The sequence below is a fragment of the Oncorhynchus kisutch genome, linkage group LG19 (genome assembly GCF_002021735.2).
Source record: "Oncorhynchus kisutch isolate 150728-3 linkage group LG19, Okis_V2, whole genome shotgun sequence".
NCBI classification, from domain to species: domain Eukaryota; kingdom Metazoa; phylum Chordata; class Actinopteri; order Salmoniformes; family Salmonidae; genus Oncorhynchus; species Oncorhynchus kisutch.
The window spans coordinates 19,158,419-19,281,371 of NC_034192.2; the positions used below are offsets into that span (position 1 = coordinate 19,158,419).

At 42.3% G+C, this 122,953-nt stretch overlaps 2 protein-coding genes across 5 annotated transcripts; one reads left to right on the plus strand and one right to left on the minus strand.

Annotated features, from left to right (window-relative positions):
- Positions 1-6,172: 6,172 nt before the first annotated feature.
- LOC109864411 (transcription initiation factor TFIID subunit 6-like) lies at positions 6,173-63,312 on the minus strand. 2 transcript variants are annotated; one of them, XM_020452187.2, is made up of 16 exons: positions 63,108-63,312; positions 56,780-57,641; positions 42,173-42,333; positions 41,888-41,974; positions 39,897-40,050; positions 39,616-39,672; positions 37,347-37,463; positions 34,574-34,695; positions 27,749-27,826; positions 13,085-13,186; positions 12,679-12,861; positions 12,439-12,513; positions 11,037-11,162; positions 10,549-10,722; positions 10,122-10,313; positions 8,130-8,390 (listed from the first exon to the last, which is right to left on the minus strand). In XM_020452187.2, exons 3-16 carry the CDS (start codon positions 42,326-42,328, stop codon positions 8,130-8,132), a joined length of 1,884 nt encoding a protein of 627 aa, XP_020307776.1. In that variant the 5' UTR covers positions 42,329-42,333; positions 56,780-57,641; positions 63,108-63,312. The 2 variants fall into 2 exon arrangements, with proteins under 2 accessions (XP_031653663.1, XP_020307776.1); XM_031797803.1 differs by lacking the exon at positions 56,780-57,641 and having other exon boundaries at positions 6,173-8,390.
- Positions 63,313-82,725: 19,413 nt separating this feature from the next.
- On the plus strand, positions 82,726-116,783 carry LOC109864412 (segment polarity protein dishevelled homolog DVL-2). Of its 3 annotated transcripts, none has more exons than XR_004204249.1 (16): positions 82,726-83,260; positions 98,183-98,252; positions 98,550-98,695; positions 99,022-99,131; positions 99,892-100,018; positions 100,303-100,393; positions 102,666-102,735; positions 102,951-103,090; positions 103,173-103,249; positions 108,516-108,583; positions 108,816-109,007; positions 109,417-109,548; positions 112,110-112,286; positions 112,661-112,885; positions 114,421-116,317; positions 116,370-116,783. XR_004204249.1 is itself a non-coding variant. In XM_020452191.2 (15 exons), exons 1-15 carry the CDS (start codon positions 83,100-83,102, stop codon positions 114,972-114,974), a joined length of 2,316 nt encoding a protein of 771 aa, XP_020307780.1. In that variant the 5' UTR covers positions 82,726-83,099; the 3' UTR covers positions 114,975-116,783. The 3 variants fall into 3 exon arrangements, 1 of the variants encoding a protein (XP_020307780.1); XR_004204250.1 differs by having other exon boundaries at positions 114,421-116,265; XM_020452191.2 differs by having other exon boundaries at positions 108,840-109,007; positions 114,421-116,783.
- Positions 116,784-122,953: the final 6,170 nt, after the last annotated feature.

Sequence of the window (122,953 nt, forward strand, 5' to 3'; positions counted from 1 at the left end):
TATATATATATATATATAATTTTTATTTTTGTCAGCATCTCTTGAGAAAATGTGAATGAGTATCATTGACACTGTTATGTAAGCAGACAGTATTTCAACCACATAAAATATGCATCCAAGACCAACTGAAATCTTATCAGAATCATGTTTCTTCATTTTCTCAGCATTTCATTTCCTTAAAATAGGTCAAACTGATGACATTTGGACATTTTGCACAGACCAATCTTTTCACTGTTTTGGAGTTATTGCATTTTCTCCCCGGTTCCTAAACGAAACCAACAACTGTACCTGTGTTAGATTACTAAGGCATTAATTATATCAATGTATTTAGTCTTCTGGTGCAACAAGTTATGACAGAAGAGAAGCTGCATGTATCAAGCTATAGTTGACAAACAAATGGCCTACCAAATGTCAAATTATAATATGGCCTACCAAATGTTGGAAATCAGGTGAGAAAGTAGCCAGTAGTAAATTATTTATAGTAGGCAAAATTATGGTGGATCGAACAGGTTGTCTACTTTATGAAGTGATTTGTTTGACAATCAGATGAAAACATCATCACACAACACCCATGATATGTGAAAAAGAGCCTGAACAGACTGCAAAAACAACATTAAATGGGATAAGATGTTTACATGCCATTAGATCGGCATATCCCAGGCCTCTTATCCGTGTTTCTCATAACCAAGATACAAGATTTTTTATCTGGTTATTGTAAACGGGATATGATGTTTATATGCATTAACTCAAAAACAGAATACTTGAGTAGCCTATCCCCAATCATAAGGGGATAATGGTGTGCATGTGCACGTGGTCAGTGTGGAAGGACCACACAACAAATCATCGCGTGACTCCAAGTTTACTTCTATGTGGTGTTTATTATATCAATATTTGCACATCAAGGTACACCAAAAGATCCCACCATTGTCCAATGAACAAATGATCTTTCAGCCTTTATACAATTGTACCGAAACTACGTTTCCATTACAGCTGTAGTAATTTATTTTATATGATATGACTTTTTTAAACTTTACTTGCATAAAAATTGTGGATGGAAATGTGGTTACTAACCAGCTTTCCATCCAACCTTTTTATGCGAGTAAAGTAAAACAATTAGGCAATTAGGCTAGACAAGGTGAGATCTTTTTTTGTTGGTATAAACGCTTTTATGCACAAATATTGATATTGACAAATATCAATATACACTGCTCAAAAAAATAAAGGGAACACTAAAATAACACATCCTAGATCTGAATGAATGAAATATTCTTATTAAATAATTTTTTCTTTAAATAGTTGAATGTGCTGACAACAAAATCACACAAAAATGATCAATGGAAATCAAATGTATCAACCCATGGAGGTCTGGATTTGGAGTCACACTCAAAATTAAAGTGGAAAACCACACTACAGGTTGATCCAACTTTGATGTAATGTCCTTAAAACAAGTCAAAATGAGGCTCAGTAGTGTGTGTGGCCTCCACATACCTGTATGACCTCCCTACAACGCCTGGGCATGCTCCTGATGAGGTGGCGGTTGGTCTCCTGGGGGATCTCCTCCCAGACCTGGACTAAAGCATCCGCCAACCCCTGGACAGTCTGTGGTGCAACGTGGTGGATAGAGTGAGACATAATGTCCCAGATGTGCTCAATTGGATTCAGGTCTGGGGAACGGGCGGGCCAGTCCATAGCATCAATGCCTTCCTCTTGCAGGAACTGCTGACACACTCCAGCCACATGAGTTCTAGCATTGTCTTGCATTAGGAGGAACCCAGGGCCAACCACACCAGCATATGGTCTCACAAGGGGTTTGAGGATCTCATCTCGGTACCTAATGGCAGTCAGGCTACCTCTGGCAAGCACATGGAGGGCTGTGCGGCCCCCCAAAGAAATGACATCATGACTGACGAACCACCAAACCGGTCATGCTGGAGGATGTTGCAGGCAGCAGAACGTTCTCCACGGCGTCTCGAGACTCTCACATCTGTCACATGTGCTCAGTGTGAACCTGCTTTCATCTGTGAAGAGCACAGGGCACCAGTGGCGAATTTGCCAATCTTGGTGTTCTCTGGCAAATGAAAAACGTCCTGCACGGTGTTGGGCTGTAAGCACAACCCCCACCTGTGGACGTCGGGCCCTCATACCACCCTCATGGAGTCTGTTTCTGACCGTTTGAGCAGACACATGCACATTTGTGGCCTGCTGGAGGTAATTTTGCAGGGCTCTGGCAGTGCTCCTCCTTGCACAAAGGCGGAGGTAGCGGTCCTGCTGCTGGGTTGTTGCCCTCCTACGGCCTCCTCCACATCTCCTGATGTACTGGCCTGTCTCTTGGTAGCACAGCAAACCTTCTTGCCACAGCTCGCATTGATGTGCCATCCTGGATGAGCTGCACTACCTGAGCCACTTGTGTGGGTTGTACACTCCGTCTCATGCTACCACTAGAGTGAAAGCACCGCCAGCATTCAAAAGTGACCAAAACATCAGCCAGGAAGCATAGGAACTGAGAAGTGGTCTGTGGTCCCCAACTGCAGAACCACTCCTTTATTGGGGGTGTCTTGCTAATTGTCTATAATTTCCACCTGTTGTCTATTCCATTTGTACAACAGCATGTGAAATGTATTGTCAATCAGTGTTGCTTCCTTAGTGGACAGTTTTATTTCACAGAAGTGTGATTGACATGGAGTTACATTGTGTTGTTTAAGTGTTCCCTTTATTTTTTTGAGCAGTGTATGTATATACAGTGGGGCAAAAAAGTATTTAGTCAGCCACCAATTGTGCAAGTTCTCCCACTTAAAAAGATGAGAGAGGCCTGTAATTTTCATCATATATACACTTCAACTATGACAGACAAAATGAGAGAAAAAAATCCAGAAGATCACATTGTAGGAATTTTTATGAATTTATTTGCAAATTATGGTGGAAAATAAGTATTTGGTTAATAACAAAAGTTTATCTCAATACTTTGTTATATACCCTTTGTTGGCAATGACAGAGGTCAAATGTTTTCTGTAAGTCTTCACAAGGTTTTCACACACTGTTGCTGGTATTTTGGCCCATGGGAAAAAACCCTCAGTCCTCTATCAAATAAAATGTGTTTATATAGCCCTTCGTACATCAGCTGATATCTCAAAGTGCTGTACAGAAACCCAGCCTAAAACCCCAAACAGCAAGCAATGCAGGTGTAGAAGCACAGTGGCTAGGACAAACTCCCTAGAAAGGCCAAAACCTAGGAAGAAACCTAGAGAGGAACCAGGCTATGTGGGGTGGCCAGTCCTCTTCTGGCTGTTCCGGGTGGAGAGTCCAACGTACGAGTCTGGATTTGGTGGGTGCCAGGAGAACGCTACCTGCCTGAATGCATAGTGCCAACTGTAAAGTTTGGTGGAGGAGGAATAATGGTTTGGGCCCCTTACATTCTAGACGATTCTGTGCTTCCAACTTTGTGGCAACAGTTTGGAGAAGGCCCTTTCCTGTTTCAACATGACAATGCCCCCATGCAAAAAGCGAGGTCCATACAGAAATGGTTTGTCAAGATCGGTGTGGAAGAACTCAACCCCATCGAACACCTTGGGGACCCAGGTCTAATCACCCAACATCAGTCCCCTACCTCACTAATTCTCGTGGTTGAATGGAAGCAAGCTTTCCCAGAAGAGTGGAGGCTGTTATAGTAGCAAAGTGGGACCAACTCTATATTAATGCCCACTTTTGTGTATACAGTGGGGCAAAAAAGTATTTAGTCAGCCACCAATTGTGCAAGTTCTCCCACTTAAAAAGATGAGAGAGAGGCCTGTAATTTTCATCATGGTACACTTCAACTATGACAGAGAAAATGAGAAAAAAAATCCAGAAAATCACATTGGAGGATTTTTAATGAATTTATTTGCAAGTGATGGTGGAAAATAAGTATTTGGTCAATAACAAAAGTTTATCTCAATACTTTGTTATATAACCTTTTTTGGCAATGACAGAGGTCAAACGTTTTCTGTAAGTCTTCACAAGGTTTTCACACACTGTTTCTGGTATTTTGGCCCATTCCTCCATGCAGATCTCCTCTAGAGCAGTGATGTTTTGGAGCTGTTGCTGGGCAACACAGACTTTCAACTCCCTCCAAAGATTTTCTATGAGGTTGAGATCTGGAGACTGGCTAGGCCATTCCAGGACCTTGAAATGCTTCTTACGAATACACTCCTTCGTTGCCCGGGCCGTGTGTTTGGGATCATTGTCATGCTGAAAGACCCAGCCACGTTTCATCTTCAATGCCCTTGTTGATGGAAGGAGTTTTTCACTAAAAATCTCACTGTACATGGCCCCATTCATTCTTTCCTTTACACGGATCAGTCGTCCTGGTCCCTTTGCAGAAAAACAGCCCTAAAGCATGATGTTTCCACCCCCATGCTTCACAGTAGGTATGGTGTTCTTTGGATGCAACTCAGCATTATTTGTCCTCCAAACACGAGTTGAGTTTTTACCAAAAAGTTATATTTTGGTTTCATCTGACCATATGACATTCTCCCAATCTTCTTCTGGATCATCCAAATGCTCTCTAGCAAACTTCAGACGGGCCTTGACATGGCTTAAGCAGGGGGACACGTCTGGCACTGCAGGATTTTAGTCCCTGGCGGCGTAGTGTGTTACTGATGGTAGGCTTTGTTACTTTGGTCCCAGCTCTCTGCGGGTCATTCACTAGGTCCCCCCGTGTGGTTCTGGGATTTTTGCTCACCGTTCTTGTGATCATTTTGACTCCACGGGGTGAGATCTTGCGTGGAGCCCCAGATCGAGGGAGATTATCAGTGGTCTTGTATGTCTTCCATTTGCTAATAATTGCTCCCACAGTTGATTTCTTCAAACCAAGCTGGTTACCTATTGCAGTTTCAGTCTTCCCAGCCTGGTGCAGGTCTACAATTTTGTTTCTGGTGTCCTTTGACAGCTCTTGGTCTTGGCCATAATGCAGTTTGGAGTGTGACTGTTTGAGGTTGTGGACAGGTGTCTTTTATACTGATAACAAGTTCAAACGGGTGCCATTAATACAGGTAACGAGTGGAGGACAGAGGAGCCTCTTAAAGAAGAAGATACAGGTCTGTGAGAGCCAGAAATCTTGCTTGTTTGTAGGTGACCAAATACTTATTTTCCACCATAATTTGCAAATAAATGCATTCAAAATCCTACAATGTGATTTTCTGGATTTTTTTTCTCATTTTGTCTGTCATAGTTGAAATGTACCTATGATGAAAATTACAGGCCTCTCATCTTTGTAAGTGGGAGAACTTGCACAATTGGTGGCTGACTAAATACTTGTTTGCCCCACTGTAACTAGTTAGAAACTTGAAGAAATGTGCACTAGTCTAGTATTGACATAGTGTAACAAGCTGTCAATGGTGATTTTGAATAGGCAAACAGTAAATGTGTCAGTTTTCAATAGTAATTAAAGGGTTTATGTAGGAAATGAAAAGGGATTAGGAGCAATTCAGCAGTGACAACACTACCCACACAAATTCAATAGAGATTGAGTAGGCATAAACAGTAAGGTGTAGGCATTACATAGTAATTCAATAGTGAACATGTAGGAATATTGTTGGTATGTGAAGGTTTTAAGACAGGCCTGGGCAACTCCAGTCCTCGGGGACTTGATTGGTGTCTTTTTTGGTGACTTATTCCCCAGCCCCAATAATCAACTACTCATGATCTTCAGTTAAAAGTGCAATTAGTTTAAATCACCAGTAGATTTGTAAAGATCTTGTGTAGTAGTGATTAAGTAGTACTCTTTCATGAGGGCGGGCGTTAGGACTAAATAACATTAGTGGAGGAACCCGCACTAACGCCCTGGATCAGAGCTAGAGCAGGCACACCTCTGCATGCTACTCATCAATAGAAGTGATGCTGCAGGACTGACATGTTACATCTTCCAACATCAACTCCGACAACGGCTCCTTGTCAAGAATGACAACATAACTGAAGTAGTTCAACAGAACTTATGTAAATGTTTTTGGCACCATTCCTTTCCCAACTCTTCCATTTGAGTGTCAGCAAAATAGCCTGCTACTGAATTATTTCCCATGAATGCAAGAATCTAGGCTTTTAGGCTACCAGTGTTTGTGCTACTGCGATCATCAGCTGTTAACCATATCATTGCCCTCTTCCACTCTTATAAATGGAAAAAAATAAAGCAGTCGCCATAGAATCATTACAACATCAGTTTTATTATAGGGTGTAAAAAAAGGAACATGAAATCAATTAGAATGTTGGTTGAACCATTATAAATGCCCACACAGCTTTTAGGCGAGTGTGACTATATGTACAATAAGGAAAAGAGATGCTATTTGTGGACTTTACTGCACGCACCCATCATATTTTCACATATGGTGGCAAGAAAAAGTATGTGAACCCTTTGGAATTACCTGGATTTCTGCAAAATTGGTCATCAAATTTGATCTGATCTTCATCTAAGTCACAACTGACAAACACAGTCTGCTTAAACTAATAACACACACATTATTGTATTTTTTCTATATTGAATACATAATTGAAACATTCACAGTGTAGGTTGGAAAAAGTATGTGACTAATGACTTCTCCAAAAGCTCATTGGAGTCAGGTAACCTGTAGTCCAATCAATGAGACGAGATTGGAGATGTTAGTTAGAGCTGCCTTGCCCTATAAAAAACAATCACAAAATTTGAGTTTGCTATTAATAAGCACTGCCTGATGTGAACCATACATCGAACAAAAGAGATCTCAGAAGACCTACGATTAAGAATTGTTCACTTGCATAAAGCTGGAAAGGGTTACAAAAGTATCTCTAAAAGACTTGATGTTCATCAGTCCACGGTAAGACGTTGTTGAAAAAGGTTCTGCACTGTTGCTACTCTCCCTAGGATTTGCCGTCCTGCAAAGATGACTGCAAGAGCACAGCGCAGAATGCTCAATGAGGTTAAGAAGAATCCTAGTGTCAGCTAAAGACTTACAGAAATCTCTGGAACATGCTAACATCTCTGTTGACGAGTCTATGAAACGTAAAACACTAAATAAGAATAGTGTTCAGGGGAAGACACCACAGAAGAAGCCACTGCTGTCCAGAAAAAACATTGCTGCACATCTGAAGTTTGCAAAAGTTCTCCTGGATGTTCTGTGGACAGATTAAACTACAGTTTAGTTGTTTGGAAGGAACACACAACACTATGTATGGAGAAAAAAAGGCAAAGCACACCAACATAAAAACCTCATCCCAACTGTAAAGTATGGTGGAGGGAGCATCATGGTTTGGAGCTCCTTTGCTGCCTCAGGGCCTGGACAGCTTGCTATCATCGACGGAAAAATGAATTCCCAAGTTTAGCCTAACATTCTTCTGCAAAATGTCTTGATATCTATCCGCCAACTGAAGCTCTGCAGAAGTTGGGAGATGTAACAGGACAACGACCCAAAACACAGAAGTAAATCAACAACAGAATGGCTTCAACAGTGGCCCAGTCATTGTCCTGACCTCAACCTGATTTAGATGCTGTGGCATGACCTCAAGAGAGCAGTTCACACCAGACATCCCAAGAATATTGCTGAACTGAAACAGTTTTGTAAAGAGGAATGGTCCAAAATTCCTCCTGACCGTTGTGCTGGTCTGATCAGCAACTATAGAAAATCTTTGGTTGAGGTTATTGTTGCCAAAGGAGGGTCAACCGGTTATTAAATCCAAGGGTTCACATACTTTTTACACGCTGTTTACACAGTGTGTTCAATAAATACATGAAAACACATAATTGTTTGTGTGTTACATGTTTGTCTATTGTTGTGACCTAGATGAAGATCAGATCAAATTTTATGACCAATTTATGCAGAAATCCAGGTATTTCCAAAGGGTTCACATACTTTTTCTTGCCACATCCCCCGATTTCTGACAATTCCTTTGCTACTCCAGAAGCTAGTTTCCACACCTGCACCAAAAGTCCTCGCTCCCAGGCACCTAGTCTCTGTTATCAGCCAATCAGATGGCTGTCTCACCCCACTCAGCCAATTACAAGCCAGTGTCAAATGGCACCCTATTCCTTATATAGCATACTACTTTTGACCAGAGCCCTATGGGCACTGGTCAACAGTAGTGCACTATAAAGGGAATTGTTTGCCATTTGGGACACACGCAGAGTCTCAGTGCGGGGACTGTGTGCTGGCGCCAGGGGAGTCTGAGCAATCCACCTTTATCCTGGCTTCCAGCAAGATGGGGGAGGTGGAAGAAGAGGGAGGGAGCACCCCACTCTTACTTTCCAGAGAGGAGGACGAGGGGAGGGACACCACAATGTACTTCTGGAGGGGTCGCGACCCTCCGGACTCCAGCTTGACCAGAGGCTGCAGCGTGGAGGTAGCGCTGGCGACCGTGCTGGTCACTGAGGAGGAAGTCCGAGTGATCACCTAAAGTAAAGGAGAGGGGAATATTACATTTCACATCACCACTACTAGGGCATCTAGATAATGACATTTTTTAGAGAAACTTAAATGTTGTTTAAAAAGTGAATGTATGGGATATCAATGACTGTATTAAATGTTTATTTACGACCACAACTTATACAGCACCAGTCAAATGTTTTGGGCACAACTTCTCATTCCAGGATTTTAAAAAATAAAAAAAAAACTATTTTCTACATTGTAGAATAATAGTGAACACATCAAAACTATGAAATAGCATGGAATCATGTGTTAAACAAATCAAAAATAGATTTTAGATTCTTCAAAGTAGCCACCCTTCCCTTGATGACAGCTTTGTATTCTCTCAAACAGCTTCATGAGGTAGTCACCTGGAATGCTTTTCCAACATATGCTCAGCACTTGTTGGCTGCTTTTCCTTCACTCTGCGTTTCAACTCATCCCAAACCATCTCAATTCGGTTGAGTGATGTGGAGGCCAGGTCATCTAATGCAGCACTCAATCACTCTCATTCTTGGTCAAATAGCCCTTACACAGCCTGGAGGTGTGTTGGGTCATTGTCCTGTTGAAAAACAAATTATAGTGGGACTAAGCGCAAACCAGATGGGGTGGCGTATCGCTGCAGAATGTTGTGGTAGCCATGCTGGTTCAGTGTGCCTTGAAGTCTAAATAAATCACTGACAGTGTCACCAGCAAAACACCATCACACCTCCTCCTGACATGCTTCACGGTGGGAACAACACATGCTGAGATAAGACCGTTCCCCTGCTCCGCATCTCACAAAGACACAGCAGTTGGAACCAAAAACCTCAAATTTGGACTCATCAGACCAAAGGACAGATTTCCACCGGTCTAATGTCCATAGCTTGTGTTTCTTGGCCCAAGCAAGTCTCTTCTTATCATTGGTGTCCTTTAGTTGTGGTTTCTTTGCAGCAATTCGACCACAATGGCCTGATTCACACAGTCTCCTCTGAACAGTTGATGTTACTTGAACTCTGTTAAGCATTTATTTGGGCTGCAATTTCTGATGCTGAATTTATCCAGAGGTAACTCTGGGTCTCCCTTTCCTGTGGCGGTCCTCATGAGAGCCAGTTTCATCATATCGACTGCACTATTTGCGACTGCACTTGAAGAAAGTTTCAAAGTTCTTGAAATTTTACGGATTGACTGACCTTCATGTTTTATAGCAATGACTGACTGTAATTTCTCTTTGTTTATTTGAGTTGTTCTTGCCATAATATGGACATGGTCTTTTACCAAATAGGGCTATCTTCTGTATACCACCCCTACCTTGTCATAACACAATTGATTAGCTCAAACTCAATAAGAAGGAAAGAAATGAACTTAACAAAGCACACCTGTTAATTGAAATGCATTCCAAGTGACTACCTCATGAAGCTGGTTGAGAGAATGCCATTAGTGTGCAAACCTGTCATCGAGGCAAAGGGTGGCTACTTTGAAGAATCTCAAATATAAAATATGTTGATTTGTTTAAACACTTTTTTGGTTACTACATGATTCCATATGTGTTAGGTTTGATGTCTTCACTATTATTCTACAATGTAGAAAATAGTAAAAATAAAAAGCCTTGAATGAGTAGGTGTGTCCAAACTTTTGACTGGTACTATATCTAGTGAATACTATTTATGCTCTTAAATACAATAGTCTTTGTTACTATTTCAAAGAAAATAAAAACAACAAAACTGCCGTCCACAGTACCTGCTGGGTGGAAGATGATCCTGAGCTGGTTGCCATGACGATGTACTTGGTTGCCGGGGGCGATGGCTGTGTTGGGGTGCCTGGTCGGGTGGACATGAGGGTGAGGGAGCTGGGTACCTTGATGATGCTGGGGGTACGGGACCCCCCTGACCCTCCTATTCCGCTCTGAGACACCGTTAGGGTGGGCCGAGGCTGCAACACAGAACCAGTAGAACATCAGATTGGGTTTTGTTACGTTACTTTACACTAACAGGATGAAGTTGCTGATATTGTCAGTCATTTTGTTTTTCAATGAAGATAATTGGAATTTAAGTTTACTTCTTGAACTGACTGAATTTACATATTTTTTACACCGACATTTACATAAAATGTCATGTTTACCCAACACTAAGCCGGGTCAATAGATGTTGACATCCATGTGCCCTACCTGTGTGATGGTGAGTGTGGTTCTGTTGACCTGCTGGGCCTGTAGTGCTGCCTGGGCCCTGGCCTTGACCACATGAGAACACAGCATGGGCCCCAGGTAACCGTAGTCTGCCCGGTACTGCTCCACGTTGTCAGGCAGGGGACAAGCTTTAGCGATGACGCTGGCACAGTGTTTCTGAGAGAAAAGATGATATTAGTCAAGTATCTCTGTATCTCTCACAGATAGGTATGTGACTTTAAAGGCCAGTTTCCTGGACACAGATTAAAAAGCATGTCCAGAACTAGGTTTCCTCTGTGTCTGGGAAACTGGCCTAAATGTACTGTATGAAGAGGTGTCTATAATACTGTGTGTTGTCTATGATCTTATTTGTGTTAACAATCAGGTACATGAGAATAAAACAAACATGTTCTATTATAAAGAGGCATTGAGTATTACAATTTGAATTTGAGTTAACAATAATGAGCAGAACAATAAGTTTGGCTCCTCACCAGTAGAAGGTTTTGGACGTGGTCTGCTCCTATCTTATCAATGTTGGAGACAACAGGTCCATCAGACACAGCTTTGATACGAGCTCCTTCTACAGTGAGCCTGGGCAGGATCAACGTCTTGATCACCTGGAGAGAGTGAGAAGAGGGAGGTAGATAGAAAGAGAGGGGAACATACAATTCAACATACCATTTTGTGAATTCTTGGTTGGTGAGCGGATCCCAGACCTTACAACCATAAAGGGCAATGGGTTCTATAACTGATTAGGATCTGGCAAAAAATACTTGAATCAGTTTTAGAACCCATTGCCTTTTATGGTTGTGAGGTCTGGGATCCGCTCACCAACCAGAATTCACAAAATGGGACAAACACCAAATTGAGACTTTGCATGCAGAATTCTGTAAAAATATCCTCTGTGTACAATGTAAAACACCAAATAATGCACGCAGAGCAGAATTAGGCAGATACCCGCTAATTATCAACATCCAGAAAAGAGCCGTTAAATTCTATAACCACCTAAAAGGAACGATTCCCAAACCTTACATAACAAAGCCATCACCTACAGAGATGAACCCAGTGAAGAGTCCAATAAAAGGTTCAATAAAAAAATACCACAGCAGCAAGATTTGTGACCTGTTGCCACAAGAAAAGGGTAACCAGTGAAGAACATGTTTATTTATTTACTTGAACTATTTGCACATTGTTACAACAGTGTATGTAGCCACAATATGACATTTGTAATGTTTACTGTCCAATGGCGGCAAGCTTTACACCACTCCAGCCGACACTTGGCATTGTGCATGGTGATCTTAGGCTTGTGTGTGGCTGCTTGGCCATGGAAACCCATTTCAGGAAGCTCCTGACTAAACAGTTCTTGTGCTGACGTTGCTTCCAGGGGTAGTTTGGAACTCGGAAGTGAGTGTTGCAACCGAGGACAGACAATTTTATCATGTTACACGCTTCGGCACTCGGCGGGCCCGTTCTGTGAGCTTGTGTGGCCTACCACTTTGCGACTGAGCCATTGCTTCTCCTAGATGTTTCCACTTCACAATAACATCACTTACAGTTGGCCCGGGACAGCTCTAGCAGGGCAGAATTTTGACGAACTGACTTGTTGGAAAGGTGGCATCATATGACGGTGCCATGTTGAAAGTCACTGAGCTCTTTAGTAATGCCATTCAACTGCCAATGTCTGTCTTTGGAGATTGCATGCCTGTGTGCTCGATTTTATACACCTGTCAGCAACGGGTTTGGCTGAAATAGACAAATCCAGTAATTTGAAAGGGTGTCCACATACTTTTGTATGTTTCCCATGCCAATAAGGCACTTTGAATTGAAGAGAGAGAAAACACTATGGGGAGAGAACATTTCTTCAAGTGTGCAAGAGACAAATGCACAACTCACGTCAGGTCCTAGTTCAGACAGTCCAGCGATACAGCCGTAGCGTGTCGTCCACTGAGTCTTGTCATCCAACCAGCTCTGAGAGAAATAGATGGAAGGTGATGTTCATGGCTAATAATAATACCACCAATTATTGTCTCAATCCCAGTATTATATGTTTAATGAAATGGTGTTCTTTTTTAAAATTTTTTACAAAAAAGCCACACACACACACCCTGATAAATCGGATGCATCTCCACATACCTTGGTGAAGGTCTTAGTGATGCGCGACTGGATGTTGTTGGTGGTGGTGCTGAAGGTCTTACAGCTCTGGGCCATCAGACGGGCAGCGAAGTCCCTCAGAGCCCAGTGGTTGTCCACGTCAGGCCGCAAACACAGCTGCTTACTCACTATACACGTCACCACCGCTGGGATCAACTCATGCAGCTAGACCATCACCAGGGAACCAAGAGAGGGACACATTCATGTGTTATGATCAGCACTGAGTTGAGGACTGTCTGTATTGAAATACTCTATAAAGTTTGTTATGATTATGTTAAGATTTGGTTTTCAGTTTGTGTGTAATATTGATCTGCGTCATAGTTCGGTTTAATGCGTTTCGATTTCATTTTCAGTTGACGGTTCATTTTCAGTTCATGGCGGCTCTTACATATTTCTCTAGGTAGAGAGTGGGGTTGTCCATGAGGGCCTTGACCATCCTCATCAGGTAGATGAGCAGGGCCAGGTTGTTCTGCACCACGTTCACACGGACCTACAGGAGGACGTAAGAGAGAAGGCCATTCCAGAAAGATTTTTTATGACATAACGGACTGAAACATCATATTTAAATCATTGTTGTTAAAAACAGTAGGAGAGAAACATATCTTGTCAGCTGGATCAGAGATGGTAAAGAAGCGGGCATAGATTTGGCCACATCCTTAAAAAGTACAGTAAGTCCAGAGGGGATTGCATCAATAATGATCATAGCAATGAATGACAGATCTCTTGCATTTCATCATCACAAACCTGACATTTTTAAAGAGACAGTGTACAATTTTCATGTAATGCATCCCAATAGGAAAATTGTGCTTTTACACAATGTAGAGAACAATGTAGAGAACCGTTTAGAAATTACAGCACTGTTGCACATAGTCCCCCAATTTTAGGGGACCAAAAGTATTGTGATAAATTAACTTACAAACCTTTCGCTACACCTGCAATAACATCTGCTAAACATGTGTATGTGATCAATAAAATGTGATTTGATGTAGTCAAAAGTTTAGTATTTGGTCCAATATTCCTAGCATGCAATGACTATATCAAGCTTGTGACTACAAACTTGTTGGCTGCATTTGCTGTTTGTTTTGGTTGCGTTTCAGATTACTTTGTGCCCAATAGAAATTAATGGCACATAAGTGTCATTTTGAAGTCACCTTTATCGTAAATAAGAATATAATATGTTTCTAAACACTTCTGCATGAATGTGGATGCTACCATTATTACGGATACCGCTGAATGAATCCTGAATAATGACGAGTGAGAAAGTTAAACGCACAAATATCATACCCCAAGACATGCTAACCTCTCACCATTACAATAACAGGGGAGGTTAGCATTATATATCCCCATTACAATAACAGGGGAGATTAGCATACCCCCAAGACATGCTGCCCTCTCACCATTACAATAACAGGGGAGGTTAGCATTTTATATCATACCCCCAAGACATGCTAACATCTCACCATTACAATAACAGGGGAGGTTAGCATTTTATATCATACCCCCAAGACATGCTGACCTCTCACCATTACAATAACAGAGGAGGTTAGCATTTTATATCATACCCCCAAGACATGCTAACCTCTCACCATTACAATAACAGGGGAGGTTAGCATACCCGCAAGACATGCTCACCTCTCACCATTACAATAACAGGGGAGGTTAGCATTTTAACCCCATTACAATAACAGGGGAGGGTAGCATTTTTTCTGGGGGGGGTATGATAGATTCAAACATATATTTTACCCTCTAGTTAACTGTTGAGCTATTATTAGCATGTAGGCTATTACTGTTTGTCATCTCATGTCCCAAAAACTACATCACCGACACTCGCAAACAAGGCCATAAAGTTGATTTACTTTTTTCAAACGATTCATATAATTAAACTATTATTTTCAACGAAACAAACTATTAACTTTGCCATTGCATTAGTTGGTATTCGGTTCAATTGTGTTGAATCGAATCATGTGAATCAAAATAATAGTGAATCGTGAACATTCATTTTAGTAAAAAAGATTAGAGGTAGCCTTTCTTTTGGATTATGTGGCTTCAAAACTTGTTTTGTAGATACTTACAGTTGATTTGGGCATCCAATGTAGGGGATATTTCAACTCAATAGATGCTTATCAGCCTGCAAAGTAAACACCTATAAGGTAGCTAAGATAAATATGACTAAACTAGAAAAGGTACATTTTCATGAACAACATTTGTGGACATGCTTCAGCTGAATAAAATGACTTGTAGCCTACCATAGCCATTTGATATATTGAATGAGTGAATTTTTTCAAAAGGCATAAAACGTATTTGTTTGTAATGTTGCAGTGTTTTACATCAAGGGTGGTCAACCATCCCTCATGAGAGCTAATGGGTGTGCAGGCTTTCATTTCTGTCCCCCTCTAACAAACCACATTTGTGACTCAGTGAATTCAGTCTTCTTGTTGCAAAATGTGTTTTTTTGTGTGTTTTTTTTACATTGGCAAAAAGTTGAGACTCAGAGCTACAAAATTGTATATCATACACTGCATTTTTGAGGAACAATGGGAATGTATTTCTGCTTTGGAAGTTGATAACTTGTAAACTCACTTTTGAGAAAAGGGCCCTTGAATGTTTTGGTACCTACGGGAGAGCTCTCCTTTGTCTACACCCATTCAGCATTGTTCACACCCTCTTAAGCCAGCTCAACCCATCTCTTTAAGGATTCACATGTGATGTCATGTGCTAAACAGTGAGTAGTGTAGTAAAGATTAAGACTAAATGAGTAAAAGTAGTAGCCTACAATAAGGAACCATTCCAGGTAAACAGAAACAGCCCCACCCATCTCTTTAAGGATTCACATGAGGTCATGTGCTAAACAGTGAGCCTACAATAAGGAAAAATGTCAGGTAAACAGCAAGTGTCCAGACAGAAATATTTGATAAATATTAGATGACGCTTTCCCAGACACACTAAATTGATGGGTCATGTGAAATAAATGCTATGACCCCCAGCCACATCCAGTGGTGGAAAAAGTACTAAATTGTCATACTTGAGTAAAAGTAAAGATACCTTACTAGAAAAATGACTGGAGTAAAAGTAAAAGTCACCCAGTAAAATGCTAGAGTAAAAGTATTTGGTAAAAAAATACTTAAGTAAATGGAATTGCTAAAATCTACTTAAGTATCAAAAGTAAAAATATAAATAATTTCAAATTCCTTATATTAAACCAGATGGCCCGATCATTTTTTTTCCATTGATGGATAGCCAGGGGCACACTCCAACACTCAGACATAATTTACAAACAAAGTATTTGTGTTTAGTGAGTCTGCCAGATCAAATGCAGTAGGGATGACCAGGAATGTTCTCTTGATAAGTGTGTGAATTGGACAACAAGTACTTTTGGGTGTCAGGGAAAATGTATGGAGTAAAAAGTACATAATTTTAATTCAGAATGTAGTGAAGTAAAAGTTGCCAAAACTATAAATAGTAATGTACAGATACTCCCCCCCCAAAAATACTTAACTAGTACTATAAAGTATTTTTACTGAAGTATTTTTGACCACTGCCCAAATGCCTTCCCCCCTGTACATTACCATACTTTATATAATGTTACACACACACTTATCACATAGTATTCCATACATAAGTTAAGGCCATGCAACCTGAGTTGAAACCTCAGTGAGGTGCACATGTACAGTACAATAACAGATGCATGCGCCATATATTTATGTGGTGGACACTTGATATTGTGGTATGTCACAAAATTATGTTACGACCACACATATCAATAGTATACAACAATGTCTTGCTAAGTGGATGGGTCTCTGCAGAAGCTGTAAACGGTACAGCCAAATGGTTACTTGCATAGTAGCAATATCAGAAATAGAAAGTGTCAATATAAATAACATTATACAGTATGTACAAGAACAATATCAGTGAAAGATAAGGTAGTTATATGCATACAATCAGGGGAAAAGTGAAGAAAAATAGTAGCAGCAACGTATGGTGTGCATGTTAGGAGAGAGTCATTTGAATAGAGGCACTGCAGATAGTGCTGATGACTGGTCCGTCAGAACCGCGCATGAACAAGGGAAAGTTTTAGGCCTTTTCGGAGAGCCTGTTTCTGTCCTGCCCTTGACTTTGGTGCAGGGCATGTGATGTCCATAGCCTCTTCATCGCAAAACTCCCTGATCTTCTCAAAAAGTACAGAGTCAGGTGTTGTTGCCAGTCATAGCTTTCCACCAGCACCGTATCATCCTCCAGTCCAACATCACTAACATTACACACAGTTCATACACGCATGTTAATGTTAACTAGCAAGCCAGCTATCTAACCTCAGCTAACATTAGCTAGCTAACAGCAAGCTTTAACTTGGGGTCTTTTCTTTAACAGTAGACATGTAATGTTAATGTTAGCTAGCTAAACATTGAACTATCATCCCATACCATAGAGTAATAGCAATACAAACCGATTTTCATAGCTAGCCAAATAGGTTCACTGTTAGCTAGCAAGCCAGCCATCGAACTTCAGCTAGCTAGGTAACAGCAAGCTTTAACTTGCAATGAAAACAACTTTGACAAAATTGGAAATGTATAATATCCAACTGTAACTAGACTCTTACTCGTCCGTATACATGGATGAAAGCTTCACGGCAAACTGCAACCCCTTTCATTAAATAATAATTTTTGTTAAGTTTTAATACACAAAACATTTTTTAAATGTTGTGACTTGCGACATACGCCTAGATTGCTGAAACGGGTCACATTTTAGAAATGAGCTGCTCACCGGATCTTGATAAAGTGTCTCTGATGTGTTGAGCAATACTTGAGCAAAAGCTTGCGCACAAAGTAGGTCTCCAGACTGAGGGTTGATCACGTTTCATACAGTTGCCTAAGAGGTATTCTACTTTGGGTGGGTGCCTTACTCTACGACAGGACATGTGATCCGACAGCAGCATCCCAGTGTCGATATTACGCTTGCTTTTTAAAAAGTACAGTACCAGTCAAAAGTTGACACCTACAGTCGTGGCCAAAAGTTTTGAGAATTACACAAATATTCATTTTCACAAAGTCTGCTGCCTCAGTTTGTATGATGGCAATGTGCATACACAACAGAATGCTATGAATAGTGATCAGATGAATTGCAAAGTCCCTCTTTGCCATGCAAATTAACTGAATCCCCCCCAAAAACATTTTGACTGCATTTCAGCCCTGCTACAAAAGGACCAGCATGTCAGGGATTCTCTTGTAAACATGCCAGGTATTCTCTTGTAAACACAGGTGTGAGTGTTGACGAGGACAAGGCTGGAGATCACTCTGTCATGCTGATTGAGTTCGAATAACAGACTGGAAGCTTCAAAAGGAGGGTGGTGCTTGGAATCATTGTTCTTCCTCTGTCAAACATGGTTATCTGCAAGGAAACACGTGTCGTCATCATTGCTTTGCACAAAAAGGGCTTCACAGGCAAGGATATTGCTGCCAGTAAGATTGCACCTAAATCAAACATTTATCGCATCATCAAGAACTTCAAGGAGAGCGGTTCAATTGTTGTAAAGAAGGCTTCAGGGCGCCCAAGAAAGTCCAGCAAGCGCCAGGACCATCTCCTAAAGTTGATTCAGCTGCGGGATCGGGGCACCACCATAGCTTGCTCAGGAATGGCAGCAGGCAGGTGTGACTGTATCTGCACGCACAGTGAGGCGAAGACCTTTGGAGGATGGCCTGGTGTCAAGAAGGGCAGCAAAGAAGCAACTTCTCTCCAGGAAAAACATCAGGGACAGACTGATATTCTGCAAAAGGTACTTGGATTGGACTGCTGAGGACTGGGGTAAAGTCATTTTCTCTGACGAATCCCCTTTCCGATTGTTTGGGGCATCCGGAAAAAAAGCTTGTCCGGAGAAGACAAGGTGAGCGCTACCATCAGTCCTGTGTCATGCCAACAGTAAAGCATCCTGAGACCATTCGTGTGTGGAGTTGCTTCTCAGCCAAGGGAGTGGGGGCTCACTCACAATTTTGCCTAAGAACACAGCCATGAATGAAGAATGGTACCAACACATCCTCAGAGAGCAACTTCTCCCAACCATTCAGGAACAGTTTGGTGATGAACAATGCCTTTTCCAGCATGATGGGGCACCTTACCATAAGGCAAAAGTGATAACTAAGTGGTTCGGGGAACAAAACATCTATATTTTGGGTCCATGGCCAGGAATCTCCCCAGACCTTAATCCCATTGAGAACTTGTGGTCAATCCTCAAGAGGTGGGTGGACAAACAAAAACCCACAAATTCTGACAAACTCCAAGCATTGATTATGCAAGAATGGGCTGCCATCAGTCAGAATGTGGCCCAGAAGTTAATTGACATCATGCCAGGGCAGATTGCAGAGGTCTTGAAAAAGATGGGTCAATACTGCAAATACTGACTCTTTGCATCAACTTCATGTAATTGTCAATAAAAGCCGTTGACACTTATGAAATGCTTATAATTATACTTCAGTATTCCATATTAACATCTGACAAAAATATCTAAAGACACTGAAGCAGCAAAATTAATATTTGTGTCATTCTCAAAACTTTTGGCCACGACTGTACACATTCCAGGTTTTTCTATATATATATTTTTTTACTAATTTAGAAAAATAGCGAAGACATCAAAACTATGAAATAACTCATACGGAATCATGTAGTAACCAAAAAAAGTGTTAAACAAATCAAAATATATATTTTTTCAAAGTAGCCACATTTTTCCTTGACAGCTTTGCACACTCTTGGCATTCTCTCAACCAGCTTCATGAGGTAATCATCTGGGATGAATTTCAATTAATAGTTGTGCCTAAGTTATTTTGTGGAATTTCTTTCCTTCTTAATGCCTTTGAGCCAATCGGTTGTGTTGTGACAAGGTAGGGGTGGTATACAGAAGATAGCCCTATTTGGTAAAAGACCAAGTCCATATTATGGCAAGAACAGCTCAAGTAAGCAAAGGGAAATGACAGTCCATTACTTCAAGACATGAAGGTCAGTCAATCCGGAACATTTCAGGTGCAGTCGCAAAAACCATCAAGCTCTATGATGAAATTCTCTCATGAAAACCGAGAGTTACCTCTGCTGAGGATACACTCATTAGAGTTACCAGCCTCAAACATTGCAGCCCAAATAAATACTTCACAGAATTCAAGTAACAGACACACCTAAACATCAACTGTTCATAAGAATCTGGCCTTCATGATCGAATTGCTGAAAAGAAACCGTTACTAAAAGACACCAACAGAAAGAAGAGAATTGCTTGGGACAAGAAACACGAGCAATGAACATTAGGACGGTGGAAATCTGTCCTTTGATCTGATGAGTCCAAATTTGAGATTTTTGGTTCCAACCGCCGTGTCTCTGTGGTTCCCACCGTGAAGCATGGAGGAGGTGGTGTGATGGTGCTTTGCTGGTGACACTGTCTGTGATTTATTTAGAATTCAAGGCACACAACCAGCATGGTTACCACAGCATTCTGCAGCGATACACCATTCCATCTGGTTTGGGCTTAGTGGGACTATCATTTGTTTTTAACAGGACAATGACACAACACACACCTCCAGGTTGTGTAAGGGCTATTTGACCAAGGAGAGTGATGGAGTGCTGCATCAGATGACCTGGCCCCCACAATCACCCGACCTCAACCAAATTGAGATGGTTTGGGATGAGTTGGACTGCAGAGTGAAGAAAAAGCAGCCAACAAGTGCTCAGCATATGTGGGTACTCCTTCAAGAACGCTGGGAAAGCATTCCAGGTGAAGCTGGTTGAGAGAATGCCAAGAGTGTGTAAAGCTGTCATCAACGCAAAGGGTGGCTACTTTGAAGAATCTCAAATATAAAATATATTTTGGTTACTACATGATTCCATGTGTTATTTCATGTCTTCACTATTATTCTACATGACTCATTCAGGACTATCTGTAATCAAGGTAGCATCCACATTAATGTACAGTGGTTGCTCAACAAAAAATGTAGAGATTATGCAGCAGGATTTAGAGGTCATTTGTGTTTTAGTACGGTACCCTGTGTCACTGCTTCATTGCTCCAGACCACCACAAGGGGGAGTTAGATCACTGATTATGCTTTTGGGTTCCAAGGCCTAATGTGTCTCTACCTGACAATGAATGGGGGATATAAACCAAATAGAAACTGATAATTATGCACGACTTCAAATTGGAATTTCGATGAAATGAATGATGAGGAAGAAGAAGGTGATTGAATTTAGAACAATAGTGTAAGAATTGCTATTCCTCTGTCCTGTACACACATAATTTTATGAATTCATGAATTAAATCACTTTAGCTGACATGTTGCAGTTCATCTGATGAAGATGCACATGGGCCTATTTATATGAATTCGGAGGGCAGAAATGATTAAATATCAAAGCATTAGACCTTCTCACTAAAGGCGTTAGTCACACAAAAGATTCCAGATGGCCTTTTCCGAGCGCTCATCATCTTCAACCATCAGGGAGTCGATGCCTTGAATAGCCTCGCTGGAAATGGAATACCACTGTAGATGCTGTGTTTTTGGTTAATTGCCAGGCGGCATTGGTGGAGAGTCAGGCGGAGAGCGACCTGTTTAAATGATATGAGGAAAAAACATTCAATTTTATTTGGAAAAAAAAAACAATTAAAAAGGTCCTATTGTCTCACCCCATGTTCAAGAATGGCCTTTATCCCTTTATTCAGATTACAACCGCTCACTTTTGGTTATTTGAAAACAAAATAATCTCAAAAATTGTTATTTTTTTAAACAAGGACTTGAAAATGAGATCATGAACTCTGCAAACTACGTTTCCAGTCAGAGAATGAGAACGGTAAATTACTAATGAATCTATCCACCCATTATGGGCTATAAGCAGGACAAAAGACTCTTGCCAAGGAGGGTAGGGGGAGAATTGTATCATTACGGAGTTATGTTTTCAGTTGATGCCAAACAAGTTCGATTGGGTTTAAATCAGGAGACCTACATGAAGAGATGAAAAATATAGTTTTAAATATACTGTAGTTCTACCGTAGGTGTTGTAGGTCTTTTATTAATTTATTTTATTTAACCTTTATTTTACAACAAAGGTCTACTTACTCTGCTGGCATCATGACCATATTTTATGTCCTCATTTGCAATGCAAACCCGGGCGGCAGTGTGTAACCACCAGAGGACTTGAAACTGAACCGGGATGGATCCCGAGGCAAATGTTGCTTCTTCATCAACATCTTTATGCTTTCGTTAATAAAATAATGATAAAAATACTCTCGCCAGCTTTGATCCATGCCTGGGTCTGCAGGACGCAAAGTTCTTTGTTTGTCAGATGAATCATCGGGTCGAAACTGCACAACAGTAGAAAACAAGAGAACACACATGCATAATGTTCTGAAAAAAGAAATATATTGGTCATGGTTCCCGCGTGCCGCAGCGGTCTAAGGCACTGCATCTCGGTGCAAGAGGCATCACTACAGTCCCTGGTTCGAATGCAGGCTGTATCACATCCGGACGCGATTGGGAGTCCCACAGGGCAGTGCACAATTGGCCCAGTGTCATTTGGGTTTTGCCGGGGTAGGCCGTCATTGTAAATAAGAATTTGTTCTGAACTGACCTGCCTAGTTAAATAAAGGTTAAATAATAAATAAATATATATATAAACTCAGCAAAAAAAGAAGTCCCCTTTTCAGGATCCTGTCTTTCAAAGATAATTTGTAAAAATACAAATAACTTCACAGATCTTCATTGTAAAGGGTTTAAACACTGGTTCCCATCCTTGTTCAATGAACCATAAACAATTAATGACCATGCACCTGTGGAACGGTCATTAAGACACTAACAGCTTACAGACAGTAGGCAATTGAGGTCACAGTTATGAAAACTTAGGACACTAAAGAGGCCTTTCTACTGACTCTGAAAAACACCAAAAGAAAGATGCCCAGGGTCCCTGCTCATCTGTGTGAACGTGCCTTAGGCATGCTGCAAGGAGGCATGAGGACTGCAGATGTGGCCAGGGCAATAAATTGCAATGTCCGTACTGTGAGACACCTAAGATAGCGCTACAGGGAGACAGGACGGACAGCTGATCGTCCTCGCAGTGGCAGACCACGTGTAACAACACATGCACAGGATCGGTACATCCGAACATCACACCTGCGGGACAGGTACAGGATGGAAACAACAACTGCCCGAGTTACACCAGGAACCCACAATCTCTCCATCAGTGCTCGGACTATCCGCAATAGGTTGAGAAAGGCTGGACTAAGGGCTTGTAGGCCTGTTGTTAGGCAGGTCCTCACCAGACATCACCAGCAACAACGTCGCCTATGGGCACAAACCCACCGTCGCTGGACCAGACAGGACTGGCAAAAGTGCTCTTCACTGACGAGTTGCGGTTTTGTTTCACCAGGGGTGATGGTCGGATTAGCGTTTATCGTCGAAGGAATGAGCGTTACATCGAGGCCTGTGCTCTGGAGCGGGGTCTATTTGTAGGTGGAGGGTCTGTCACGGTCTGGGGTGGTTTGTCACAGCATCATCGGACTGAGCTTGTTGTCATTGCAGGCAATCGCAATGCTGTGCGTTACAGGGAAGACATCCTCCTCCCTCATGTGGTATCCTTCCTGCAGGCTCATCCTGAAATGAGCCTCCAGCATGACAATGCCAACAGCCATACTGCTCGTTCTGTGAGTGATTTCCTGCAAGGCAGGAATGTCAGTGTTCTGCCATGGCCAGCAAAGAGCCCGGATCTAAATCCCATTGAGCACATCTGGGACCTGTTGTATCGGAGTGTAAAGGCTAGGGACATTCCCCCCAGAAATGTCCGGGGAACTTGCAGGTGCCTTGGTGGAAGAGTGGGGTAACATCTCACAGCAAGAGCTGGCAAATCTAGTGCAGTCCATGAGGAGGAGCTACATTGCAGTACTTAATGCAGCTCTTGGCCACACCAGATACGGACTGTTACTTTTGATTTTGACCCCCCCTTTTCAGGGACACAGTATTCAATTTCTGTTAGTCACATGTCTGTGGAACTTGTTCAGTTTATGTTTCAGTTGTGGAATCTTGTTGTGTTCATACAAATATTTACACATGTTAAATTTGCTAAAAATAAACTCAGTTGACAGTGAGAGGACGTTTCTTTTTTTGCTGAGTTCATATATAAAATGTCTTACAGAGCCTTTCCATAAGTCCACTCAAGTTCCTTCAACTGTCTTCTCACTGTGATTAGAGCGATGTTGATGTTGTTCCGTGATGCCAGCAGATTCCAGATGGCCTTTGCCGATCGCCCATCATCTTCAACCATCAGTGAGTCGATAGCTTGAATAGTCTTGCTGGAAATTGTAATGAAAAGCACTATACAAAGTAAATGTTTTATTTATTATGGTCTGATGTCTCTGCAGAAATGGTGCAATTTTGTAATGTGTTTTGTTTGGTAAATTGTTTGGTAAATATTAATTCACATTTGTGGTGCCACTAAATAAACAATTAATTATTTAAATCAATAATTGTCAATATTGTTATTATTATTTAGGGAGGGTGGACAGGGAGTTAAAAAAAATGAACCCCAAAAGGTTCTTCAAGGAACCATTATAAGGGGTTCTTTGAATAACCCTTTTCAAGGGTTCATTGAAGAATTTATAAGAGTTCCCCCACAGTTTCAATTTGAAGATCCCCTATAGGATACTCCAGGAACCTTTTCTTTTTAGAGTGTATGGAGTGTACAGTGTAAATGTCAGTTGGCTTTTCATAGCCGAGCATTCAGAGGTCAAGACAGCAAGAGTGAGAGAATATAGAAACACATACAGTAACGCGTGTTAAGGAATTCTGATCTGTTACCCAACAACTAGTTTAATAGCTTGGCTACCGTGTGAAAATCCCCCCCAACAAGCAATAGGCTACCCGCGTGTGGTCAACTATTTCAGCACCGTTTCGCGCTGCTGAGACAAGCAAGACTACTTAATAAACATAAACCTTTTAAAACAGTTTTTTTAAACCCTGCATTATAATTGTATAAAAGCACCTTAGATATTAATTTAGAATCCTCTAAATGTAATTAGATCTACTACTGTCAAAGGACATTTTATGGATCTGCCAGTATTTCCATTTAGAGATTCCGGTAAAGAAATGTGTATGTAGAGGGGTAACTTTCTTCACCAGTTGTCTTACCATTTTGTACAATTGTGTGATTAGCCTACTAGTTGGTGTAACTGTAATGTTAATTCTCTTGAGAGGAATTTTGCTCTTCACTATCACAATATTAAAAACGTTCAAAATCACTTTAGCCGACATTATTGCGGTTCAACTGATGAAGGATTTACTATCTATAAGCCCAAATAAGATACACTACAAGAAAGGGAACACATAACTGTAGAAAATGGTTGCAGGTCAGAGGAACATCTATCAAGTGCAGATTGGAGGGCCATCAAGCAAAACAGACCAATGAAGCACGGGTAAACGGCGGGAGTATCTATGACTCTCTGAGGACTGGGTAGGGGGCCCACGCCCTCCACTTCTCCCTTCCCTCGGCAAGGGGTTCTGGGCCAGGAGGGTGGCTTTGGCTCTCGCCCGAGCTCGGATTCCCACATCTCCATGTCGCCTGGGTTGTGCCCGACCGGCTCCATCACCCCCTTTCCCTGTTAGGCACGGCCGCATGGAGTACCCCCTTTCCCCATAAGGCACAGCCGCATGGCGCACCCTCAATATCAGGGTTCACATGGGCCTATTTATATACAGTGGGGAGAACAAGTATTTGATACACTGCCGATTTTGCAGGTTGTCCCACTTACAAAGCATGTTGAGGTCTGTAATTTTTCTCATAGGTACACTTCAACTGTGTGAGACGGAATCTAAAACAAAAATCCAGAAAAATCACATTGTATGATTTTTAAGTAATCAATTAGCATTTTATTGCATGACATAAGTATTTGATCACCTACCAACCAGTAAGAATTCCAGCTCTCACAGACCTATTCGTTTTTCTTTAAGAAGCCCTCCTGTTCTCCACTCATTACCTGTATTAACTGTACCTGTTTGAACTCGTTACCTGTATAAAAGACACCTGTCCACACGCTCAATCAAACAGACGCCAACCTTTCCACAATGGCCAAGACCAGAGAGCTGTGTAAGGACATCAGGGATAGAATTGTAGACCTACACAAGGCTGGGATGGGCTACAGGACAATAGGCAAGCAGTTTGGTGAGAAGGCAACAACTGTTGGCTCCGTAAGAAGCAACTCAAGGTCCTGGAGTGGACTAGCCAGTCTCCAGACCTGAACCCAATAGAAAATCTTTGGAGGGAGCTGAAAGTCCGTATTGCCCAGCGACAGCCCCGAAACCTGAAGGATCTGGAGAAGGTCTGTATGGCGGAGTGGGCCAAAATCCCTGCTGCAGTGTGTGCAAACCTGGTTAAGAACTACAGGAAACATATGATCTCTGTAATTGCCAAATATTAAGTTCTGCTTTTCTGATGTATCAAAAACTTATGTCTTGCAATAAAATGCAAATGAATTACTTAAAAATCATACAATGTGATTTTCTGGATTTTTGTTTTAGATTCCGTCTCTCACAGTTGAAGTGTACCTATGATAAAAATGACAGACCTCTACATGCTTTGTAAGTAGGAAAACCTGCAAAATCAGCAGTGTATCAAATACTTGTTCTCCCCACTGTAGGTTATGGAGGATTCATTTATTCAGAATTCATTAATAGAAGACTAATTGATCAGATATTAAAATATCTGAAGAGTTATATTCGGAAAATTATAACTTTGTAATATGAAGATTGTCCGTGGTGCCCCGACATCCTAGTTAATTACATTTACATGATTAGTTTAACCTTTTGCGTGTAGGGGGCAGTATTTTCATTTTGGCTAAAAAACGTGCCTATTTCTCAGCCCCATAAACTAGAATATGCATATTATTGTCAGATTAGGATAGAGATCACTAAAGTTTCCAAAACTGTAAAAAATATTGTCTGTGAGTATAACAGAACTGATATTGCAGGCGAAAACCTGAGGAAAATCCAATCAGGAAGTGCCTCTTATTTTGAAACCTCTCTGTTCCTATGCATGCCTATCCTCCACTTAAAGGGATATCAACCAGATTCCTTTTTCTATGGCTTCCCTAAGGTGTCAACAGTCTTTAGACATAGTTTCAGGCTTTGATTATGAAAAATGAGTGTGAAAGATCACATTGCGTAAGTGGATAGGTGTGGGCTCTCAGAGTGAGTTTTGCGCTACAGAGTAAAGCGGCCATTGTTCCTCCCGGTGTTATTGAAAAACCTACACACCCGGTTGATATATTATCGAATATATATTTTAAAAACAGCCTGAGGGTTGATTATAAAAAATGTTTGACATGTTTCTGTGGACATTATGGATATTATTTGGAACTTTCGTCTGCGTTGTCGTGACCGCTCTTTCCTGTGGATTTCTGAACATAACGCGACAAACAAACGGAGGTATTTTGGGTATAAAAATAATCTTTATGGAACAAAAGGAACATTTGTTGTGTAACTGGGAGTCTCGTGAGTGAAAACATCCGAAGATCAAAGGTAAACGATTATTTTGATTGCTTTTCGTGACCTAGCTACTTAATGCTTAGTGTACATAATGTTATGTTATGCTATGGATAAACTTACAAACGCTTGGATTGCTTTCGCTGTAAAGCAAAATGTCTAAATCTGAGACGACAGGTTGATTAACAAAAGGCTAAACTGTGTTTTGCAATACTGCACTTGTGATTTCATGAATATGAATATTTTTTAGTAATATTATTTGACTGTGGCGCTATGCTGTTCAGCGGTTGCTGACGAAAATGATCCCGCTAACGGGATGGGTGCGCCAAGAAGTTAATCACTTCAATTTATTTGATAAAATAACAGTCTTCACCTTTAATGATGACAAAGACACGACAGTGGCCTTATCATTAAAACCATTTTTATCTGGGATATTTTTCTCCTAGTCGCAAAAGTGTTCCTAAAATAAAACTCCTGGTTGCACAGCTAAATACTTTGTTTCATATGCGACCAAATTGGTTGCACTTTAGAGCCCTGGGTGAGAGTAATTGACAGGAAAAACAGCTCACCCCTTCAGAAATAAAAGTGCTGAATCTGGGAAGCATCTGGTAGAGCCCGGGGTCTGTGGCGATACTCTGTAGGGCCTCCTGAAGGAGAGAAGAGACACATTCTGGGTCAGAGACATGACATGATGCGAAAATAAGAAAACCACACACGCACACACACTGCCGTTCAAAAGTTTGGGTTAGAGTGTCTAGTTTGAGAAACAGACGCTTCACAAGTACTCAACTGGCAGCTTGATTAAATAGTACCCGCAAAACACCAGTCTCAACGTCAACAGTGAAGAGGCGACTCCGGGATGCTGACCATCTAGGCAGAGTTCCTCTGTCGGAGATCTTTTGCCCATCTTAATCTTTTCTTTTTATTGGCCAGTCTGAGATAAGACTTTCTCTTTGCAACTCTGCCTAGAAGAGGAGTAGTATGCAGCGTTGTACGAGATTTTCAGTTTCTTGGCAATTTCTCGCATGGAATAGCCTTCATTTCTCAGAACAAGAATAGACTGACGAGTTTCAGAAGAAAGTTCTTTGTTTCTGGCCATTTTGAGCACGTAATCGAACCCACAAATGCTGATGCTCCAGATACTCAACTAGTCGAAAACCGGACAGTTTTATTGCTTCTTTAATCAGCAAAACTGATTTAAAATGCTAAACTTGGATTAGCTAACACAACGTGCCATTGCAACACAGGAGTGATGGTTGCTGATAATGGGCATCTGTAGCTTTCACCTGGTCAGTCTGTCATGGAATGTCCCTAATGTTTTGTACACTCAGTGTATATTAAAAGTAGGTGATTCCACACAGGTGTGGTTAAGAAATTAACATGCCATCATGCTTAGGGACATACAAATGCCCAGTTGGCCATTATTTAGGCTACCATGGCTAGAAGAGAACGCAGTGACTTTGAAAGAGTTGTCTCAAAGGAGGATAAAGGGTGTGTGTGTGTGTCTCAATCACATATGGGAGATTCTGGAATGGGGCCTGAGGCAGCGTATTTCACCACCATCAACAAAACCTTTAATCTTTATTTAACTAGGCAGGTCAACAAATTCTTATTTACAAGGCCTACCGGGGAGCAGTGGGTTAACTGCCTTGTTCAGGGGCAGCACGACATATTTTTACCTTGTTTGCTCGGGGATTCGGTTACTGGCCCAACGCTCTAACCACTAGGCTACCTGCCGCCTCGGTAGAAGTGGCACAAATAATAGCGCACCCTGCTCAAAAATCCACTTATTCCTCTGTTATAATCAGAAACCTTTTTTTTTTTAAATACAACCTATTATCATTATGAGTTCAGTTTTATATAAGCTACCCAGGAAACGGTTAAAGTTAGCTCATATGTAGCCTCAGAAACAAAGTTCATGAGATTAGTAATTTGCTAAATCGTAGGATATATTAGCAATTTCTGAGACTCTCTTAGAAAGCACCTTTGATGATACAGCAGTAGGAATACAAGGATAAAAAATGTGAACGGGTCTGTATACCTTCCGAAAGCCCTGTGCATTTTTTACATCTTAAAAAAAAGAGCTCTGTCAGAGTGACCATTGGGTTCTTGGTCACCACCCTGCTCAGTCTGGCCGGGCGGCCAGTTCTAGGAAGAGTCTTGGTGGTTCCAAACCTCTTCCATTTAAGAATGATGGAGGCCAGGACTCTTCCGTTGAAGATTTAAAAAATGCACAGTAAATTCGGAAAGTATTCAGACCTCTTCACTTTTCCCACACCCTTAATCTAAAATGGATTCAATTGCTTGTTTTTTCCCCTCAACAACCTATACACAATACCCCATAATTACAAGGCAAAATGTGGTTTTTAGAACATTTAGCAAATGTATTTAAAAAAAAAAGGATATATCACATTTACATAATTATTCAGACCCTTTACTCAGTACTTTGTTGAAGCACCTTTGACAGCGATTACAGCCTCAAGTCTTCTTGGGTATGATGCTACAAGATTGGCACACCCTTTACTCCTGCATTGTTATTGTTGTGTGCTTAGGGTCATTGTCCTGTTGGAAGCTGAACCTTTCGCCCCAGTCTGAGTTCCTGAGTACTCTAGAGCTGGTTTTCATTAAGGATCTCTCTGCACTTTGCTCCGTTCATCTTTGCCTCGATCCTGACTAGTCTCCCAGTCCCTGCCGCTGAAAAACATATCCACCTTAGGGATGGTGCCAGATTTCCTCCATGCCAAAGAGTTCAATAATGCTTTCATCAGACCAGAGAATCTACTTTCTCATGTCTGAGTCTTTAGGTGCCTTTTTGGCAAACTCCAAGCAGGCTGTCATGTGCCTTTTGCAGAGGAGTGGCTTCCATCTGGCTACTCTACTATAAAAGGCCTGATTGGTGGAGTGCCTCAAAGATGGTTGTCCTTCTGAAATGTTCTCCCATCTCCACAGAGGAACTCTAGAGCTCTGTCAGAGTGACCATCAGATTCTTGGTCACATCCCAGACCAAGGACCTTCTCCCCTGATTACTCAGTTTGGCCTGCGGCCAGCTCTAGGAAGAGTCTTGGTGGTTCGAAACTTCTTCCATTTAAGAATCATGGAAGACACTTTGCTCTTGGGGACCTTCAATGCTGCAGAATTTTTTGGGGAGCCTTCCCTAGATCTGTGCTGAGACACAATCCTGTCTCTGAGCTCAATTCCTTCCATCTCATGGCTTGGTTTTTGTTTTGACATACACTGTTAACTGTGGGACCTTATATAGTGTTGGGTTCTGAGAATAGGAAATATACTTACTCATGTCACTGATGGAGTGCTGAGGTTTAGAGGGTCTACACCAGAAGTTAAGTGTTAAAGGAGGAAGGTATATAGTGTGTGCAACTAAGCTTGGAATGTGTTGAGTTTAGGGAAGCGATTACATGTGGCAGGCATGGATAAGGGGAGAGAGCCATGAATTAGTGATGGAGGTGGGTTGATGTCAGGTCAGGTCACCTTAAGGGAGAAATAAAAGTTTATGGCCCATATCACTAGTGTCCTACCTAGCAGTAAAGATACAATGTCTGTACAGATGTGTAGGAGGAGACTCAGCCTATGAGGAAGGGTTAAATATCAGTTATTGTGTGAAAATGTTTTTGTCTAATGCAGCTGTATTGATCTTCTGGGAAGAATAAACTTGGTTATGCTTTCATAATGTCCGTAGAGTTTTTACTCTGGGAATTAGAACATAACAAAAGATAGGTGTGTGCCTTTCCAAATCGTATCCAATCAATTACATTTTGCCAAGGTGGTCTCCAACCAAGTTGTAGAAACATCTCAAAGACAATCAACGGAAACAGGACGCACCGGAGCTCAATTTCCGGTCTCATAGCAAAGGGTCTGAATACTTATGTAAATAAAGTATTTCTTTTTTGAATTTTTTATAAAATTTGCAAATATTTCGTCATTTATGGGGTATTGTCTGTAAATTGATGACATGTTTTAATTCAATCCATTTTAGAATAAGGCTGTAACGTAACAAAATGTGGAAAAGGTGAAGGAGTCCGAATACTTTCCGAATGCACCGTATGTTGGTCTGATGTGTATAAGGAGGAGAATCCAGATGCAGCACTTGAAAAATGTGTTAAATTATTCTTGACAATTGTTAAAAAACACGCACCTGTTAAGGAACTAACTGAGAACTGTTAGAGCCACCTGGTTCGATGATGAATTGAACATTTTTATGAAAAATAGAATTTATGCTAAAAAAAAAGTCAGGCTGCTCAGCTGATTGGTTGAAATCCTGTCAATTTTGAAACGGAGACTAAAGTAATTATATGACCAAAACAAAACAAATTATAAAAACAATGGGAAAATACTTTGGAGCACCTTAAATGATATTATGGGCAGAAAACCAAATTAATCTCCATTGAAGTTAATGGGTCATTTATAACAAAACCTTTGGATTTAGCCAATCATTTCAATGCATATTTCACCATTAAAGTGGACAAACTGACAAGTGAAATGACAACACTGTAACGTTCTTTGTTTCACGGAAACATGGCTCACTCGGGATGCATTATCAGAGTCGGTACAGCCACCTGGTTTCTTCACGCATCGCGCCGACAGAAACAAACATCTCTCTTGTAAGAAGAAGGGCGGGGGTGTATGCCTTATGATTAACGAGACGTGGTGTGATCATAACAACTTACAGGAACTCAAGGCCTTTTATTCACCTGACCTAGAATTCCTTACAATCAAATGCCGATCACATTATCTACCAAGAGAATTCTCTTTGATTATAATCACAGTCGTGTATATCCCACCCAAGCAGACACATCGACGGCCCTGAAAGTACTTCATTGGACTCTATGTAAACTGGAAACCACATATCCTGAGGCTGCATTTATTGTAGCTGGGGATTTTAACAAGGCTAATCTGAAAACAAGGCTCCCTAAATTTGATCAGCATATAGAATGCGCGACACGGGCTGGCAAAACCCTGGATCATTGTTATTCTAACTTCTGCAACGCATACAAAGCCCTCCCCCGCCCTCCTTTTGGAAAATCTTATGTCTCCATTTTGTTGCTCCCAGCCTATAGACAGAAACTAAAACAGGAAACGCCCGTACTCAGGTCTGTTCAACGCTGGTCCGACCAATCGGATTCCACGCTTCAAGATTGCTTCGATCACGTGGACTGGGATATGTTCCTCATAGCGTTGGACAATAACATTGATGAATACGCTGATTCGGTGAGCGAGTGATGTTGGACCCACATCGACTATTAAAACCTTCCCCAACCAGAAACCGTGGATTGATGGCAGCATTCATGCAAAACTGAAATCGCGAACCACTGCTTTTAATCAGGGCAAGGCGACCGGAAACATGACCGAATACAAACAGTGTAGCTATTTCCTCCGCAAGGCAATCAAACAAGCTAAGTGTCAGTATAGGGACAAAGTGGAGTTGTAATTCAATGGCTCAGACACGAGAGGTAGGTGGCAGGGTCTACAGTCAATCACGGACCACAAAAAGAAAACCAGCACTGTCACGGACCACAATGTCGTTCTCCCAGACAAACTAAACAACTTCTTTGCTCGCTTTGAGGACGATACAGTCCCACCTACACGGCCCGCCACCAAAACCTGCGAGCTCTCCTTCACTGCAGCGAACGTGAGTAAAACATTTAAACGTGATTAACCCTCACAAGGCTGCCGGCCCAGACGGCATCCCTAGCCGCGTCCTCAGAGCATGTGCAGACCAGCTGGCTGGTGTGCTTACGGACATATTCAATCAATCCTTATCCCAGTCTGCTGTTCCCACATGCTTCAAGAGGGCCACCATTGTTCCTGTTCCCAAGAAAGCTAAGGTAACTGAGCAAAACGACTACCGCCCCGTAGCACTCACTTCCGTCATCATGAAGTGCTTTGAGAGACAAGTCAAAGACCATATCACCTCCACCCTACCTGACACCCTAGACCCACTCCAATTAGCTTACCGCCCCAATAGGTTCACAGACGACGCAATCGCAATCACACTGCCCTAACCCATCTGGACAAGAGGAATACCTATGTGAGAATGCTGTTCATCGACTACAGCTCAGCATTTTACACCATAGTACCCTCCAAACTCATCATCAAGCTCGAGACCCTGGGTCTCGACCCCGCTCTGTGCAACTGGGTCCTGGACTTCCTGACGGGCCGCCCCCAGGTGGTGAGGCTAGGTAACAACATCTCCACCCCGCTGATCCTCAACACTGGGGCCCCACAAGGGTGCGTTCTCAGCCCTCTCCTGTACTCCCTGTTCACCCATGACTGGTTGGCCATGCACGCCTCCAACTCAATCATCAAGTTTGCAGACGACACAGCAGTGGTAGGAATTAGAGGTCGACCAATTATGATTTTTCAACGCCGATACCGATTATTGGAGGACCAAAAAAGCCGATACTGATTATTCGGCCGATTTAACGTATGATCTCTGTAATTGCAAACAAAGGTTTCTATACCAAATATGAAGTTCTGTTGTTCTGATGTATCAAATACTTATGTCATGCAATAAAATGCAAATTAATTAGTTAAAAATCATACAATGTGATTTTCTGGATTTTTGTTTTAGATTCCGTCTCTCACAGTTGAAGAGTACCTATGCTTTGGGGCTGTTCTTCTGCAAAGGGACCAGGACGACTGATCTGTGTAAAGGAAAGAATGAATGGGGCCATGTATAGTGAGATTTTTTGTGAAAAACTCCTTCCATCAGCAAGGGCATTGAAGATGAAACGTGGCTGGGTCTTTCAACATGGCAATGATCCCAAACACACCGCCCGGGCAACGAAGGAGTGGCTTCGTAAGAAGCATTTCAAGGTCCTGGAGTGGCCTAGCCAGTCTCCAGATCTCAACCCAATAGAAAATCTTTGGAGGGAGTTAAGTCCGTGTTGCCCAGCAACAGCCCCAAAACATCACTGCTGTAGAGGAGATCTGCATGGAGGAATGGGCCAAAATACCAGCAAGTGTGTGAAGACTTACAGAAAACGTTTGACCTCTGTCATTGCCAACAAAGGGTATATAACAAAGTATTGAGATAAACTTTTGTTATTGACCAAATACTTATTTTCCACCATAATTTGCCAATAAATTCATTAAAAATTCTACAATGTGATTTTTTGGATTTTATTTTCTCATTTTGTCTGTCATAGTTGAAGTGTACCTATGATGAAAATTACAGGCCTCTCATCTTTTTATGTGGGAGAACTTGCACAATTGGTGGCTGACTAAATACTTTTTTGCCCCACTGTATTTGTATTGTTTTTCAGTCTTTTGCTCATCTTTTCAAGTGTGCCAATCATTTTGGAGGAGACACAACCACACAACTCTTTCTTACATGCATGCGCACACACAAATGCACACTTGATAAACAGTTGACTCACAGCTCTCTTGGCCTCACAGGACCCGACGCAGGCCTCCGTGATCTCCTTGTAGTAGAGCTGCTGTTCCACTGAGAGCTCGTGAGTACTGCGGGGCTTCATCCTCATCAGACCATCCTTCTTTCCTGGGAATGGGGGGCAGAAAAACACACAGGGAAAGAGAGAGAGATGCAAACAAATGTTTATTAAATAGGAATTGCTTTTCCTTAATGGGGCTATCTGCAGCTGCTACATCAATTGTTGGACTTATAAATTAATGATATGTACCTATTTATTCTTGAAGAATATAACTTATAAATGCATGGCAGTGTTGTCATGGAAATATTCGGTCAATCATATTTCACAAATACCGGAGCCTGTGAGTTCAAACAGACTTTTTATTACTTCATAATAAAAGCCGAGCTGGTTCATGAATACAAGTGCCTTCCAGTCTTGGCACAAACTAATTGTACATTTGTCCTCCTTACGTCACACTCATAGTAACTCCTCTTAACGGCTCATCCCCTCTGGCATTTAGCCACCATTATCATATTGCCTTCATATTAGGGCATGGAACCCGTAGAGCCACAGAAATAGACACAAATAGACCTGCACTCGCCTTAAGCCAGGTTCATGCATGTAGGACCATAGACCTTGGCACTCTACGGGAATAACCATACATGTCATCCTGCTAACTCCTCTGAAAGGGACATCATTGTTCTGGAAAAGACCCGAGATGTGTAACCATAGCAACAGTACATAGTAGGCCATAACACAGTTACAGGAATAACCAGTCGTTTCTACACCCCAGACAGGTGCATGTCTAATGGTGTCCAATGACCTAGAGCACATATAGACTGCACTAATTTTTCTGGCTCCTTCTGAAATAAATAATTGCCACATATGTACTGAAAAATTCACAATAGTGTCCACTGAAAGTTGACCAACAACAGCAACTTAAAAGACACCCACCATGAGCACACACTAAATTTGCCCAGGAAGAGGCAAACAAAAGAAAAACCTACACCAGGAAGCAAACCAAAAAGGTGGAACAAAATGAAATCAGTTAAAGGATTGTTGGTCTAGAAATCAAAATAGGGAGAGCCAACTAAAGGTGTTAACCTTATGCATCTATTAAAACCACTGGAGCACTTGGCCAGCCACTCTTAAATAGCACCTGGGCCAGCACAGGTGAAACACCTTCCCACTAATGAGATGGCAACCAGCACAGATGTAACACATACTGACATCCAGGGCGCCCTATGTGCTAAAGCTAAAGTCCAATCTCAAAACAAATGGAAAAACCAAAGCCTGTAACAACCCAACATATAAGCTTGTTTTATGCCAAAGTAAATGTAAAAACATAAAACACTATATAATAGCCTCAAAACATGGTTAAAATGTTGATATCTCAGATGGTCATGTGCGCCAAATTTTTCTTAACGGCATTGTTGGTTAAGTAAATAATAACAGTAACAAATAATTAAAGAAAAGCAGTAAAATAAAAATTGTGACGCGAAATACAGAGGTTACCGGTACAGAGTCAATGTGTGGGGGCACCGGTTAGTAGAGGTAATATGTACATGTAAGTAGAGTTAGTGACTATGCATAGATAATAAACAGAGAGTAGCAGCAGCATAAAAGAAGGGGGGGGGGGGGGGCAATGCAAATAGTCTGGGTAGCCATTTGATTAGATGTTCAGGAGTCTTATGGCTTGGGGGTAGAAGCTGTTAAGAAGTCTTTTGGACCTAGATTTGGCGCTCCAGTACCGCTTGCTGTGCAGTCTATGACTAGGGTGGCTGGAGTCCATCTCAAAAAGTTGTTGGAATAGCCTAAAAACATACGGTAGCCAGGGGACTAATAATGAGGGAGAACAAACAATATCAATGGCGTACAGAACAATCTGGTTTAAGCTTATAAAAAAATGTATGATCCGTGAGAGATGGACAAATCGCTCCATTTCAGGTTAAAAACCAAATGGCCAATAACCTATCCTCCTACTAGGTCTATCATACAAGCTTTAAGACAAATTCAAGTTGTGAATAGTAGCCTATTTCCCAAATATTCTAATACGGTTGCCCTAAAGTTGCTGCTTTCAAAAAGAACGAGAATGAAAGTCGAGAGTCCTTAGTCTAAGAAACAGCCTATTAAGAGAGTAGCAATTATTATCCAGTTCTTAAGACGGTAGAATTTGCTTCTATCCAGTCCATGATTTATAACTTAATTCACTTACGGTAAGACAGCCCGTTCCTCATCAGTTGCGCAACACACACACACATTCTATAATGAAGCCCCACCAGAAAGGAATATTAGAAAAGATTTGTCTGTACTTAGCCTCTGGCAAGCGTTCAACAACATCATCTTTCATCATGATTATTCCAGATGTAGCATACAATTTCGTACTATATCCTAACGGTGGATTCAGCCCAACTGTGTTTTTGTATTATTATTTTTATGTTTGAGGTTGGCCAATAGGGTGCGATACCATCGTATATATCACAATGCTTTATGAGTACATAATCACGATAGGACAAAGGTTCACATCACCTAACCAAGGGGAGCACACTTTGTTATTGTTTAAAATTGCCACTTGAAGAATGGGTTTAATACTGAAGAATATATTGAATGTCATTGATGTGGTTTGTTTTGTCCCACACATAAAATTAAATAAATATCTATTTAACATTTTAGAGCAAATAATCCAACTCTAATTGTGCACGTACAATTTTAAGATGGCAGACAGTACAGACAGACGGATAAAGAGACAGTAGACATTACAAACAGAGAATACACTGACCTTTAGCCTCTGCAGATGTAGCTCCCTGGCCCTTCTGGGTGGAGCCCTCCTCCTCCTGACCAGGCTTGACGGCTTTGAGAGGCTCTGTAGATTCAGTCTTCTGCTGCTCTTTGGGGGCTGAGGGAAAGAGAAGGGGACAGAAGGGTGATGTTATTTTTTATTTTTCCATTATTTTACCAGGTAAGTTGACTGAGAACACGTTCTCATTTACAGCAACGACCTGGGGAATAGTTATAGGGGAGAGGAGGGTGATGAATGAGCCAATTGTAAACTGGGGATTATTAGGTGACCGTGATGGTTTGAGGGCCAGATTGGCAATTTAGCCAGGACACCAGGGTTAACACCCCTACTCTAACGATAAGTGCCATGTGATCTTTAATGACCTCAGAGAGTCAGGACACCCGTTTAACGTCCCAACCCGAAAGACGGCAACCTACACAGAGCAGTGTCCCCAATCACTGCCCCGGGGCATTGGGATATATATATATATATATTTTTTTTTAGACCAGAGGAAAGAGTGCCTCCTCCTGGCCCTCCAACACCACCAGCAGCATCTGGTCTCCCATCCAGGGACTGACCAGGACCTACCCTGCTCAGCTTCAGAAGCAAGTCAGCAGTGGTATGCAGGGTGGTATGCTGCTGGTGCATACAGTGCATTCGGAAAGTATTCAGACACCTTCACTTTTTCCATATTTTGTTACTTTACAGCCTTATTCTAAAATGGATTAAATGGTTTTGTTCCCTCAATCTAAACACAATACCCCATAATGACAAACTATTCAGACTCTTTACTCAGTCCTTTGTTCAAGCACCTTTGGCAGCGATTACAGCCTTGAGTCTTCTTGGGTATGACGCTACAAGCTTGGCACACCAGTATTTGGGGATGTTTTCCCATTATTCTCTGCAGATCCTCTCAAGCTCTGTCAGGTTGGATGGGGAGCGTCGCTGCACAGCTATTTTCATGTCTCTCCAGAGATGTTCGATCTAGTTCAAGTCCGAGCTCTGGCTGGGCCACTCAAGAACATTCAGCCATTCCTGTGTGTTGTCTTGGCTGTGTGCTTAGGGTTGTTGTCCTGTTGGAAAGTGAACATTCGGCAAGGCTGAGGTCCTGAGTGCTCTGGAGCAGGTTTTCATCAAGGATCTCTCTGTACTTTGCTCCGTTCATCTTTCCCTCGATCCTGACTAATCACCTTGTCCCTGCTGCTGAAAAACATCCCCACAGCATGATGCTGCCACCACCATGCTTCCCCGTAGGGATGGTGCAAGGTTTCCTCCAGACGTGACACTTAGCATTCAGGCCAAAAAGTTAAATCTCGGTTTCATCAGACCAGAGAATCTTGTTTCGCATGGTCTGAGAGTTCTTTATGTGTCTTTTGGCAAACTCCAAGTGGGCTGTCATGTGCCTTTTACTGAGGAGTGGCTTCCGTCTTGCCAAACTACCATAAAGACCTGATTGGTGGAGTGCTGCAGAGATGGTTGTTCTTCTGGAAGGTTCCCCTATCTCCACAGAGGAACTCTAGAGCTCTGTCAGAGTGACCATTGGGTTCTTGGTCACCTCCCTGACCAAGGCCCTTCTCCCCAATTGCTCGGTTTGGCCAGGCTTAGGAAGAGTCTTTGTGGTTCCAAACTTTTTCCATTTAAGAATGATGGAGACCACTGTGTTCTTGGGGACCTTCAATGCTGAAGACATTTTTTGGTACCCTTCCCCAGATCTGTGCTTCGACATAATCCGGACAATTCCGGACAATTCCTTCGACCTCATGGCTTGGTTTTTGCTCTGACATGCACTGTCAACTGTGGGACCTTATATAGAAGGGTGTGTCCCTTTCCAAATCATGTCCAATCAATTGAATGTACCACAGGTGGACTCCAAGTTGTAGAAACATCTCAAGGATGATCAATGAAAACAGGATGCCCCTGGGCTCAATTTCAAATGGGTCTGAATACTTTTTAAATAGGGTATTTCTGTTTTTTATTGGTAACACATTTGCAAAAAAAATAAATAAGTTTTCACGTTTCATTATGGAGTATTGTGTGTAGATTGCCGAGGATTTTTAAAATTGATTATTTAATCCATTTTAGAATAAGGCTGTAACTTAACAAAATGTGGAAAAAGTCAAGGGGTCTGAATACTTTCCAAAGGCACTGTATACATAGTGTAAACATGTAAACACATACTGCAAATGTGGTTATTTTAAGAATTATGCTGCTTTTCTCAAGTAGATGATAGAGAAAGACAGACATAGACAAACACAGACAGACGTCTCACCTGGGGGTGGGTTCTCTGGTATCGCAGGCTGGACACCTTCAATACTTAACCAGTGAGCTGAGGAACAGAAAACAAGAGAGGAGGTACAAGAGCTTGTATAATCAACTAAATCAAAAACTGTCATAGGACGTGTAGATAACACAGTACATGTGAATCTACTTACTCAATGCAATCAACACCTTTACCTTTGAAATAGTTTAAGAGAGAGAGATATATCTATTAGTTGCGTTTTTGTAAAACACCCCCCCCCAAAAAAAAAAATAACCAAACTATAATAATACCTTTGAGCGAAACGTCAAGGGGGACTCTAGGGAGGGGTGTGTTGATGATGTCACTGAGGTCTACCTCCTTCTCCTCGTAGAAGTGAAGCTCTCTCCCTCCTCCACTGGCGAAGCGGAACGGGATGAATTCCTGCGACTGGAAGCCATAGAGAGGCTGTGGAGGAGAGAGGACAGAGAGGAGGCCGCTATGAACCCAAGCACTGGGATGACTAATATTGTGATGGCTGGATAGATACAGAAAAACTGAAATGGTGCATGTACCAGTGTAGTGACTTCCATCAATATCTACAGTGCCTTCGGAAAGTATTCAGACCCCTTGACTTTTTCCACATTTTGCTAGGTTAAAAATGTATTCTAAAATTTATTAAATTGTTTTTACCCCCTCAATCTACACACAATACCCCATAAAAACAAAGCAAAAACAGGTTTTTAGAAATGTAAGCAAATTAATATAAAAAATATATATATGAAATATCACATTTACGTAAGTATTCAAACTCTTTACTCAGTACTTTGTTCAAGCACCTTTGGCAGCAATTACAGCCTTGAGTCTTCTTGGGTATGATACTACGAGCTTGGCACACATGTATTTGCAGATCCTATCAAGCTCTGTCAGGTTGGATGGGGAGCGTCGCTGCACAGGTTTTTTCAGGTCTCTCCAGAGATGTTCGATCGGGTTCAAATCCGGGCTCTGGCTGGGCCACTCAAGGACATTCAGAGACTTGTCCGGAAGCCACTCCTGCGTTGTCTTGGCTGTGTGCTTAAGGTTGTTGTCCTGTTGGAAGGTGAACCTTCGCCCCAGTCGGACTTCCTGAGCCCTCTGGAGCAGGTTTTCATCAAGGATGTCTCTGTACTTTGCTCCGTTCATCTTTGCCTTGATCCTGACTAGTCTCCCAGTCCCTGAAAAACATATCCACAGCATGATGCTGCCACCACCATGCTTCACCGTAGGGATGGTGCCGGGTTTCCCCCAGACGTGACACTTGGCATTCAGGCCAAAAAGTTCAATCTTGGTTTCATCAGACTAAAGAATCTTGTTTCTCATGGTCTTTAGGTGCCTTTTGGCAAACTCCAAGCGGGCTGTCATGTGCCTTTTACTCAGAAGTGGCTTCCGTCTGGCCACTCTACCATAAAGGCCTGATTGGTGGAGTTCTGCAGAGATGGTTGTCCTTCTAGAAGATTGTCCCATCTCCACAGAGGAACTCTAAAGCTCTGTCAGAGTGACAATCCCTGACCAAGGCCCTTCTCCTCCGATTGCTCAGTTCGGCCGGGCAGCCAGCTCTAGGAAGAGTCTTGGTGGTTCCAAACGTTTTCCATTTAAGATTGATGGAGGCCACTGTGTTCTTGGGTACCTTCAATGCTGAAGACCTTTTTGGTACCCTTCCCCAGATCTGTGCTTCGACACAATCCTCTCTCGGAGCTCTACAGACAATTCCTTCGACCTCATGGCCTGGTTTTTGCTTTGACATGCACTGTCAACTGTTGAACCTTATATAGACAAATGTGTGCCTTTCCAAATCATGTCAAATCAATTGAATTTACAACAGGTGGACTCCAATCAAGTTGTAGAAAGATCTCAAGGATGATCAATGGAAACAAGATGCACCTGACCTCAATTACGTGTCTCATAGCAAAGTGTCTGAATACTTATGTAAATACATGATCGGTTATTGTTTTTTGCAAAAACTTTTTTTTAAACTTTTCGCATTATGGGGTATTGTGTGTAGATTGCTGAGAATTTTTAAAATCCATTTTAGAATAAGGCTGTAACGTAACAAAATTTGGAAAAAGTCAAGGGGGTTTGAATGTTTTCCAAATGCACAGTATACCACCAATTGATTGATATCATTAAATTCACAAGTCTGCTTATGCAAATGAAACCTGAAATGTTCCTTTCAATAGCCTATATACTATATTTCATTGAGGTCCTGCGAAAAGTTCTCCAAAGAAAGAACCATTTCTCCATGATGGTGTAGTATAGTCCCCCTCACCTCTACATTCTTCAGTTTAAGAGCATAATCTATGTCGCTGGTCGTCAGTTTACATCTCTTTCCATGGTGCATAAACTTCAACGCGTCCTGGAAGACAAAGGGGGAAACAGAAAATATGAGCGAAGGATGACATTTCATAACACAATTACCCGGTGTTCATTGGTATTGATATGAACTGAGGTGCGATGTGTCAGAGTGAGTCGTCCAATAAGATCACACTTTATCATTCTCTGCTGCAAATCATTTTGCTACAGTGTGCAATACGGAAAAGGGCCCGGTTCTTACCTGGGCGATCTCCTTTATTCTGTAGCTGACCTCCTCGCTCAGGGCGGCACAGCTCTCCTCCTGTAGCTGCCCCACTCCTATGGACTCTGCCATGGCCTTCATTGACTCCGTGGGCAGAACCACAGTGCACTGCTTCGGCCTCCGCTCCTCAGCCATGGTGGCTGTTGGATAAGAGAGATAGCGCAGAGGTCAATGAGGAGGGATGTCAAGCTGAAAGAAAATGTACAGTTACTTATGACTATAACTACTGTTTCCTGAAGAAAAAAAACGAGGTAAAACACAGTTATGGGGAGTTTGCATGATTGCGCCCTCTACTGAAGAACATTAGAATCACGCCTGATAAGGCCCCCTTCCACAGGTGATAACCCGAAGCCCGGATTAATTCCTTCAATTCTGTACTGATCTTCACCGAGTCCAGAACTGGGCGGTGCGGGCCAAACAGGTGGTGTACGTTGTTTCCCTCCTTCAGTAAACAGTAGTTATAGTCATCTGTACGTTCCCTTTTAGTCGATCAACTCGGTTCAAAACACCTACGGGGATACAAAATCATGCCCAAGACGACCCCAGTGGACACCAAATGAAATGGTCCACGGCAGTCTACCCAGAGTTACAACCCAACAGGAAAATGTGCGGTACCCAGGTATTGCACAATCTACACACTGCCCAATGACCGTCTCCCTCTCCAGCCGTAAGTACAGTGTACGCGTTGTGTACACCGTTAGGTCATTCCTGCCTTCTGCTGTCATATGCCAGAGAAATAGCCTCCACAATCCAGTGGGAGAGACGCTGCTTAGAAATGCTCAATGTACATGTGTAATGCTCGTACCGGACATGTAACAGCCGCTGCTCCTCAGAAACAAACAGAGGCGGCAAAAAGGGAAAAAGCTCAAAAGCTAAAGACCTGTAGGACATTCATGACCTTAAGGGCGAAGGATGCACTAGAACGCAACCTTAGAGTTTACTTCTTTTTTTTAACAATGAGAACGTGTGTGTGCCTAAGTTGAAAAATGGAGATGCACACAAAGACATTTAGGAGCTGATAAGGGAATTTTTATCTATAATGACTAATTATGTATACATTTCAATCAGGATGTACTAATCAGAATACTAAATGTTACTGTATATGTATGAATTTTCTTATCTGATCCCAGTACCGAATATAATGTGTGAATGTGGTCAAGAGTTTAGAACAATGACTATCTGTTCCTTGGTACAAATGAATCAGACTGGCTAGAATGCTTATCTACACGAGAAAACCTTGACTCGTAAATTATATTAAATTGGTAGGGAGACGGATGTGGGAAGGCTCGAGATACAGCCTTTGTACTGGAACGGAGATGGCGCAGGGTGGTATTGGAACTAATGACGCCATTTTCAGTTTATAACCTGTGGTAACCTGTATTGCGGGAGTACTCTCTTGAATAAAGGCTGCTATTTAACTTTAAGACCGGGCTCTGTCCATTCCTATAAAATAAGGGTCTTACAAATTCTTATTAATTGACAGTGTTTCATTTTAATTGGGAATAAAACAGAGGAATAAAATTCCTTCAATAGGAGCCCAATGAAACATTTTGGGGTACTAAAGCTTTTTTTTTCTAGGTTCACTGGTGCTCCTAAATAAAAATTCCAGGTCAGGTCACACAGAAAAATATTTAGGCGCATATGCTAGTAACAGGGTTCATACACATTTTGACAGATGGAATTTCATGATTTTCCCATAACTTTTAACCAAGTTTATATGACCAACAATTGGTTGGGTTTCTATATACAAAAGTAAGCGTAATGTGGTATCAACACTGGGAGGCTGCTCTCTGATCCCATCTCCTGTCGTTGAGCAAGGCACTTCATTCCACAAAGTAGAATGAATACCTGTTAGGCAACTGTATAAAACACATGTGGCAAACCCTCAGTCTGGAGAGCTACTAGGCATGCAGGCTTTTCATCAAGCCCTGCTCAAACACATCAGAGAGTTTTATCAAGGTCCGGTTGAGCAGCTCATTTCTAAAATGTTGTTTGTTAAGGCATCCACATGCTTCCCAGCCGAAACAGTTCGGCAGAGTTTGTGCATATATTAGCATGACATTATGTGACGCTTTTGTTCGTTTTGGACTTCGTTGACTGCACACAACATTTTTTCTGGAGGCAAGCTGAATTCGGAGTCGAAGTCTATGTTCTTTCGTCTGTGATTGGTCAACAGTAGGGATTCTTCAATAAAGTCTATGTTGTCATTCAACAAGAGACGACTCACTTTCATGCAAATTTTTTCATTGAGAAATACAGCACCAAATATCTTAGTTAGATGTAAAATTCCACGACTAAGATCTCCTTGGCAAAGTTAATGACAGATTTTGTCTTTGATACATTCTGACTATTTTGAGGTAATGTATACTGGCTATGCATTTCAAAATGGACAAACAGTACTATTGACGCTTTTTACTTGTTTTTAAAGCTAAGGTCGTTTAAGGGAGTATGCAAGTAAACGTGTTCGGTTCGGCTAGCCGAGTTCAGCTAGGCACGAGCTGAACTGAAGCATGCTGACACCTTTAGAGGTGGACAGGAAAAAAAGGCTGCACACCTATTAGCTCTCCTAAAAGACATGTTCCGGGTAGCCTCCGACAATAACATCGACGAATACACTGATAAGGTGACTGAGTTCATCAGGAAGTGTATAGGAGATGATGTACCCACTGCGACTATCAAAACCTACCTTAACCAGAAACAGTGGATTGTTGAAAAACAGAAAGCGCAAACTACAGTATTTAACCATGGCAAGGTGACTGGTAATATGGCCGAATACAAACAGTGTAGTTATTCCCTCTGTAAGGCAATCAAACAGGCAAAATGTCAGTATAGAGACAAAGTGGAGTCACAATTCAACGGCTCAGACACGAGACGTATGTGGGCATGGTCTACAGACAATCACGGATTACAAAGGAAAACCAGCCACGTATGCAAGTACAAGCTTTCGGTTCGGCTATTTGAGTTCAGCTAAACACCTTCTTCCACAATCACCCGACCTCAATCAAATTGAGATGGTTTGGGATAACTCGGACCGCAGAGAGAAGGAAAAGCTGCCAACAAGTGCTCAGCATATGTGGGAACTCCTTCAAAACTGTTGGAAAAGCATTCCAGCTGAAGCTGGTGCAAAGCTGTAATCAAGGCAAAGGGTGGCTACTTTGAAGAATCTCAAATATAAAATATATTTTGATTTGTTTAACACTTTGTTGGTTACTACATGATTCCATATGTGTTATTTCCTAGTTGTGATGTCTTCACTATTATTCTACAATGTCGAAAATAGTCAAAATAAATTAATACTCTTGAATAAGTAGGTGTTCTAAAGCTTTGGAAATAAAATAAAAAAGAGAGCCGCACACTCTAGCCAAGATGTCTTCAACATGGTATAAATATAAATCAGACAGCTTGGCTGTCGAAACGTTGGTAATTACATTTTTGCATCTGAGCTCCTAGAGTGTGCAGCTCTCTTTTATTTTCAAGTTTTCTACTCCGCCAGCCAGCACCTCGCCTAAATAGGTGTGCGTTTCTTTTTCTTCAAGATCGTTCTAAAGCTTTGGACCGGAAGTGTACATAGACTTGAAATCACTGGCCACTTTAATAATATTTAAATATTTTTGCTTTACTCATCTCATATGTACAGTGCCTTGCGAAAGTATTCGGCCCCCTTGAACTTTGCGACCTTTTGCCACATTTCAGGCTTCAAACAAAGATATAAAACTGTATTTGTTTGTGAAGAATCAACAACAAGTGGGACACAATCATGAAGTGGAAGGACATTTATTGGATATTTCAAACTTTTTGAACAAATCAAAAACTGAAAAATTGGGCGTGCAAAATTATTCAGCCCCCTTAAGTTAATACTTTGTAGCGCCACCTTTTGCTGCGATTACAGCTGTAAGTCGCTTGGGGTATGTCTCTATCAGTTTTGCACATCTTGTGTCCCACTTGTTGTTGATTCTTCACAAAAAAATACAGTTTTATATCTTTATGTTTGAAGCCTGAAATGTGGCAAAAGGTCGCAAAGTTCAAGGGGGCCAAATACTTTCGCAAGGCACTGTATATACTGTATTCTATCCTATTCTACTGTATCTTAGTCTATGCCGCTCTGACATTACTCATTTATATATTCTTAATTCCATTCCTTTACTTAGATTTGTGTGTATTGTTGGGAAAATTGTTGATACTACTGCACTGTTGGAGCTAGAAACTCAAACATTTCGCAACACCCGCAATAACATCTGCTAAACACGTGTATGTGACCAATAAAATTTGAAGTTTTGTGCCTTTAGAAAAGATTTACTCATTCAATATATCAAAGATCAAATGGCTATGATAGGCTGCAAATCTTTTTATTCAGCTGAAGCAAGCCCACACATTTTCTTCATGAAATTTATATTTTTTGGTTTAGTCATATTTATCTTAGCTACCTTAAAAAGTGCTTACTTTGCAGGCTGAATAGCATTTATTGAGTTGCAATATCCCCTACATTGGATGGCCAAATAAAGTGGAAGCATCTACAAAACAAGTTTTGAAGCCACTTAATCCAAAAGAAAGGCTACATTTAATATTTATCCTAAAAATGAACGTGATTGAACGAATACCAACTAATACAATGGCAAAGTGAATAGTTCGTTTCTGCGAAAATAATCGTTTAAATGAATCATATGAATGGTTCAAAAAAAGTAAATCAACTTTGTACGGCCTTATTCACAAGTGTCAGTGTTAGGTTTTTTGGGACATGACGAAAACATGAATACATGCTAATAATAGCTGAACAGTTAACTAGAGGGTACAAGATATGATTTTAATTGTCTACCTAGTTCATCTGTTCTCTATCATATTTTATAGGCCATGCCTACCTGCTGCTGTGATGTCTCTCTCCTTGAGCAATGGTCCACTCACCTTGCAAACATGCAGCTGATGCACACAAACACAGACAATCCTTGCTGATAGGTTGACTTATTTGATTGATAAAATATTTTAAAACTTTGCCTAAATAATTTACAGTAACATTAAATGAAATTAAATTCCATGACTTTTCACGTTTTATAACATTCCAAAACTTTTCCAGGCCTGGAATGACATTTGAAAAAATTTGACCATATAAACCGTGTAGTAAAATGGTGGCACTGTACGGCCCAGTTATGCTGTGTTTTGGATGGTACGAGGTGGACGTCATTGTGTTCAATGTGAATGCAGTCACCAGAGGTCAAATATTTAAACTTTTGCCTTCTGCTGTAGCATAGTTTTCTACCGGATGTCGATTTGGACTGTTTGTTTACCGAAATCACCATAGCAATGCATACCGTTGTGCTGGTGTGCTTTTGCCATCACCATCTTTCTTGCTTCACTATGCCGAATTGTATGTTTTTTTGCATCCCTCATCGAAATGCAGCATAATACCCTGACTACACCGCTCGCGTCGCGTGCGTCGCAAAATACATTTTGAAATCCATGTTATTCAATTATTGCACCCACACTGCTCGCGCGTGTCAACGAGCATCTGCGTTGCCAAGGGCTAAAATATAAGTTATTTCTTTTTCTGAAGCAGATCGCATTGCAAGTCCTGCCTCTCCCATCTCCTTATATGGTGATTGGCATCTAAACTTTCATAGTATTACCATGACGCAGTGGCGTGCCGTGGTTCTGGGGCCTGGGCCTTCAGTGAAGTCCTACACAGTCCCACCCGAATTAATCCACCTCTTATTACCATCATTATGATGCCATGGCTCTAGACACTATACATTTAGACAGAAACGCAGTATAACCAGGCGTTGCGTCACCTTGAAATTGACATTTTTATTCAGAGAATTGCAGGGGAAGAGTACAATACCTTTTCATTGTGCAGCTTCGTTGCCCTGCGCGCTTGTTCGTTGAGCTGTAGATCCACTCGGGTGTCCCCAAAAGTTTTCAAAAGCACCATTGCTTGTAAGTGCCCAGCCGTACTTTGGTGTCTCATTGCTGCCTTGGTTAGACAACTCAGGTTTGCAAAGCCAGTGTGGCTCCAAACACCAAATCGATCACTTGCAAATAATAGGCATAATTCCCAGCAGTACAGTTTGCAGTGCTTCTCGGAGCCTGTGAGTCATTGATAGCGCCCATAGTTGAAAGTGGCGAGCGAACCCCTTTCCCGCCTGTGACAGGCTTTGTAGCATCGGCGTTTACCTCTCCTGACAATGTCTAACTTTTCTTGAAAAGTTTGTCTTGAGAATGGCGTTATAATTATATCCTCGACCAAATCGATATCTTCTCCTTCCGCCATTGTGGGTTGAAAAAACAGCTTAGTAGTACGCAAATTAATTAGTTGATCAATTTCAGTTTCTTAGTTCTGAGACCTGCCCATATAGGACCTGCCTCTCAATATTGGTAATCCAATCAAAAGGCGTGCACGCACTACGCCTGCTAGCTGGCTCCTGTGTAACACTGGAGCCAGCCAGCAGGCGTACAATAGCCAACTCTAAAGCTGATTGGTTGACACAAATTTTTTATTTCCATTCACTTTAAGCTACAAGCGCCCGCACTGTTGATTCTGAAGGCCTGAGGGCAGATTTTAGACCCCTGGCAACACATGATGGCTGAATATGATTGGATAAAAGATCTAACATAAAGACCAGCCCTCCAAATCTCAACCTGGGGCTGGAAGCAGTGCAACCAAGAGGAACGCTATGAAATGAAGAGTGTAACTCTTACTCTGGGGAATAATTTAATACATATTTGTGGGAAAATATATTTAAAAAAAATATTATATTCTGATGATGTTTAGGCCAGCAGAGAAGGGACGGCCCACCACTGCCATGACGACCGGCAACACGGTTCGTCTTTCAATCACCTACGTGGGTATAACCAAGGAAGAGATGGCACGAGGGTACCTGCTTCTATAAAACAATGAGGAGATAGCCCTTGGCAACGCACACGCTCGTTGACACGCGCAAGCAGTGTGGGTTCAATAATTGAATAACATAGATTACTAAATGTATTTTGCAACGCTCGCAAATGCAACGCGAGCGGTGTAGTCAAGGTATAAGGCATGGAGATCTCCAACGCGTTTATCCGAGGCCAAAGCCACAAGCAGGGTGGTCTTGTAGGAGAGGATCTTCAGATCCACAAAATCCATCAGTTTAAAAGGGTCTTCACACAGCACAGCCCAAGTGAGCGCAATAGGTTTACAAACTGGCCTGAGATGGGGCTTTTAAAAGACAGGTGTTACACTTTTTCTCAATGCCAGAAACTCATAAAATAGTAACTTACAGCACCTCAAGAAAACATTCTCATATTACAAACTCTTAAATCAATTGTTATAATAGTATGCTCTCACTTCGGTGCACATTTAATCCAAGAACTTCCACAGCTATCAAGAAGTTGCTTCTCAAAGTGGATGCTGTCACTACCATTAATGTAGCTTCTAAAGCATCTAAAAACCCACAGCAACAGCAGCACCAGCAAAGACCGCAAGCATTATCAATGGCATGGAAATGAATTGGGTAAGTGAAAGAACTGGCTTGCTTGCTACCTCTATGCTAATGTTAGCTAGCTAGCGGCAACCACATTTAGCTCACTTCTTCCATCTCAAAGCACTTATAAAACTAACCAAATGTAAACATGTCTGCCAGCTGTTGGTAGCGAACTGCCAATGCTATCATAGATAGTACAAGCCCTTGGGAAAGAGATGTTTTCAAGGCATTTGTGTGGGCTGTGCGATGCGTTAATTCTGGGGGAGTTTTTTTATACGGCTTGCCGAGTGAGGGCTAAACTGAACTGCAACACTTTGGACATGGATTTCGCAGAAGCCCCTAACAGGCTTACTACATTGCAAAATAAATGTTGAAATATATGTTATTCAATTATTGCGCGCGCCAACGAGCGTCTGCGTTGCCACGGGCTAAAATAGAAATCAGTTCTATTTCTTACACAGATTGCGCTGCAAATCTTGCCTCTCTCATCTCCTAATTGGTTTATAGAAGCAGGTACCCACATGCCATCACCTCATTGGTTATACCCACGTGGGTGACTTATATTACGAACAAAGTCAGTGGCGGTAATGCACCTAATTTATGAAAGTTGCCAATCGCAATATAAAGTCAAGAGAAGAAAAGGCCTGGAAGGAAGAGAGATGACTAGAAACGATTTGATTGACCATTTTATGTGTGGATTGATTGGCGGAGTAGAGGACCTTGTGCATTTCAGGTAAAATAACAACTCAATGTTTATATCCCAGGACAAATTAGCAACAGCAAGCTAGCTAAATAGGACAATTTAGCTAGCAAGCTAACTAGCTAAATTTCCATAAATGTTTAATGCTTTCGACCTGTCCCCGAATTAATATAATTAATATAATTGGTTCAGTTTGTTTTGATATTTTAACCTGCGTGTCATGATTGCATTTGGTGTGGGGGAACAAAATAAATGTATGCACGATGGCGCACACGTGCAGCCGGTTTGGGTTCCGTGTTCCATGCTTTTTTTGGAGTGTTGGAATGTGGACATTGGTCCATAGAAAACTTTATTTTGGGATCTTAGGATCAATGTGGTCGCAGTAGGGCTGTCCCCGGCTAAAAAAAAATGTTGGTCAACCGAAAGTCATCTGTTCTTTTGAACAGTCAACTGTAACAAGAAATGTATATGCATTGAGCTTGTTTGATGCTTTAAGCTCACTGAATGATGAAATAAGACAAATTACTCAAGAAGGAGCCAGAGATCAAGATAACCAGAAGAAAAAACCCTTAACCTGACCATGCTCCTGCTGGCTTTCTCTGCCAGTACTCTCCTGATGTTGCCGGTAATAGGCTACACTGAGGAGTCGGCAAACTTTCTCATGTGGAATTCCAATGTATCTAGCCATTTCTACCGATCTGCATGCCAGTTATGGTTTTCATATGCATATTTCCGTGGAACAGTTTAATTGAACTTATAATAATGTCATTTGTATCTCAATCATTGTCATGTGGTTAATAAAAAATACATCAAAATGTAAAAATGAACTTATATTGACATTGCCAACTCCGTAAAAATAGCTTACATAAAGCCAACAAATAAAAACATTGAAGCCTGCAGGTAGAAAATATGGCCTGCCTGCAACGAACTTGAAACATTGTATCAACTACTAACTTGGGTCAGGCCTGAAGCTTGTACTAGCAAACTTATTTTTAAAAAGTCCCACCCCGGTGAGCTCGGGACAGACACAGCTGTAGGCTATATTCACAAGGGATAAGAAGTAATCAGGTAGGCCTATTTTATGACGTTTCCACTGGATCAGAGCATGACATTTTTACCTTTCACACAGTGGTTATTGAAAGGGAGAGAGCTGGAAAGATTTTTTAAATACATTGAGAAACTATTGTCATTCTCAATGGATGTAAAAAATAGTTTTTGTTCGCTTGCTGTTTGAGGTGAAAACATTACTTTAAGAAGCTCCACAGTGGTGGTGCGTCAAGCCAATCAAAATAACATCAGCTCCCCAAATGGGCACATTTATATGTCTACATTTACACGCAGGCCATGAAGCCGATAGTCCTACTTCTATGCATAATCAGGTGTGCGCCCATACTCAACATTGACAGGAGCACTCAAGACAATGACACAAATTGGCAGGAGAGCGGGCATTCTTGAGAGAGATGTGCATTGAGCATCTTAGCCACACACCCCTTCTTCTTGGACTGTGCCATCCCCGAGGCCTCCGCAGTGGATTATTCTCGGCCTCTGCAATGGATTAGTTCACAGGCGGGTGCAAAAAAGAACGGTGTCTTGTAATATTAAAAAAATATAAAAAAATAGATATAATATTAGCTACTGCTCGACTAAAAAAAAATATTGGTCGACCAACAGCCTATCGACCAAACAATCGACTAATTGGTGTCAGCTCTAGGTAGGTCAGTTGCTTCTTGTTTAAGATGCAGCAGGTAATGTTACCTTGCTCTAGCCTCTTCCCCCATGACTGAATTAATCTGTGTCTATTTCTTTCTAGGCGGCAAAATAAGTGAGCTAGATTTTTTTTGGGTGTACTGCCATATGTCGATAACACACGTTTGTCACTGGTATGGGCTACTAAATATCCTAAACCTAGACAGTGGTAGCTGCAAACTAAAACCGGGGAGAGGGAGGAGAGAATTCACTTTCTGTTTCATCCAGGGGTTGTAACTTGTTCAGGGAACAGGACCGAAAACTGGTTTGAGGAACAGAGCCAGAACCGAGAACGAAAGTGATCAATAATGTTCCAGGGCAGAACCATTCTTTTAAAACCATGGGAACCAGTTAATACCGTTATTTTACGTTCTAGGCATTTTTTTCCAGTCCTAGAAAAAATGCAACAAAGTGCCTATTCAAAGCCCTCTGTTACTCAGAAACGTATTCCAGTGTCTGCCTGCCAAATGAAAATCTTTGCCAGTTTGTGTGTGATTAATTAGAGAACAATGGACTAACTTTTTCAATGCTAGTTAGTTATCACGTTTCACAATGGACTTATTAACTACACACAAGTGTGTTAGCTAGCTCTAGTCTAGCTCTCAAAAACTCTAGGCGGAATTATGTGTAATGTAATGGAACTGAGTCATGATCAAGGGCTAGCTCTGGTCCAACGTCAGTTAAGCCAATTCTCTGAAGTTCAAAGACATTCAAAGTTCCTTCATAAAAGCCGCTCCTCCTTCGGTATAATTCTGTGAGCCTATTTCAGATGATGCCCAGCGTGCTCCTCATCTGCAAAATTTCAATTGCATGTCACCACCTACACTACACTTGTCTGTCCAATGCATGTACATAGCTTGCCCACTCCATAACAAGCTGCTCTATCCATTGATGAAGTCATTTAATGTCGAGCTAAACTGATTTCAGACATTTAAAAAGGAATAGAAAGGAACAATATAAACAGTTACTTTTGAACTGGTTTAGAACTTTATTTTGCTGGGTCGGAACAGTGGAACGGAATGGGGAAAAATTATTGTTCTGTTCAAAACTAAAATGACTTCCCTTCCAAACCCTGGTTTCATCTGCTGCTGGCTAGCGAATGTTCACTCATATGTTTTCCACATATAATTCCTGAAATTACATTTTAACTAAAAAGTTAGGTCCCACTTGGTACGCACCAGATTACCATTATAGTGGTTCATCCTTTAAAAATTACAGCGTACTGCGGCGCAGCTTGCATGGTGCCCCAGAATTTTATGGCACGTTATTTAAATGTGAACCACTGGTACCATTAACGTTAGTTAGTGCTAGTTTGATCACCAGAGGGCATCTCTGAAAACCATTTGATAGACTTAAATAGTGGCTGTACTAGAGATTTTAAAACCTTTTTTTGTAATAACATAGTATATGGGACCGATTTTAAGAAATGTTTCTTAATTAATTTGATTAATATTATGGTGTTTCTATTCCAAGAAAAATTCAAACCCTCTGGGTTTCCGTTAGGATGGAACGGAAAATATGGCGCTGTACAACGTGACGATCGGGAGTAGGCTACAGTACTGGGCTATTTAACTAAAGCATCCCTGTGTCGTGCGGGAGACCGGGGCTCAATTCCCTGATGGGGAGGAAGGAGTAGGCTGTCCTTGTAAATAATAATACTTTTTTAACTGACTTGCCTAGTTAAATAAAGGTTACACTAAGAGCATAACATTTCTACCCCTAGTCTAACCAATACCCAAACAGAGATTCAGTGAAAATAATGTCTTGATAAATCAATGACCAGTCCCTGCTTGTCTCAGAGCAGTGCGAAACGGTGCTAAAATAGTTGTAGGCTATTGCTTCAAATCCTATTGTTTCTAACTTCAATATACTCTTTAAATAAATAAGACCTACACCACTTTTAACAGCACATTACTCAACACTAGTGAGACTCATGTTGCCTACGGTAGGCCTACAGTATATCGAAAAATATGACGTGACTCTCTGCCAATAATTACATATGGAGGATATTTCTGTAATTCAGTGATATTTATTCCCATAGTAATTCGTTATGGATCCATAATTAAATAAACATCAGCATAAACATCACTATTTTTATCATTATTTTATTAACGAATGCATAAAGATGCCATTATTAGTTACATTGTTTTCATTTGAACGTGCAGACTGGCACTAAGAACAGAACAGCGGGAACGTTTCCCTAGTCAGCTCCATTATTAGTGCAATGCCCCTTAAAGTGTTGCCAGTGTAGGGGTGCCACCCTGCTCGCAAAGCGCCTGTAGGAACATTAAACATTTCAACCAGAGGGCTCTGAAAAAGGAATAATTCCTTTATTTTGGCACCAAAGCTCAAACGTCTGACACTTATATCCATACAAGCCTCTCGTGGAGGGTTCCCTTGCGGACTGTATAGTAGCAATAACGTTCAAAGGTAAACCGCTTGCCATCAGATTGGACCTTTCAGGGGCCAAGTCCACAGGTTCCAAATCTCTGGTCGAGGGTGCCAGACCTGCCTGTGAGCCTGGGACAACAGGTCCCTGCGCAACGGGAATTGCCATGGGTCCCTGCCTAAAAGGCAAATAATCATCGCGAACCAAGGTGGTTTTGGCCAACGGGGAGTCACAAGGATCAACGACAAGCTCTCACGACACACCCTCCAGCGTGGGCTGAATTAGGTCCACAGAGGGAAACTCGTAAAGGAGGGTTCGAGGCCACTGGTGCACGAGAGCATCCATTCCCAATGGAGCACTCAGGTCTCTTATCAAGAAAAATTGCCGACACAGGGGCCCCTCAGGGGTGCGTGCTTAGCCCCCTTCTGTACTCCCTGTTCACCCACAACTGCGTGGCCACACATGACACTAACACCATCATTAAGTTTGCTGATGACATGATGGTGGTAGGCCTGATCATGATGAGACTGCCAAGTCTCTGACCTCCTCCCTATAGGCTGTGTGGTGCAAGGATAACAAACACTACCTCAACGTCAGCAAGACAAAGGATCTGATCGTGTACAACAGGAAAAGGAGGGCGAGCACACCTCCATTCACATCAGCTGTAGTGGAGACAGTCAAGAGCTTCACAGTAGTGAAGAGGGCACGAGAATGTCTCTTCCCCCTCAGGAGGCTGAAAAGTTTTGGCATGGGCCCTCAGATCCTCAAAAAGTTATACAGCTGCAACATTGAGAGCATCTTGACTGGCAGCATTACCGTATTGGCATGGCAACTGCTCAGCATCTGACTGCAAGGCACCCAAGTCAAAGTGTCTTCTCTCTGCTATGGCAAGCGGTACCGGAGCGCCAAGTCTGGGACCAAAATGCTCCTGAACAGCTTCTACCTCCATTGTGTTTTACATTGAAAAAAAATGGTATACCATACACTACAGTTGAGGAACAATGGGAAAGTAATTCTGCTTTGAAAGTTGATAAACTTGTAACCTCACTTTTGAAAAAATGGCCTTTGAATGTTTTGGTACACATACTGGAGTGCTCTTCTTTGTCTACACCCATTCAGCATCCTTCACACCCTCTTAAGCTTTAGCCCCACCCATCTCTTTAAGGAGCGCTCCGAGCACACACTGTACACTCTGGAAGAGGAGTAGGGTTGATCCGATCGTTCTGTCCTAACAACAGCAGTCAAGCACTAAATTTGGCTAGCTTGCTAGCTATTTCCAGACAAATGCGAGAACAGCTCACTCTGACCATTTTATTCACCCTAGCAGAGCTGGTTAAGCTGTTTCTATGTTATCCAGAGCGTTGGTGACTGTAACTGTGCTGCTGGCAACAATTACGCTTTTTGACCAAAGTTTACTGACAAGGGACATATTCAATGTTTGTTGAGCGTTCGTATATTTGTCAGTTATTCTGTGCTCTGGCACACTCAGATGAGAGTGCTCTGAAGTCGGAGTAGATAGCCAGAGCGAATTTACCAGCTACATCATGAACATATTATTGAAATGGTTGCTCGCATTGTGGAGTCTTTTGTTAAGATATGTAGCTAGCTAGCTAAACAATGAACCATAATCCCAACTCATGACATTACTACCCTGCATGAATCTGCAGGTAGCTAACCAAATGGCTCTGATACGAGTAATATTACTACACAGATCATACACATAACGTTAGCTAGCTAACAGCACACTTTAACTTGAAATTAAAGTGACAAAATGATAAACGTGCAATATCTGAAAGTATAGCTAGCTGGTAGGGGTGGGCGATATGAACAAAAATTCATATCACGATATTTTCCACTGTCCAGAAGATAACGATACAATATCACAATATACTGTTATTTATTTGACATTTTATGACATTTTTTTTACTTGTGGTAAACCTGTGCCAACAAAGCTATATAACAGTAAAATTAAACTTTTTTTTTTGTAAAACCTCTTTTTTTCTTCTTTTTTTTCCCTGCCAAATATAAGAAGTGCAGTCTTTTTTCAGCATAACACTGGTCATTATGAATTCAAGTTGTAAACCTTTTCAAACTAACTTCTTCAAAAAATAACCAGTCTGTATGTTTCTCAGTTCAACATGTAACAATTCACTGCCTCCCTCTTCACAAGTTCCATGCCAGGAACACCAGCCTATTGACAGTTTCTGGCTTCAAAGTTGCCCTGTGGCATGTGACCACATTTCCCCCACTGCTAAATGCCATCTCAAAGGGATGTATAAGTATTTCTTTGCCAGACAACTCACTTGTGGGAAGCGTGAACTCGCCAGCACTCCAAAGGATCAGCCTGACTGTCTGCTGCCATCATCAGAGTGTAGCTGTCCAGCTATCGCTCCGTGACCTGTCTCTGGGTTCTTAAGGCAGGTGCACTACTGCTTTTCTTAAAGAAGCTCCCAAGGCTCTTCTTGGACTTCTTTGCGGATTGTGGAGCAGTGGCAGCTTCCTTCTCTCTCTCACTCTAGTCCTCTTCAAGAGAGAAGTCTCCCACGGCTGTGTTCCCATACGAGGGGGGCTTCTGTCTCGGAGGCAGCTCTCACCTTCACCAGCTTCTCAGTGGTCATGTAGGTGGTCTTGAACCTTGAGTCCAGAAAGGTAGATATTGGTGAGCAGCTCATCTGTTTCAGGGTTGGTGTATTAGTCACTCAGGTAATTGAGGACCCTCATCTTAATCTCTCGGGTCAGGTTGGCTTCGCCATCATTTAATTTCAGAACCTCCATATTGAACAGGCTTCAGATAGGACACACTCACATATGTCTCTCCTGGAGGGGCTTAAGTGCTGCCGTGATAGATTCAAAGACCTCAATGTCTTGTCAGGAGGGTGCAAGGTGCAGTGTTTTTTTGTCTGCTGCCAGGACTTGTAGTTTGGCCTTTTCCTGCTCCAGGACTCTTTCCATCATCTGCAGGTGAGAACCCCACCTTGTCGGGGATTCCGTGATGAGCTTGTGGAGGGGCAGACTCAGTTTATCCTGTGCACTTATCAGGGCCTTCTGCTGCTTCCAACTATAGGAAAATGTGCTGACCACTTTCTTGCACACTGGGAAACCAGAAGTTCGTTTTGGACACTCCTCTAGTCCGGGAAACCCGAGGTTCATTTTGGACACTCTTCTCTGAAAAATAAAAAGGTGAAAAATAATTACATATGAATCACAATTATTCAATAGAAATAACATTGCATCTGCTGTAATTACATCAATTTACAGCATGGATACTGGACATGATTACAAATTGAATCCATCTATAGATGTACATACAACTGTTGTGATTAAGAGAGGTATATTGCTTTAGAAAACGGGATAATTTATTGAGTAGGCTATTTATTATTAAAAGAGATAAGATAGATTCATATATTGAAACCACAGGCTAATGTATCAATTAGAAATAAAAGCAATGTAATGTTTGGATATTGCACACATTTACAAATATGATCTATTTGGATAGCTGTGTATATATATATATATATATATATATATATATATATTCGGCTTAAAGTATAAGAATGATCAGGCAGTGTAGTCAGCTATAACTTTAAACAGAGGAGATAAGGAACACAATAGCTTTCTGCATTTTAAGTTGTTGTTTTTAAGTTACGTTATTTTTCTACCTAGCTCTGTGTGTTTGGACGTTGAAACTTACCAATAGCAATGTGTAGCCTGTGTCCGAAAAAACCTAGTCTTGTGCATTTGTTCAGCTTCAATGCTGTGACCATGTTCGATTCGCTGTCGGTAGTCATACATACTTGACGCGACTCTTTCAAGCCCCAGGATGAAAGTGCCTCCCTCTGCCCAGCTGCAATTATTTCTCTGATATGTTGGTCTGAGAAATAAGAGGCATTTGCTTTGCAGCTTCCAGTTGTCGTCATTGTAATGAATTGTGAGGCTAATGTATGGCTCTGTGATCCGGCATGACCATAATTCGGCAGTGGTAGAGAAGAATGCAGCGTTACGGATTTAATTGGCAACTCTGTCCCGACATTCTGTATTGCGTTCTGGCAGACATGTTTTGCTGAAGTATTTACGGCTCGGGATCTCGTATCTTGGGTCTGGAGTTCGAATCAACTTTGTGAAACTGTCATTCTCCACAGTTTGAATTGGTTCCATGTCTTTTGCTATGTGATACATAATTGCACTCGTTATCTCATTCCACTTCTTGCTCTTCTTGTCATAGGGAATACCACTAACAAATGATGCCTTGAGTGATAGCGGAGTGTGGGTCTGGCTTGAAGATGTCTTGGGACTTGCTCCGGGGGTTTGTTGCACGCATTCTGGTAGATTCCTCATATTCGTGCACATGCAGGGTTTTCAGGTGGTGAAAAAGGTTGCTGGTGTTTCCACCTTTGCCTAGCACAATGCACTGACAACTTACACAGTACTGTTTGTTGGTCGAGGTCGGTTATCTTAAAGCCAAACCAGTTCCAAACAACAGAAGCCCCCTTTCTTCGAACCAATTCTTTGTTGTCCTGCAAATCAACCTCAATAGCGTTATTTTCCTTGTCTTCAGTCATCCTCAATGCTTGCTTACACTTTTGCGCTTGAATTTTGGACACTTTTGCTAACAAAAGGAGTTTACTTCACTAAATGTTTGCTTACTCTGCAGTTGCGCATGCTTGTTTGTTGACTTTGATTGGCAGGCCGATTGTGTGTAACGTCCATGCTTCTAATTGTTTTTATTTGCTAAAAAAGGCTATGTTCTTATTGAAAAAAACCATTTGAACTAGCCCACTAGGCTGTATGACTCAACTGAAAATTTGTGAAAAAAACAAAAACCGTCTTATTTCATACATTTATTAGTTTATTATGATATGCACGATACGGCAAAATCCATACCATGGCACAACGTCATACCAGTATTCACATTCATACCGGTATACCACCCACCCCTACTAGTTAGACTAGCGTACATGAATGGATGCTTCTCCCTCTGCCCCAGATGCCATGGTTGCCCTTAGTTTGAAGACGTAACCTGGAGACAGGTTTTCTCCATAGCTATCATACTCTATTTCCACTGATTTCAAAACTCGGTCCTCCAGAAAGTGGAGAGCAACACTTATGCAGTTTTAATACGTGATAACTATTTTTTTTTAAAGCCACGATAGAGAGGATTACCTACTACACATACTGACCAGCTCAAATAGACAGAAGCATGCTACACGGCAGACAAATCCGAACTCATCTCTCGGCATGTCCAGCCTACTCATTATCTCATCCAATCATGGCTAGCGGGAAGGTTCCTGTCTTTTTCTGTGGCTAAACCAACTAGGCTCGTAATTTAACAATTGTATTTACAGATGGCATACAAGTTTGATAGTAAGGCACATGAAAGTTCACATGTTCCAGAAGGCATTTCTGCCAAAAAACACATTTAGATTTTTAGTGACACTCGACACTCGACATACATATACCTCAATCACACCAACTACCTCGTACCCGAGTACACTGACTTGGTACCGGCATTCCTTGTATATAGCCTCATTGTTATTTTATTGTGTTACTATTTTTTTATTTGTTCATTTTCTTACTTTTGAATTGTATTGTTGGGAAATTGACTCGTAAGTAAGCATTTCGTAGTAAAGTCTACACCTGTACTCTGCGCATGTGACAAATAAGTTGGAGTTGCCCTGTAATTCAATTGTGCACCAGCAAGAGAGCGTTGTGTTTGGTGGCACTGTTTCTGTAGCGGTGCTTCATAGGATGGGAGAGATTACAAAACAAATGCCCACATGATTGATACAAATCATCATGATTTCATTCTGCCAGGTAGGTCTACTTTGCAATCAACTTTTAATTGGAAAGGTTTTTGGGAAAAGCCTTTAGAAATGACTGTTTAGGCATGCTAACTGGCTACACAACCACACACAGGCGTGCGCACAAGAAGAGGCATTACTTCTTCTGATAGTTGCAGGAATATGATTTACTGATGCATTCTTTTCAGGACTTGAGAAACGAGTGCAAAGGACTACTTTTCTAATAAGTTAGTTCAATACATTTAACTTTCTGTGCTCAGTCCGGAGGCTCCACCAATGATTTTCTTTCCTTCAGATCTACATGGTTCACGTGGCTGGTCGGGATCAAAACGGCATATTTGCATCCCTGGTAAAGAGCTACATCTGCCCTGCCGAACATTTTGCATATCTGGGAGCATTCTTACATTTATTTTCATTGTTCGAGTACTCACAGGATTTTTTTTTTTTTTGAGAGTACTCGAATGGGAAAAAATTGATTTTTAGAACACAAGGCCAGCACTGGAAAAGAATGCAAGCATTTATCTATATGCCAACAAATTGCAACAATGACATTAGGAATTTATAGGCAAGATAAATCCTAATTGCTACATTTCCCCATATAGAGCCCATATATTCAGTCAATGAAAAAGCAAGTGCCATTTAAGATTAATTTATTGAAACCGGAATATCAATTTGTTCTATTATATCGTGGAACACAGTATTCAATTTCGTTTATTCTACCTGTTCTTTAGAATTGTATAAACGGATGAACAATTCATGGTGATGCACGGACACAACATCTGTAAGAAGGCATGTGCTTAATGATTCTGATGTTTAGGGTTATAGCCAAGGCTAACCAATTCTAAAATGGCACTAGCAGATAGAAAACTAGTGCAAAATGGGTTGGGGTTAGCCATCCTTTTGTTAGCCAAAGGGGCTAAGTAGCCAGCTAGCTTCCCATCCACGAAGACAAGCCCCACCCCCTCCATATTCATAACGTGGGACTACCCATTCAACATCAGCTTGGCTGAATGCGGCTGGGCCCAGGTCATCTTAAGCTCATCGACGAAGTCTGGAAAAAGAGGCAAGCGTTGCTTGACCGATAGCAGATATTCCCCACCAAACCTGAATGCCTTCCACCATGCAGGGAGGATGGCCACTCCACTGACAAGCGTGCAGCCGCTTGGTGACATAGCTCAATGAGAGACGCGCTAGAAGCCCGGGATTCCCCTGCTACATCCATATCAAGGATGTGTGGCTGCCCCAAAGCCAAACCCTCCATCACAGTTTCAGAAAAAAAAGTTCACCAGCCAGAGAAACCACGTCGTCATCCGAACACGAGTCCTATGTAACAGTGAAAGACACTGACATATCAGCCAGCACTATATCGCCATGCTGGGAGTACAGATCCATGTGATTCAATTACGAACCCAGATCCACCCTCGTATCCTGCAACTCAGACTCCACCAAGGTACAGGCACCCACGGGAGGAAAGTGAACTTCTGTCTCACCAAACCTTCTCAGGAAAGTTACACGCCTCTCGAGAGAGCTTAGGCGCAGCCAGCGACAGTCATCGCACGAGCTGGTTTGGTCCAGAGCAGCCTGAGCATGCAAGTTTCAATTAATCAATCAAATGTATTTATAAAGCCCTTTTTACATCAGCCGATGTCAAAGTGCTATACAGAAGTTACACTTACCATAATATATAATTGAATCACATCAGGTGACATTCTAATGTTACTCAGTAGAGGGCGCTAGCGTGCAATCTCCCTATAGTTCCCAACTCTGTACAACATAGCTGTCTGTTTTCCTATTTGAGTTCTAATGTCTATGTTATTTATAACTTCAAAATGCATCTTAGAAAGAAAGCATACTGTTCTAATTCATTCAAAAACAACTAATCTTGTTTTGAACACAAAGCATGCCTCTGAATCCAGGCCATGTCCCAGCATCTAATGTTAGGTTTCTGGCAATTCACGAATGGATAGTGGAGAAATGCAAGATTACATGCATCAAGGGGGAAACATGATGTCGCACGATAGGAGAGAGTTTAGGAGATCTTATACGGTTTGTTCTATGGTCATTTTCATGAGCTAATCACTTTTTGTAAATTTAAGCATTTATGTAATCAGAAAAAACACACACGCTTCATAAAGCTCATGTTAACTGATTGCTATTATCTCAACGTGTACGATCTCCTAAGCCTGTGTAAACCTATTTTCGGCGTTTATCCCAAAACCCGATTCTTTCCCCCCATGAATGGCTGAAAGAACCAGCAGTAAGGGCGTATTCATTATGCCGATTGTTGCCAAAGTTTTGCAACAGAACCCGTTTACTTCAAACGGAAACTATTTTGCAACGGAAATTAGAGTTTTCATTGGACAAATTCCGGTAGGTCCCTCTGTTTCGTTCTTGAACGGTGAACTGTTTCCGTTGCAAGAGATAATGAATGCACCCTGATGTTCCCTCATTCTGTCTGAATGGACAAAAGCTTTCAACGTATGTTTTCTACTTTCCATAGCATAGGATCAACAGCCTAGTAATAACATGCGCGTTTCTTATTTCAAACGGTAGTCATCGAAATGTAAACTTGCTGGCTAGTTAGTAGCCAGCTAACGAGACCATTCCAGTAGTTTATCCGGTCTGAGATCATTAGCTAGCGAACTACTTACTAATCAGAACCAAAAGCAACACATACAGCAAACTCTCCAAAGTGTGTAATTTTAACCATTTCTATACAGCGTGCAAGCCAGACAACTTGGTGCATTTTGTTGATTTACTAGCTGGCTAACAGTTAGCTGACGTTCGCTAATGCTAGAAAGCCAAGTTGATTAGCCTAGCATAGCGCTCTTACCTTTGTAAAGCTACAAATGCGGCCGTTAAACACCAACAGGAGAAAGTTAAACGAATTAAAAAGAAACAAATCCTATTCAAATGTGCGATAATGGCTTCTTTGCAAATCTAGATCATTACAGTATATATTCATTTGCAGGTTTATTTTAACTGCTTTATGGTCTGCAGCTCTGAACCCGTTTTCTGAAAATCCGCCATTTTGTTTTACCTTTCAAGGTCCTCAAACATGTTTACGTGAATGAAGTGACATCCTCTATTTTGAAGCGTGTTACATTTGTATCTATAGTGGTATACAGTTTTATGAAGCTGGTCTTATTGTAAAATATAGTATACATAAGTATTTCGTAACACTTTAATGCAACTTTTTTTGTGTTGAATATTTCACACTACACATCTGTAAGGATTAGTTGGATGTTTTTATCAATCGGCTAGTTCTGACTGGCTTCCATATTTACCAGCCATTTGCCCTATCCTTGTTCCTACAACGCAAACCTAACTTAAACCACAGGTCTGTTACAGGTTGTCTTTATTGCAGTCGCGCTGCACAGCTCAGAATATCCCTATAATTCAATTCAAGGGCTTTATTGGTATGGGAAACATGTGTTAACATTGCCAAAGCAAGTGAGGTAGATAATATAAAGTGAATATATAAAGTGAAATTAACAGTAAACATTACACATACAGAAGTTTCAAAACAATAAAGACATTGCAAATGTCATATTATATATATATAGTGTTTTAACAATGTACAAATGGTAAAGGACATAAGATAAAATAATTAAGCATAAATATGGGTTGTATTTACAATGGTGTGTGTTCTTCACTGGTTGCCCTTTTCTCGTGCGATTTCATGCGGGCGGTAACAAGCTCTATATTTGTTTATTTGGCACAACTGTACTGTGACTAGGGTTGGCATGGCGGATAGGTCAGATGGTAGCATTAGGGTAATTGATAATGATGATAAAACTATTTACACCTGTTGAGAATAGACCTGTTAAAGCACAAGACCACTCTAGACGAAGAGTTGGAGTAGAAAGTTCCACAGTTAAGGTAGTGTTATGTTCCCCAGTTTCTGTGTTGTAGTTTGTTTATTTGCATGTGTGTATTTCAGGAAATGGCTTCCTGAAATCTCTCAAGCAGCTGATTGGTCGACTTCATGGCTAATTGGAGAGCTGACCCCGCCCCTCGTCAAGACGCAGCTGTCTCCAATTACCCATTCCTTCTGAAGCTATATAAAAGCCAGTGTTCTGATCAGAAGAGAGATTGCAGAAAGATTGATTGTGATTTAGAGAGAGGAGGCTGAGAGAGAGGAGGCTGAGAGAGAGGAGGCTGAGAGAGAGGAGGCTGAGAGAGAGGAGGCTGAGAGAGAGGAGGCTGAGAGAGAGGAGGCTGAGAGAGAGGAGGCTGAGAGAGAGAGAGAGGAGGCTGAGAGAGAGAGAGAGGAGGCTGAGAGAGAGAGAGAGGAGGCTGAGAGAGAGAGAGAGGAGGCTGAGAGAGAGAGAGGAGGCTGAGAGAGAGAGAGGAGGCTGAGAGAGAGAGAGGAGGCTGAGAGAGAGAGAGGAGGCTGAGAGAGAGAGAGGAGGCTGAGAGAGAGAGAGGAGGCTGAGAGAGAGAGGAGGCTGATGGCCATTATGTTTGTTGTTTCTGAGAGTGATACAGGCAGTTGGTCTGTACTGTGTTAGTTTGTTGCATTATCAGATAGAGCTTATTTGATGTCCTTTGTTTCTTAGTTTGTTTGTGAAATTGTTTCATTTGTTCCCAGGGGGTAAGGGGAAGGCACCTAGGGAGTGCTTAGGCAAGATGCCCGCGGGCATACATATACCCGTAGTATATTCACTATCTAGGCACACTAGGTAAGACCTTGACGGACCACCCCCTGTATTTTGGTTAGGGCACCAGGTGGTGCTAAATTAGGTAAGTAGAGGTTAGGCAGTTAGGAGAGGGGGCTTTGATATTTACTTTCTTTGGTTCTGTTCAGCCCCTTTTCCCTATATTACCGTGTGAAGGAATCAATTCCTAGTAAACGGTCAATTCTCTGCCTTTTGTCATCCTTACTCACACCTACAGTCCATACCTCTTTCGCTTCACGGAGAGTTGAGTTGTAGCAGGGTGTTGTGTTCCCTCTTCATAGAGGTGTAACAGGTAGTTCCCAGAAACCGCAAGTAAGTACTTTCAGGCATTGCATTTTACAAAAGCAATTAGGGAAGAGATTGGGGTGATTAAGGATGCCAAATCGCTGGGTTATGGGAAGGAACTGATCATTGCAAACAGTGAAATTCAGCAGGAGAATGTTTTGAGATTGAACTCACAAAATGGGAGTTAGGTGAAATGTCACATTCCCAGTGCTATGTCTAAAATGAGAGTAATTGTTGGGATGTCATTGGAAATGATCATGGAAGAAGTTGAAGCTTCCCAGAAAGGAGGACAAGTTATTGATGTGAAAAGGATCAAAAGCAAAAAAGAGTGTCAGTCGATTAGACACTGCAACTGTACTGTTACAATTTGAGGGGAACCTGCAGAATAGGGTGCAGCTAGGATCACTCGGTGTGCAAAGGTAAAATGAGATGTGCAAAGTGTGGTAAGGATCACAAGCAGTGGCGATTTTAGCATGTAAATCTTGGTGGCATAAAAAAAATGGGATTCATGCCAGCAAAGCCACAACACTATACAATACATTCATTGCACTATATGGTGGCAAACGGTGGCCACAAACTGTTAGGGCCTACATAAAGCTGAATCCTTACCACCGCTACACCTGGCTATCAGCGGAGCCTTGTCTGGCAGCGAAACAGTTAATTCAGCCTTATAATTTGCCATTTTAGAAAACATAGCTGATATGGATGACTTGCCAATGTATTCAAACTTTTCTGGTCCATGGCCTTATCCCCTTTTTCATGATAGACAGTTGGTAGTTACCATCTTGTCTCATTGCTGCAACTCCCCTACGGACTCGGCGAAGGTCGAGAGCCAAGCCGCAATGCTTCTTGACACACTGCTCGCTTAACCCGGGAACCCAGCTGCACCAATGTGTCGGAGGAAACACTTTCGAACTGATGACCGAAGTCAGCTTGCAGGCATCTGGCCGCCACAAGGAGTTGCTATAACACAATGAGACAAGGACATCCCGGCCGGCCAAACCCTCCCCTAATCCGACGACCCTGGGCCAATTCTGCGCCGCTTCATGGGTCTCTCGGTCACAGCCGGCTGTGACACAGTCAGGGATCGAACCCGGGGCTGTAGTGGTGCCTTAGCACTCATTGTTGGATTTGTGATTTCCAACTTGTAATGTTTATGTCCAATGGCCGATGAGCACCAATATGTTTTAATCTATTCAGTAGATTGCTGACTTGATGCATGAGGATGACTGCTTGCTAGCTAAGGTTTTGAAAGTATGATGTTGACATGATCAGTCCAATCAAATCTAGATATAATGTGATTTGACAATTTTATCTATGGCCAATGACCTTGAGCCTTCTTGGATGGGCACTTCTAATGTAAGTCTATGGCAGTCCCCAAGGGGCTTGAATTTTCTAGCTCTACCTGTAGATTTTGCGGTGACGTAGTGTCCTGATGAGTGACAGAACACTGAGCCAATCACGACGCAACTAGAGAAAATGACCAACCCCTATGCTCTGTATTTTCCGCTGGCTGCCCCACCACCACAGAAAGCACTGAGCTAGGCTAAAACACCTGCATTTTGGAGCTGCCTTATTCAAGAAAGCTAAAAAGAGACCATGTCTGTATGTAGCTTTATTAACTCAATATATATATTTTTTTATATTGTTTGCAAAGTGATATGTGACTTGTTTTAATGCCAAAATAATATGCCAGCTAAACAGGTGGGCCTCTGCATGAATCACGCGTTGCCACTGATCACAAGTATGGGAAATGTAAGCCTGATGCTAAAGTTAAATGTTGTGACGGAGAACAGTGCAGCATATGGAGGATGTGAAGTTCAACAGAAAGCCATGGAAGCGCACAGGTACAACATTACAATGTATCCTATGCTGAGGCTGTTCGGAAAGTGAATAACAAACCAAGTGTTCAAAATACTCTAGATACAACATGGATAGTGGTCTCTCTGAGGACACCAGTGGAATCTCAGCTGATTGTTAATGTGATATGCAAGCATAAATTATCGATAACAGAGAACCATGGTAGTAGATCGTGTCGACTTCTTGGCCTTTATGTGTAGGGCAATCAATATGACTGCAACACATAAGAGCAGGACTGCACAAATAAAATAAGTAGTGAAGGCAGCCAAAGACATTCTGGGGATTTCTGAAGTTACGGTAGAGGTGATACATCGGATGCTGAACCGAATGGCAAATGATCAGGATAATACATAGTGTTATGGTGTTCCTTGTTGTCCAATGGAACGCTAGGAGTTTGAAAGCCAATGGAAAGGAATTTAAGTTTATACATGATTAAGATGTTTTACCGGACGTGGTGTGTGTATACAAGAAACATTTCTTAAACCTCAATTGGATTATATTATACCTGGGTTTATCTCGGTGAGAAGTGATCAAATAGAAGGTTCAGGTGGTGGGTGTGCTACATTTATCAAATAAGTTGTAGCACATAAAGCAATTAATGGTTTAAAAGAACATAAATGTGTGGCAGTGGAGATTTGTGGAGAAGGGGGTAATATCACATTGTTTAATTACAATAATCCTTTTATGCCCATTTCTGTATGTATATATTTATTTTTTTAAACTTGATTTAAATAGGCAGTCAGTTAAGAACAAATTCTTATTTTCAATGACGGCCTAGGAACAGTGTGTTAACGGCCTTGTTCAGGGGCAGAATGACAATTTTTCACCTTGTCAGCTCGGGGGTTTGATCTTGCAACCTTTCAGTTACTAGCCCAATGCTCTAACCACTAGGATACCTGCCGCCTCAATTAATTAAACATACTTGTGAAATCCAGTTCAGGTGATAAGGAGATAAAGTGTGGAGATGTAAATGTGTGTAACCGCTTATGAGGCAGCAATATCACAGATGACAATAGTTTAGTGGTTAAAGATTTTATGGAGCGCAGGGGATAAGTTTGTATAAATGATGGTCTAGGTACACGGGTAAATGTGAGTTAATAAAGCTGCATACAAACATGGTCTTTTTTTTGCTTTTGTAAGGCAGCTCCAAAATGCAGGTGTTTCAGGCTAGCTCAGCGCTTTCTGTGGTGGTGGGACAGCCAGCGGAAAATATGCCACATAGGGGTTTGGTAATGTTCTCTAGTTGCACCTTGATTGGCTCACGGGGACAATACGTCACCCCAAAGTCTACAGTGAGACCTCGAAAATTCAAGCCCCTTGGGTGCTGCCATAGATTTACATAAGAATTACCATCCAAGAAGGCTCAAACATTGCGAAGCAATCACTAACCTGCTATTCAGTGGAGAGGGTGTTTGGTCCAAGTCTGCTATTTTAAGGGTCTCTTTTACAAGCTTAAAAGGATAAACATTCCCATGCTACACCATGGGCCAGAAAAGGTTGAATATATTGTTCAAAACAACTGGAAACTCGGAACTGGGAAATCTCAGATTTCAGCAAGTTCAAGACAACTGGGAACTCTGGGGGGGGGGGACTAACTCAAACTGGAAAAATATATTTTGAACGGTCTTCCAACTCTGAATTCCAAGTCGAGAACTCAGACCTCTTTCTAGAGCTCCGACCTGAAGGTCACTAACGTCATGATTCAACATAGTTTTTTTCAGAGTTCCCAGTTGTCTTTGAAAGCATCATAAATCCAGAGAATGCCAGACTTTGGTGACGAAGTTTGATGACAAAACTTGCCCACAAGAAGGACCGCTGGCCCACTTTCATGTTCAAGCGAACACAGCACAACAAGGTAAGTCCAATAATCTATTGTGTGCTGCTGAATAAATTATGTCATATGCAAGGGAGATATGTATACTGTAGCTAAGAAAGTAATACGAAGCGTATGTTGTGTACTAAGCTGTTAGTAGCCTATGTGCCTCACCCTATTGTTTTAGAGAAATGTCATCATCGAATATTGTATGAGCTTTCATTGTCTGTTTATGTGCCCCCTTTATTTATCCTACGGTTCTGACTTGGTGTACAGGGATAATACTGTAAGAAAAGCCCATGTTCTGAATTCTGTCGCTGTACATTTCAACAGTGCTGAACAAATAGTTATATTGACTACGTTTTTCTTAGCTCGCTCATTAATGTCTTTATCTAAATTACGGATTCCCTCTTATACGCTTGTCTTCCCCATGTGCCACAGCTTGTACATCTCAATTTTCAGTAGAAACCACATTTATTTAAGCAAGTCAGCTATGTTTTTTTTTTAAGGAAGTAAATGAGGCTTAATGAACAGTTTTGCTGCCAGACAAGGCTCTGCTGATAGCCCAGTGTAGCTGTGGTAAGGATTCACTCCATGGTGCTGAAGAGAAAGCTATGCTGTTGGGACAGCTTTATATAGGCCTAACTGTTTGTCACTGTTATCGTGCAATTCATGTATTGTTTAGTGGCTTTGCTGGCATGCAAATATAAACCTTTTCATATATATTTTTTTACTTTGCCCCACCAATATTTACATGCTAAAATCGCCATTGGGCAGTGATCATTTCCCAGTCATGTGCATCATAGATCTTCACATACTGTAGCAGTCAAAAGTTTGGACACACCTACTCAATCAAGGGTTTTTCTTTATTTGTATTATTTTCTACATTGTAGAATAATAGTGAAGACATCAAAACTATGAAATAACACATACGGAATCATGTAGTAACCAAAGAAGTGTAAGGGAGACATGTCCTTGAGTGGCCCTACTCAACCGTAGCATTGAGGTTCCTTTGTTTTCTTCAACCTCGTGTTGCGTTTTGGGGTGGTGACTAATCGTAGACCTCGGCAGCAGCGCGTGGTCATCCTCGTCTGGTATGTTAATTCTTACCTCAAATGCTTGTTCTAGAGTTTTCCCTATTAACGTTTCACATTACTGTGGCAATTGTGATTGAATCAATGCAATATTAGCCACTTTTAATGCAACATACAGAAACAAAACTAACTGCAATAATTGCATTTTTATTTTATTTTATCCCTTTCCCCCCCAATATCGTGATATCCAATTGGTATTTACAGTCTTGTCCCATCGCTGCAACTCCCTTATGGACCCGGGAGAGGCATGCGTCCTCTGAAACACGGCCCGGCTTCTTGACACACTGCTCGCTTAACCCAGACAACTCTGCGCCAATTGTGCGCTGCCTCAGGGGTCTCCCGGTTGCAGCCGGCTGTAACACAGCCTGGGATCGTCCCTGGGTCTGTAGTGACGCTTCTAGCACGGCAATGCTGTGACTTAGACAGCTGTGCCACTCTGGAGGTGACTATGCAGGAGATTTTGTTGTAAGCCGATCTCTTCGGAGTAGGACTCTATTGCATTGACACGCACTACTCAGCCCATACTCTACACAGACCGGTGTGGCATAAACAATCAGAGCTGCAGTAGGCCTATATGCAAATAGACCATTGCCATGGATCTGTGCCATTTTACTTTTAACTGGATTGTGTTTACAACATAAGCAGTAGTGAGTGCATGTGGCCATGTGTGCACATTTAGTTCATATCCTTTACTAGTTAGTGAGTTCACTGTGCACTGTGATTACTATTATTTGACCATGCGGGTCATTTATGAACATTTGAACATCTTGGCCGTGTTCTGTTAAAATCTCCACCCGGCACAGCCAGAAGAGGACTGGCCACCCCTCATAGCCTGGTTCCTCTCTAGGTTTCTTCCTAGGTTTTGGCCTTTCTAGGGAGTTTTTCCTAGCCACTGTGCTTCTACACCTGCATTGCTTGCTGTTTGGGGTTTTAGGCTGTGTTTCTGTACAGCACTTTGATATATCAGCTGATGTAAGAAGGGCTATATACATTTATTTGAGTTATTAGCCCATTCATAGGTCATTTGTAGTCAGCAATAGGGGAGTGATTGCTTCCTACAAGAGCACAAAACATGTACATTTCTATACATATTTGAAAAGCGAGTCAGGTAAAGAGCTTTTTTTTGTCTTAAGGGGGTAGTGTTATATTTTGAGACTGGCTTGAAAAAACTAAGTAGCCAATAGGCAGAGGGTGGCGTGATTTGTCTGATTCGCTATAATAATGGTATGAGAATAATGCATTTCATTTTGTAAAGTGGCTTCTTGCATCAAACACAACATGTTCAGTCATCTTGTCTGAAGGACAAGTGTATAACCAGGTTAATGTCAAGCCCTGCATGTTTGAATGTAGGCCTACATTAAACACCACACATTAGCTGCTACTGTAGGCTGAATGATAGAACAGCTATTTACATGTAAAAAAAAATTATAGGATGCATTTCCTCCATTGTTTTTGATGGTAGCCCAATCTGGTAGACCTATATTATGACCAAATAGCCACAGTAGCCTACATAGCCACTGTTAACTGTAACTTCCTATGCGGGTACAGTACAGCCTCGGAATTCACAGTAAACATTCACTGTTCTAGTTTGCACTCAGCAGTCCTTTAAATTTGCTCAGTGCTGTAAAAAAATTAGAGGGAACATTGTTTTGGAGTCTACTTCCTGGGAGATCCAAATCAACATGGAGGCGTTGGTCAGGGTTGCTCACCACACCAGGCTTAGGGTCTTTGTGAGCAGCTGCGTGGCCACACTGGACCCTGACAGGAACTCTGTGCCCAGATACATCTTCATTGGGAAAATCTCCTACTAACTTAAAGCGGCTTGTGTAAGAATATTTTAAGATAAATACACAACACAGAGGACTTAAGGTCAAGAGGGAATTAATGAATAATGGAAATAGTTATTTTTCTGTAATAGGGAAATAATGATTTAAATGGACAGAGACACAGGAGGAATTTCAGTCCAGGACTCAGTTACATGTGGCAAGTTCTCATTGGTCTGAATTGTCTATACATTGAGCCTGAAACAGGATACTTGTTATTTGGCCATTGGCCCAGTTTTATTGCAAGGAATTCCAATTGGTCAACATCCTGTCACTTTGTTCTGTGGAGAATCACTGAGAACAGGGAAGAATGACCATCTACTTCCCCGCATAACAACTATGATTTGTTCTCTTTGAATAAACCTATTTTTCTCCCCCTGATTTGCTTTGGGGTCTGTGTTATTGAAGAATACCATCAACTGCTAACACTACCTAAAATTATTGTTCTCCGGCTGTCCCTGTATAAAAACTTTTTTCAGGTAGAACCTTTCCACCAAAGGGTTCTTTGTTGGGTAGCAAGGAAGAGGAAACAATACGTTGAATGTATTCTGACCCTGATCTTTCCCCTCCAGGTGCTTTATGGACTCCCAGCTGCCTGCCGACCAGTCGGGGTTCATACGTAGAACCCAGGATGACAAGGCCTACAATGGTTATTCAGATTTGTAAGTACACTGTGTTGAGTAGTCATAAATCAAATAAAATGTATATAGCCCTTCGTACATCAGCTGATATCTCAAAGTGCTGTACAGAAACACAGCCTAAAACCCCAAACAGCAAGCAATGCAGGTGTAGAAGCACGGTGGCTAAGAAACTCCCTAGAAATACACTGTGTGGCCCGATTTCAATTGGCCTCTTTAGTGTCACCATGTAAGTCTGAGCGAATGTGCCTAAATATACAATTGTGTGTTGTCTTTGTGAGCAGATTAGTGTTTAATCTGTGATCATTTTTGTTTGTGTGATTTTGTAATGTCCCAAGAAAAATAAAATAAATAAATAAAGTTAATAAAGTTTTTCGTCCTGTTTTTTCCAGTTGTACATAATTTCCCACCTTATGGCAGACCTTGTCATAGACCATGCCGAGCCTAGCAACAAGGCATGTTCTGACTTACTTCCAATTTACCCATTGTCAAGCTGAGCCCTCCTTAGATACTGTTACTGGTCTGTGACTTCTCCACTGGGATAACCATAGCATTTGTTACAAGATGTCGTGTTCTTGGTCCATGGGTACATCTTCTTTCATACATTTCAGATGGCCAATATGGTTGAGAAGGAGGCAAGGAGATGGGTTTTAGGAATGGAAGAAAAACTCATTGAAAGAGCCATGGTGTCTTGACTGCAAATGCATTAGTGAGACGTTGACCCTGCATGCATTTAATGAAAACGTTGTCCTTTTAGTATGGGACAGGATACCACTTTGGGACCCATGATGGTCTTCCCAACCAAACAGAAGAGTGCACCTTTAACTCCACGGGGAGGGATCGTGTCCATATCCATGGCGTCCCCTCCAGTACATGGGACAGGAGGCCCAGTCGACTGGAATGGACTTGAGGTGGTACTGGCTGTCTGAAATGACATTATGTTGTTATACCTTATGTAAGCGGTGGTCAAAAGTACTGCACTCTAAAGGGGGCCGTTAGGCACACTTTTCATATTCATATATGCTACCAATTCTTGCAACACTAGCTATTACATCTCTTTCCTGGACCTTATTATGCCCAATCCAAAAATGCTGGTAGTCCCTAGGGCCCGATGGTCAGACCTGACAGACAACAAGCAAGGACCGTTAGCTTTACATGATGGCCTCTTCAGGCAGAAAGGACTAATCGGTCCCAAGGAGGTAATGACTTTCCTGGTTTGGATGTGTGGTAATTGAATGTAGGCTCTGTGCTAACTATAGTCTGTTCTCAGAGCTGGAGCCCATCCCAGACCCAGAGTTCATTCCTGAGCCTATTGGAGACTTTGGAGCAGAGTTTACCACAGAGAAAGAGGGTCTGATGGAAGATCTAGGTAAAGCGAAGGATGAAGCCAAGCCTTTGGTTGACAAGGATCATTCTAAGATTGGAACTCATGGTAAAGGGCATGGTGGGTATGTGAATTTCAAGAATGACTCCCCCTAAAAAGCAACTAATCCCTTTGATAACTGCATATGTGTCAAACATTTATTCTAGTGTCAAAATTGACTACAAAGTGTAAATACGATAATTTTGGTCAAAATTAGTCTAAAATGGAGTTTAGAACCTAGTGCTTCACAACGAGTAAATTAAGTTTGGATAACCATTGTCAACAAATCATGCCCCCTTTTTTGAAAAGCTCCATGTGCAAATCTAGGTAGCTAGCTAAAATAAATAATGGATGCAGAGATGGTGGTAGCTAACTCAATGTCTGAGTCTGACTAATACAGTGAACTAGGCGCAACAAACCGCAATGGTGTCACTTGCCTGAATCAATCCAATCTGGAGCTAGTCAGTCTAGATCTTGTAAAGCATAGAATTAGGGTTACCACAGCCACAAAGTCAAAAGTGGATATATTGTAGAAATTCATGAAAACAAAAATATTTTGGTCTTAAAGGTTAGGCATGAGGTTAGCAGTCTGGTTAAGACTTTTTGGAAATGGGTGGTGTTTATGATGTTGTGGCTGTGGTAACTAGTGATGACCTAGAATTGGCTTGACCAGATTTACTGCAATGCGTGTTATGTGAAAAGTTGTATTAGAAAATAACGGGTTTCATAAACTAGTAGGTTAATAACCCAGCCAAGCAGATACAAGTAGTGGTCATTTTGGTCACTTCGTTTACCATTCTATTTCTCTACACATCATGATATCTGAAGTGAAATAGAAAGGTAAATGCAGCGATCAGGTTGGTTCCACCATGCTAATCATAACCACTATTGATAATACAGATATGCATCTGATGGTCACAGAGAATCAGAAAACCAGTCAGTATCTGGTGTGACCACCATTTGCCTTATGCGGCATAACACATCTCCTTCGCATAGAGTTGATCAGGCTGTTGATTGTAGCCTGTGGATTGTTGTCCCACTCCTCTTCAATGGCTGTGCAACGTTGCTGGATATTGGCGGAAACTGGAACACGCTGTCATACACGTTGATCCAGATTATCCCAAACATGCTCAATGGGTAACATGTCTGGTGAGTATGCAGGCCATGGAAGAACTGGGACTATTTTAGCATACAGGAATTGAATACAGATCCTTGCGACATGGGGCCATGCATTATGATGTTGAAACATGAGGTGATGGCATTGGATGAATGTCACGACAATGGGCCTCAGGATCTCGTCAGGGTATCTCAGTGCATTCAAATTGCAATCGATAAAATGCAATTGTGTTCGTTGTCCGTAGTTTATGCCTGCCCATACCATAACCCCACCACCACCATGGGGCACTCTGTTCACAACATTGACATCAGCAAACCTCTCGCCCACAAGACGTCATACCATCTGCCCAGTACAGTTGAAACCGTGATTCATCCATGAAGGGCACACTTCTCCAGCGTGCCAGTGGCCATCGAAGGTGAGGATTTGCAAACTGAAGTTGGTTACGACACCAGACTACAGTCAGATCAATACCTTGGTGAGGACGACGATCACACAGATTAGCTTCCCTGAGGCGTTTTCTGACCGTTTGTGTAGAAGTGTTTTGGTTGTGCAAATCCCGGGCCGGCATGGTCCTGGGCCAGCATGGTTAAATGTGGTCTGCGGTTGTGAGGCTGGTTGGACGTACTACCAAATTCTCTAAAATGATGGTAGAGAAAAATACATAATTCTCTGGCAACAGCTCTGGTGGAAATTCCTGCAGTCAACATGCCAATTGGACCCTCCCTCAAAACTAGAGACAGCTGTGGAATTGTGTTGTCAGAGTGGCCCTTCATTGTCCCCAGCACAATGTGCACCTGTGTAATGATCATGCTGTTTATTCAGCTTCTTGATATGCCACACCTGTCAGGTGGATGGATTATCTTGGCAAAGAAGAAATGCTCACTAACAGGGATGTAAACAAATGGGTGCACAACATTTGAGAGAAATAAGCTCTTTGTGTGTGTATGGAAAATGTTTGGTATCTGTTATTTCAGATTATGATACATGGGACCAACACTTTACATGTTGTGTTTATATTTTTGTTCAGTTTAGTTTGACAATGTGTTTCTGTCTTTATCATTATGCACTGCATACTAGCTAGAGCAGGGGTGGGAAAACTTTTTGGCTCAAGGGCCACATCGGGTTTTTGAAATTCAACAGAGGGTCACATTTTTGGGGGGACCTCCCAAGTGGCGCAGCGGTCTAAGGTGTCACTACAGACCCGGGTTCGATCCCAGGCTGTGTCACAGCTGGCCGTGTCACGCACGGCTCTTGACCTTCACCTCTCCCGAGTCCATAAGGGAGTTGCAGCCATGGGACAAGTCTGTAACTACCAATTGTATACCACGGAATTGGGGGGGAAAAAGGGGTAATTGAAGTGGCCAGTGGGACATACTGCCCCCTCCCCTTGAACTAGAGTAATCAGAAATACTGCCTTATTTGTTAAGAACGCCGACTTAAGAGCTTTAGGATAATATCCTTTGCAGTGTTTTACGGGGGTATCTAATGAGTTCAAGATGGTCAGGGCAGTTATGTCATTCTTTTTCATTATAATTGAGGGCAGATTCAGTCCAATTCTAGCCCAACTCAGATGTACAAATTATCAGAGGGCATATTCCTTAGACTCGACAAACAAGAATGTTGCACATGGAAAGTATGGAAACTATTTTCACATGTTTCTGCAAATCCTAACATTCCTAGATTTCTTTGGCCTGCATTGGTTTTCTGAGTTTGCAAAGCCAGACCTATCGCTAGTCTTGGCTTAATGTGAATCAGGTTATCACAAGTCCCAAGGTTCCTGATTAATCAAGTTACAGGGCATTCCTAGGAAAATTGGGCTTGCAATGTTGGGCTTGTTATAAAGGGTCTTATGAGGAACAGGGTCTTAGGTCTGGTTAATATATCAGCCAAACACATATGATATGTTTGTCTGATGACGTGGCACGCAACCATTGGTTGATGCAATGCCTACGCATCTAGTCGGGCAGGAACTCTACCTTTGCTACTGTCAGAAATGCACACGAGACTGCCACAGTAAACTGTTCTTCCGATTTGAACAAGCCAGATATGCGAAATTATCAGGTGACGATTCACACTGTGGCTGCATTTTAGACAAGCGGCCCAATTGTTTATTTTTTTGCACTAATTGGTATTTTGACCAGTTACATCAGCCTTAAAAAAAGATCTGATGTGAAAAGATCTGTGATTGGTCAAAATAAAAATGTGTGGAAAAAATCTTAATTGGGCTGCCTGTGAATATGGTCCCTGAACCCTAGGGACAGTGTAGGCATATGAAGGCCAATCGGCAACACACCTGATTCTTCCAATCATAGTCTTAATTATTTTTTATATTTTTTTAAGGCATCATGGCGATGAAAATGGGCAGGAAACCTTGGGGAGTAATGGCGGCAGGTAGAGGGTTAGGATGAATTATCTGCGGTGGCAGGTGCGTTGAAGACTGACGACTTCGGGCCTTGTCCCGATGCTTTACAAGGATGATTCTTACCCAGTGGGAGCAAGATTTTGGGGGACAATGGATCCTTGCCTTCTGGCTGATCCATATGTGGTGTCAGGATTGTTGGAGAAGTGGTTGGCCTATTGAATCGGTGAAAGTAACTTAAGTGGATTTATGATGATTTTCATCCAGAGGGAGCTGACACTCCGCACCTTGCTACAAGAACTGTGACTTTCTTTGCTCTCCGCAGCAGGGCGCCATTGAAAGGAGTGATAACTGGAGTGACGCTAAGTGTTGAGGAGGACCAACAGAAATGGAGGATTCCCGGTGTTTGTGACTCATGTCGCTTGGTGCGACACAGACCCGGTGGGAAGCGTGGTGAAACAGATACTGTCTGTCCTGAGGAGTTTTGACACAGAGTCTTTACCCAACAAAGTCAAGTTAGGATGGGTCAGTTATCCCGTGAGAGTTTTTGTCCCGAATCCATTATGGTGTCTTATGTGCCAAGCTTATGACTATGTGTAGGAGGGAGATTCCTAGATGTGAGAAGTATGCATTAGGGCATGAGACAAAGGAACGTGTAGTATCTGTGGAAAAAGTTGTGTGTGTTAACTGTAGTGGTACTCATGGTGCTGGAGATCAGAAGTGTCTGGTGAGAGAAAGGCTGGTTGAGGTTGACAGGATCAGTGTAGTTCAAAAGGTATCGTATGAGGAGGCAGTGAAGAGAATCGTAGAGGAAGATGGGTTCAGGGCGAGGGATCCTAAGAGGCTCTCTATGAGTAGGCCGAGGCCAATAGTGATTGGAAATAACACGTTTCAGTAAGGTTGGCTTCTTAGCATTCATAGCCATGGTTATTAACTGTACTGTAGAAATGGAACATAAACCACAGAAAATATATGTTGTGGTGGCAGCTGCAGAGAAGTACATAGGTGTACAAGATTTTCCTACTGAGTAGTTACAAGGTGTGTTGAACAGTCTTGTCCTGTCCTCCCAGACTGCGGGCCTGGTGTACGATCAGATGTAGAATGGTGTTACGAGAATTATGTTCTGAATGTTCATAAACCGAACTTTAATTAAACAACTCGGTCTGTTACCAAGAATTTGTAAGGTTCTTGTTGAAATTAAACAGGCAGAGGCCAGTCTACAATAGTCAGCAACGTTTATTTACGAGAGCTCTACCAATCATATCATGTACATTGGTTTATATATCTCCCATTTCGTCATAAATGTCCCTCCTCTCAGACAATGACAATATAGTTTACAAGTCTTCTCCTACATTGCATACATGGCTTATCACATCCTGCCACATGTTACACAATCTACTGCAAGCCCAATCTTTCTCCCTAGGTGGGGAGACTTCATTCCCTGTTATCAGTTTCACAGTGGTCGCAAGTTGTCTGCCACAGTTTCTTGCCTGCTAACAGTCCCTCTTTCTTATGGACAAACATTCTTCATCATTATACAGAGACAGGGTAGAATTGTGTTAGATATAGTCCTATCATTACTTTAAATGTATACATCATTTAATCATTATACACTGCTCAAAAAAATAAAGGGAACACTAAAATAACACATCCTAGATCTGAATGAATGAAATATTCTGATTCAACTATTTAAAGAAAAAAGTATTTAATGTGCTGACAACAAAATAACACAAAAATGATCAATGGAAATCAAATTTATCAACCCATGGAGGTCTGGACTTGGAGTCACACTCCAAATTAAAGTGGAAAACCACACTACAGACTGATCAAACTTTGATGTAATGTCCTTAAAACAAGTCAAAATGAGGCTCAGTAGTGTGTGTGGTCTCCACGTGCCTGTATGACCTCCCTACAACACCTGGTCATGCTCCTGATGAGGTGGCGGATGGTCTCCTGAGGGATCTCCTCCCAGAACGGGCGGGCCAGTCCATAGCATCAATGCCTTCCTCTTGCAGGAACTGCTGACACACTCCAGCCACATGAGGTCTAGCATTGTCTTGCATTAGGAGGAACCCAGGGTCTGAGGATCTCATCTCGGTACCTAATGGCAGTCAGGCTACCTCTGGCGAGCACATGGAGGGCTGTGCGGCCCCCCAAAGAAATGCCACCCCACACCATGACTGACACACCACCAAACGGGTCATGCTGGAGGATGTTGCAGGCAGCAGAAAGTTCTCCACAGCGTCTCCAGACTCTGTCACGTCTGTCACATGTGCTCAGTGTGAACCTGCTTTCATCTGTGAAGAGCACAGGGCGCCAATGGCGAATTTGCCAATCTTGATGTTCTCTGGCAAATGCCAAACGTCCTGCACGGTGTTGGGCTGTAAGCACAACCCTCACCTGTGGATGTCGGGCCCTCATACCACCCTCATGGAGTCTGTTTCTGACCATTTGAGCAGACACATGCACATTTGTGGCCTGCTGGAGTTAATTTTGCAGGGCTCTGGCAGTGCTCCTCCTGCTCCTCCTTCCACAAAGGCGGAGGTAGCGGTCCTGCTGCTGGGTTGTTGCCCTCCTACGGCCTCCTCCACGTCTCCTAGTGTACTGGCCTGTCTCCTGGTAGCGCCTCCATATTCTGGACACTACGCTGACAGACACAGCAAACCTTCTTGCCACAGCTCGCATTGATGTGCCATCCTGGATGAGCTGCACTACCTGAGCCACTTGTGTGGGTTGTAGACTCCGTCTCATGCTACCACTAGAGTGAAAGCACCGCCAGCATTCAAAAGTGACCAAAACACAAGCCAGGAAGCATAAGAACAGAGAAAAGGTCTGTGGTTACCACCTGCAGAACCAATCCTTTATTGGGGGTGTCTTGCTAATTGTCTATAATTTCCACATGTTGTCTATTCCATTTGCACAACATCATGTGGAATTTATTGTCAATCAGTGTTGCTTCCTAAGTGGGCAGTTTGATTTCACAGAAGTGTGATTGACTTGGAGTTACAGTGGGGCAAAAAAGTATTTGGTCAGTCACCAATTGTGCAAGTTCTCCCACTTAAAAAGATGAGGCCTGTCATTTTCATCATAGGTACACTTCAACTATGACAGACAAATTGAGAAAAAAAATCCAGAAAATCACATTGTAGGATTTTTTATGAATTTATTAGCATATTATGGTGGAAAATAAGTATTTGGTCACCTACAAACAAGCAAGATTTCTGTCTCTCACAGACCTGTAACTTATTCTTTAAGAGGCTCCTCTGTCCTCCACTCGTTACCTGTATTAATGGCACCTGTTTGAACTTGTTATCAGTATAAAAGACACCTGTCCACAACCTCAAACAGTCACACTTCAAACTCCACTATGGCCAAGACCAAAGAGCTGTCAAAGGACACCAGAAACAAAATTGTAGACCTGCACCAGGCTGGGAAGACTGAATCTGCAATAGGTAAGCAGCTTGGTTTGAAGAAATCAACTGTGGGAGCAATTATTAGGAAATGGAAGACATACAAGACCACTGATAATCTCCCTCGATCTGGGGCTCCACGCAAGATCTCACCCCGTGGGGTCAAAATGATCACAAGAACAGTGAGCAAAAATCCCAGAACCACACAGGGGGACCTAGTGAATGACCCGCAGAGAGCTGGGACCAAAGTAACAAAGCCTACCATCAGCAAGGGCATTGAAGATGAAATGTGGCTGGGTCTTTCAGCATGAAAATGATCCCAAACACACTGCCCGGGCAACGAAGGAGTGGCTTTGTAAGAAGCATTTCAAGGTCCTGGAGTGGCCTAGCCAGTCTCCAGATCTCAACCCCATAGAAAATCTTTGGAGGGAGTTGAAAGTCCGTGTTGCCCAGCAACAGCCCCAAAACATCACTGCTCTAGAGGAGATCTGCATGGAGGAATGGTTCAAAATACCAGCAACAGTGTGTGAAAACCTTGTGAAGACTTACAGAAAACGTTTGACCTCTGTCATTGCCAACAAAGGGTATATAACAAAGTATTGAGATAAACTTTTGTTATTGACCAAATACTTATTTTCCACCATAATTTGAAAATAAATTCATAAAAAATCCTACAATGTGATTTTCTCTATCTCCCCCCCCCCCCCCCCCCCCTCATTTTGTCTGTCATAGTTGAAGTGTACCTATGATGAAAATTACAGGCCTCTCTCATCTTTTTAAGTGGGAGAACTTGCACAATTGGTGGCTGACTAAATACTTTTTTGCCCCACTGTACATTGTGTTGTTCAAGTGTTCCCTTTATTGTTTTGAGCAGTGTACATAAAATTCATAACAAATGATGGTGAGGTTTTAATGGTTGTAGAGTTCGATGGTATGGCAATTTTATTATATTTTCCTGTCCTTTTCCCCTTCCATTTTGTGTCACAAAGTGTAAGGAATTCACACTCCAGAATAGTAGGTGGAAACACAGGGCTAGATAAGATAAATAGATTAATAGGGTGTCCGTGACCGACCTTACAATCCAGTACAGTAGGTGGCGTGTATGCACCTTTCAGTTGCTTGCTATCAGGGCAGGATTACCGAATGGGTACGCAGGGCATGTTCTGGGGCCCCTAAATAGCATATGATAGCAAAATGTGTAGAATTGCATGTTTTTTTTTTGGGGGGGGGGGGGGGGGGGGGCAACTGCAGTCATCCAGCCCTAATCCAACAATGCAAATTTAAAGAAGGTGTTTATTGGGTTCGGTAAGATTGCAGAAGCAGGTCTTCTGTTTGAAACTGATGGCGTGTTGAGTGGAGATGACTGAGAAGGAATGGACTACTGGTAGAGTAAATGTATTGTTATTATTCAACATTCTGGCATGTAAGGAAACATTCCACATTTTTGCACTGTTTAGTTTGACCGTACCAGAAGCCAGGACGCATAGGATCTGAGAAGTGGTCTTTGGTCACCACCTGCAGAACCACTCCTTTGTTGGGGGTGTCTTGCTAACTGCCTATAATTTCCACCTGTTGTCTATTCCATTTGCACAACAGCATGTGAAATGTATTGTCTATCGGTGTTGCTTCCTAAGTGGACAGTTTGATTTCACAGAAGTGTGATTGACTCGGCGTTACATTGTGTTGTTTAAGTGTTCCCTTTATTTTTTTGAGCAGTATATATATTTCTTATTACACAAAGAGTTAATGTGATTTGTCTTTGATAGACCTAATTGACAGATGCCAATCAGTCTTAAAGCATTCTGTTTTGTCATTGTATGCATCTGTGAAAGCAGGCTGGGTCAAATCTTATATATCAGAGCATTGGATAAGCTTTAATAAAATGGAATATTTTTTTTTACATCGGGTACAAGACAATTTTATTGTACCATGTGAAAGTCCTATCATGAGTAGGCCTATATACGACTAGACTATCTGCTGGGATTTCAGTTGGATGTCCCGAGCAGGGAAGGGGATGTAGGGGGCGTAAAGATACGCCTATGTAGCCTATAACGTCACACGCCGCGTTGGCTACTGGCAGTGCAGGGATAGCTTTGTGCCCCCTCTTTCCCTACCCAGTTCATACCTAAAAAGTTGTAGGAAACTGTACGAATTTCAGCGTACCTGAGGGAATTAAACTATCTAACACAAACTGGAAAGCGACCGAATAATTAATGTATGCAAGGACAGCTGCAAGTAACCAACCAAGCGAAGCATTTAAATGATCGCGATTTCAGAAGTAGAATAGTTTGCTGAGAGGGTAACTTTACGGTCAGACCTCGTCCACTCGTACTGTTCTACTCGGTGTGTAAAGTTCTGAGGGACCGAAAAAGGCTGGTGAAATGGCGGAAACCAAAATAATCTACCACATAGACGAGGAGGAGACGCCGTATCTGGTGAAGATCCCTATTCCTTCGGAAGACATAACACTTTTGGATTTCAAACAAGTTTTGAACAAGCCGAATTATAAATTTTTCTTCAAATCTATGGATCAGGATTTCGGGTAAGGACGGTTGTTAATGTGATGATGCTTTGAAGCTTGTTTGCTACTCCAGCTACGGGTTGTCTTAAATGGCCTAGGCTAATTGATGTTGGACAGAAGTCATTTCTGTCACGAGGCATGAATTGAATTATTCGACAAGGAAATGGCACACTGCTATTCAGATATTGCTTCCTAACGTAGGTCTGTCCCATGTCAGTTGACCAGGAACTATTGCTGGAGATGTTGTTTTTACTGCGATAAACTGTTGACTTGGTGCACAAGGTCGTTTTTTTGTCTCTAATAATGCCAGGGCCAGCATCATCCTCCGGAATGTAAATGAGCATTCTGAAAAGGCACCACTGAGGAGCCGTCAACTCCACGTGAACAACTGGTTGGCGGATTGGAGCACCGAAATGACATAAAAAAACGACATTTTTGTAAAAAAACGAGGAATTTCAGCACTCAATGAACAGCCTGCATTTAGAACCCCAGTCTTCCCACACTGGTGGGGGCTCAACTCGATCTTAAATCGTGGAGTTTAGTTGGCTATGACTGAGTTGCAATAATGTTGCAAACTTATGGCAACAATGTAACAAGTATGGCTCTCTTAGTGAGACACAAAGTAACTGATTGTAAGAGCTATCCAAACAAGTTAGGATTCAGTGAGTTGGTGCACTTTAGAGAGAACCTAAAATGAAAGTATTTTATTCACACATGATGTAGCTATTCAACAGCCTCCTTCATTCACCCCTGAATCCTTATTTCTGTCCTTGAAAGTATAATCATATATTAAATACGTAGGCCTAATTATATAGTAATAACCAATAGTTAGACTGGAGGCATATCATGATCAGCTAATGGAACATGGGCCTATATTTAGATATTCTACATGTTTTTTTTACTGTCCCAATAATATATTTTCTTGTGAGAGGCAAATTAAACAAATGCACAACTCCCTATTCAACAGCACTGTTTAAACAGAGGATGTTCTGTAGCCTATACATCTCTGGGGGTCTTCAGTGTTTCTATCCCTCTGTGTTTGAATACGTCACAAATGGCACCCTATTCCCTATATAGTGCACTACTTTTGGCCAGTGCCCTATGGGTAGTGCAAAAAAAGTAGTGCACTATAGTGAATATGGTGCCATTTGGGAATGCAGTCTCTGTGTTTGGGCTAAGTGCCAGAACTCTCCCCTCTTCACAGCAGCTGCACTTCCTCCTCACCTAAACCCCATTCCTTCTCGACCCTTAAGTAGAGTCAGGAGAAAACACTCTGCCACAGACTGTCGACTATTCTCTTTAACAAATGAGCCTTTCCTGCTCTGCCCGAGGTTAGATTTACACATTCACAGTTCCAGCCATTTAAAGCATGACCACCATGATTTAGCAACTTCAACCATTGAAAACACACACACAGGCGCCTGAGCGATGAAGGAGCTGCATCCCCACGTTCAAAATCAGGGTGCATGTTTTTTCACCCCCACTTTTTTATCAGAAAAGTATCATGATCAATTGGGTCATTTTCCATTTTCAATGATAAGTAATGTTTTGCACTAGTCTGTTTTGAAGTAGATGTCCATTTTTTCTTCTTTTTTTTACACACACACACATATATATATATACTGCTCAAAAAAATAAAGAGAACTAAAATAACACATCCTAGATCTGAATGAATGAAATATTCTGATTAATATTTTTCTTTACATAGTTGAATGTGCTGACAACAAAATCACACAAAGGATCAATGGAAATCAAATTTATCAACCCATGGAGGTCTGGATTTTGAGTCCCACTCAAAATTAAAGTGGAAAACCACACTACAGGCTGATCCAACTTTGATGTAATGTCCTTAAAACAAGTCAAAATGAGGCTCAGTAGTGTGTGTGGCCTCCACGTGCCTGTATGACCTCCCTACAACACCTGGTCATGCTCCTGATGAGGTGGCAGATGGTTTCCTGAGGGATCTCCTCCCAGACCTGGACTAAAGCATCCGCCAACTCCTGGACAGTCTGTGGTGCAACGTGGCGTTGGTGGATGGAGCGAGACATGATGTCCCAGATGTGCTCAATTGGATTTGGGTCTGGGGAACGGGCGGGCCAGTCCATAGCATCAATGCCTTCCTCTTGCAGGAACTGCTGACACACTCCAGCCACATGAGGTCTAGCATTGTCTTGCATTAGGAGGAACCCAGGGCCAACCGCACCAGCATATGGTCTCACAAGGGGTCTGAGGATCTCATCTCGGTACCTAATGGTAGTCAGGCTACCTCTGGCAAGCACATGCAGGGCTGTGCGGCCCCCCAAAGAAATGCCACCCCACACCATGACTGACCCACCGCCAAACCGGTCATGCTGGAGGATGTTGCAGGCAGCAGAACGTTCTCCACAGCGTCTCCAGACTCTGTCACGTGCTCAGTATGAACCTGCTTTCATCTGTGAAGAACACAGGGCGCCAGTGGCTTATTTGCCAATCTTGGTGTTCTCTGGCAAATGCCAAACGTCCTGCACGGTGTTGGGCTGTAAGCACAACCCCCACCTGTGGACTTTGGGCCCTCATACCACCCTCATGGAGTCTGTTTCTGACCGTTTGAGCAGACACATGCACATTTGTGGCCTGCTGGAGGTCATTTTGCAGGGCTCTGGCAGTGCTCCTCCTGCTCCTCCTTGCACAAAGGCGGAGGTAGCGGTCCTGCTGCTGGGTTGTTGCCCTCCTACGGCCTCCTCCACGTCTCCTGATGTACTGGCCTGTCTCCTGGTAACGCCTCCATGCTCTGGACACTACGCTGACAGACACAGCAAACCTTCTTGCCACAGCTCGCATTGATGTGTCATCCTGGATGAGCTGCACTACCTGAGCCACTTGTGTGGGTTGTAGACTCCGTCTCATGCTACCACTAGAGTGAAAGCACCGCCAGCATTCAAAAGTGACCAAAACACCAGCCAGGAAGCATAGGAACTGAGAAGTGGCCTGGTCACCACCTGCAGAACCATTCCTTTATTGGTGGTGTCTTGCTAAATGCCTATAATTTCCACCTGATGTCTATTCCATTTGCACAACATCATGTGAAATTTATTGTCAATCAGTGTTGCTTCCTAAGTGGACAGTTTGATTTCACAGAAGTGTGATTGACATGGAGTTACATTGTGTTGTTTAAGTGTTCCCTTTATTTTTTTGAGCTGTGTGTGTGTGTGTGATATATATATATATACACACACACAACAGATGCTTCAAGATGAATGGTTTTTGCCCACTTTCCTTCCATCCACAGTGACACTTTTGGTTCAGTGCAGTTAGAAAGCACTAGTTGCACCAAAAGAAAATGATATGTATTTTGTTGTCCTGTTATATTTGTATCATTGTTTCATGTCCACTCAGGGTGTTACATATCATTTGAGCTGAATGCACCAGTGGCACATTTTATCACTTTTTTTCACTTTTCCTGTAAGAACCATGATGAGCACAGGCATGTGACTATGTCCAATATAACATGATTGAATCTGTGAGAAAAAAATTCCCCAAGCTGTTTACAGGCATTTTAAAAGCTGCAAAATGTATCTTTTTTGGGAAACCTAACCAAATTCACAGAACAGCTCTATAACTCTCATTTCTATGTGTACTATTTCTATACTTCTCATTTTTGTGTCTTTTGGTTTTGCACACCAGGTGAAAATACAATATTTTTGGTTATGGAAAAGATATTTCACAGCGGTTTAGATGGTACAATGATTCTCTACAGTATACTTGCTTGTTTTGTCACAAACAAAAGTAGGAGAACTATTAGGACTTTAGCAATTAGGAAATGTCAGTGACATCTGCATAGTGCACCTTTAACGCCATTATGTATTTTTGCCATCTAATTTCCCAACGTCAATTAGATAAATCACATTGTTCAATGTTTTCATTCCATTACAAAAGTAAGTCCTAGCTGAGCCCCATATGCAACTTGTGGCCGCTTTGCGCTTACAATGTAGCCAAACTGTGTCTGCCTAAGTGCAATATGTTAAAAGCACAGGATATGTGTACCTTGATTTTAAACGGCTCTGCTAAGTAATATTGACCAAATACGCCAATTTTCTACTCTAGTTGCATCAAATATTTATGCTGTTGAGACAGTTTTTATACATTTTCTTGGCGACACTATGACAGCGCTTCGAACAAAAAAGAAGTCCATGTCGAAGGTAGGAAGTACACTTTTTTTTTTTTTTTTTTTTTTTATGCCAGAGATGATGAAAAACTTAAAAATACTGTAATACTGAATTGGAACGGCAGTCGCCGTCTAGAATGTAATTGTATGCCGTAGTGTTAAGATTTCCCTTCACTGGAACTAAGGGGCCTAGCCCAAATCATGAGAAACAGCCCCAGACCATTATTCCTCCACCAAACTTTATAGGTGGCACTATGCATTCGGGCCGATAGTGTTCACTTGGCATCCGCGAAAGCTAGATTGATCTGTCGGACTGCCAGATGGTGAAGCGTGAATCATCACTCCAGAGAACCTGTTTTCCACTGCTCCAGAGTTCAATGGCAACGAGTTTTACCCCACTCCAGCCGACGCTTGGCATTGCGTATTTTGATCTTATGCTTTTGTGCGGTTGCTCGGGCCATAAAAACCCATTTCATGAAGCTCCCGACGAACAGTTCTTGTGCTGACGTTGCTTCCAGAGGCTGTTTGGAACTCAGTAGTGAGTGTTGCAACCGTGGACAGACTATTTTTACGTGCTTCAGCCCTCGGCAGTCCCATTCTGTGAGCTTGTGTGGCCTACCATTTCGCGGCTGAGCCCTTGTGGCGGCTGAGCCCCTAGACGTTTCCACTTCACAATAACAGCACTTACATTTGACCGGGGCAGCTCTAGCAGGGCAGAAATTTGACGAGCTGACTTGTTGGAAAGGTGGAATCCTATGATGGTGCCACGTTGAAAGTCACTGTGCTCTTCAGTAATTCCATTCTCCTGCCAATGTTTGTCTATGGAGATTGCATGGCTGTGCTCGAATTTTATACACCTCTCGGCAATGGGTGTGGCTGAAATAGCCAAATCCACTCATTTGAAGAGGTATCCACATACTTTATGGTTTCAATAAATCAGCCTGAAATGGCACTTGTTTGTTTATTTGACTGAATTATATACAGTGGGGCAAAAAAGTGTTTAGTCAGCCACCAATTGTGCAAGTTCTCCCACTTAAAAAGATGAGAGAGAAGCCTGTAATTTTCATCATAGGTACACTTCAACTGTGACAGACAAAATGAGAAAATAAAATAAAAGTAAGTCTTCACAAGGTTTTCACACACTGTTGCTGGTATTTTGGCCCATTCCTCCATGCAGATCTCCTCTAGTGCAGTGACGTTTTGGGGCTGTTGCTGGGCAACACAGACTTTCAACTCCCTCCAAAGATTTTCTATGGGGTTGAGATCTGGAGACTGGCTAGGCCACTCCAGGACCTTGAAATGCTTCTTACGAAGCCACTCCTTCATTGCCCGGCGGTGTGTTTGGGATCATTGTCATGCTGAAAGACCCAGCCACGTTTCATCTTCAATGACCTTGCTGATGGAAGGAGGTTTTCACTCAAAATCTCACGATACATGGCCCCATTCATTCTTTCCTTTACACAGATCAGTCGTCCTGGTCCCTTTGTAGAAAAACAGCCCCAACGCATGATGTTTCCACCCCCATGCTTCACAGTAGATATGATGTTCTTTGGATGCAACTCAGCATTCTTTGTCCTCCAAACACGATGAGATGAGGGTTTTACCAAGAAGTTATATTTTGGTTTCATCTGACCATATGACATTCTCCCAATCTTCTTCTGGATCATCCAAATGCTCTCTAGCAAACTTCAGACTGGCCTGGACATGTCTGGCACTGCAGGATTTGAGTCCCTGGCGGAGTAGTGTGTTTGTTACTTTGGTCCCAGCTCTCTGCAGGTCATTCACTAGGTCCCCCCCGTGTGGTTCTGGGATTTTTGCTCACCGTTCTTGTGATCATTTTGACCCCACGGGGTGAGATCTTGCGTGGAGCCCCAGATCGAGGGAGATTATCAGTGGTCTTGTATGTCTTCCATTTCCTAATAATTGCTCCCACAGTTGATTTCTTCAAACCAAGCTGGTTACCTATTGCAGATTCAGTCTTCCCAGCCTGGTGCAGGTCTACAATTTTGTTTCTGGTGTCCTTTGACAGGTCTTTGGTCTTGGCCATAGTGGAGTTTTGAGTGTGACTGTTTGAGGTTGTGGACAGGTGTTTTTTATACTGATAACAAGTTCAAACAGGTGCCATTAATACAGGTAATGAGTGGAGGACAGAGGAGCCTCTTAAAGAAGAAGTTGCAGGTCTGTGAGAGCCAGAAATCTTGCTTGTTTGTTGATGACCAAATACTTATTTTCCACCATAATTTGCAAATAAATTCATTAAAAATCCTACAATGTGATTTTCTGGATTTTTTTTCTTATTTTGTCTGTCATAGTTGAAGTGTACCTATGATGAAAATGACAGGCCTCATCTTTTTAAGTGGGAGAACTTGCACAATTGGTGGCTGACTAAATAATTTTTTTATTTATCTTTAATGGTTATGATACATAAGGCACTGTTGGCATGTAGGCCTAGATAAATGTACACGTATTTGTCACGCCTAGTATTCTAAAAATGGATTTACTCAAGTTCATATAATTTGTGGCAGAACCGAAGAAAATTTGTTTTAATTTCAAAAATATGGATTTCCCCTGTGAAGAAAGTGAAGAATTGTAGGAAATGCATTTGACCATCATTCTTCTTGGACTATAGGTTTCTAAGTGACCCCAAGCTTTTGAACGGTAGTGTAAGTGTACATTTATTTTAGGTCTGGTTTGGTCAGCATGTTCCCGATTTTGCAATTTCTCTCCTGTTCTATTGGTTTTCATATCAACTTTCTTCTGTTGTCCAGAAGCCAAAGGCACAATCCTAGTCATATTAGCAACCCATTCTAGTTGTTGCATCTTTAGATTCCCACTAAGTTTCTAACAGAGATTTTCATTTTTATCCCATATGGAACCACTCATCAAGTGTGCTGTTTAGGGTTTTCTGCAAATTGCTTTAAAATGCTTCATTACAGGATTGCATGTTCTGTTAAGAAATTACCATAATCTATATGTGATTTTTGTCATGCTGTACACCGTGAGTGGATGCCCTAATAGGTTACGTATCCAATGCATATGGGTCCGTTAAATTTGTCCGGCGCCACATTTTCCTAAAGGAAACCCTGACACACACACACACACACACACACACACACACACACACACACACACACACACACAAAAACATAGAAAAGCTATTTTCTACCTCAGACAAATCTTATTATGCCATTAGTTTGAGTGCTGGCCTCCCTGGTAAGTTAAATTCCCTCCCATCTACAACAGGCTAATTATCTCCTGGATAATACAGCGAGCTATACTGACTGTACTTTTAACTTATGGACTGCTGACATTCATTAGGCTATGAGACAAATGGGTGGGAAGACCGTAATGGAGAGAATGTAGGCTTTCAATATGTCTGCTCTACCATGTCCTGTAGCTAGCTGCCTGTTACCATGTACAACTACACAATTTTCTCTAGTCTCTAAGGCTGCGTTTACACAGGCGTCCCTATTCTGATCTTATCCCCAATTATTTGTTTTTTGAACAATCAAGTCTTTTACAAACAATTAGGCTGCCTGTGTAAACGCAGCCTAAGAAAAGCGCCGTTTCTCACCACCATATTAGTGGTTCCTCCTTTAAATGTTGCCAGCTTACGCCGCCGGACTTAGAGGTACCCAGCGTCACAGCGTCATTGCTTCAGACCACGAAGGGGGTATGAGAGCACTCATTATGCATTTGGGTCCCAAGGTTTTTATATGACCAATCATATCGAGTGGTTCCAATGACGAATTTGACGAACCCTCTTTTCTTTTTTGCCTTAATCACTGATCTCGCTTTCGAGTCTATGAAAATGCCCGTTTTTGTTACAAATTTAACTAAAACAATGCACATTCACTAATATTGACTCACTTCTTGTAGTAGGCATTAAGCTATAGAAAATTGACACAGGTCTCAACAATCTGTCTGTCTCTAACTGTTTGAAAAGCATCTTAGGCTGTCCTCTTTGTTCAGATTTTGAAATCAAGTGGCCCAGCTTATTTCTCAGAAAGAGAACGAGTTCCCATTTCCATATATAATTTTTATGCGTATTGCACATTTATAAAAGACTAGACAACTAGTATAAGTCTTTGGCTAAAATGCTGCTAGCAGTACCCCAATGCCGTGCACAACAAATTGAGCATTTATTTTCCAGATTCAATATTCATTTATACTCCCGTTTTAGTCGTCTGCTCTGCACGCAATTTTAGTTGAGACATAAGGGTTTTGTTAAAAAATTCTCTATTACAGTAAAATAATGTCTCAATGTGTTTGTCCATATGACCTGTTGGACTGAATGCAGATAGTGAGTTGAAACTGCTTGTCAGAGAGGAAATTGTAATCTCTCAATTTTGTTGGCGGGGGAGGGGCTTGATGTGTGTAAACCATAGCGGAAAATACGAAGCGAGAGGTTCCACTCAAGCTAAAATCTGTCCAAAATAAGCCCAATGTGTTTCTATGGGCTTATTTTGGACCTAATCTTGTCACCTGCCTTCCCGCATTTGGGACAACAACTTCCTTTGTTAGGGCGGAGATGTGCATCTCTTTATACAGTATATAGATATCTGGTGTAAATGTGGCGGTGCACACAGCACAGAAGGAGCGAAAGATGTGAGACTAAAAATACAACACAAGAACAAGCGGCCGTAAATACTCATAAAAATAATAAAACATGAGTATTTTGGAATATTGCGCAAAAACATGAATTCAAATAAATTAGATATCGCCCAGCCCTACTTAATTCCCTTCAAAAATGTGTCAAAGCCATTCAGTAAAGTTGCAGAACATTATGCATGGTATTTTTCTTTACCTCAATATCATTTAGTGTGAAATTGACCATGCAGTTGTATTTGAAGTGAGACAACAGCAGATCTTGACCAGAGTGAGGCGTTTTATTTGCAAGTGAAGATAATAGCCCGTAACTGTACAATATGAATACTAACACACTCTAGAGCAAGGGTTTTGAAACTTTCTTGGCCCGGGACCCTCTCCCATGATTTTACGAAAGTGTTACCTATTGTAAGTTAATTCTATCAATATTCTGGTGACTGTTGAGTCTGCAAAAATAAACCTACAAAAACACATTAGCATTTGTCTTGGTTAGCCTGCTGTAGCCAGGTAGATGTCATTTCGAACGCAATTGTCTTAAAGGGGCAGCGTGGTATTTTGAGATGTAATTTAAAAATAATCTCAATGACATACTTTAGAAACAAAAATAAATGAAATTAATACAATGCAATTCTAAAGAGTAGAGTAACGACTTACATTGTTAAATTATATTAAATAGCCTTTTAATGATAACAAATATAATAACAATATTGCCTATTAATAGCTGCATATAGAGAGGAAGCAGGTAACCTATAGGCTCTGCATGACCCCAATGCTTTTAAAAACTACACCATGTCCAGTCCAGTGAGGGGGGAAAGTTACATTAGACCCTGTTAAAGCTTACGAGTAGGACTGAGTTTTACCTGACCAGGTCATGATTTTCAGGAAAAACTCCAGGCCCCAGAAGATGCGTACGAATTTTGACACACCACTTTGGAACCTGTGGTGCCTTCTCTGTCATCATGTGAATGATAATGGCTAGTAGAAGTAATCAGCATTTTAAATTTAATAGATTTGGTAGAATATTTCATTACTGTGACCTTCCCACAGTTCATTGTAAGAGGAAGTGTAAACTAACAGTCCATTAGTTAGGAAAGTATCTTGGCGGCGTAGAGAATTTAGCTATTTTATGCAATTCAACACTTTCATTGAGCTGAAAGAACATTTTGCTGTTTTGAAGAATTGCTGGAAATGTTCAATGTATTTTGCCATGGCTAATGCTGTGTTCCTCTGTTCATAACATAATCAATGGCATGTGCTCTGAACCCATGCTAGCCCTAAGACCGCACTCAACGATCTGTATAATAATGATAAATAATGTATTATAATGGCGCCGAAAGAGATGGCCACTGTTTTACGACCCAATAACGAATTGTGCTATTTTGTATGTTTTTTTTGCGTTATTTAACTTGTAGATGTTTCTGCCACCGTGTCTTATGACCAAGAGCTTCTTAATATCAGGGCAGTGATTACTCACCCTGTACTGGAGGAATTATTCTTCAAGTCGGATGGGAAGGATTTACTCCAGACACCCGACAAGGCCCTCATCCCAGTCATTCACAGGAGGAAAAAACAGAGGTATCGTGGACACAGGTCCGGGTGCCTTGTAAGGATCTGTCGCCGAGAGGGTAATCTACCTTTACCATCGATCCTATTAGTCCATTTACAATCAATCGATAATCAAATAGACAAACTACGAGCACGTATATCCTACCAACGGGACATTAACTGTAATATCTTATGATTCACCGAGTCGGCAGAACGACGACATGAGTAACATACAGCTGGCGGGTTTTAAGCTTTTTCGTCAGGATAGAACAGCGGCCTCTGTTAAGACCAGGGGCGGTGGCCTATGCATATTTGTACTCAATGAGCTGTATAGGGCCATAAGCAAACAGGAAAACGCTCGTCCAGGTGGTGCTCCTAGTGGCCGGGGACTTTAATGCAGGGAAACTCAAATCAGTTTTACATAATTTCTATCAGCATGTTAAATGTACAACCAGAGGGGAAAAAATCTCTAGACCACCTTTACTCCACACATACAGACGCGTACAAAGCTCTCCCCGTCCTCCATTTGGCAAATCTGACCTTAATTCTATCCTTCTGATTCCTGCTTACAAGCACAAACTAAAACAGGAAGCACCAGTGACTCGGTCAATAAGAAAGTGGTCATATGAAGCAGATGCTAAGCTACAGGACTGTTTTGCTAGCACAGACTGGAATATGTTCCGGGATTATTCCAATGGCATTGAGGAGTACACCTCATCAGTCACTGGCTTCATGACTAAGTGCATTCGAGGACGTCGTCCCCACAGTCACTGTACATACTTGCCCCAACCAGAAGCCATGGATTACAAGCAACATCCACACTGAGCTAAAGGGTAGCACGCCCTCTTTCAAGGTGCGGGACTCACTCAATCACATTTATTTATAAAGCCCTTCAGCTGATGTCACAAAGTGCTTTACAGAAACCAGCCTAAAACCCCAAACACCAAGCAATGCAGATGTAGAAGCATGGTGGCTAGGACAAACTCCCTAGGAAGGCAGGAATCTAGAGAGGAACCAGGCTCTGAGGGGTGGCCAGTCCTCTTCTGGCTGTGCCGGGTGGAGATTGAACATCTTGGCCATGTACTGTTAGAAATGTTCATAGATGAAAAGCAGGGTCAAATAATAATCATTTGTTGTAGAGTATGCAACAGGTCAGCACCTCAGGAGTAAATTTCAGTTGGCTTTTCATAGCCGATCATTCAGCGTTAGAGACAGCAGGTGCGGTAGAGGGAGAGAGTCGAAAACAGCAGGTCTGGGACAGGTAGCATGTCCGGTGAACAGGTCAGGGTTCCATAGCCGCAGGCAGAACAGTTGAAACTGGAGCAGCAGCACGACTAAGTGGACTGGGGACAGCAAGAAGTCATCAGGCCAGGTACTCCTGAGGCATGGTCCTAGGGCTCAGGTCCTCCGAGTGAGGGAGAGAATTAGAGAGCGTACTTAAATTCACACAGGACACCGGATAAGACAGGAGAAATACTCCAGATATAACACACTGACCCTAGCCCCCCAACACAAACTACTGCAGCATAAATACTGGAGGCTGAGACAGGAGGGGTCGGGAGACACTGTGGCCCCGTCCATTAATACCCCCGGACAGGGCCAACCAGGCAGGATATAACCCCACCCACTTTGACAAAGCACAGCCCCCACACCACTAGAGGAATATATTCAACCATCAACTTACTACCCTGAGACAAGGTCAAGTATAGCCCATGAAGATCTCCCCCACGGCACAAACCCGAGGGGGGCACCAACCCAGACACAAAGATCACGTCAGTGACTCAACCCACTCAAGTGACGCACCCCGCCTAGGGACGGCAACGAAGAGCACCAGTAAGCCAGTGACTCAGCCCCTATAATAGAGTTAGAGGCAGGGGAACCGGCTAGGCAGAGACCGCAAGAGCAGTTCGTCACTCCATTGCCTTTCCGTTTACCTTCACACCACTGGGCCAGACTACACTCCATCATAAGACCTACTGAAGAGATGAGTCTTCAATAAAGACTTGAAGGTTGAGACTGAATCTGCGTCTCTCACCTGGATAGGCAGACCAATCCATTCAAATGGAGCTCTATTAGAGGTCAACCAATTAATCGGTATGGCCGATTTAATTAGGACCGATTTCAAGTTTTCATAACAATCGGAAAACGACTATAGCCGATTACATTGCATTCCATTAGGATACTGTGTGGAAGGCTGACCACCCGTTACGCGAGAGCAGCAAGGAGCCAAGGTATGTTGCTAGCTAACATTAAACTTAACTTATAAACAATCAATCTTCACAATCTTCACATAATCACTAGTTAACTACATGTAGTTGATGGTATTACTAGGTTATCTAGCTTGTTCTGCGTTGCATAAAATACTTATTTTCCACCATAATTTGCAAATAAATTCATTAAAAATCCTACAATGTGATTTTCTGGATTTTTTTCCCTCATTTTGTCTGTCATAGTTGAAGTGTACCTATGATGAAAATTACAGGCCTCTCTCATATTTTTAAGTGGGAGAACTTGCACAATTGGTGGATGACTAAATACTTTTTTGCCCCACTGTAGATATAGATCTATTATATTAGGTTAAAATAAAAATGTTGTCATATATATAAATAGTTTAAGCCCTGCTGGTGTAGTAGGATTCAATCGTAATCCTGTATTGATGCTTTGCCTGTTTTATGGTTCGTCTGAGGGGCAGCGGGATTTCGTATAAGCATCCGTATTCGTGTCCTGCTCCTTTTAAAGCGACAGCTCTAGTTTTTAGCACGACGCGGATGTTGCTTTTAATCCATGGCTTCTGGTTGGGATATGTACGTACGGTCACTGTGGTGATGGGGTCGTCGATGCATTTATTGATTAAGCCAGTGACTGAGGTGGTACACTCAATGCCATTGGATGAATCCAGGAACATATTCCTGTGCTAGCAAAACAGTCCTGTAGCATCCATGTCATCTGACCACTTCCTTATTGAGTGAGTCACTGGTGCTTCCTGCTTCAGTTTTTGCTTGTAAGCAGGAATCGGGAGGATAGAATTCTGGTCAGATTTCCAAATGGAGGGCCAGGTAGAGCTTTTTATGTGTCTCTGTGTGGAGTAAAGGTGATCTAGAGTTTTTTTTTCCCCCTCTATATGCACATGTGACATACTGGTTGAAATGAGGTAAAACGGATTTAAGTTTGCCTGCATTAAAGTCCCCGGCCACTAGGAGCAGCGCTTCTGGATGAGCATTTATTTGTTTGCTTATGGCCTTTATACAGTTTGAGTGCGGTCTAACGGCCAGCATTGGTTCAGAGCACATGCCCATTGATTGCGTTATGAACAGAGGAACACTGCATTAGCCATGACAAAATACATAGAATTGCTTGAAATTAGTTCGATATTCTAAAATATTTCACACAAAAATAAGACTCAAAATATTTTCCAGGAGGAGAATAAAATAATTTTCAGACTGAAAAAATAGTTATATTGGAATTGTGCCTGTTGTTCACACACATCTGCCCTCTCATTGGCTAGAATGGTCCCACCTGATTTCTCTTCCTCCCACTGCCTTCCATCTTTTGAGGACATGTATTTTCATTGTAAGAGCAGTCACTCGACTATCTTGTTAGTATAATAGATCATCTTTGGTTTCATCTAAAAAAAAAGGATTATCTTCAACCTAGACTCGAACAGATCAAATCAAAGTTTTTGTCATGTGCGCCGAATACAACAGGTGTTCACTTTACAGTGAAATGCTTACTTACAGGCTCTAACCAATAGTGCAAAAAAGATACCCCCTTCAATCAACGGGGAAATACAAGGTAATCATTAACATTTTTACAGCTTTGCCTTAACATTTTGATTGTTAAACATTGTTACTTTTGATCAGTAAATACACAAACATAAAGAGTTATAACAACGGGAAGCACAGCAAAAGCTTTCCGTGACACACCAATTACCAGCGCTCCCAACTCATACTCCTAATACATGTTCCTTCCTTTACAGGTGATCAGCAACAATCGAGGACATCTCTAACCCACATTGTTATTAATAAATGCATGTGCTTATCATAAACTGTAAATCCTCTTCAGTGTCTGGTTATTCATAATATCTTTAGCTCAAGTGATGGAGGACATGGGACGATAATCACAAGGCCATACACAGAAAAATGCCTTCCCTCACACAGTGACAGGCATGGACAGGCACCCGGGCATTCCAACAAAGGAGAGATGGGTGGATAAACCCATACAGACCAAATAATACGCACCCACAGACAGGAGGGAAAGGAATATGTAATGAAGCACCAGAAGAGGGAGAATGAGTGTGTTTGTGTGTCTAGAGATGCTGTTGTACGATAGTGGCATTTAGGTCTGGTTTCACAAACCAAGTGTGTAAGGTAATAACAATGATACTAAAAGTACCTATTTGAAATAATAAGGAAAGTAGGCTCCATATTTCATAAATGTTTGCATTATAGACTTAGCAATGTACAAATCATCCATTTTTGTTTTTGAGATAATGTTGTAGGTCTGAGTGAGTGAGCGTATGACATCCACTCTGCCTGAAGCATGGGCAAATTAACAATGGCATATTTGAGATCGCTCGCTCTCTGTCTGTGTGGTATGTCTCTAGTGTGTCTGTATCACTCATCTCTCGATCTGTGTTATGTCCGTAGTGTGGTGAAGGAAGAGATTTCGGATGATGCTGCCAAACTACCTTGTTTCAATGGGAGAGTTGTGTCATGGGTAAGATGCTGACTCTCACCTTTCGTCTACTGATTGTGTTGCATGGCACTTTGTCCACCCGGTCAGCAGTAACCTCAATACTTCTCACTTGTGTCAATGATTACAGACAACGCTCAATACAGAATTGAGTTCTTTATCAAGAATAATAACTTGGATCTTGTTTTCACTGATGTGGTCCTGCTGTTTGTTTTGACAGCATGCTAGTTTGGCGGTAGGTGAGCAAGCATGCCGTTTGCTTGTGTGAATAGGTCCGTTTTTCGACTTTGTTTCTGTTGCCCCCCCCCCCTCCTTCTCTAGCTGGTATCCTCAGACAGTCCCCTTGCGGAGCCCCCTCGTCCCCCGGTGGAGGTCTGTACGGAGCCCTCTCCCCCCCCTTCCCCCTTGCCTCCCCTACCGGTGGAGAGGACAGGGGGCATCGGAGACTCCAGACCCCCGTCATTCCAGTAGGTTGAAGCCCTACAGCATAGCCTGATCCCCCCCACACACACACACACACACACATGGCTGGGAGTTAAGTAAATGCAATAAAAAGTGGAAGCTCCAGTGAATGATCTAATGATTGAATGGAATGGTACAGTGGATTGGGATTGTGAGAAGAATATTTCAGAGGGAGAACAGGAAAAATGCTGACTACTTTCATCAGGATGCCTTTACGATATGTCAAAAGAGGAAACAGACATGGAGTTGTTTTTCCATTAATGACAATGGCATTCTAAAACATCCTCCACATTCTCATCCCACTTGTTCTCCCCCCTCATTCTTCCTCCAGTCCCAATGTGGCGGGTAGTGTTGAGAACCTGGATGAGTGTACTGAGACAGAGTCAGTGGTGTCATTCAGAAGGGAGAAGCCCAGACGGAGGGAAAGCATGGAGCAGCATGGTCAGTAACTGTTTGAGTGGTTCAGTTGGTAAGAAAATTGTGCAAAACACCAAGGTCGTAGGTTCAATTCCTGCAGGCATTACATACATTTTTAGGATGTGTATGTGACTAAGTCTCTCTGGATAAGAGCGTCTGCTAAATGACTAAAAAGTTTAATTGTACGGCCTCCCGAGTGGCGCAGTAGTCTAAGGCACTGCATCGCTGTGCCACTAAGAGATCCCGGTTCGAGTCCAGGCCCTGTTGCTGCCAGCTGCAACCTGGAGACCCATGGGGCGGCGCACAATTGGCCCAACATTGTCTGGGTTAGGGGAGGGTTTGGCCGGCAGGGATGTTTTTGTCCCATCGGGCATTAGCGACTTCGGTGGCAGGCCGGGCGCAATGCGCGCTGACACGGTCGCCAGGTGTACGGTGTTTCCTCCGACACACTGGTGTGGCTGGCTTCCGGGTTAAGTGGGCATTGTGTCAAGAAGCAGTGCAGCTTAGCTGAGCTGTGTTTCGGAGGACGCACGGCTCTTGACCTTCATCTCTCCCGGGTCCGTACGGGAGTTGTAGCGATGGCACAAGACTGTAACTACCAATTGGATACCATGAAATTTGGGACAAAAAGGGGTAAAAAAAATGTACGTTAGTTGTATTGTCGCTTTGGCAAAGTGGCATATAAGTGATATGCTCTAGTCTAGGTACTAAAGGAGTAATGTTTGGACGATGCTCGTTTCCCCCATGATCGTCCTTATCTCTGTTGCCCCTCTGCTTTCCAAAGGGCCGCGGATGAATGGTCAGAGCCGTCGGGAGCGCCACCTGGCAGGCTACGAGAGTGCTTCCACCATCATGAGCAGCGAGCTGGACACCACCAGCTTCTGTGACTCGGACGATGACACCATGAGCAGGTCAGTCACACACACACAGAGCATGGGCCGTCAACCACGATTGTTTAATAACTTGAACTTATTTGGCCCAGCATCACCACTTTGCCTATATCATTTATATAAATGGTTAACAAAACAAGCCCTAAAATAGAGCCTTGGGGAACCCCTTATGTGATATCCAGGAACCTAGATTTTTTTTTACTGTTTCACATTGACACCGAGTTGTGTTTGAGATATAGTTGCTGAGCCAATTACAGGCTTCCTTAGGGAAGGGTTAACGCCTCCATTCTCCATTCCCCTCTCAGGTTCAGCAGCACCACAGAACAGAGCACAGCCTCTAGGCTACTGAAGCGCCACCGCAGACGCCGGAAGCAGCGTCCCACCAGGCTGGAGAGGGTACTGCAGCTACTGCTTTTAATATATAATATTTATCTAGGAACACACAGTAATTCTGAGAACATAAGACTATACGATAGTTACATGTTATGGATATGAAATATGTAGGACCCTGCAGTTGGGGCCAGTTTGTGTTTCAGTATACAGTACCAGTCAAAGGTTTGGACACCTACTCATTCCATTGTTTTTCTTTATTTTGACATTTTGACATTATAGTGAAGACAAACTATGAAATAACACATATGTAGTAACCAAAAAATGTGTTAAACAAATCAAAACATTTATATTTCAGATTCGTCAAAGTAACCACCCTTTGCCTTGATGACAGCTTTGCACACTCTTGGCATTCTCTCAACCAGCTTCACCTGGAATGCTTTTCCAACAGTCTTGCAGGAGTTCCCACATAAGCTGAGCACTTGTTGGCTGCTTTTCCTTTTAATCTGCGGTCCAACTCATCTCAATTGGGTTGAGGTCGGGTGATTGTGGAGGCCAGGTCATCTGATGCAGCACTACATCACTCTGCTTGGTCAAATAGCCGTTACACAGCCTGGAGGTGTGTTTTGGGTCATTGTCCCGTTGAAAAATAAATGATAGTCCCACTAAGTGCAAACCAGATGGAATGGAGCATTGCTGCAGAATGCTGTGGTAGCCATGCTGGTTAAGTGTGCCTTGAATTCTAAATAAATCACAGACAGTGTCACCAGCAAAGCACCACCACAACATCACACCTCCTCCATGCTTCGCGGTGGGAACCACACATGTGGAGATCATCCGTTCACCACCTCTGCGTCTCACAAATACACTGCGGTTGGAACCAAAAACCTCAAATTTGGACTCATCACACCAAAGGACAGATATCCACCAGTTTAATTGCTTGTGGTCTCTTCCTCTCATTGGTGTCCTTTAGTAGTGGTTACTTTGCAGCAATTTGACCATGATGGCCTGATTCACGCAGTCTCCTCTGAACAGTTGATGTGTCTGTTACTTGAACTCTGTGAAGCATTTTATTTGGGCTGCAATTTCTGAGGCTGGCAACTCTAATGAACGTATCCTCTGCAGCAGAGGTAATTCTGGGTCTCCCTTTCCTGTGGTGGTCCTCATAAGAACCAGCTTCATCATAGCACTTGGTTTTTGCGACTGCACTTGAAGGAACTTTCAACGTTATTGAAATATTCCACATTGACTGACCTTCATGTGTTAATGATGCACAGTCATTTCCCTTTGCTTACTTGAGCTGTTCTTGCCATAATATGAACTTGGTCTTTTACCAAATAGGGCTGACTTTTGTATACCACCCCTACCTTGTCACAACACAACCGATTGGCTCAAAGGCAGTAAGAAGGAAAGAAATTCCACAAATTAACTTTTCAGGTGACTACCTCATGAAGCTGGTTGAGAGAATGCAGAGAGTGTGCAAAGGTGTCATCGAGGGAAAGGATGATTACTTTGAAGAATCTCAAATATAAAGTATGTTTTGATTTCACACTTCTTTGGTTACTACTTGATTCCAAATGTGTTATTTCATAGTTTTGATGTCTTCAATATTATTCTACAATGTAGAAAATAAAGAAAAACCCTGGAATGAGTAGGTGTGTCAACTTTTGACTGGTACTGTACATTTTAAAACCATAACAGATGTTGATGGTGTACAGGCTATTAAATGGATTTATTATACTTTTAAAATGTGGACCTTTCATCAGCAGCTTGCATGTGTGGAACCCCTTTATAATAATTAACAGTCAATTACCGTGAACAGCAGTTATTTGCATGACAATTACCAGCTGACAAAATTTGTGTCGACAGCTTTCCACAGTGATGCTGGCCCATGTTGACTCCAATGCTTCCCCCAGTGTCAAGTTGGCTGAATGGTCCACCACCCAAAGGACATTGTTGATACACACGGGAAACTGTTGTGTGTGAAAAAAACAGCAGAGCTGCAGTTTGACATAAACCGGTGCGCCTAGCACCTACTACCATACCCTGTTCAAAGACATTTAAATTGTTTTGTCTTGTCCATTCACTCTCTGAATGGCACACATACACAATCCATGTCTCAACTGTCTCAAGGCTTAAAAATACTTATTTAACCTGTCTCCTCCTCCTTTATCTACACTGATTGAAGTGGATTTAACAAGTGACATCAATAAGGGATCATAGCTTTCACTTGGATTCACCTGGTCAGTCTGTCATGGAACGGGCAGGTGTCCTTAAAATGTTGTATGCTCGGTGTATGTGATGTAATCGTGCGCGTTTTTGTTTTGCTGTGTTTCAGGCGTCGTCGTTCAGCAGTGTGACAGACTCCACCATGTCCCTTAACATCATCACTGTTACACTCAACATGGGTGAGTGCCCCCTTCAATTGCTCCCCTCCTTTTCGCTTCTATCTTATTCCTTTCTTCTCACTCCTATCACCTCACGCTCTTTCATTGCCTTATCTCTACATAAGGCTCACGTGCTAGCTTATCTGTAAGGTTTAGTTTTTCTTATCTGAAATAAAATGGAATAGGATAAAGACTGTTAGCTGATGTACTGTATGTGTACGGTTTCTCCCGTGCAGATAAATACAACTTCTTGGGCATCAGTATCGTGGGTCAGAGCAACGAGAGGGGTGATGGGGGTATCTACATCGGCTCCATTATGAAAGGAGGGGCTGTGGCTGCTGATGGGCGGATCGAACCAGGAGACATGCTGCTACAGGTGACACACACACAATAAGTTGTCTCTTAGAGCTGGAAAGCTCTTTGTTTAAGGTCTATCCTCTCATGTTGCTTCATCTCAGGTGAACGACATCAACTTTGAGAACATGAGTAATGACGATGCTGTCCGTGTGCTGAGAGAGATTGTACATAAACCTGGGTAAGGCATCTCTTTCCTATATGCAAACTTTCAGTCTGTGTCTTGTTATACAATTGAAGTCGGAAGTTTACATACACTTAGTCATTAAAACTCGTTTTAAGCGTACAGTCCATAACACAATACAAAAAGGAAAGTCTATATACAGTGTGTGCAAATGGCGTGAGGAGATAAGGTAATAAATAGGCCATAGTAGCGAAGTAATTACAATTTAGCAGATTAACACTGGAGTGATAGATGAGCAGATGATTATGTGCAAGTAGTGATACTGGTGTGCAAAAGAGCAGAAAAGTAAATAAAAACAATATGGGGATGAGGTAGGTAGATTGGGTGGGCTATTTACAGATGGCCTATGTACGCTGCAGCGATTGGTTAGCTGCCCTCCTTTCGGAAAAGCTGACCACGACTCCATTTTGTTGCTCCTAGCCTATAGACAGAAACTAAAACCGGAAGCACCCATGCTCAGGTCTGTTCAACGCTGGTCCGACCAATCGGATTCCACGCTTCAAGATTGCTTCGATCACGTGGACATGTTCCGCATAACGTCAAACAACATTGATGAATAAGCTGATTCGATGAGCAAGTTTTTTTAGCTAGTGCATCGGTGATGTTGTACCCACAGCATCTATTAAAACATTCCCCAACCAGAAACTGTGGATTGATGGCAGCATTCACGCAAAACTGAAAGCGCGGACCACTGCTTTTAATCATGGCAAGGTGACCGGAAACATGACCGAATACAAACAGTGTAGCTATTCCCTCCACAAGGCAATCAAACAAGCTAAGCGTCAGTATAGAGACAAAGTGGAGTTGTAATTCAACGGCTCAGACACGAGAGGTATGTGGCAGGGTCTACAGTCAATCACGGACTACAAAAGAAAAACCAGCCCCGTCGCCGACCACAATGTCTTGCTCCCTCGCTTTGAGGACAATACAGTGCCACTGACACGCCCGCTACCAAAACCTGCGGGCTCTCCTTCACTGCAGCCAACATGAGTTAAACGTGTTAACCCTCGCAAGGCTGTAGGCCCAGACGGCATCCCCGGCTGCGTCCTCAGAGCATGTGCAGACCAGCTGGCTGGTGTGTTTACGGACATAATCAATCCTTATCTCAGTCTGCTGTTCCCACATGCTTCAAGAGGGCCAGCATTGTTCCTTAGCTAAGGTAACTGAGCTAAATGACTACCGTCCCGTAGCACTCACTTCCGTCATAATGAAGTGCTTTGAGAGACTTGTCAAGGACCATATCACCTCCACCCTACTTGACACCCTAGACCCACTCCAATTAGCTTACTGCCCCAATAGGTCCACAAACGACGCAATCACACTGCCCTAACCCATCTGGACAAGAGGAATACCTATGTAAGAATCCTGTTAATCGACTACAGCTCAGCATTTAACACCATAGTACCTTCCAAACTCGTCATTAAGACCCTGGGTCTCGACCCCCGCCCTGGACTTCCTGACGGGCCGCCCCCAGGTGGTGAGGATAGGAAACATCTCCACCCTGCTGATCCTCAACACTGGGGCCCCACAAGGGTGTGTTCTCAGCCCTCTCCTGTACTCCCTGTTCACCCACGACTGTTTGGCCATGCACTCCTCCAACTCAATCATCAAGTTTGCGGACGACACTACAGTGGTAGGCTTGATTACCAACAACGACAAGACGGCCTACAGGGAGGAGGTGAGGGCCCTTGGTGTGGTGTCAGGAAAATAACCTCCCACTCAATGTCAACAAAACAAAAAAGATGATTGTGGACTTCAGGAAACAGCAGAGGGAGCAGCCCCCTATCCACATTGACGGGACAGTAGTGGAGAGGGTAGTAAGTTTTAAGTTCCTCGGCTTACACATCACAGACAAACTGAAATGGTCCACCCACACAGACAGTGTGGTGAAGAAGGCGCAGCAGCGCCTCCTCAACCTCAGGAGGCTGAAGAAATGTGGCTTGTCACGAAAAGCACTCTTTTACAGATGCACAATCGAGAGCATCCTGTCGGGCTATATCACCGCCTGGTACGGCAACTGCTCCGCCCATAACCGTAAGGCTCTCCAGAGGGTAGTGAGGTCTGCACAACGCATCACCGGGGGCAAACTACCTTCCCTCCAGGACACCTACACCAACCGATGTCACAGGAAGGCCAAAAAGATCATCAAGGACAACAACCACCCGAGCCACTGCCTGTTCACCCCGCTATCATCCAGAAGGCGAGGTCAGTACAGGTGCATCAAAGCAGGGACCGAGAGACTGAAAAACAGCTTCTATCTCAAGGCCATCAGACTGTTAAACAGCCACCACTAACATTGAGTGGCTGCTGCCAACATACTAACTTAACTCTAGCCACTTTAATAATGGAAAAATTGATGTCATAAAGGTATCACTAGCCACTTTAAACAATGCCACTTAATATAATGTTTACATATCCCACATTACTCATCTCATATGTATATACCTTACTCTATACCATCTACTGCATCTTGCCTATGCCGTTCGGCCATCACTCATTCATATATTTTTATGTACATATTCTTTCCTTTACACTTGTGTGTATAAGTTAGTTGTGGTGAAATTGTTAGGTTAGATTACTTGTTAGATTACTGCATGGTCGGAACTAGAAGCACAAGCAAATAAAAAATAGTTTTTTGATTTACTCAGATAGCTGATGTTTAAAGTTAGTGAGGGAAATATAAGTCTCCAGCTTCAACGATTTTTGCAATTCATTCCAGTCACTTGCAGCAGAGAACTGGAAGGAAAGGCGGCCAAAGGATATGTTGGCTTTGGGGATGACCAGTGAGATATACCTGCTGGAGCACGTGCTACGGGTGGGTGTTGTTATCATGACCAGTGAGCTGAGAAGGCGGAGCTTTACCAAGCATAGACTTATAGATGACCTGGAGCCAGTGGGTCTGGCGACGAATATGTAGCGAGGGCCAGCCGACTAGAGCATACACGTCGCAGTGGTATAAGGTGATTTGGTGACAAAACGGATGGCACTGTGATAGACTGCATCCAGTTTGCTGAATAGAGTATTGGAAGCCATTTTGTAGATGACATAGCCGAGGTCAAGGATCGGTAGCATGGTCAGTTTTACTAGGGTAAGTTTGGCAGTGTGAGTGAAGGAGGCCAAGACCTCAAAAGACCTTCACAAGTCTGGTTCATCCTTGGGAGCAATTTCTAAACACCTGAAGGTACAAAGAAGCCACTGCTCCAAAACTGCCATAAAAAAGCCAGACTACGGTTTGCAACTGCACATGGGGATAAAGATTGTACTTTTTGGAGAAATGTCCTCTGGTCTGATGAAACAAAAATAGAACTGTTTGGCCTTGACCATCGTTATGTTTGGAGGAAAAAGGGGGATGCTTGCAAGATGAAGAACACCACCCCAACCGTGAAGCACGGGGGTGGCAGCATCGTGTTGTGGGGGTGCTTTGCTGCAGGAGGGACTGGTGCACTTCACGAAATAGATGGCATCATGAGAAGGAAAATGATGTGGATATATTGAAGCAACATCTCAAGACATCAGTCAGGAAGTTAAAGCTTGGTCGCAAGTGGGTCTTCCAAATGGACACTGACCCCAAGCATACTTCCAAAGTTGTGGCAAAATGGCTTATGGACAACAAAGTCAAGGTATTGGAGTGGCCATCACAAAGCCCTTACCTTAATCTCATAGAAAAATGGGCCAAAATTCACTCAACTTATTGTGGGAAGCTTGTGGAAGGCTACCCAAAACGTTTGACCCAAGTTAAACAATTTAAAGGCAATGCTAACAAATACTAATGGTGTGTATGTAAACTTCTGACCCACTGGGAATGTGATGAAAGAAATAAAAGCTGAAATAAATAACTCTATTATTATTCTGACATTTCACATTCTTAAACTAAAGTGGTGATCCTAACTGACCTAAAACAGGGAATTCTTACTAGGATTAAATGTCAGGAATTGTGAAACTGAGTTTAAATGTATTTGGCTAAGGTATATGTAAACTTCCGACTTCAACTGTATGTGTGCATGCCTTCTGCTCCTTCTACAAAGATAATTATTGATCGATCAATAATATAAGTTTTAGCAAAAACATTTTATTTTAAGTTACAATCTGTAGAAACTGAGAAAGGTTAACAACAGCAAAGTCGAAAAATATATGGCAAATAGAAAAAGAGATCGATGGGAGGGGTTGAGTGGAGGCATTAAAAACAAAAAAACTAATGTAAAATATACTTTCCAATAATGGAAAATGTATTTAAAAAGAGCTGTGTGTAAACATACACAAGATTTGTTACGTTACAGCCATGTTCTGAAGTGGATTCAATCTATGCACAATACCCATATTGACTAAGAGAACAGGTTATTAGAAAGTTTTACAAAAGTATAACAATAAAAACGAATACCTTATTTACATTCAGACCCTTTTGCTATGAGACTCAAAATTGCACTTAGGTGCATCCTGTTTCCATTGATCATCCTTGAGATGTTTCTTCAACTTGATTGGAATGCACCTGTGATAAATTCAATTGATTGGACATGATTTGGAAAGGCACACACCTGTCTATATAGGGTCCCATAATTGACGGTGCATGTCAGAGCAAAATCCAAGCCATGAGGTCAAAGGAATTGTCCGTAGAGCTCCGAAACAGGATTGTGTCGAGGCACAGATCTGAGGAAGGGTACTAAAAAATGTCTGCAGCGTTGAAGGTCCCCAAGAACACAGTGGCCTCCATCATTCTTAAATGGAAGAAGTTTGGAACCACCAAGACTTCCTAGAGCTGGCTGCCCGGCCTAACTGAGCAATCAGAGGAGAAGGGCCTGTTCAGGGAGGTGACCAAGAGACTGACCATAGGGTTAACAGAGCGCCAGAGTTCCTCTGTGGAGATGGTTGTCCTTCTGGAAGGTTCTCCCATCTCTGACGCACTCCACCAATCAGGCCTTTAGGGTAAAGTGGCCAGACTGAAGCCATTCCTCAGTAAAAGGCACATGACAGCCCGCTTGGAGTTTGCCAAAAGGCACCTAAAGTACTCTGACCATGAGAAACAAGATTCTCTGGTCTGATGAAACCAAGATCTCTTTGGCCTAACTTTGACTGGTACTGTATATATTATATGCATTTACAAAAAAATATATGGGGGTTGAAATTTATGCAGACAATGACATTGATAGAAGCTACAATCCATCTGCAATATTAAAGCTGATCTACCCCCTAAAACAAAAGAGAAAAAATAAAGATAATTATCTCGATGTCTCTCTCGCTTTCTCTTTTTCCTTTTCTCTCCACCCAGACCTATTATCCTGACAGTGGCTAAATGCTGGGACCCGTCACCCCAGGGCTACTTCACCCTCCCACGCAGTGAGTAACCTGTTATCTCCTAGGCTCTTTCTCAGTTCCTCTTTCCTTGATTCCTTGCATCCTCTCTCCTCACAACACACGAGGTCGAAGATCCAAAGTCCCTTCCCCTCTGACCTTCTCGTTTTGAGAACGAGGAGAGGGAAGACGTGAGAAATCGAGCAAAGACTAAATGCGAAAAGAGCCTCGGCTGAGAAATCCACCCAATGGTAGAGGAGACTACAACCCCTCATAGTGTACACCCCCATTGTTCTTCCAGATGAGCCGATCCGGCCCATAGACCCGGCTGTGTGGGTGAGCCATTCTGTGGCCCTGACAGGGGCCTACCCTCCCTACCCCGGCAGCTCCTCTCTCAGCACCATCACCTCCAACTCCTCGGTGACCGAGACAGAGCGTGAGTCCCTCTGCCTGTCTTTGGCCCACAAAGGTACGGTCTGTTTTTATTTACTATGTTTGAGTCTTCTCGTGTCTCTTTCTCGCTTTCTCTCTTGTAAGTCTCAAGTTTTGTCATTTTGCTCATTGATCTCTGTTGAAGATTTAAGTCAGGGTTTCCCAAACTCGGTCCTGGGCCCCCAAGGGGTGCACATTTTGTTTTTTGCCCTAGCACTACTCAGCTGATTGCAATAGTAAACTAATTATCAAGCTTTGATCATTTGAACTAGCTGTATAGTGTTAGGGCAAAAAAACTACATCGCGAGGACCGAGTTTTGGAAATGCTATTAAGTTATCTCTTCTCCCTCAAGTGTTAAGTTCTGTCTACCTTAGTTGTTGATAATTAATAGATTTTTTTGACAGTCTGTTTCTCTTAATCTTACCCTCTTCTCATCTCTCTCCAGGTTTTGATGACTTCAACCTGTCCCTCCACTCTGACATGGCGTCGGTGGCGAAGGCCATGGCCTCCCCAGAGTCTGGTCTGGAGGTTCGGGACAGGATGTGGCTCAAGATCACCATCCCCAATGCCTTCCTTGGTGAGAGAACTGCTTCCAGATCTGTTTGTGCTGTATAGCCAACTTCTAGGGTGCTGTTGTATTTGGATTGGAAAGAAAGATTCTATTGTTGAAAAGTTATAACTAGTATCAGGGTTTAATGAAAAATATATAAACAATAATAATACCGATGACCGGTATCCCAGGACTTCCCAACCAAGCACCTTCACAAAAAAATACAAAATGTGCACGCATGAACCGGACATCAACTTTTCTTTTACTAGGTAAGTTGAATGAGAACACATTCTCGTTTACAGCAACGGCCTTGGGAATAGTTACAGGGGAGGTGGGGCAATGAATAAGCCAATTGGAAGCTGAGGACGATTAGGTGGCCATGGTGGTATGACGGTCAGATAGGAAATGTAGCCAGGACACCAGGGTTAACACCCCTACTCTTAACAATAAGTGCCATGGGATCTCTAGTGATCACAGAGTCGGGGCACCCGTGTAACGTCCCATCTGAAAGACGGCACCCTACACAGGGCAATGTCCCCAATCACTGCCCTGGGGTATTGGGATATTTGTTTAGACCAGAGGAAAGAGTGCCTCCTACTTGCCCCCCAACACCACTTCCAACATATGGTCTCCCATTCAGGGACCGACTAGGACCGACCCTGCTTAGCTTCAGAGGCAAGCCAGCGGTGGGATGCATGGAGGTATGCTGCTGGCAAACTCTCTGGCGTCATTCATAGCCTACATTAGACCAGTCATCACAATTCTAGCAGCCTGCCGTATTTAGCTTACTCCACATAATGTCAATAGAAAACATCACTTACTTGCATGACTTCTAGAAATTGCTGTCTCATGTGTAGGCTACTCATGACGCAGTTACTGAAGGCAGTCTCATCTCACATTCACAAATCTCTTTATGGCACTGGTAGAAGCTCAAAATATGAACTGCAGCTACTCACTGGTCACAAAATGACTGGTATATTGTGATTACAACCGTGCCTCTAGGAAATAGATATTTGCAACATTGGTCCATGATGTTAAAATAACAAAAGCGAGTGCACGGCTAGCAGATAGTGGCTAGCAGATACCATAGACTTCCAGTCATTGTACTAACCCTACTTAGCAGTTGCGCTAGTGCTAGATAGCAACTTACTTCAAACAGGGTGCAGAGACATAAAAATGGTATCCATGAGTTCATCTGACTCTGGGGAAGTAGATATAGGGTGTCTTTACCAAAATCACAAAGTTTCCCTTTTTAAACTGGCTGGGCCTAATATAGCAACAAATGCTGACATTACACATCCAAGTATATCTGACCAAATTATGAAAGAGGAATTGTACTTTTGAATTCCGTGAAGTCAGTGTGGAAGAGGTGAAATCAACAATGACAAGCCAGGCCTCCCGGGTGGCACAGTGGGCTAAGGCAGTGCTAGCTGTGCCACCAGAGACTCTGGGTTCGAGCCCAGGATCTGTCGCAATGACGAGCCACCGCTATCTGACAATCTGGATGGAAAATTACCGAAGATAATAGTGGATGATATTTCCACTCCTATTTGCCATATCTTCAAGTTAAGCGTACTAGAAAGTGTGTGCCCTCAGGCTTGGAGGGAATCTAAAGTCATTTCGCTACCCAAGAATAGTAAAGCCCCCTTTACTGGCTCAAATAGCTGACCAATCAGCCTGTTACAAACTTATGGGAAAAAATGTTTGACAAGATACAATGTCATTTCACAGTAAACAAATTGACAACAGACTTTCAGCACGCATATAGGGAAGGACACTCAACAAGCACGGCACTTACACACTGATTGGCTGAGAGAAACCGATGATAAAAATATTGTGGGGGCTGTCTTGTTAGTCTTCAGTGCGGCTTTTGACATTATTGATTATAGTCTGCTGCTGGAAAAATGTATGTGTTATGGCTTTGCACCTTCTATAATGTGGATCAAGAGTTACTTGTCGAACAGAACACAGAGGGTGTTCTTTAATGGAAGCCTCTCAAACATAATCCAGGTAGAAGCAGGAATTCCCCAGGTTATCTGTATAGGCCCCTTGCGTTTTTCAATTTTTACTAACGACATGCCACTGGCTTTGAGTAAGGCCAGTGTGTCTGTATGCAGATGACTCAACACCATACACGTCAGCTACTACAGCGACTGAAATGACTGCAACACTTAACAAAGAGCTGCAGTTAGGGCCTTATTGCTTAAATAAGCCATTGGATTCCTGTCCACATTTCTCCATTTACAGTGGTATAGTCATGTCAATTTTTGGACTTCTATATGTTTTTAAATAGCATTTCCGGTCTGAATGGGAATACCAGGATATTACCGGGATGGTTGCAATTTTCTCCGCAAAGAAAATTGGTAGATTTACAGGCAGATTAAACCCTACAGTAGATCATAGGTGGGGTTCTAATGGTTGATTGATTGGCATGTTCTGATGTAGTGGAGTGCCTCTACCAACACATCAGGGGTTCTAGTGTTGGGTTCTAACGGATGATTGATTGGCAGGTTCTGATGTGGTGGAGTGGCTCTACCAAAACATCTGGGGGTTCTAGTGTGGGGTTCTAATGGATGATTGATTGGCAGGTTCTGATGTGGTGGAGTGGCTCTACCAACACATTGAGGGCTTCCAGGACCGTCGTGAAGCCAGGAAGTATGCCAGTAACTTGCTGAAAGCTGGCTTCATCCGCCACACGGTCAACAAGATCACCTTCTCAGAGCAATGCTATTACATTTTCGGTGACTTCAGCGACTGTGAGAACTGTGAGTAAAACAGCACAAGCCTTTGTGGCTAATTGCCCATAGGCCTGTTTTACTGTACTACAGAGATGGGCAACAGGTGGCCATCCCTGTATTATGATTATTTTGGATAAGAAAATTGTCTTAGTGCGGCACTCCTTTGAATTTCGAAATCCCGATGTGGCCCTCGAGCCTTAAGATGTTGCTGTGCCTTCTGTGCTACATTAGCTTTACAGTTTCGTTGCTTGTTTGTTGTAAATATGTATATTTGCCATGGACTTTTTGCGGTTTTATTTTGTGAGAGCTCTGGTAAAATGTCCTATCTATTGAAAATGAAGGTCAAATGATGATTCATACATCACTGATTATAACTGTGCCATTACACTATTCTCTCCCAGACATGGCAAACCTCTCCCTGAATGACAACGACGGTTCTAGTGGGGCCTCAGACCAGGACACCCTGGCCCCCCTGCCCCTCCCGGGGGCCACACCCTGGCCCCTGATGCACACGTTCCCCTCCTACCAGTACACCACCAACCCCTACTCCAGCCAGCCGCCCCCCTACCACGAGCTTTCCAGCTACAGCTACGCGCCAGGCAGCACAGGGAGCCAGCATAGTGAGGGTGAGACTGGAGGGACACCGGGGGGGGGAGTGTGTGTGTGTGTGTGTGTGTGTATACTGAACAAAAATATACATGTAACATGCAATAATTTCAAAGATTTTACTGAGTTACAGTTCATATAAGTAAATTAATTTGGCCATATCTATGGATTTCACATGACAGATATGGGAATAGGGAATACAGATATGCATCTGTTGGTCACAGATACCTTTTAATAAATGGTAGGGACGTGGATCAGAAAACCAGTCAGTATCTGATTTTACCACCATCTGCCTCATTCAGCACGACACATCTCCTTCACATAGAGTTGATCAAGCTGTTGATTGTGGCCTGAGGAATGTGGCCCCACTCCTCTTCAATGGCTGTGCAAAGTTGCTGGATATTGGCGGGAACTGGAACACGCTATTGTACACATCGATCCAGAGCATCCCAAACATGCTCAATGGGTGATATGTCTTGAGTATGCAGGCCATGGAAGAACAGACATTTTCAGCTTTCAGGAATTGTGTACAGATCCTTGCAACATGGGTCCGTGCATTATCATGCTGAAACATGAGGTGATGAATGGCACGACAATGGTCCTCAGGATCTCATCATGGTATCTCTGTGCATTCAAAATGCCTTCGATAAAATGCAATTGTTTTCATTGTCCATAGCTTATGCCTGCCAATACCATATCCCCAATGCCACCATACATTGACATCAGCAAACCGCCCTCCCACACGGTGCCATACACATGGCCTGCGGTTGTGAGGCCTGTTGGACGTAATGTAAAATTCTCTAAAACAATGTTGAAGGTGGTAGAGAAATAAACATCCCCAATTCTCTGGCAACAGCTCTGGTGGACATTCCTGCAGTCAGCATGCCAGTTGCACGCTCCCTCAACTTGAGACATCCGTGGCATTGTGTTGTGACAAAACGGCACATTTTAATGGCCTTTTGTCCCCAGCACAAGGTGCACCTGATCATGCTGTTGAATCAGCTTCTTAATGTCACAGCTGTCAGGTGGATAGATTATCTTGGTAAAGGAGAAATGCTCAGTAACAGGGATGTAAACAAATTTGAGCACAACATTTTAGTGGCCTTTTATTGTCCCCAGTACAAGGTGCACATGAAATGATCATGCAGTTTAATCAGCTTCTTGATGAGCCACAGCTGTCAGGTGGATGGATTATCTTGGAAAAGGAGAAATGCTCACTAACAGGGATGTAAACACATTTGTGCTCAATTTGAGAGAAATCATATTTTATTTCAGCTCATGAGACCAACACTTTACATGTTGTGTTTATATTTTTGTTCAGTGTAATTAATACATGTGTTAATGAATGAATGAATAATTAAAGAGTTCAGAGTTTTCCTGACAGGCCATACTCAGAAACTTGAACATTGTAGGGTTATGCAAGGGTTAAATAATGTCTTGTTTGAATCAGAGCTATAGATAGCCTCTGTATGATTCTGGTTAGACTGTGATATTAGAATGTACTCCGCTTATCTGGGGTGCCTGTTTTCACATTGTCCTGTCTTCTCTCACCCAGGGAGCCGGAGCAGTGGCTCCACCCGGAGCGAGGGAGAGAGACGGAGGGGAGGAAAAGGCGGAGGAGGGGTGGGCAGTACTAGCGGCCGGGATGAGAAGTCACCGGTAGGCGGAGATGGCAGGGACTCTCGCTCAGGAAGCGGCAGCGAATCAGAGTATTCTGTACGGAGCAGCCTGAGGAGGGGGGAACACGGAGGCTCGGCCACCCCCAGTGAACACAGCCACTATAGCCACGTCAGCCAGCGCTCACACCACCGCGCACCCCCTCCACACCTTCAATTCCCACAGGGCATCCCCCTTTCATACAACCCCATGATGCTTATGATGGTCCCCCAGCACCCCCATCACCCTCACGTGCACCCACACACCCTCCAGGGCCTGGGGCAGACAGGGCCTTCGATGCCGGGCCTGCCCCCTGGCACCACCCCTGGGGGACCTCCAGGAGCACCCCCAACCCGTGACCTGGGCTCTGTGCCCCCAGAGCTCACCGCCTCGCGCCAGTCCTTCCACCTTGCCATGGGAAATCCCAGTGAGTTCTTTGTGGACGTCATGTAGGAGTGGAGACACTACAGAGGGTTGAGTCGCAAATGGCACCTAATTCCCTACATAGTACACTACTTTTGACCTGAGTCCAATGAGCCCTGGTCAAAAGTAGTGCCCTCTGGGACTGACCCAGAGGCTGTATATGGGGAAGTTGGTGTCCAGAATCAGAAGGATGCACGCTGCAGCATAAGGCAACATTAGAGTGGTACCAGCAACATTCACAAGGTGCTTTGATTCATTTGAACTCTTGGAAAGCTTTAAGAGCCTAAACCCAGCCCAGACCATTGTCTCTGTTTGTGATATCATTGGTTAACCAAGGTTTTATTAGGTGTCTCATCTGACAGGAATCAGTTACCTTTAGATGTTTACCTATCTCTGCCTTATCTTACAAGCTGGTAAACATCTAGAGGAAGCAAAGATGAGTAATTCCTGTCAGCTCAAGATTCACCTAATAAAAACCTTAAATTGAGCTTCATCAAGGGTAATGGGAATACCTACATTTCTTTGTTGTTCAGACAGGAACATAGGTCATTATTATGTCAATTTGTACGATATGAAAACAGAATACATTTCACTTCATCAAGTAATTGTACATAATTCAATGTGCCACGCCATTACGACCACTGTCACATAGCTGTGATCATGTTTCTAAACATGTCACACACATCACTCATAGTGATATGGAGCATAGTACTACTACAGCCTACTTAGGAGGTTAATTGCTGTGGTGTTCTTGGAATATGGTACTAAAACACTACCAGCTGGAGAAGAAAAGTGTTGTATACATGTATCTGTTAATTGAAATGGATGAATTCATGCATTCACATTTGATCTACTGATAACCAGCAGTAGGAATGTTTTTTTTTTAAATGAGAAGCGCTGTTGGGTTTGTGTTGATATGCACTCACACTCAGGGCCTGTATTCACAAAGCAAGTAGGTAGGCTGATCTAGGATCAGGTGCCCCCGTCCATATAACCGTATTCATTATGATTTGACAAGACTCTGATATGATTGAATAAGGGCCCAAATGTTGTGGAGGCCTCCTGTCCTCTGCAGTAACTGGTGAGCCCCCTGATACATTTGTGATTTGCACCTTACTGGTCAGTCAGCTTGATGCAGTGTGTGAATTGGGCCGGGTACACACAGGTACTGGTCAGTCAGCTTGATGCAGTGTGTGAATTGGGCCGGGTACACACAGGTACTGGTCAGTCAGCTTGATGCAGTGTGTGAATTGGGCCGGGTACACACAGGTACTGGTCAGTCAGCTTGATGCAGTGTGTGAATTGGGCCGGGTACACACAGGTACTGGTCAGTCAGCTTGATGCAGTGTGTGAATTGGGCCGGGTACACACAGGTACTGGTCAGTCAGCTTGATGCAGTGTGTGAATTGGGCCGGGTACACACAGGTACTGATTACTGGCCACTCTTTTATATTGGTTTAAATATATGATGAGTACTGGCACCCAAAATGACTACCGTACCAGCACTTATTTCAGTTCACTTCAAACACTGGGTGGATGACTGGGAGATGGAAGCTGGTACAGACCGACAGACTGAAGTATTTGGGATAGCAGTTGGTGAGGGTCAAAGAATGTAGTCTGGCTAAACCAGACTGAATGCTATGCTCTCACCATTGTTTGAGTGCTGCATTCAGTCTGGTTTAACCACGCTACAAAGAATGAAAAAGAAGCAAATACAAAATAGTTTATATAGCTCTGATCTCACACTTCTACCCACATTTTGTTTTTTAACTGAGTGACATACACATGTTTTTATGTATACATTTATATAATTGTATTAAAGGTGCTTGATGACGACTAGTTATGTTTCTTAGTATGGCACAGTCAGTAATGCATTGTCATATTTGCTTGTTTGTCACTTGTTAATTTGAGTCATTTAGCAGACACTCTTATCCAGAGAGACTTAGTCAGTCCATTCATCTTAAGATGGCGCAGGTGGAACCACCACATATCAGTCATAGTAAGTACATTTCTCCTCAAAGTAGCAAAGTCTGAGCTAGTAAGGGGGAAATTGCAATTGTATTACAGTTTAAATACAACTCTAAATTTAAAGTGTTTTCCCCTTTATTTGTAGATAGCAATTTTGTGTATAAGCCTTAATTGTAATTTATAACTGAACTTCAATGATGGTGGCAAAAAAAATATTTGACACTTATTTAATTCTTTTTAGAAGAAGCCTAATTTGGCTTTTGACGCTGTCCTTGAATAAAATAAAATGGTTATTTTACTGAACAAAAATATAAATACAACATGCAACAAATTTAAGATTTTGCTCAGTTGTAGTTCATGTAAGGAAATCAGTCAATTTAACTAAATAAATTGGGTCCTACTCTATGGGCCTGGGAGGTCATAGGTCCATCCACTTGGGAACCAGGCCCAAATCTAATGTATTTGTCAAATGTGGCGAATACAACCGGTGTAGACCTTATCGTGAAATGCTTACTTACAAGCCCTTAACCAACAATGCAGTTGAAGAAATAGTCAAGAAAATATTTACTAAATTAACTAAATTGAATAAAAAAATAAGTAACAAGAAAATTACATTGAGGCTATATACACGAGGTACAGAGTCGATGTGCGGGGGTACAGGTTAGTCGAGGTCATTTGTAAAAAGTGACAATGTATAGATAATAAACAGCGAGTAGCAGCGGTGTAAAAACAAAAGCAGGGGTAGCTGCTTGATTAATTGATAAACAGTCTTATGACTTAGTGGTAAAAGCTGTTAAGGAGCCTTTTGGTCCTAGACTTGGCTCTTCGGTACCGCTTGCCGTGCGGTAGCAGAGAGAACAGTTTGACTTGGGTGGCTAGAGTCTTTGGCAATTTTTAGGGCCTTCCTCAGACATCGCCTGGTATAGAGGTCCTGGATGGCAGGAAGCTTGGCCCCAGTCCTGTAGCGTAGCATCCGTGTCATCTGACCTCTTCTGTATTGAGCGAGTCACTGGTACTTCCTGCTTTAGTTTTTGCTTCTACGCAGGAATTGGAAGGATAAAATTCTGGTCAAATTTGGCAAAAGGAGGGAGAGGTATGTGTGTGTGGAGTAAAGGTGGTCTATAGTTTTTTTTTTTTCCAGTGAAGGAAAATCTTAATTTCACTAGATGATTTTGTGCTTCCAACTTTGTGGCAACAGTTTGGGGAAGGCTCTTTCAGCTTGATAATGCCCCAATGCACAAAGCGAGGTCCATACAGAAATGGTTTGTCGAGATCGGTGTGGAAGAACTTGACTGGCCTGCACAGAGCCCTGACCTCAACCCCATCGAAAACCTTTTGGTATTAATTGGAAAGCAAACTGCAAGCCAGGCCTAATCACCTAACATCAGTGCCTGACCTCACTAATAGTCGTGGCTGAATGGAAGGAAGCAAGCCCCCACAGCAATGTTCCAACATCTAGTGGAAAGCCTTCCCAGAAGAGTGGAGGCTGTTGGAGCAGCAAAGGGGGAACCAACTCCATATTAATGTCCATGATTTTGGAATGAGATGTTCGATGAGCAGGTGTCCACATACTTTTGGCCATGTAGTGTATCGGTACACTCGTAAAAACTTAAGCATAACGTAACTTCTATTTGATCAAATAAGCCATTACATTTTTTTGTTGACCAAATTTGAAACTCATTGACATACAAAAACTCCTTGCTTGGTGAGAGAAAAAACAAAAAAAACACCACCTGCTGGAGAAGACAGATTTTGGGCCCAGTTATCCCTTCGCTTTGCCTCTTCATCTCTAGCAACTTCACTATTGATTTTCTAGATTCAGGTTCACTCAAACATTTTAAGCATTGTTGATAGTTACAGCTGATTTGGGGATTTTATATTGATTCACTCTCCTTAAATATGTCATATGTCATCTGATGTATTAGTTTCTACGGAAGTCCGGAGAGGACATGTGAATAACAAAATATACACTGAACAAATGTATAAACGCAACATGTAAAGTGTTTGTCCCATGTTTCATGAGCTGAAATAAAAGATCCCAGATATTTTCCATCTGTACAAAAAGCTTATTTCTATCACAAACTGTCTCAGGGAAGCTCATTTGCATGCTCGTTGACCTCACCTGCGTCTTGAACTGACTGCAGTTTGGCGTTGTGAAATACTTCAGTGGGAAAATGCTCACCTTCAATGATCATTAACACACTGGAGAAGTGTGCTCTTCACAGATGAATCCCGGTTTCAACTGTACCGGGCAGATGGCAGACAGCCGATACATATCGGTTGTCCCGGTCAGGTGAAATCCCTAGATTATGGCCTAATGAATTTATATCAATTGACTGATTTCCTTATATGAACTACTCAGGTAACTCTTAGAAATTGTTTTATTTTTGTCAGTGTATTTCCCTCGTTATGTCGATCACGACTAATTTATCTTATGATCACTACATAAAAGTGAACACAAACAAAAAGTACCACAATCATCCATTAATTTGTTGAGGTGCAGGATCAGGTGCTGCGTCATCATGTGGCTGTGTTTGTTCGCAATGTGGTGCATTTAAGCCCTGAACGATGCCTGACAGGCAACCTGTCTCCCAGACTGTGTGCCACCCCCAAACCCATTGCATGCTAGGAACAACGCAGCTAGTCTTGTGAGCTAGCTAGATAGTAGTCTTGTTATCTATGCTGGTTGTTATCGAGCAGAACTGATATGTAATAATTGCAAGGGACACTTCATGTTTTGTGGATAATATTTACATTTACAGTGTGTGAGCTCCAATCCTGGCAGGCTGATCAGATTCAATAGCAGCCTCAGAGGCTGATAAGTCTGCCTTGTAGGCTGTTTCATATGTAAGGCTTCTTGCAGACAGCCGGCCGGGCGCATGCACGCTGACTCGGTCGCCAGTTGTACGGTGCGGCCGGCTTCCGGGACACGCGAGCAGTGTTTCAAGAATCAGTGCAGCTTGGTGTAACAGTATAACTTTAGACCGTCCCCTCGCCTGGATTTCTGTACAGCATTTTGAGATATCAGCTGATGTAAGAAGATCCCCTTATAGATTTGATTTGATTTGATGTTACCAAAAAAAGTGTTAAACAAATCCAAATATATTTCAGTAGCCACCCTTTGCCTTGATGACAGCTTTGCACACCCTTTGCATTCTCTCAACCAGCTTCACCTGGAATGCTTTTCCAAGTCTTGAAAGAGTTCCCACACATGCTGAGCACTTGTTGGCTGCTTTTGCTTCACTCTGTGATCCAACTCATCCCAAACCATCTCAATTGGGTTGAGATTGGGTGATTGTGGAGGCCAGGTCATCTGATGCAGCACTCATCACTATCCTTCTTGGTCAAATAGCCCTTACACAGCCTGGAGGTGTGTTAGGTCATTGTCCTGTTGAAAAAAAAAAAATTGTCCCACTAAGTGCAAACCAGATGGGATGGTGTATCGCTGCAGAATGCTGTGGTAGCCATGCTGGTTTAAGTGTGCCTTGAAGTCTAAATAAATCACTGACAGTGTCACCAGCAAAGCACCCTCACACCTCTCAAAGAGATGAAGGTTGGAACCAAAAATCTCAAATTTGGACTCATCAGACCAAAGGACAGATTTCCACAGGTCTAATGTCCATTGCTCGTGTTTCTTGGCTCAAGCAAGTCTCTTATTATTATTGATGCCCTTTGGTAGTGGTTTCTTTGCAGCAATTTGACCATGAAGGCCTGTGTCTGTCACTTGAACTCTGTGGAGCATTTATTTGGGCTGCAATTTCTGAGGCTGGTAACTCTAATGAATGTATCCTCTGCAGCAGAGGTAACTCTGGGTCTTCCTTTCCTGTGGTGGTCCTCATGAGGGCCAGTTTCATCATAGCGCTTGATGGTTTTTGCGACTGCACTTGAAGAAACGTTCAAAGTTCTTGAAATTTTCAGGATTGACTGACCTTCATGTCATTTCCCTTTGCTTACTTAAGCTGTTCTTGCCATAATATGGACTTGGTCTTTTACCAAATAGGGCTGACTTCTGTATACCACCCCTACCTTGTCACAACACAACTGATTGGCTCAAAGGCAGTTAGAAGGAAAGAAATTCCACAAATTGACTTTTAACAAGGCACATCTGTTAATTGAAATGCATTCCAGGTGACTACCTCACGAAGCTGGTTGAAAGAATGCAGAGAGTGTGCAATGGTGTCATCAAGGCAAAGGATGGCTACTTTAAAGAACTTTTTTTAACCCTTTTTTTGGTTACTACATGATTCCATGTGTGTTATTTCATAGTATTGATGTTTTCACTATTATTCTACAATGAAGAAAATAGTAAAAATAAAGAAAAACCCTTAAATAAGTAGGTGTTTCCAAACTTTTGACTGGTACTGCATGTTATGTCAGAAAAAAATAAGTAATAAATTCTTCTGTCCTAGTTAAAAACAAGTTATCATCCAATAGGCTTTGATTGCATTTCCAATGACATAAGAAAGTAGACATCAAGGTTGATTAAGCCTCCTCCGTGTATATCTCACTAGGTCAGCATATTAAACCTCCATATATCCACTAGTTCCAATATATCCATGATATTCATGATCTCCTTAAGTGCATGAGGGTGATAGTTTGTAGTGATTTCCTTTTTCTTTTTTTTCACCTTTATTTAACCAGGTAGGCTAGTTGAGAACAAGTTCTCATTTACAATTGCAACCTGGCCAAGATAAAGCAAAGCAGCTCGACACATACAACAACACAGAGTTACACATGGAGTAAAACAAACATACAATACAGTCAATAATACAGTAGAAAAATAAGTCTGTATAGAATGTGAGCAAGTGAGGTGAGATAAGGGAGGTAAAGGCAAAAAAAGGCCATGGTGGCGAAGTAAATACAATATAGCAAGTAAAACACTGGAATGGTTGATTTGCAGTGGAAGAATGTGAAAAGTAGAGAAAGAAATAATGAGGTGCAAAGGAGCAAAATAAATAAATACAGTTGGGCTAAATTATAGATGGGCTATGTATAGGTGCAGTAATCTGTGAGCTGCTCTGACAGCTGGTGCTTAACTTTTTATGACTGCAGGGTCAGTATGGAGTAGCTTGGATGAAAAGGTGCCCGTTGTAAACGGCCAGCTCCTCAGTCTCAGTTGCTAATATATGCATATTATTATTAGTATTGGATAGAAAACTCTGATATTTCTAAAACTGTTTGAATTATGTATGTGAATATAACATAACTCATATTGCAGGCAAAAACCTGAGAAATTCCACCTCCTGTTTGGATTTTTTCTGGGGGTGGCAGATTTTCAACCAAGCTCTAATTGAAATTACAGCGAGATATGGATGAGTTTTTACTTCCTACACCTTCCACTCGGTGTCAACAGTCAATAGAACTTTGTCTGATGACTCTAATGTGAAGGGGGTCAAATGAGACTGGAAATAGTCACCACTGCCACGAGTTGACCATGCTTTCACTATGCGCGTTCACAGGGGAAGGACCTGCATTCCACCGGTCATCTGAAGTCATTCTAATTCTCCGGTTGGAATGTTATTCAAGATATATGTAAACAACATTCTAAAGATTGATTCAGTACATCGTTTGACATGTTTCTACTGACTGTTACGGAACTTTTGGACATTTTGTCATGTTATAGTGGACGCGCTTTGTGACTTTGGAATTGTTTATCAAATGCGCTAACCAAAGTAGCTAATTGGACATAAATAACAGACATTTTAGAACAAATCAAGCATTTGGGGCGGCAGGGTAGCCTAGTGTTTAGAGCGTTGGACTAGTAACCTGAAGGTTGCAAGTTCAAACCCCCAAGCTGACAAGGTACAAATCTGTCGTTCTGCCCCTGAACAGGCAGTTAGCCCACTGTTCCTAGGCCGTCATTGAAAATAAGAATTTGTTCTTAACTGACTTGCCTGGTTAAATAAAGGTTAAAATGTTTTTATTGTGGACCTGGGATTCCTAGGACTGTATTCTGATGAAGTTCAGGAATGTATTTTCTGGTTTCTGTTGACTCCAACATGGCGGCTAATTTGGCTAATGTTCTAAGCTCTGTCTCAGAT

What these genes read in the sequence shown, in the direction of transcription:
- LOC109864412 (XM_020452191.2), top strand. Translation starts at nt 83,100, where the DNA reads ATGGCGGAAACCAAAATAATCTACCACATAGACGAGGAGGAGACGCCG. An exon ending in GAGATTGTACATAAACCTGG is followed by an intron (nt 103,250 to 108,515) that starts GTAAGGCATCTC and finishes CTCTCCACCCAG; the next exon opens with ACCTATTATCCTGACAGTGG. An exon ending in CATCCCCAATGCCTTCCTTG is followed by an intron (nt 109,549 to 112,109) that starts GTGAGAGAACTG and finishes ATTGATTGGCAG; the next exon opens with GTTCTGATGTGGTGGAGTGG.
- LOC109864411 (XM_031797803.1), bottom strand. Translation starts at nt 42,328, where the DNA reads ATGGCTGAGGAGCGGAGGCCGAAGCAGTGCACTGTGGTTCTGCCCACG. An exon ending in CCTTGACGTTTCGCTCAAAG is followed by an intron (nt 39,673 to 39,896) that starts GTATTATTATAG and finishes TCTGTTCCTCAG; the next exon opens with CTCACTGGTTAAGTATTGAA. An exon ending in TCACTAAGACCTTCACCAAG is followed by an intron (nt 12,514 to 12,678) that starts GTATGTGGAGAT and finishes TATTTCTCTCAG; the next exon opens with AGCTGGTTGGATGACAAGAC.